This window comes from Malaya genurostris, chromosome 2 (assembly GCF_030247185.1).
Source record: "Malaya genurostris strain Urasoe2022 chromosome 2, Malgen_1.1, whole genome shotgun sequence".
Classification (NCBI taxonomy): Eukaryota; Metazoa; Arthropoda; class Insecta; order Diptera; family Culicidae; genus Malaya; species Malaya genurostris.
In genome coordinates, this window is record NC_080571.1 from 189,599,456 (window position 1) to 189,743,634 (window position 144,179).

At 36.7% G+C, this 144,179-nt stretch overlaps 1 protein-coding gene across 1 annotated transcript; it reads right to left on the reverse strand.

Annotated features, from left to right (window-relative positions):
• Nucleotides 1-32,736: 32,736 nt before the first annotated feature.
• On the reverse strand, nucleotides 32,737-110,963 carry LOC131432815 (cleavage and polyadenylation specificity factor subunit 4). Its single transcript, XM_058599347.1, has 4 exons — nucleotides 110,800-110,963; nucleotides 110,217-110,743; nucleotides 33,076-33,221; nucleotides 32,737-33,017 (listed from the first exon to the last, which is right to left on the reverse strand). The coding sequence occupies exons 1-4, from the start codon at nucleotides 110,900-110,902 to the stop codon at nucleotides 32,927-32,929; spliced, it is 867 nt and encodes a 288-aa protein (XP_058455330.1). The 5' UTR covers nucleotides 110,903-110,963; the 3' UTR covers nucleotides 32,737-32,926.
• Nucleotides 110,964-144,179: the final 33,216 nt, after the last annotated feature.

Here is a 144,179-nt window from a genome sequence, read left to right on the forward strand (position 1 = left end):
AAATGTATGAATTGATAGCGAACCACCCGACAACCGGCTGAGTTTTAAGAGTTTCGTAAGATATTTCGTATTTTAGTAGGAAGCACATATTAATACAAGACGTGCTAAATTTGCAACGTATTCTCGGTAGCCGGCTACCCAGAGCAATAAACATGATAATATTATTCGAAAATTAACTAACAAACAATTCCTTCCTTCGATGCATGTTGAAATGCAGATGATTCCTCGGTTTCTAGTAGCAACATGCATTGAACTAACAATCCTTCCTTCCAAAGTAGATCTGCATTCGGACGTGGCCGTCGTCGGTATTGATCAGCATGAAGGGATCAATGCAGTTTACTCAATGTGAAACTACATGCTATTTCCAAACAAGTTGTTTCAGGAAGAGATTTTGCAAACTTAATTGGTTCTGATCAATAGCGGAGTAGCAACACACGGGCGGTCTCCAATGCTATTGCTAAAAATGCGATGAAGCGGTCGCCGCATTCGCCTCACCCTCATTACGGCACTGGCTGGATCATATGATTTACTTTTTAAATTTTTTTCTCAAGTTGGTTCGGGTTAAAAAGTATCTTTTTAAAATATATTTCTTGTTTCTATGTGGATTAAGAAATCAAGTACGTCCCATTTCTATATTCTCGTAGAAATAGGCCGACGATAGTTGTGGTAGATTTCAATATAGATGCTTTAAAAAAACATAATATTAAATCGATATTGTAAACGAAATCTGCTCCTTCACAAGCTACTACGCTTGGAGGCACATGTATTGATATCGTATTTGCTAGGAACATCAATATGGAAGTCCCTATATGATCATCCGAATCGGCCAGTATTAGCCGAAACTTGTTTTCGTTCGACACGCCAGGAAAGGCTTAGCACTTCGGTGCTAATTATAAGTGCATTGCAAATAGCAATAACTTTACTGTGGTATCCTGAATTATGTGATATCCACATTGAGTATGATTGGGTTAGCGTGTAGCAGTTGTTGAGAGTGCGGAATGACAGTGGCATGCGTTGAGTCAAAGGCCGCGAACGAGTGTACAGAATATAAGTGGATATCTGCGGAAAGGAGAATATCACATTGGCGATCCTGCCACGATAAACTGAACTGGAGAATCTTGAATTCATTTTCATCGTAAGTATGATTAAGATGATTTACAAACGACGAGAAAGCCGAAAAAAAAGAAAGAACGGTGGTAAGCTTTTTTTTCAAGTGTTGCCAGAAGTGCGCAATGAGTGAGCCAAGTTCAGCTCATGGCAAATAAAATTAAAAATAATCAGAAAAGAAACGATATGAGATGCGTCTGGTTAAGCAAATAGCCGACATGGAGTACATTGCACCGAGTGAAGCTCATGGTCAATGTTGAATAGTAAACACAAAAAAAACAGATTTTTGCGCCGGACTAAGCCCATGGCCAACACGAAGCACATTGCACCGAGTTGAGCTCATGGTCAATGTTTGGAAATTAATAGAATCATAGTTGCGTCGGGTAGAGCCAATGGCCAACATGCAGTTCATTGCACCGAGTTAAGCTCATGGTCAATATTGGAAAATTCAAATCACAAAAAATTGAGTTCAGCTCAGAGTTCAGAAACATGCAAAACAAAAAAAAAACTGCCAACACTGCTTTGTAAAACACGTGGTTGATTGAAATGTGAACGAGATAGAGTAGCAGCTGATGTCCTATGGATAACTTTCAGTATCGAAAAACACACATGTTTTATTCCGTATAGAAAGAAAGTAGTATAAACTGCTTCCGTATACGTTACACATAAATTTTTTAAATTGATTAGAATATGGCAACAGAGGCATTTTGTGCAAGAGTGATTTGGTTTTCGAAGCATGGCCGTGCTGGTGTTCAGTTATGTGAGTGTCTAGCGTTATAAGGTGCTTGAGGAATTAAGTAACGTGTGCGAACGAAAGAGTTTCACCCGCTGCTATTCGCACTCGTTCCTATGTTTGGTGCAATTTATTGAGAGGAGCGCAGGACAATTGCTGTTTTAATTCAGTGCTTCTAGAGCATGTACATAAGCTGATTGTGCGCGGTGGTACCATTTTCATATATATATAGTACTGCGCACGGAAATAGATTTATTTAGGAACTCTCCGAACTGGTGGGAAGCACACGACGATCTGAGTTTTTTGACAGATGCACGAATTCCCGGAACATGATTCTGACGGGTCAAGATGATGGGTCTAGTGCTTTAGTTTTTAAGCCAGGCTCCAATCCAATTTTAAAAGAAATGAACGAAAAGCTAGTAACATCCTGTCCTTTTGACACTAGCCGTACCAGATCTATTGGTTCAGTTACACCCAAGCAGCGAGAAATAATTTTTCGTACGTCATCGTCCGTGATCAACGGGTTGAGACCAGAGAGGTAAAGCCAAAACCTATCGGCATTTTTAGTAACATTACGTACGGACAGATCGCTTAAATCGATTTGATTGGTACCACAATCGGTCGGAGCTTGAACAGTATTATTTTCTTCAGTCCGGCGACGCTTTGCACCCCTAGGTGTAGTTGAGTTTAGTGCTGGCCATCTAGGCTGAGAAGACGACAGAGTACCGTAATAATCGAATGAGAGTAAACAAAGAGAATCTCTTATTGTTACATTCGTCGTTTTGAACATTTTATGCAGATTTCTCTCATTTTGGATGATGATAAGCTTGATCGATAATGCAAAATGTTGCGCTACACGGTTTGCTTCAATGAGTGTGCTGTTTAAATCTTGTTTCCACTAGTTTCTAACTAAACGAGGCGGTTACATTTTTGTAAATGTTTTTCGCATATCTATCAATATGACGTAGCTAAGATGTTTCAGCGGCGGAAGTAGAAGCGACCACTTCTCGCAAGCAAACCTGTAATCCACCCGTTTGTCTGCTGTACTCAAAGCTAATTGCTATGCCTTAGTTGATTCAAACAAAACTCTAATTTCATTACTAGGTAACCTCGGTGGCGTACCGTTTCAAAGCTCTAACATAGTACAAATGAAAATGCTAACTGATGTAGCTTCTTGCACATCGTTCAAACTGTAGGGCCGCTAATAGGAATGAATAATATTATGCTGGTAGATCAGAAAAAACACATATATACGGGGATAAATACTGTCACAATACGGCATCGGTGTGAAAGTTTCAACCATCACTGGCGATGTTGCATTCACTCATGCCATCCATCCCCAGGCCTTAGCTGCAAGCAATGGCTAAACAACCATTTTTTGGTTCAGTGTATTCCGAGTCAACAAAAGTTTACTTTTTCGCTCTTATAATAATTGCCCACAAGTAGTGTTAAACCACCACAAACCTTCTGAGTTTCAGTAGTGCTAATCGTAATAACGCATATTTCGCAGCCGTGGACTGTTTTTATCCGTCCCATAAAACATATAGTGCGCTAGTGATAAAAAGTTTTCATCTCATACAGCTGCTATTCTTGCCGCGTTTATCGAAGTTGATAGCACTCACAGTCTCTCTTGGGTACTCATATTTTTGACATTTGCCTTACGCCGCTACCAACACTATGGTGAAAAGCAAATGCGACGCAGTTGTTTGTTTTGGTTCCTCTAGCACCCGAGGTACCAAAATAGTTTGCCGATTTTGCTTCAAAAGTTTCCACGTAAAGTGCGTTAACTTAAATAACTCGCTAGCTAAATCCATTCGGGAATGCCCAGGAATTTTCTGGCTGTGCCCCCCCGTGCCGTGAAATCTCCAGTCGCAACGAGTTATCTGATGAAGCTATACAATTAACTCTCCAACGCACTACTTCAGCTCTGAAGATGATCGGTACTTTGACGGACACCATGCAGTCTTTTTGCAGAATGTATTCAAATGTTTGCACTAGATCCGGCTGCTTTCATCGGTCGAAGGAACCAACCGAACGTTATGTAAACGACAGCACTCCATTTCTCGAACGGCTGGATGATCTTCAGCTTAACCTAACTAGCCTTTTTGAATCCATACTGGAAGACACCAACAAACGGCCTCGAACCAGCAGCACCAGCAGACCATCTTTATCACAGCCGGACAAAATTCCGAGAGTCGACGCTTCAATGTCAAACATATCCACTTCCAATTCTATAATACCGCTCGTTTCAGATACGAATAATAACAATAGTTCGACCAATCTCATAACCTTCCCCGGTGATGATAATGCCACTGTGATCACAACACCTATGCTACCAGGCGACAGCATCGCGACTCAAAACGTCAATCTTCCGTCGCCGTCATCTCGAACTACAACTAACAACTATACCAATGATATCGATCCGCCTCCACTTCCAACTTCTACAGAAGTGCAATCAGCACCGTCAACCACCATTGCCGATACAACTCATCTCCCAAATGCTCAAACTAATTATTCAACACCGACTTCTATGACCTCTACCGCTGGCACTGTCAATATATATCCGTTGCTACCACGAACCAACACTGCTACTACCATTAGTACAAATTCGACAAGCATCTGTAACACAATCACTCTGCAGTCAATTCCGGTTACATCTGCTGTTTGTTGGCCCGCTGCTCCAGACAACGCTGTAAGTAAATCTCACGACTACGGACCTACCACACGACACCATTTCATTTCGTCGCAAGCAAACAACACGAACATCAATGCTTCATACACTACAGTACCATTAAATAATGCTAGACAGGTTTCGGTTATTTCCAACATTCCATATGTTGGTCCAACCCAGTTCCAAATTGGCCCTACTAGTAATCAGCAGGTAATAACTAATTGTACACCTCGCATGCAATCCATTATCAATAACAAAGCTACAGTCAATACGCAAAATACTACCCTTCTGGTAGCCCCCCCGACAAATCAGATCCCTAGCAACACTAGCAATAGAAATTGGTACTATCTAACCAAATTTTTACCTAGCGAAACAGAAGAAAATATTACCAACTACGTTCATTCTAAAACTAATTGTAATCGTAGCCACATTGTTTGCATCAAGCTTGTTAGGCAGTACCAGGACAGACCGCTATCTTTCATTTCGTTCAAATTAAGTGTTCCGCAAGCTTTTGAGCAAAATATTACGTCACCTAACTTTTGGCCGAATGGAGTGACAATCACCTCTTTTTTAGAGCGCAAGCCAGAACAGAGAACAGAATCAGCTATACGACCACAACCGATATCCCTACGCCGATCGAGCCCCTCTCGTCCCCTGCCCCAAAGATTGCTAAATTATCACAGGACCAGCAGGCAAAATCAATCACCTCGTTTGTTTCCAGCCGCTACACGTCTCACTCGTCTAACCCCTCACCCCCGCACACCCTTGTTGTACCCTCTGTCACCGACACCGTTTCATGCATTAACAGAGACACTGGTTTGAGCATCTACTATCAGAATATTGGGGGAATGAACCGTTCTCTCGTGGACTACTATCTGGCCTGTTCTGATGCTGCGTATGATATCTATGCTTTTACCGAAACCTGGTTAAATGATAACACGTTAACCAGGCAGATTTTCAGCAATTCCTACTCCGTATACCGACTTGATCGCAACGACCAAAACAGTTTGAAAAAGAGCGGCGGTGGTATTCTTATTGCCTGTCGCTCCAAATTCAATTCTCGCTTGGTGTCTCTCTCAAACTGTGAAAATGTTGAGCAAGTTTGGATCGCTCTTTCGTTCACACACTTTACATTGTACATTTGCGTGCTTTACTTTCCGCCTGATCGCGTGAATGATTTGAATCTGATCGAACAACACTTAAGTTCCCTTTCATTGATAAGCGATAAATTGAGCTTAAATGACAAAATTATGATCTTAGGTGATTTCAACCAACCTGGTATTAAATGGACTCGCAGTTCTAGTAAATATCTTTATCCGGATGCTTCATGTTCTTCTAAAACTCATACTACATTACGACTCCTGGACGATTACAACACCGCAGGTTTAGTTCAGCTAAATGATAACTATAATAGCAATAATCGCCTTCTGGATCTTTGCTTCGCCAGTTATGAATTGTCGAGTACTTGTTCCATATCCATCGCTCCTACGCCACTGGTTAAAATGTGTCGTCATCACCCTCCTCTCCAAATCACTATACCTGCATACACGCCAACCGTTTTTAATAACGTTTCTGAAGGCACATATTACGATTTCAAGAGAGGAAATTTCGAGGCAATGAATCAGTTTTTGCTGTCGCTAGACTGGAGAAGCCTGTTTACTAATGGCGATTGCAATTCCATTGCTATGTTATGGTCCCATATAGTTTCGTATGCTATCGATCAATTTGTACCCAAAAATATTCGACGTGATTCTGTCCATCCCCCATGGTCCAATCTGACCCTAAAACGTTATAAGCGTGCTAAACGTTCTGCTCTAAGAAAACTATCGAAGCATCCTTCGCTCCATTTGAGATCGTATTATATGTTCCTTAACAATCGTTATAAGCGACTAAACAAAATGTTATTTCATTCCCACCTCCTTCGTGTACAAAATAATTTAAAAATCAACCCCAAAAGCTTCTGGAACTACGTGAACGAACAGAGGAAGGAATCAGGACTACCCAACCAGATGTTTCTTGGTGACGTTGAATCATCCGTGTTGCCTGACATTTGTAGCCTATTTAAATCACATTTCAGCAATGTATTCTCTGATGAAACCTTATCGAATGATCAGATCTCCAAAGCTATCATTAATGTCCCTCGCCGTTCCCCGATTGGCCCCCATCCAATCATAACGACAGCTATGATTGATAAAGCGTGTTCGAAAATGAAACTATCTTCTAACGCTGGGCCCGATGGTATTCCTTCTCTGGTATTGAAAAAGTGCTCGAAAAGCCTTCTGATTCCACTATCGATGCTGTTTAATATCTCACTCAATTCAGGAACTTTTCCGGATATTTGGAAAACATCATATATTTTTCCGGTTTTCAAGAAGGGAAATAGAGCTGATGTATCTAATTATCGTGGGATAGCCGCACTATGCGCTGTGTCTAAGTTACTTGAGAATATAGTTCTGGACTTCATCAAGCATAACTGCAATAACTACATCTCGGAAACACAACACGGTTTTATGCCAAAACGATCAACTATAACGAACTTATTGTCTTATACATCTTTTATAATTCCATCCCTACAAGCACGCCTTCAAGTTGACGCTATTTATACGGATTTCTCCGCAGCCTTCGATAAGATAAACCACCAAATTGCAGTTGCTAAACTCGAAAAACTTGGATTCAGTGGATCTTTACTCAACTGGCTCCAATCATATCTTATTGGTCGGAAAATGTTAGTGAAAATCGGTGAATGCATTACAACACCGTTTGCTGTAGGTTCTGGAGTCCCTCAAGGCAGTCACTTGGGACCATTTTTATTCTTGCTCTACCTCAATGATCTCAACTTTCTATTGAAATGCCACAAACTATCTTTCGCAGATGATTTTAAGCTATATCATCTAGTAAGATCGCCCGACGACACTATATTTTTACAGTCACAGCTTGAATCATTCGTGAACTGGTGTAACGACAATAGAATGGTCCTAAATGCCTCGAAATGTTCCGTTACGTCGTTTACTCGCAAACACTCGCTATTTAGCTACGACTATAACATTTCGCAGATTGTACTGAAACGAGAGTCTACCGTTAAAGATTTAGGTATCATTCTTGATACCAAGTTGAATTTCAAAAGTCATATCGATTATGTGATCTCTAAGGCCTCTAAGCTTTTAGGTTTCGTCTTTCGCATTACTAAGAGCTTTGTCAATGTACATTGTCTTAAAGCATTATATTGTGCTCTAGTCCGCTCTACGCTTGAATACTCAGCTGTTGTCTGGTCACCCTATTATCAAATCGACATAGATCGGATCGAAGCTATTCAACATAAATTTATTAGATTTGCCCTGCGTAACCTACCATGGAGAGATCCTGCTAATCTTCCTAGTTACATAGATCGCTGTAAGCTCATTGATCTTGATCGGTTATTCGTTCGTCGGAATGTCTCCAAGGCAACTTTCGTTGCTGATTTGCTTCAATCACGTATCGATTGTCCCGAACTCCTTCAATTGATTAATCTCGACATTCATCGGCGCAATCTTCGTTCCCACCCCTTTTTGAGATTACCTGTTGCAAGAACAAATTATGGTTATAATGAGCCGTTCTCCAGTATGTGCCGAACATTCAACAACTGTTCCAATGTCTTCGACTTTCATTTATCTCGAAACATGATTAAACGATTGTTTCATAGTCACCTGTCAGATTAGAATTTGTCTGGAACCGTTAATATTTTATTTTCATTCAACCCTCATTCCGTCTCTTCATCATCTTCATTTGAAACTAACTGATTCGCTCGCCTAAATTAACCTGGTCGTTACTTCCTCCTTTTTCTGTCTTCTACCATCCATTTTTATCACTAATTAGATCTACATGCCGATTCTAACCTCGTGTTTTTTTTTCCTGACTTCCACCATCTTTTTGATAACTAATTAGATCTACAGGCCGATTCTAACCTCGTCGTTTTTTTTCTGTCTTCCACCATCTTTTTGATAACTAATTAGATCTACATGCTGATTCCAACCCCGTCGTTCGTTTTCGCTCGTTTAGCACCTCCTCCACCAACCCTTGTTTTCAATTTACCTAATAAATTTTCTTCTCTATCTCACCTTCTAAGTAAGAGTACTAATATTGTTATGCTTGGTGTCATTAACTAGTTATAGTGTTATACATTTAGTTTTAACTGTTAGTTTTAATTGTAGTGTTAGGCCTAAATGTATCTGTTGGATCATTGTAATCTGTTGATACAAATGATGAGGAGGTTTTATGCCTGCTGGAGAGAGAGATTGCCAAATTTCATCTCCATCGGGCTTTTCCCTGCTCCAAATAAATAAATAAATAAATAAATAAACAGAGTGAAGAAGAAGAAGAAGAAGAAACCTTCATCTGTTCTAAACGATTCCACTGTCCACTCGTTGGACTAGTAACCACATGAAGAGATTAATGTATGCACAGCCGACGATGAAAAACGAACAGTATTCTCTCGTTTCTTCGCCCACTTATGTAAAAGAGCAACGAATAATACTTCTATACGCTTACCTTCCAAGTGCAGATAGGCTTTGTTTCACTAATACACACCAATGTGAACCAATTTCGTCTGCTCAGAAGTGACTGACGAATGGTTCAGCTGTTGGTGCATTCATGAACCATGAAGTGAATAAATTTTGCTTACTTTTATTCAGTTCATTCGTTTTCCAAGTACTGCTCATCAGTGCATAACAGTTTATGTTGAACTGTTATGCCACATGCAGTTCAACATAAACCTCTAGGCCAGTGGCGTATCTAAGGAGGGCGCCAAATTTTCTCAGTACGCCACTGCTCTAGGCAGACGTAAATGTGATATTCTCCTTTCCGCAGATATCCACTTATATTCTGTACACTCGTTCGCGGCCTATGACTCAACGCATGCCACTGTCATTCCGCACTCTCACCAACTGCTACACGCTAACCCAACTTTGCAATTTAGTATAGAGAGCGTACGCAAGGATTCTGAAGTGTCGAGTTTTCTGCAGAAATTTTTGAATTGTTTTTTTTCTGGTAAAGCAGAAAGGGGTTGAAGAATGGAAGTATAAATGGAGGCTGATGTTGAAGACTGGCATTGACAGCTTATAAGACAGATAACCGCGGTTAGCCTCAATCAAAACCACCCTTAGGTCTCTGTAGGTAGACTACAAATATATCTCGGTAATTACAATTGATAATAACTGATATTTATTAATACTGTTGTTGATGAGGAGGATGTGGTATCCTGAATTATGTGATATCCACATTGAGTATGATTGGGTTAGCGTGTAGCAGTTGGTGAGAGTGCGGAATGACAGTGGCATGCGTTGAGTCATAGGCCGCGAACGAGTGTACAGAATATAAGTGGATATCTGCGGAAAGGAGAATATCACATTTACGTCTGCCTAGAGCAGTGGCGTACTGAGAAAATTTGGCGCCCTCCTTAGATACGCCACTGGCCTAGAGGTTTATGTTGAACTGCATGTGGCATAACAGTTCAACATAAACTGTTATGCACTGATGAGCAGTACTTGGAAAACGAATGAACTGAATAAAAGTAAGCAAAATTTATTCACTTCATGGTTCATGAATGCACCAACAGCTGAACCATTCGTCAGTCACTTCTGAGCAGACGAAATTGGTTCACATTGGTGTGTATTAGTGAAACAAAGCCTATCTGCACTTGGAAGGTAAGCGTATAGAAGTATTATTCGTTGCTCTTTTACATAAGTGGGCGAAGAAACGAGAGAATACTGTTCGTTTTTCATCGTCGGCTGTGCATACATTAATCTCTTCATGTGGTTACTAGTTCAACGAGTGGACAGTGGAATCGTTTAGAGCAGATGAAGGTTTCTTCTTCTTCTTCTTCTTCACTCTGTTTAGCCATTGCTTGCAGCTAAGGCCTGGGGATGGATGGCATGAGTGAATGCAACATCGCCAGTGATGGTTGAAACTTTCACACCGATGCCGTATTGTGACAGTATTTATCCCCGTATATATGTATTTTTTCTGATCTACCAGCATAATATTATTCATTCCTATTAGCGGCCCTACAGTTTGAACGATGTGCAAGAAGCTACATCAGTTAGCATTTTCATTTGTACTATGTTAGAGCTTTGAAACGGTACGCCACCGAGGTTACCTAGTAATGAAATTAGAGTTTTGTTTGAATCAACTAAGGCATAGCAACTAGCTTTGAGTACAGCAGACAAACGGGTGGATTACAGGTTTGCTTGCGAGAAGTGGTCGCTTCTACTTCCGCCGCTGAAACATCTTAGCTACGTCATATTGATAGATATGCGAAAAACATTTACAAAAATGTAACCGCCTCGTTTAGTTAGAAACTAGTGGAAACAAGATTTAAACAGCACACTCATTGAAGCAAACCGTGTAGCGCAACATTTTGCATTATCGATCAAGCTTATCATCATCCAAAATGAGAGAAATCTGCATAAAATGTTCAAAACGACGAATGTAACAATAAGAGATTCTCTTTGTTTACTCTCATTCGATTATTACGGTACTCTGTCGTCTTCTCAGCCTAGATGGCCAGCACTAAACTCAACTACACCTAGGGGTGCAAAGCGTCGCCGGACTGAAGAAAATAATACTGTTCAAGCTCCGACCGATTGTGGTACCAATCAAATCGATTTAAGCGATCTGTCCGTACGTAATGTTACTAAAAATGCCGATAGGTTTTGGCTTTACCTCTCTGGTCTCAACCCGTTGATCACGGACGATGACGTACGAAAAATTATTTCTCGCTGCTTGGGTGTAACTGAACCAATAGATCTGGTACGGCTAGTGTCAAAAGGACAGGATGTTACTAGCTTTTCGTTCATTTCTTTTAAAATTGGATTGGAGCCTGGCTTAAAAACTAAAGCACTAGACCCATCATCTTGACCCGTCAGAATCATGTTCCGGGAATTCGTGCATCTGTCAAAAAACTCAGATCGTCGTGTGCTTCCCACCAGTTCGGAGAGTTCCTAAATAAATCTATTTCCGTGCGCAGTACTGTGGACGGTGGAAACCTTCGGGTTTCCACCAGAGGCGAGTATTTTCCAGTTGATTTTTGTTTCACTACACTAAATGACCCCGCGTTGCAGCATGAGGAACGAGACGAGGTACAAATATGGGTGTACTACCAAAATGTTCGAGGCTTGAGGACAAAAATCGACGAGTTTTTCTTGACAATGGCTGACTGTAATTTTGACATTTTTTTAACCGAGACTGGACTCGACGATCGTATCAATTCCCAGCAACTATTTGGGAACTCTTTCAACGTCTTCCGCTGCGACCGCAGCTCAGCAAATAGTAACAAATCAACATTTGGTGGCGTATTAATTGCCATCTCTCAGAAATATGCCAGCTCTATCATCGAAACGCAGAATGGGCATTCTATTGAACATGTGTGTGCATGTGCTACCGTGTGAGGAATCAAATTATTTCTGTGCGGTGTGTACATTCCTCCTGATAAAAGCAAAAATGTTGATTTTATAGATGCACGCGTTTCGACAGTTTCTGAGCTGTGCAGTAAAGGTTCTGCTAATGATATTGTTCTGGTATGTGGTGATTTCAACCAGCCCCGGATTGCGTGGAATAAACGGCTCGAGGATACCCATTTCATCTGTTCCTCTTTGTTACCCGTTGCAAGTACGGCGCTGATCGATGGAATGGATTATTTGAATCTTTGTCAAGCGAATCAACAAAGAAACCATCTCGGGCGATTACTCGATCTAATTTTTTGCTCTTTAGAGCGTCAATTAGTCGTTGACCGTAGTGTTGCTCCTCTGTTACCCGTCGACCCGCATCATCCGCCTTTAGTTGTTTCGGTGCCAGTTGACTGTGTGAGCAATTCACGGCACTCGGAGCCTATTCATGAATCGAGGAGATTAAATTATCGAAAAACTAATTTTACTGCTTTACTAGAACATTTGCGGAATGTTGATTGGATATTTTTGCGAGAAACCGATAATGTAAATGAAATGGCAACGGTTTTCTGCGATGCGTTACTTCAATGGTTTAGCTCAAATTTACCTTTCACCAAACGGCCCATCAATCCTCCTTGGACCACAGGAAGACTTCTTGAATTATAACGGGTTCGTAATGCCTGGAAGCGTAAACATCGTCGTTGGCATAGCTCTGAAACACTACGAATGTTCAAAAGTTCCAGTGAAAACTATCGTAGATTGAACGCGGGGTTATACAAAGCCTACGTTATGCGGGTTCAAACCGATCTTCGCCGGAATCCCAAAAATGTCTGGAATTTTATGAACTCCAAACGCAAATCAAGATCAGTTCCGTCATCTGTTTGTTACGATGGTGTTACATCCAAATCTACATTGGAGTCTTGCGACTTATTTGCAAAGTTCTTTACTTCGCAGCAACCTTAGCTCCGACATCGAAGCTAAGGTTGCTGCGTTGGATGTTCCAGAGAGCTTAGTATACATTGATACTTTTAATATCACTCCATATATGGTGGTTGCAGCGGCAAAGAAATTGAAACGATCATTCTCGGCGGGGCCAGATGGCATACCCGCTGCAGTCTACAGTCATTGTGCAACTGTTCTAGCCGAGCCTCTTTGCGTGATATTTAACAAATCATTTGAGCAAGGAATTTTCCCGTTGATTTGGAAGCAGTCTTATATGTTTCCTGTGTACAAAACCGGTGTTCGTAACAATGTAAGGAACTACCGTGGTATAACAAATTTGTCAGCTGCTTCAAAGCTCTTCGAAATAATAGTGAGTAATGAGCTGTTCACTCGTACAAAAAATTACATCTCCACTGATCAACACGGTTTTATGCCCGGGCGTTCGGTCAGCACTAATCTTCTGGATTTTACCTCAACCTGTATATCGCGTCTGGAGGAAAAAGTACAAATTGATGCCGTATACACTGATCTGAAAGCGGCGTTCGACCGAATTGATCACCGAATTCTTTTGTACAAGAATCGCGTCTCATTTTGTAAAATCGCGTCTCAGTGCAACAAATAAGTTCATTGACTGGCTATGCTCTTACTTAAGTGGTAGAGTCTTACGAGTCAAGCTAGATTCCTGTGTGTCATCTTCGTTCACGAACATATCTGGTGTACCTCAAGGCAGCAACATGGGTCCACTTCTGTTCTCGCTGTTTTTAATGACGCTATTTTGATGCTCAGTGGAGGCTGCAAATTAGTCTACGCCGACGATTTGAAACTATACCTTGAGATTCGCTGGTGTCGAAGGAACTGGCTTATAGTCAGCATTGCAAAATGTCAGGTCATAACATTCCAAAGAATATTGAATCCATTACATTTCGACTATAAAATTGACGGACAAACGCTTCAAAGAGTTGATCGTGTTAATGACCTTGGTGTTTTGTTGGATTCTAAACTTACTTTTAATATGCATCGTTCTGCACTAATTACAAAAGCGACTCGACAATTAGGTTTTATCGCTAAAAACGGACGGGATTTTAAAGATCCTCACTGTTTGAAGGCGTTATATTGCTCGCTAGTTCGGCCTATACTTGAAAATGCTAGCATAGTTTGGAGTCCGTATCAGCTAGCTTGGAGTTTACGAATGGAACGTGTGCAGAAAAAATTTGTTCGACTTGTTCTAAGAAACCTTCCCTGGCAACATCCGCATGGTATGGACTCACTGGATCGGCGCAGAAAAATTCAGCAAGCAATTTTTGTTGCAAAAATACTCAACGGCGATATTGATTCTCCGAAGCTCTTATCTAGTCTTGACTTCCGTGCTTCACAACGATCGCTACGTTCTACTGGTGTACTTCAACCGAGATTTCACCGAACGACGTTTGGATTCTATGAACCGATAACAGCATGCATCAGAACATTTGGGACTGTTGAACACCTCTTCAATTTCGGCGAACCTACACATAAATTTGCACAGAAAGTGTTACGATCCACATTTTTATAACTTGACTACATCATATTCATTAAGACCTTTTATTGTCGGATGAATTAAAAATAAATAAATAATTAAATAAATAAATGATGTGGAAGATCTATTCTATAGCGGCGTGAAACCTTCTAAATTTAGTATTTTTATGTTTAAATACTTTAATGATTAAAATTATTTTTACATTCAAATCCTATCCAATCCTATTGAACGTGTGGGATTTTGATATAATTAAAGCGACGAAATATTACTTAATTAATAATGTCTTGTATTACTCTACGAATGTCCATTTCTTACTGACTGGAGAGCACGTAACTTCGTTGTGTGTGTGTGTGTGTGTGTGTGTGTGTGTGTGTGTGTGTGTGTGTGTGTGTGATCGGAAAATAACGAGGGGTGCGCTCAACTAGAATTGCCACCACAGTACCCCCTCCAGTTACACCAAGAATCTGATGCGATGTCCAGATGGTGTGACTTTTGTCTTACTATTTGACGGTTGGTCCTCCTCCTTTAATAAAAACGCTGGTTTTATACGGTCGATTGAAACACGTTGTTTCTTCCCGTTTATAATCAGATCGAAGAAATTTGTGTCACGTTTTACCAGTTTGAATGGCCCTTCATAGGTTTTTGAAGAGATTTTGTCGTGAAAACGACTTTTTTTACTATGGGGCGCCTTTTCAAAATTAGCCATATGGAAGAATGGGCAGAACTTAATCGTGAATATCTCGACTTGTATTAATGGCAGCAACATAATTCTTTCACTATTTCATCAAAAATATGATCAGGAATTTAGTCTAATATTTTGAACAGTGTGAGATAACCACAAATAACTCAAAATTAAGTTTTCTTAAAATTTTGAAACAACGCGGAAAACTTTTTACTTTCGCTTGGGTTTTTCGCTCAAGGACGAAGATTTTGAGGTAGTCAGGCACATATCTTCAACTGGACGTTATAAAAGGGGAACCGTGGTCGAAAATCGATCATTCGTCATCTAACACTCGATGTGGATAGACGAATAACCTACTACGACTAATTTCGATTTTGTTTTATTTTTTATTCGCAGTTGTCTACCTACCCAAGCTATGGGTAAAAACCGCCATAGATCCGAGAAGGATCCAAAGGATGCTAAGCGTCTGAAGCCAAGTGATGTACAGGTAAACGACCGTTTGCTGAGTAAAAACCAATATGCTGATCTGCCAGTAGATGTCGAAGAGGAACTGCAGAAGAAGGAAAAAATGCCGCCTTTCTATCTGAAGGGCTTTCCACCAACTCTACGCTCGGATTTCAACACACTGATCAGCAAAGGACTACAGGCAACAATCCGTTTATGTACTGAAGGCTACAAAATAACTGTTCCGGCTTTGAACCACTACAAAGGAGTGGAATGTTATCTGAAGCAGACAAAAGCGGAATACTTCACACACGATATTGCCGCCAACAAACCTATGAAGGTTGTACTTCGAGGACTACCCGACATGATGGAAGCCGAACTAAAGCAGGCACTGTCGGAGGCTGGACTAAAGCCTTTGATGGTGTTTAAAATGAAGCGACATAATACGGACAAAAAGTTTAGAGATCAACTGTACCTGATTCATCTGGAGAAGGGCTCCATCACCATGAGTCAACTGAAAACGATTAAATCGTTATTTCACATCATCGAATGGCAAAAGTATAAACCGGTACATCGGGATGTCACACAGTGCACGAACTGTTTGAACTACGGCCATGGAGCGAGGAATTGCCACATGAAAAGTCGGTGCGGGAAATGTGCCGAACCACACAATACCAACGATTGCCTACTAGATCGCTGTAAAATGTGTGAACTGTGATGGCGACCATCCATCTACTAGCAAATCGTGTCCCAAACGTGCTGAGTTCACAAAAATTCGACAACAGGCGTCCCGCAAACAATCAACGCGCAAGAATGTTCCACAGAAGGATGAAGGCTCCCACTGAAGAGGGATATTCCGAATTTGCCGCCACTTCCTCGCAGCAATCCAAAAGATTCAGCCGCTGGATCACAAAAAGAATCTTCCTCAAAAATCCCTCCTGGATGGAGCAATAATCAACCACAAGCAAAGGATGACTCTGGTGATTTATTTTCTGCTGAACAACTGATCGTCATTTTTGAAACAATGTCAACAAAACTACGAAACTGCAGAACGCGGTTAGATCAAATCAACTTTTAGGCAAATTCATCATCGAATATGCAATATAATGAGTTGGTTATAGTAAATTGGAATGCTTGCTCACTCAGGAGCAAAACTGCTGAATTGTACGACTTTCTTCAAGAGAAGAATGCCGATATTGCTATTTTAACTGAAACTCATCTTAAACCTGAAATTTCTATTTTTATTTCCAATTACAGGATTCACAGGCTCGACAGGGCAACTACCAGAGGAGGGGGAGTTGCCATTGCCATTAAACGATCCATTCAGCACAGGCTTCTGTCAGCCTTTAAATTGCAACTCATAGAAGCCATCGGAATTGAGATTACAACGACGATGGGGCCCATCATCATCATTGCAGCGTACTGCCCCAAACAAACCAATCTTCGAGATGGTACGTGTGCATCATTGAAGCGAGATCTAGCTATACTCACTCGACGACAGAACAAATTCATCATTGCTGGGGACCTGAACGCACGGCATGAGCTGTGGGGAAACAGAAGACAGAATCGAAACGGATTCGTACTTGCCGAAGATTACGAAGCTGGACAATACAACATCTTCGCTCCGGATCAACCAACGCGACTTTCCAGATCGGGAGTTCATTCCATTTTGGATATATTCATCAGCAACATCGCCATAGACAGCTCTCCGGTTGTCTTCTACGAACTCTCTTCTGACCACTTTCCAGTAATATTGACGTTGAGATCTTCACCAGAAACAGTGCCTATTCGACCTCGGAGGAACTATTATCGCACCGATTGGGTCCAATTTCAACAAATCGCCGACCAACATATTAATATCGATCTGCCACTTGATTCCCCGATGGAAATCGATGCAGCCCTATCTTCCTTCCAGCATTCAATCACAGTTGCTCGTGATAGGACGGTTCCAGTACAACATGTACCGAGTTCCTCTCTTCAAATCGACAGTGTCACCAAGAAACTCATCCGACTTCGGAATATCTACCGGAGGCAGTATCAACGAACTGGCATCCTAGATAGGAAGACTACTTATAACAACTTAACTAGGATAATCCAGGAAAGGATATCTGAGCTTCGCAACAGGAACTTCCAGCAAAAGCTTCGAGAAATTCTCCCACATTCAAAGCCCTTCTGGTCCTTAACGAAGGTGCTTAAGAAAAAACCGAAGCCTATTCCTCCTCTGACGTCACCCCAGGATGTAGCTGAAGGAATACCTTTAATCACACCAGTAGAGAAGGCAAATGCGCTAGGCCAGCAGTTTGTGTTCTCACAATTTAGGACTCAACATTGTTAGTCCATATGAAAGAGCCGTTGCTGATAGCGTAGCTGAGGTTGACCAATCAGACAGCTTGGTTCCTGAGGAAAGTAGAGTCGCTGCGAATGAGCTGATGGCTTTTGTGAAAAAATCAAAAAATATGAAGGCCCCCGGTTTCGACAACACATTCAACATTGAGCTGAAACATTTGAGTATTCGCTCATTTGTCTTCTTAGCTAAAATTTCTAACAGGTGCTGGGAGCTTGGTTACTTCCTTTCAATGTGGAAGTTAGCTAAAGTTATCCGAGTTTTGAAACCGGGGAAAGATCCTTCCTTTTCCAAGAGCTATCGGCCCATCAGCTTACTCTCTGCCCTATCCAAGCTGTTTGAAAAGTCAATACAAAGGCGAATTCTTGCTTTTGCAGATGAACAGGATATATTTCTGGAAGAACAGTTTGGGTTCCGGAAAGGAAGATTCACCATCCACCAGCTCACAAGGGTTAACAACGTCATCCAGCAAAACAAATCAGTGTCCAAAACGACTGCCATGGCAATATTGGATATTGAAAAGGCATTCGATAATGTGTGGCACGATGGACTGGTGTTCAAACTGCATCGGTATAATTTTCCCATGTCTCTTATTAAAATTATCAAAAATTATCTTGCAGATAGAGCATTCCAGGTTTCTCTGAATAATGCACTTTCAGAAAGATTTACTATTCCTGCTGGTGTACCCCAGGGAAGTATCCTAGGTCCCATTCTATACAACATTTTCACATCAGACATCTCACCTCTTCCAGATGGTGGTGTTCTGTCACAATTTGCTGATGATACTGCCATTCTTTACAAAGGTCGTGTCATTAATGCTCTGAAAAATAAACTACAAAAAAGGTCTGGACGCTTTAACGAAATATTTTACAAGCTGGAAAATTGTGATCAATGCAGCAAAAACTCAGGTCATCTTGTTTCCACATTCAAGATCACCAAAACTTGTTCCATCAGACGAATGCAGAATACGATTCGGTGATGAGGTCATTCAATGGTCCGATGAAGTTATCTATCTAGGACTCACCTTTGACAGACATCTGATATTCAGGTCACATGTTGACAAAATCGTTTAAAAATGCAGCATACTCATTAGGTCTTTGTATCCGCTGATTTGTAGAACATCTAAACTATGCCTGAAGAATCAGATGGCTGTCTGTAAACAAATCATCTACCCCGCAATTGAATACGCAGTCCCTGTTTGGCGGGGTTGTGCACGAACACACAAACTTAGGCTTCAACGCATTCAAAGTAAGATCTTAAAGATGATTCTAAATCTACCCCCTTGGACAAGGACTAGTGAAGTACATGAGATTGCCTCACTGGATATACTAGAACAAAAATTCGAACAATACTGCACGAAATTTGAAGAGGTGCTTAATCTCTAAAATACAAATAATTCAAAATTTGTACGTATTAGGTTAGGGATAGTTATAAGTAGGTAGACATTTTATAAATAATTAAAATAAATATTATGATTAAACATTAGTATGTGAAACAAGAGTAACTAAAACACCTAATATTAATAACGAATCGTATGAACAACAAAGATGAAAGGCCAAAGGGTCAAAACACTTGTACTGTAAAATGTTGATGTAATACACAAAAATAAGATTAATAAACAGATATTTATGCAAAAAAAAAATGCGAAAATCGATCATTTCTTCTTGTGCGTTGGATGAAAGCAGACGTCGGGGCGAGAAGACGTATTCAAACAGCGGCATCGGAGAGCGCACCTTCTGCGTGGATAAAAACCTCAAACGCTCAGGTCGTAGTCCTCATTTGCCTTCCGGTCGTCAAGGCGAGAAGACGAATTAAACCAGTTTTGCATCATTTGGCACTGCGAGCGGATGTCTTGCGGTTCGTACGCAAAGCTAGTTTCATCTCAAACAAGAGCGAGTGCATCATGCAACAGAGCTTCTGATCGTTTGCATTGGAGAGAAAGGAAACGAAAAGTGAACAACATTATATAAAATCAGCCGTTCTAATGACTCTAAATGTTATCTGAAGAACTATTATGATTACTGCTTTGCAAATCGAAGGTAAAAATTTTAGTGAACATCCAAAATTATTTGATTTGCTTCCGAAATGAGATCCGAAATGAGATAATCGACGTCGAAAATCGTTCAAAATTCTAGTAGTGAGCAGGGGGAAATTTTCACAATTCACACAATCGATCAACTATCAATTCGAATTAGAAAGTGTATAGAAATCGTGTCAGTTTTATTCGTATTCACGACATCCAGTTATGTCTCTGACATTACACACCCGTCCTTTTTGACTAAATCAATACACAGGAATACGTAGTCGCAGTCCTTTAATGCCCGATGGATGAATACTTTTGGTTTGGTGTGGTACGATGTATCGGTTGATTTTAAGTTCTCGAACATTTGATGAAGTTCTTGAGCAAGGTCACTTCGGTCAGATTGATGAGAAGAAGCGTCGAAAAACTCGCCTGGAATACGCAATTGTTGTCCATAGACTAATTCCGCTACCGAGCATTTTAAATCTTCCTTTAATGCTGTGCGTAAACCCTGGAGTACTATTGGTAACCGATCAGACCAATGTTTACTATCAGTACACATTAAAGTAGCTTTTAATGTTCGATGAAACTGTTCCACCAAGCCGTTTGACTGAGGGTGGTATGAAGTTGTTTGAAGATGTTCTACACCAAGTGCTATATTTAGTTCTCTAAATAATTCAGACTCAAATTGGCGTCCTTGGTCTGTCGTAACTTGCTTAGGGATACCAAATCGAGAAATCCAATTTGAAATGAAAGCTCGAGCAACCGTTTCCGCTGTTACATCGTTTATAGGGACAGCTTCAGGCCACCGTGTGTAGCGATCAATAATCGTTAGCAAATATCTAAACCCCTTGGATGGTTGAAGTGGACCTACAATATCCATGTGAATTTCACTGAAACGATTTGTACACTGAAAGAATTTACCGGCCACAAGCTGAATGGTTTTTGTTTCATCCGGTCCCCATAACGATTTTCAGATGGTTTTAATAAGTTGGCCATTCAATTTCCCCTCTGTCAAAAACAAATTGATTTGTATGAATATCATTGAAAATGTGTTTGAAGCACATACACTTATAAATTGAATGAATCAAAATTAATCATCACAGCAGCCATACAGGAAATACTATTCATTTTGTAGTGCGTATGATGTTCGTACATATAATCGCATACCATAAACCGAATGAATTTAATCTACACCAATCGTCGGATGATATTAAGGAGATTTTCATGTAGTTTTTTGTATTACGGAGTTCTTATAATGCGGATGATATTAAGATGAATTAATATTGAAATTATACAGCTGGAAATGAAAATAAATTAAAATGCAAATGACCTACAATAGAAAAAAAGTTTTAATTATGCTTCAATTCCATTTTTAAACATTTCAATGACAGTTGAATTTTTTTACAATTGCATTGGAGTCCAATGAGTATGAATAAGAACTGGTCAAAGTGTCAAAAAGGTATCACAGTATATGGATATTTTTCAAAATCGATGAACTGATATGTAAGAGCTCCGAACAAAGGTGGAAATGATCAGATTTGATAAGCAAAATATGACCAAGAACGTCCCACACACTTTCGTCAACCAAGATGTTGGAACGGATTTTGGCGTATACTATTGCTTACAAAAATTGATAAGATTATTCGCTAGAGTGTTTTGAGCTGGAACCGGAGGATGCCTAATAAAACTATTAAATATTGTACGAATAATTAAGTTTGGCAATTTCAATTTATTTTATTGAAATAGTAACAAAGTTCTAAAAAAGTTAATTTAATGAATAGAATTGGTTGAAGCTGCAATTTGTTTTCCTTTAATGGATTTAGATTTTTTTAAAAACATTTTCACTGAATTAATAAAAACAATAACATTGAAAGAAGAAGATACAAATAACACTGAAGATAAAAATAATTTATTTGACAAAAATAAAAATATATTTGTTCAAATTCAATTTTTTTTTATTTTCGCATACGTGTTATTATAATTATAATTAGTTGGTCGCATTTTTGTTGATAAAAAGGTTCATAATAATCGAATGATTTATTGCCGAATTTATGTAAATCCGCTTACACTGATTACACCAGAAATTACCGAGCGTGCTATTTTTCTTTGAAATAAATTCTAAACTGTAACACATGTCGCAACATTGGTCGTATGTATGCGGATCAAAGATAGTTTCTTCTGGCTTCTAGCCCTTGACTAAAATAACTGAAAGACAATTGGTTGAATAGTTGATAATGTTTCAAGAAACTTACCTTCTCACTCCATGGTAGTAAAAATAATATATATAATAAGGCACTTTGCTTTAGTTTTAAGATGCCGAGAGCAAGGTTTTCACATATACCACTTAGACACCTGAGACAATGTTGCAGAGAAACCATAAGATTTATTGTTACATATTCATTGAAACTTTTCCATTGAACATAAGTAGACATTTCAATATTCTGTATAAACTATGCTGGAGTCGGTTGAGTTAACGTACTAATTTTCGTCAGGGTATTCAATGGATTGTACACAAACTTTTTACAATGAACTGTGTAGGTTGTTAAGTAACAATTAAAATCCTAATTTATCTCCTCAACAATTTTTTGGAAAGAAATTCAGTTTGAATATATTCATCATTTAGCAGCAGAAACCAACATAAGAAAACCATATTGCACAGTGAAAAATATATTTTGTCATCAAAATACAATAAATTGTATTTAACCTAATAGTTCCGATTCCCAAGTAACATTTTTAATATTAATAAATACTTGTAGCTATCTTCAATGCTACATAATAAATCTTGCATTAAAACTTGAAACTCCACGAAAGCCTACTGAAAACCTTTATAAGAGTATGTCCCTGCCAAGTGGACCATTCTTCATAAGGTTTATAAAGCAAAGTGAAGAATCAGCATAAAGCTGCGTTAAAACTTCAAATTCAAGAAAATTTTGAAACGAGCTTTACGACCAACATTAAATTTATTTGGATGGAATGAATTCCGCTATGAATAAGCTATCGTTTTGATAATATTTTTCATGACTATATGTGTGTCATGTTTGAATGCTTTGAATGCAATCAGTAAGAATTCATTGGATTTTATTTACAAGTTTGAGGCTTTAACCGAACGTAAAAACTTCATGCGCTTTTATTTTCATCGTGAATGTATGGATAAAAATAAGAATTATAACTAATCGTCTTGAAATAAATACGGTTTTTGCAAAAGTCTCCATGATTTATGCAAATTATTTTCTGTGATTCATCGTCTTTTTTGTATAAAACTATTTCGTGGCGATAAAACTTGTGCATACGTTCTGAACATGAATTATAAAAGTCCATCATACTTCCTCGTTTTTGCATTTCGAAGTTTATTTGATGTCAATGAAGGCTACGGCAAAGAACATCATAATGGCGGCCATGAAATTTTCTTTAATGCAAATTACACTTAATCTAAGAAGCAATGAATCAAATAGCCCACAACAAGAGTGTCATAAATGTACTTTTGAACCCTCAAATTTTCTCTGACTGACACTGTCATTAAATGAACACGCACACACACAAAACTAGATTTATGAAAGAATTTAACTGACAATAATGTATTAAAGAAAATTTTTTAAAGCAATATGAAGAGCGTTTGCATTGTTTTTATTCTAGTACAAATTGATTTATTTTTAGTCCAGTTGTTAGTCTAGGTAAAAGGTTTTATAGAAGCTTTAAAAACTATGATATTACTTGTCAAAAGCGACACTTATTATAGTTGTTATAAAACAAGTAGCAGGGTGGCAAGTGAATTGCCGATCTCAATTTCCCGATTTTTCCCAATTTTCCCGGTTTTTTGAGAAAAAAATTCCCGGTTTTTTGAATAGGCACAAATCGCCCCTGTTTAGTTTAGTTTTATAAATATTTTTTATTTTAAACTTTAAACAGATATCCCATGTCCAAAAAGGATCATTGTAATAGGTCCGCTAATTGAGGATTCAATTACATTCCAGGCATTTCGATGTATAAATAAAAATATTCATTATAGCATGGGCATATAAGAAAAGCATAAAGCCTTTTTCAAGTCATTCAGGGGTTTGAGTTACACGTAACCGATTTCTTCCGAGTACACATGACTGCTTTTATTATTTTATTGGTATACATATGATTGAAAATAAATCAATAAGGAGCAACTATCCCAAAAACGGACGCTTGACACTCGGAAAAACAACAATCTATGCTTGCAACTTCAAATCATGATGGCCAAGGATGGGTTTTGTCGTATCAAAGAACGCTCTCTACCAACTCTTCACAATATTCAATCATTGCCATCAAAGAGAGACGGATATCATCTCAGCAACAAAACACCGTAATGGTTCATTCTACATAGAAAGGACACCAGTGCGAAAGCGAATTTCTCTCGATGACCTGTCTGAGCATCACGGGTTAGCATGCTGCTGTTGGGGATTCTCTCTGAAGCAACAAACTGTCGCTTATTCTCGTTTTGTGATCCGATTTTATACGGACAGTGGATAATTGCGATAGAATCATTTTACTATTGCCGCTTATTCTAACTATGTGCATATAACCTTTTTATAAGTTGTATCTATGAAAATAGCTGTGAATGCTCCAGACCAGAGTTTTAAATATTGTATATTGTAACCTAGTATAAGAATCGTCAAGTCGAATTATCTACGATAATTATCAACTTGCGATTCTCTCTTAGTAAATTCCTCACAGCGCCGATCATTGCCGGACTGTATGTACTTTGTTAAGGGCTGTGAAATACTCAAAGTATGAAGTAGAGCGAAGAAATGTAGAAAAATTCTCTCACGGTTCATGCATTGAGAGACAGCGAGTTCTTGTAGCATCTTTTACCAGATTGACAATGTTGTATACAATGTAGAGAAATATCGAGCCGCTTTCTGCCAAATTATCGGCAATCATCAACACTGATGATGGTAAAGCGAATCTAACATAATATCGTCATTACCAGGGCTTCAGCCATGGTACAGTAAATTGTTATATGGACATATACTGTTTAAATTATGTCGCTTACAAGCACATTCGTTCAATTAACGATACCCTCAGATGAATTGTCATGCTGTGATTGTGATGAAACCGTACGTATACCTAAGATTTCGCAAAACCGTTCGGCTGCCACGACTTGCTCTTTTAATACACCACACACATTTTTTTTCTAATGTATCTGTTAGTCAATAAACAATGTTTACGATTTCAATGCGTTGATGGGCAAATAAATCAAATAATAACTGTTAAAATGCACAATATCAGAAAAATAATCAGGAAGTACGATTTCTTCATGAGAAATCTTTCTACTATTGATCTGATTCTAGCAGATCAATCAATAATATTCAGGGTTTCAAATTAAGCAATGATTAGTTCAATTAGTTATATATTCTACCAGCTTAGAACTAATCCACTAGAACACTATCGAATGTAAACACTGAAATTGTTTTGGGAAATATAGATATAGCCGTATATAATTTAAATCATTACTTATTGAAGTTCCAAAAGCTCACACTAAATTCAATTCACCTTCATCTGCATCAATATCAACGTTCTTGTGATTGTACTATGGAATAGTAGAGGACCTTTAAAAGAAAATTAAACATAGATTCACTGAACAAATCAATCCATTTTCTAAATCTTTCTAAGATTCTATACTGGTCCTCAGAAACCAGTTTCAACTCTCAAAAAAGGAACTCAAATACTTCTTGTAATCGGTGAATAAGATCAAAGTCGACAACACTTCCAATTTTCTGAGTCCTTTTGACATCTAACAGAAATATAAGCATAACACAAATATTGTCTCAAGATGACATTACTGAGACAAATTATGATGATACAAGGGCAATCATTAGCGAACTTAAAACTATGAAGGCTCTTAAAAATGTTCAATACTTTTGATAAAACATTTTCCTATGTAACCTTGAGATTTTGCCATAAATTTTGCAGATGTGTTGAATACTTATTTAAAAATTTAACAAAAATTAAACAGAAGCATCTAAATTATCCTTTTTTTCGATTCAAAATTGCCTGCAAACGTCTAAAAATCGTTGGACGAGACATGGGGTATTGGCCAATTTTCCAATGGACAATAAGTTATTTCAACACTTGTACTGAACATTTCGCTCAAACGCAAAATTGGGTATTGTCTCCTACTTTTCAATTGTTGAAAAAATATCATTATGCTAACAACCGTTACTCATAGGTGAGTTAGTAATATTTTTCCCGGTTTTTCACTAAAATTCCCGACTTTTTCCCGGTGAAATCAAATTCCCGACTTTTTCCCGGTTACTTGCCACCCTGAAGTAATGATTGAACAAGCAATTACAAAACTCCTATAAATTATAATCAAAACCATAAGGCATTCGAATTGTTACTTGGGTTGAGAATCACTTATTTCCGCTGTGGAATTGGTTGGTCAAATGAAAAATACAATGGTTTATTAATATAAGAAAATGTAAAAAAACTTTAAAGTTGAAAGTATCAATTTCATATAAAATATCGTTTGCTGTGAGATACACGACTTTTCCGTATCCATTCAAATGCAAATTATATTACTTTTGAAAACCGTTATAACCTTTCCAAACGATTTCACAATAAACGCCAGAAAAGTTAAATTTGGATAAAGTTAAAACCTCCAGCGCCTCGATTTATTTTCATTATTTATTGTCTGTTAAAGTAATGACACTGAAGTCTTTTATTATGCGAGTTTACGTACCGCATGAAAAAACCGCATAACTCTGAAAATTCGCATAAAAAAGACCTCCGTATATTTTAAATAATATTTTTATTTACAATAAAATTGATTGATAGTATGAACATGATTGACTTGTAAACTAAAAATCTGCACAAAGTATGCAGATGATCAAGTTCTGCATTGCAATAGTTACATAGATTTGTTTCTTTTCCATCTCCATAGCAATCGTGGAAAAAGACGCTTGTAAAAAGAAAAAACTCAGGAGGGATCCATTCCAAGAGTATGCAGTAGATCCATGGTAGAATGAAAATTTTCTTGTCAAATTTTGATCATTTTTCATTCTACTTATAAAGTCTGAGTTTTTTTTTTCTTTAAAAAGCGTCGTCATTCATTTCAATTCAGTTCTTTGGCTCGATTTTCTATTAAACATAAGGGTCGGAGGTCGGAGCAAGTCTCCTATTATCAAACTGATTTTTTAAGATAGTAGATAAAAATAAAATACAATTGATCCGATATACGGATTCAAAAAGGTTTTGAATTTATTAAATCAGGGGGGCAATATACAATCCTAGAAAAATAGAGTATATAACTAATCACCAAAGTACTTTATCACCAGGTTTTCAAATATTTCCATCGAGCACCATTCTTAATCACTGATTTCGTATCACCACCACAATACGCATTAAATAGAAACCTTAAACGTATAACTTCGGTTAAAAACGCGTTTTGTTTACATTCTGTCATTGACTTTTCTGACAAGTTATCCAACAATATTTTAACAATTGGAGGAAACGCACCGATAATTAATAATAAAATTATGCTATGTTATTTTTCCTTCAACATTGTGAATCATCAAAGTTTCATTTAAATTGCGAAAGAAGAAATTCTTCTGTGTTCGATTGTATGAAACACTGCAAAATAAAAATAATACATGCATGGAAAGATTTTTGTTACGGGAATATCATATAACAAATTCATTTCGATTTTATGAATTTTACATACAATTGTAATACAATTCCATATATTTATGCCAATCATATAAATGATGGAAGAAAATCAGAAGAAATGAGTATGAAACTCATTTTTCGCTCATCATAAATTTATTCGAACTGTTCTATAATTCATTATTAGGAATAAACTCTTCTCGGGAATTAAATGACAATGGCTAACATACATTCAGTCTGATTCATGATGATTAACACACAGTTCACTAACAATTCAAACGTAACTGACAGTATTATTTATTACATGAATGGTAATCACACATATAAGAAGTAAAACTCACTGAATATTGATCATATGATCATGCAGATTATTCTATCATTCAATAGTCGGAATTCTCAGTTATTTGTCGCATTGAATGAAATTTCATTCAAAATACGGCTGGCGTTTTCTTTCAGATACAAGATTTTTACCACTGACGTGCCGTATGTCAATCGTAAATTGTGATATATACTGTAAATGCCGCTCTTCGTGAGGTAAGCGCGATGATGAATTTGATGCGAGCGCATGTGTCAACGGATTGTGGTCGGTGTAGATCGTGAATTGTCGGCCTTTCAAGAGATGACGGAAATATTTCACTGCCATTTTCATAGCTGTTAGTTCTCTACCAAATGTTGAATACTTCCGTTGAGCGGGTGAAAATTTCTCGGAATAAAAACCTAACGATCTCCATTCCTTGCCGACAAATTGCTGCAGCACAGCTCCAGTGGCCGTACTTGATGCGTCCACCATTAATCCTAGCGACTTACAGGGAATCGGAAATTGGAGCGACGTTATATCTGAGAGCGAATTTCGGCATCGATCAAACGCCTCTTTCGCTTTTACAGTCCAATTCAACAAACGGTTATCATTTTTTTTTGTATCCTGGTATAAAACTGTGTAATTCGGCTTGTTGATCCGCGGCGAATGGTATAAAACGTTTATATCCGTTCAACAGTGCAAGAAATCGGCGTAATTCTTTTACTTTTACTGGAAAAGCGTATTCACGTATTGCTTTTACGCGATCCGGAAGCGGAAGAATTCCTTCACCACTAACTAGGTAACCAAGGAAAGTAACTTGCTGCTGGGCAAATCTGCATTTTTCCAAATTGATTACTAAACCATTTTCGCGTAAACGTTCGAAGACGATCCGTACATGTTCCTTGTGCTCATCAGCGTTTGATGATGCAATGCATATATCGTCGATGAAACACACAACAAAATCTAAATTGCCGAAAATTCTATGCATGTATCGCTGAAATGTTTGACTTGCATTACACAATCCATTCTGCATTGTCGAAAATTCAAATAGTCCAAATGGAGTTATCACCGCTATTTTTTGATATCATCTTCGTGCACAGAAATTTGATGATATGCCCTTTCAAGGTCAATTGTTGTAAATACGGTCTTACTCTGAAAAGCATTTAACAAATCGTGTATATGAGGAACTGGGTATCGGTCAGGTACAGTAACTTTATTTAAAGCACGGTAATCACCGACAAACCGCCATGGTCCGTTTTTCTTCGGAACGCAGTGTAATGGACTGGCCCAACAACTGCTAGTGGGACGACAGATTCCGAGCTCGGACATAATATGGAATTCTTTTTTTGCATCCTCTAGTTTGTTAGGAGGTAGACGCCGGGGTTTCGAAGCGACTGGGGGACCTTTAGTCATAATATGGTGTTTTACTTCTCTTTCCTGTACTGCTAGTCGCATCGTTGACGGGAGAATTATTTGTCGATACTCGAGCAGGAGGTCTCGGAAAGGATGATCGGAATGAACAGCTGTAACTCCAAATCTTCTCCTATGATAGCAGTACTTACATCCGCAACCATGAAACTCCAACAAAATCTTCGGCGAAGTCCTAAATCAGTAGAGTTAAAGCGTGTCTCGTATGTTTTAATGACCGTGCCATTTGCAGCATTGAGTCGAAACGGTGAAGGTCCTTTTATACGATCGTTCTTCGAAGCAGGCATCTTATCTGCCATCTCCGCCAACTTAATAAGTGTGCCGTCGCTGATAGTTAATATGGGTTTGATTCTATCTGGCATTCTTTGCAAAAATAGTGCCTTCATGACGTTGTCGTTAATATTTAATCGTGCTGCAAGTTCTTGCATTCTTGCCAGCATATGAGTTGGTCTCATATCACCGATGTCGCAAGCGTTTATAAGTCTCTCCAATTTACCTTGAGCAGAAATCTCGAAGCGGGCAATTAATCGTGCTTTCACTCTTTCATACTTTTCCTCCTCCGGAGGATTTTGAATCAAATCAGCAATGTGGCAGATTACGGATTGATTCACTTTACTGATAATGTGATAATATTTTGTATCGTCACGAACGATTCCAGCCAAAATAAATTGAGCTTCAGCTTGTGCAAACCACATAGTTGGATCATTTTTCCAAAAATCTGGAAGTTTCACGGAAACTACAGCAGCAAGAGGCGCGGCGTTATATTCTTGTTGAAGCGACATTTTTCCAAAGATGGCGGCCTAAACTCAAAATTTCACTGAATGCGGTTGTTTCCACTCGTATTCACAAAACTGAACCGTGTTTCCAACTAATGACAACGTCGGGGTCACCAATGTGGGATTTTGATATAATTAAAGCGACGAAATATTACTTAATTAATAATGTCTTGTATTACTCTACGAATGTCCATTTCTTACTGACTAGAGAGCACGTAACTTCGTTGTGTGTGTGTGTGTGATCGGAAAATAACGAGGGGTGCGCTCAACTAGAATTGCCACCACAAACGTAATAGGACATGCTCGTCGGCAAGTTTGTATGAAATGGTTCGTTCTCGAATCTGTTTGCTGTGTTTATTTTCAGTATCGAAGCAGGTAACTCAGTTTGTTGGTATGAGTGCTGTAGCTGCGCTAAACGCTTTTGTTGTTAGTCCCTCGTATTGATGAATGGAATGAATGGCACTGCTGACGAGTCTAAGACGACACGTAAAGATAATAAAAAAGGCGGGTGGGTAATGTCAGACATAACTGGATGTCGTGAATACGAAAAAACTGTTCAACATCATCACATTCGCTTTCGCATTGCCGTTCGTAATTGAATGTGTTAGTGATGGTACAAATCTGCCTTTTTCCGGTTTTCGGTGCCATTTTGCTGACGGTGTCTCGTACGTTCAGAGTAGCTGCTTTAACTTGAATGACGCTATTTCTCACATCACATTTCATTTTATACCTGCTACTGGTAACGGTGTAGGGACCTCCCCTTCGCAGAACGGCAAACAGTGAGACGATATAAAAGAGAGAGTGAGTATAGGAGCAACCAGTAATACTGAATTGGCTGTCTAGCTGTTAACAGCATCTCCTGGTATTTTTACGCAGAAACACGCACACAGGAGGAAGAGTTAAGGGCAAGGCAAAGTCCCGCTCGAACCGTGCTGGTCTGCAGTTCCTTGTTGGCAAAATCCATCGTCTGCTACGCAGAGTGTGTCGGTGCCGGTCCATTGGTCTATCTGGCGGCAGTGATGGAGTACTTGGATGCCGAAGTGTTGGAATTGGCCGGTAATGTTGCCCGTGACAACAAGAAAACGAAAATCATCCCTCGCCATCTGCAGCTGGCCATCCGTAACGATGAGGAGTTGAAAACCCCGTCCTTTTCAGGACGACCACATCACTGTGATAAAGAAATATTTAGAATTGCTTTAAGTTTAGCCAGTTCTGATACGCCTGGAAAGTAGAATGCGCAAATCAAGTGGAAGCATTCGTTCATCTCTTTCATTTGTTCAACCCTGTTTTTTTGTCATCTCTTTCATTTGTTCAACTCTGTTTCGCACGGCATATTTGTATACTAGTATAAAGATGTGTTCAAAATCATCACTTTCGCTTTCGCATTGCCGTTCGTAATTGAATGTGTTAGTGACGGTGCAAATTAATTTAGCTTCCATCTTGATGAATCTTTTGGTAGGAAATATTGAGATCTGATTTGGTTTTCGTGTGTGTCTTGTTTCAGCAATGGGCCTTGCTGGACTTTTTGGCTGCCGATTTTCGGTGTCATTATGCTGACGGTGTCTCGTGCATTCAGATCGGGAAACAGTGAGACGACAGGTCCTCGATGTTGCTCTCGTGATGTGTCTTGTTTCGGGAACAGTTGCTCAGCAAATGGTAGGAAAAATGAACCACTCAACTTTTATATGGATGCAGATATCTCGCGTTCTGATTGGCTGGTGCTTTCATGGGTTAAATCAAACAGGTTTTTCAATAGTGTAGGGTAACAGAGGTATTTTGGCCACTTCATATATTTTGGCCCACCTTGCAAACTTTATGGATTTAATCGATGTTAAGTAACCCATGTTGCATCAATTTGAAGCTAATCACATCAAATTACCTATTGCGGAAGGGGTTCTCAAAGATATTACAATATTTGGTGGATATTTTTACAAAGTGGGCCAAAATAAAATCAATCCTAAAGTGGGCCAAAATACCTCTGTTACCCTACTATTGAAAAACTTCAATGCTGTTGCAATACACGTTCAAGTTAAAAATTTTCGATTCTATTGGTAGTTAGTTATATAAATCCTTCTACAGATCACTGAGCTATGAGCTTTCAAAATACGAGAAAGGTAAACGCGCCTTATGAATTATCTTCTATGATACTCGTTTATACCAAACATTTCAGAAAAGTTTAATTTTGAACTATTTGAGAATATGTCACAGAACTGAAAATTTTATTATAAAATTGTGATCATATTGCCGATGGCGTGTAGCAAGAATTATGTTGCTTCATTAGATATAACATGAGATATTCACGATCAAAAACTTATCACTCTCTCAGAGGGTAAATTTTGAAAAGGCGCCCCATAGTAAAGTAAGTCGTATTCACGACAAAATTGTGAGTTATTTATGGTTACCTCACACTGTTGAAAATCCATTCATTAATTGCTGATAATATTTCTGATGACATAGAGAAAGAATTATGTTGCGATTAGTACAACTCGAGATAATTACGGTTAAGTTCTACCCATTCTTCCACAGGGTGATTTTTGAAAAGGCGTCCCATAGTAAAGTAAGACGTATTTACGTTAAAAGAGAAGGAAGTGGCCTAGTAATTTTTGTCGAATGCTGGACCCCCTTTGGATGACACCCGCGGCCACAAATGAACAGGCCGAGAAGGAAAATAAGCATATAATTAAAAAAACACAAAACTTTGTAGGCCATAACGGTTAAAATTTTGTAATTTCTTCTCTTTTTACCTCCCCAGAGAACGACCAAAATTAATAAAGTCGGGGTCAAATATATGAGTATAAAAATACATTTCTTTTGCTCTCGATGATGCGAATCTATTTCTACGGTTCTGTAAGGTTATATACACTTCGTGAACAAGTACACGTAATGCAAAAGACTTTTTTTGAGTTTTATCTATTAACTTATTTCCGAACCGCATTATTCGACAGAAATGCAAGATGACCTTTAGTACATTTATTCGCATAATGACCCTTATTTCCACATTTGAAGCAACTGTAAAAAAGAAAAGAGGGGATTATTTTTGGAAACATAAGTGTGATCAAATACATACGTAATTTCCTCTAATGGTCTTGCGGGTGATTTTTGTGTTGTATGATTTATATCTTCGGAACTTGAATTTTCGAGATTCGGACGATATTTGAAATAACCTAGAGTTCTGTATCGCGCTTCTTCCATGCGTAGCGTTGCTTCTCGTTGCTGTGAAATAAAGGAAACCGGCATCACTTTTCGGATTTTGAAACAAATTAAGAATGTTGACTAAAAATCATTTTCTTGTCCACCTAGTGGTGTGATAATGCCTTTCTCTTGTCATTCATTCTAACATATTTGGTTGTGAATTCGACTAACTTTACTAGCACCTTTTCAAAATTTACCCAGTACAAGAATTAGTACAACTTAATCGTGAATATAACTTAATGCACTTAACCCAACAACATCATTTTTTCTCCATACCATCTAATAAAAAAAGTACAACGGAAGTCCTCCGTTGGGCCAATACGTTGAACCGTTGGTTCGATGAATGTCGAATAAATCGGCCAATGGTAGGCCGATTCGAGATATTCGTTTTCCGATTTTGAAACAGACCATTGAACCGAGCGCCAGTTTTTTCGTTCAACAAACCCGGCAGGCAGAGGTCCATTGTTGAACCATTTTCTATATGAGGAGTTGGAGCCCCGTTGAACTAGTTTTACTGAAGAATTTTAGATGGTTCTAATGACATATTTTTTGCCTTTTTCATATTAAATAAACACTACATACCTGTAGAATACTTCGATTTCGCGTAGAATAACAACACATTTTACTTTTATATAAAAAACACCCAATTTTTACACTATTTTTGTAGGAAAGAAAACAACAACAAGCCGTTCCAACAAACTGAAAGAGTATTTCGTTCAGTATGGTGTTCACCAAGCAACAAACAAAATTTTAGTTTATGTCGTATCTCACTGATCGAAGTGCTACCGTACGAGTCGGAACCGTACTCTCTGAATCCTTCAATGTTACATAAGGTGTTCACAAGGGAGTCATCTCGGCCCACTCCTCTTCGTTCTATTCGTTAACGATCTTTGCAGTGTATTGTCGTCATTCAAAGTAATGTATGCTGATGATCTCAAACTCTATCGCATCATCACAAGTCTTTTAGATTGTTGTACTCTACAAATGGACATTAAGAGGGTTTTAGACTGGTGTGATAGAAACAACATGACAGTGAACATCAAGAAATGTAATTCAATAACCTTTTCACGAGCACATTCACCGATTTTATTCGATTACTCCATAATGGCGGCTACAATTAAGTGAGTTTCATCTGTTAAAGACTTAGGCATCATTCTCGATCACAAGCCCCGCTTCATCGAACAGTTTGCCTTTGGTACTGCGAAAGCCTTTGCAGTTTTGGGACTCATTAAACGCAACACGCAAGATTTCAACGATGTGTATTGTCTAAAACAATTTACATCGCCTTAGTACGAAGTATTTTGGAATATGGAGTTACAATCCGTCCGATTTGCTCTTCGACGATTACCTTGGCAGAATCATCTTCAATTGCCACGTTACGAGAATCGCTATGCTCTCATGAACCTACCGACTCTGCAAAATAGACGAGTACATCTACAAAGGATCTTCGTTTTTGATCTACTGACTGATAACATCCATTGCCCCGTGCTACTCGAAAGAATTCACTTTAACGTTCCAGGAAGATCATTGCGAAGAACGGATTTTCTTAGACGCTCATTTCATCGCACACAGTATGGTCAGAACAATCCAATGGATGTTTGTTGCCATCGTTTCAACAGCGTGTATCATCTATTTGATTTTAATATTAGCAAAGACATATTTAATACAGTCTGTTGAAACAGAAAGGCCAAATTCCACAAAAGGAATGTAATACCAAGAAAAAAAGGCGGGTGAATAATGAACAGATAATGCGTTTGATATATTAATATTCGAATATGAATATATTAATATTCATCCCAACTGGATCAAAATAATTTAAATTGGTGACCAATTCCAGGCATAAGAATGCTCGAAAGCACCTAATGACCTATTGTTAATTTCAAGCAGTATTAGTCCTGTCCACTCCGTGATCGATCCAGATAACATAATAATTTTCATCTTTTTACATCTAGCTCATCATACAAAGCCTAGGGACAACGGTGTCATAAGAGAATTAAAACTTAATTTCACTAATAGAGGTGAAATTCTGATAGTTGGAAGCGTAACTGATAGTACATGTGATGGTGGAACTTACCGAACACCAGAATACACATGGGTAAACTAGTATACTATGAATAGGAAATTTCGTTGCACGATTATACTGCAACAATTGATATGGAAAATGATCTAATATTAATAAGACATGGATTGCAATGTTCGTATATGAAAGCTAAATGTTTAGATGCAGAAGAAGGATATTTAACGTGGAACATCCATATGAACCAAAAATGTGAAGAAACGGTATTTGAAGTTATATATGAAGGGATAGTAAAAAAGACCTGTAATAGACACATTGAAATTAGCCAGTCACCAGTAGTCTATAGCACCATATCCGATCCGCATTTATTTTCAATTAAGACTAAGGAACCCACCAGAGTGTGTGGATAAAGTGCATTTAAAACAGATCATCCGCGTATTCTAATGGTAGAAGTAATGGAATATAAATTACATTTTACGAAAAAGATAAATTCAGGGAAAAATTATGGTTTCTGTATGAAATCTTCAAAACGACGAATGTAACAATGAGAGATTCTCTTTGTTTACTTTCTCTTTCGATTATTACGGTACTGTTAGCAATACTTCACTTCAATTTTTTACCGATAATAATAACTAAAGCTATCATCTTTGAATCTGCACTGAAGAAATCACCGAAAAAAGCAGGAATGTTTCGCAATAATCGAAAGAGAAAGTAAACAAAGAGAATCTCTCATTATTACATTCGTGATTTTGAACATTTTAGATAAATTTGTTCCCTTATTTTAATTAAAAAATAACGCTTGTTGAAAGCTACATTGGTCAGAAAATGAACGAAATATACAACTCAGTAATGACAAATGTGCAAATTAGACAAGACTATGATGGAGACGAAATTAACTTTAGCTAGACTGAATCCTACGGAATACGGCAGTAGTTGTAGACGAAGTTTTACATATTGTAGAATGTAAACCAGTATATGTCACCCCAAGAACTACTAACACATGTTTTCAAGAAATTCCAGTAAATTTCAATACTATTTCCATGTACCTTGCACCAGTTACCAGAATTTTACAATTAAGGGCTGCAGCCAGTAGGTTGCATATAACCACGTGGCTCGCTCTGCGTATTACATTTCTCTCCATGCTCTCTCACATATGTGCAAAATGACACTCGATGGGCCGGGTGTCCAATAAAATTTTGATATTTTTGGTTACAAGTTTGACTACATCACATAAAATCTAATGAAGCTACCGCTTGTTTGGCAGCCTTTCTGAACCGATTTTATTTCTCTCTCTCATGTTTTGTTACGTTACCAGGAAATTCGAGCAAAAAAATGGCGCCGCTATAGAAATCGACTTACCTTCACAAAAATAACATTCACTTCATTTTTATCGCGACAACATGTATGTTTTTATGCACTTATCGCATCTAAATTAAATTATCTAGACATTGTCAGGGTACATACTTTTCGTCGGTCAGTACAGCTGGTTTTGTGTGCTTGTTTACATCTACAACATTAACATTAAGCTTAATTTTCTATACTATTCTCGATTTCTCATCCGATCAGTGATGGTAGATGGTTTTGTGTGCTTGTTTACATCTACAACATTAACATTAAGCTTAATTTTCTATACTATTCTCGATTTCTCATCCGATCGGTGATGGTAGATGGTGAGTTACTCTGTGTTGTATGCAACAAAAAAGAGATCGACGAAAACAAGTTGTTGACATTTTTATATTGTTTTTTTTTCTAGCGTACACTTCAAGTGCCGCAATATAATTGGAAATGCGATCAGACGAGTCAGAGAAATTCCGTTTTTGTCGTGAATACGACTTACTTTTTTTTTTGCATATATATATATCTGTTTAATTATCCTATTTTTTGTGTATTTCATCAACATTTTACAGTACAAGTGTTTTGACCCTTTGGCCTTTCATCTTTGTTGTTCATACGATTCGTTATTAATAATAGGTGTTTTAGGTACTCTTGATTTACATACTAATGTTTAATCAAAATATTTATTTTAATTATTAATAAAATATCTACCTACTTATAACTATCCCTAACCTAATACGTACAAATTTTGAATTATTTGTATTTCAGAGATGGAGCACCTCTCTTCAAATTTCGAGCAGTATTGTTCGAATTTTTGTTCTAGTATATCCAGGGAGGCCATCTCATGTACTTCATTAGTCCTTGTCCAAGGGGGTAGATTTAGAATCATCTTTAAGATCTTACTTTGAATGCGCTGAAGCCTAAGTTTGTGTGTTCGTGCACAGCCCTGCCAAACAGGGACTGCGTATTCAATTGCGGGGTAGATGATTTGTTTATAGACAGCCATCTGATTCTTCAGGCACAGTTTAGATGTTCTACAAATCAGCGGATACAGAGACCTAATGAGTATGCTGCATTTTTGAACGATTTTGTCAACATGTGACCTGAATATCAGATGTCTGTCAAAGGTAAGTCCTAGATAGATAACTTCATCGGACCATTGAATGACCTCATCACCGAATCGTATTCGGCATTCGTCTGATGGAACAAGTTTTGGAGATCTTGAATGTGGAAACAAGATGACCTGAGTTTTTGCTGCATTGATCACAATTTTCCAGCTTGTAAAATATTCAGTTAGAGCGTCCAGACCTGTTTGTAGTTTATTCTTCAGAGCATTAATGACACGACCTTTGTAAAGAATGGCAGTATCATCAGCAAATTGTGACAGAACACCACCACCCGGAAGAGGTGGGATGTCTGATGTAAAAATGTTGTATAGGATGGGACCTAGGATACTTCTTGGGGTACACAAGCAGGAATAGTAAATCTTTCTGAGAGTGCATCATTCAGAGAAACCTGGAATGCTCTATCTGCAAGATATTTTTTGATAATTTTAATAAGATACATGGGAAAATTATACCGATGCAGTTTAAACACCAGGCCATCGTGCCACACATTATCGAATGCTTTTTCAATATCCAATATTGCCATGGCAGTCGTTTTGGACACTGATTTGTTTTGCTGGATGACGTTGTTAACCCTTGTGAGTTGGTGGATGGTGGATCTTCCTTTCCGGAACCCAAACTGATCTTCCAGTAATATACCCTGTTCATCTGCGAAAGCAAGAATTCGCCTTTGTATTGACTTTTCAAACGGCTTGGATAGGGCAGAGAGTAAGCTGATGGGCCGATAGCTCTCAGAAAGGGAAGGATCTTTCCCCGGTTTCAAAACTGGGATAACTTTAGCTAACTTCCACTTTGAGAGGAAGTAACCAAGCTCCCAGCACCTGTTAAAAATTTTAGCTAAGAAGACAAATGAGCGAATACTCAAATGTTTCAGCTCAATGTTGAATGTGTTGTCGAAACCGGGGGCCTTCATATTTTTGGATTTTTTCACAATAGCCATCAGCTCATTCACAGTGACTCTACTTTCCTCAGGAACCAAGCTGTCTGATTGGTAAACCTCAGCTACTCTATCTGCAACGGCTCTTTCATGTGGACTAACAATGTTGAGTCCTAAATTGTGAGAACACACAAACTGCTGGCCTAGCGCATTTGCCTTCTCTACTGGTGTGATTAAAGGTATTCCTTCAGCTGCGTCCTGGGGTGGCAGCAGAGGAGGAATAGGCTTCGGTTTTTTCTTAAGCACCTTCGTTAAGGACCAGAAGGGCTTTGAATGTGGGAGAATTTCTTGAAGCCGAAGTCGGATGAGTTTCTTGGTGACACTATCAATTTGAAGAGAGGAACTCGGCATATGTTGTACTGGAACCGTCCTATCACGAGCGACTGTGATTGAATGCTGGAAGGAAGATAGGGCTGCATCGATTTCCATCGGGGAATCAAGTGGCAAATCGATATTAATAAGTTGGTCGGCGATTTGTTGAAATTGGACCCAGTCGGTGCGATAATAGTTCCTCCGAGGTCGAATAGACACTGTTTCTGGTGAAGATCTCAACGTCAATATTACTGGAAAGTGGTCAGAAGAGAGCTCGTTGAAGACAACCGGAGTGCTGTCTATGGCGATGTTGCTGATGAATATATCCAAAATGGAATGAACTCCCGATCTGGAAAGTCGCGTTGGTTGATCCGGAGCGAGGATGTTGTACTGTCCAGCTTCGTAATCTTCGGTAAGTACGAATCCGTTTCGATTCTGTCTTTTGTTTCCCCACAGCTCATGCCGTGCGTTCAGGTCCCCAGCAATGATGCATTTGTTCTGTCGTCGAGTGAGCATAGCCAGATCTCGCTTCAATGATGCACACGTACCATCTCGAAGATTCGTTTGTTTGGGGCAGTACGCTGCAATGATGATGATGGGTCCCATCGTCGTTGTAATCTCAATTCCGATGGCTTCTATAAATTGCAATTTAAAGGCTGACAGAAGCCTGTGATGAATGGATCGATTAATGGCAATGGCAACTCCTCCTCTTCTGGTAGTTGTCCTGTCGAGCCTGTGAATCCTGTAATTGGAAATAAAAATAGAAATTTCAGGTTTAAGACGAGTTTCAGTTAAAATAGCAATATCGGCATTCTTCTCTTGAAGAAAGTCGGACAATTCAGCAGTTTTGCTCCTGAGTGAGCAAGCATTCCAATTTACTACAATCAACTCATTATATTGTATATTCGATGATGGATTTGCCTAAGGCGTTGATTTGATCTAACCGCGTTCTACAGTTTCGTAGTTTTGTTGTCATTGTTTCAAAAATGACGATCAGTTGTTCAGCAGAGAATAAATCACCAGAGTCATCCTTTGCTTGTGGTTGATTATTGCCCCATCCAGGAGGGATTTTTGAGGAAGATTCTTTTTATGATCCAGCGGCTGAATCTTTTGGATTGCTGCGAGGAAGTGGCGGCAAATTCGGAATATCCCTCTTCGGTGGGAGCCGTGGGAAATTAATTTCATCCTTCTGTGGGACATTCTTGCGCGTTGGGACGCCTGTTGTTGAATTTTTGTGAACTCAGCACATTTGGGACACGATTTGCTAGTAGATGGATGGTCGCCATCACAGTTCACACATTTTACAGCGATGTCATCTTGTAGGCAATCGTTGCTATTGTGTGGTTCGGCACATTTCCCGCACCGACTTTTCATGTGGCAATTCCTCGCTCCATGGCCGTAGTTCAAACAGTTCGTGCACTGTGTGACATCCCGATGTACCGGTTTATACTTTTGCCATTCGATGATGTGAAATAACGATTTAATCGTTTTCAGTTGACTCATGGTGATGGAGCTCTTCTCCAGATGAATCAGGTACAGTTGATCTCTAAACTTTTTGTCCGTATTATGTCGTTTCATTTTAAACACCACCATAGGCTTTAGTCTAGCCTCCGACAGTGCCTGCTTTAGTTCGGCTTCCATCATGTCGGGTAGTCCTCGAAGTACAACCTTCATAGGTTTGTTGGCGGCAATATCGTGTGTGAAGTATTCCGCTTTTGTCTGCTTCAGATAACATTCCACTCCTTTGTAGTGGTTCAAAGCCGGAACAGTTATTTTGTAGCCTTCAGTACATAAACGGATTGTTGCCTGTAGTCCTTTGCTGATCAATGTGTTGAAATCCGAGCGTAGAGTTGGTGGGAAGCCCTTCAGGTAGAAAGGCGGCTTTTTTTCCTTCTTCTGCAGTTCCTCTTCGACATCAACTGGCAGATCAGCATATTGGTTTTTACTCAGCAAACGGTCGTTTACCTGTACATCACTTGGCTTCAGACGCTTAGCATCCTTTGGATCCTTCTCGGACCTATGGCGCGTTTTACCCATAGCTTGGGTAGGTAGACAACTGCGAATAAAAGGCGGGTGGGTAATGTCAGAGACATAACTGGATGTCGTGAATACGAAAACAATTGACATGTTCCTTAACACTTCCGAATATCAATTGTATGAATTATGCACGCATTCCCCTTTTTCACATTTTTCGCAAAAACAAAGAAAGCTTCACTTGATCTCGATTACTGTGAATTTCACACAGCGAAAAGTGCACAAATCTAAGCAAACTATTCTTGATTTGCAGTAAACTGAGGATATTTCCCTACGATTTGCGAACAACAAATCCTAATAGTTCTTTAGAAAACTTTTAGAGCCATTAGAACGGCTGATATTGTGCAATGATCTCCACCGTTGTTTTTTCCCAATGCTAATGACTGGCAGCTGTGACGTAATCGCTCTTGTCGAAAGCTTGCAGACGACACAAAACACATCTGCTCGCAGTGGCGATTGAATCCAAACTGATTGAATTTTTGTTAAGAGATTTCCTTTTATGCGATTTCGTTTGTAGCTTTTTCACTAATGGGCCGTCCTAACGGCTATAAAAATAGCCGCATATAGAATTTTATTGTCGATTATTTCATTTCGGATTTGCATAATTTATTGAAAGAAACTATCAATATGCTGTAGGGATTCGTTTCTAGCATTCAGAAGGACCAAATTGAGGAACTCACTGCAATATTCACCACTTTTCGGAACATTTTTCTCGGACGATTTGTTGTACAGCAGCAGATATTTTGTTCTCTTCCTCAGAACGCGTTCTGATTGGCTGGTGTTGACATGGGTCAAATGAGATAGGTTTTTCAATAGTGTACTATTGAAATACTTCAATGCTTTTGCTATACACGTTTAAGTGGAAAAATTTCGATTCTATTGGTAGTTAGATTATATAAATCCTTCCACAGATCACTGAGCTATGAGCTTTCAAAATACGAGAAAGGCAAACGCGCCATATGAATTATCCTCTTTGATACTCGTTTATACCATACATTTCAGAAAAGTTGAATTTTGAACTATTTGAGATTATGCCACACAACTGAAAATTTTATCATAAAATTGTGATCATATTTCCGATGGCATGTAGCAAAAATTATGTTGATTCGTTAGATACAACAAGAGATATTGACGATCAAAAACTTATCACTATCTCAGAGGGTAAATTTTGAAAAGGCACCCCATAGTAAAGTAAGTCGTATTCACGACAAAAAATAAAACAAAATCGAAATTAGTCGTAGTAGGTTATTCGTCTATCCACATCGAGTGTTAGATGACGAATTATACGACTTACTTTACTATGGGGTGCCTTTTCAAAATTAGTCGTATGGAAGAATGGGCAGAACTTAATAGTGAATATCTCGACTTGTATTAATGGCAGCAACATAATTCTTTCACTATTTCATCAAAAATATGATCAGGAATTTAGGGTAAAATTTTGAACGGTGTGAGATAACCACAAACAACTCAAAAATGAAATTTTCTCAAAACTTGAAAATAACGCAGAAAACTTTTTACTTTCGCTTGAGTTTTTCGCGCAAGGACGACGATTTTGAGGTAGTCAGACACATATCTTCAACTGACTGCGTATAAAAGGGGAACCGTGGTCGAAAAATCGATCGATTTCTTCATGTGCGTTTGATGGAAGTGGACGTCGTGGGAATGATTTAATCAACCAGCAGCTTTAGAGAGTGCACCTTCTGCGTGGTTAAAAACCTCAAACGGTCAGGTTGCAAATGTCATATGGACTTCAGTCGTCCGGTGGAGCAGATGGCAATGCTTTCATTTGGACTTCGGTCGTCAGGTGGAGCAGTCGTCAATAATGAGAGCAGACCTTTTGCGTGATATCAAACCTCAAACGCTCAAGTTATGCTCTTATTTGGACTTCGGTCGTCAAGTGAAGCAGTTGGCAATGAAAGCAGACCTTTTGCGTGGTATAAAGCCTCCAACGCTTAGGCTATCGGTATCCATCGGAAGTCAATGTTATCCATTGGAATTTAAACTCAACTCGTCACTCTCCATCACGAACGCCTTCATAAAAGGTTCTATTCAGAACCACCATTATTTTATCATGAGGAACTATACTGGTTATTTCGAATTGTTTGTGTGTCAGAATGTTTAATGTAACTAATCTGTACTGTAATTTAGGTGTATCATTTCAAATTTTAGTAGTGTAAAAGGGCAAAACTTGCACAATTCACTCAATCGATCAACTAGTTTATATTCGGAAGTATTAAGTAAAAGTGTCAGTTTTATTCGTATTCACGACATCCAGTAATGTCTCTGACATTACACACCTGTACTTTTTTTGCTCGGTTGATTCCTTTTCTACTTACCAACGCATAATGAATATGAAGAACAGTAACACGTCAATAATTACCGATCTTGCCGCTGAGTTAAAAAAATCGATCTCTAGTGCGGTTGCTAGTGAAATGAATAGTGTTAAGATGGAAGTCAAACAACTAACTACGGCAATAGAAGCTTCACAAGAATTTCTATCCTCCAAGCTCGATGATATTTTAACTGATTTTAACGAAATAAAAGTTGGAAATGTAAACTTGAAGAAAGAGATTTGTACGTTGAAACAGTCAAATGCTAACCTTGCTGGAATTGTGCATAAGTTAGAAGAAAATGTTGATAAGGCAAATAGACTGGCTGTCGGGGACAATGTCATGCTTCCTGGCTGTTGGGGACACCGGTGCTTCCCAATGAAAATGTTTCTGGAATAGCAAGTAAAACATTGGAACTAATTGGTATGACGTTAGAATCTGACTCCGTTGTGTCCGCAGCTAGAATATTTGAGTCGAACAAATCTTCTAATTCCAATTAGAATTGTTTTTAAAAGTCAAGCCACTAAAGATGAAGCATTGAATAAAAGGAAACTGTTGAAAAAATGCAGTCAACGTTGATCCAAAATTCATTACTACTAAATGGAAGACCAACAAATATTTCGATTCGTGACGAACTGACACCGCTCTCTCTTGAACTTCTGGAAGAATTGAGGGAGCCTCAGGAAGCTCTCAATATTAAATACAGGTAAAGGGGGAGTGGTGTTAGTGAAAAAAGACGATAATTCAAAACCAGACATGATCCGTAATAGAGATGATTGTTTACACGTCTGATGAACAACTCAGTCTCTATTACTTCGCCTTCTCCTAAGAGGAAAAGAAATGGTAATTCGCTCGAATAAAACCGTTGAGACATTATCATAGCCTCGGGATATTTTTGTTTCTCTCTCTTTGAAATGGAAAGTACAGTTAATATTTATCATGATAGTTTAGAAGATTTTATTGCACGTTATAATGATAAAAATATAAAATGTTTGAGAATACTTCAATGGAATATACGGGGGATGAACGAACTGGAAAAGTTTGATAACATAAAATACTTTTTTGACCCAATGCGATTCAACTATTGATATAATCGTCATTGGCGAAACTTGGCTCAAAGACGGCAATACTTTAATTCCCAAGATTCCTGGTTATTCTGCCATTTTTTCATGCAGGGCTAGTTCACACGGAGGATTGACAATGTTCGTCAGTGAAAAAATAGAACAAAATTTACTGAAAAATGAGGTTGTCGATGGCCTACATACAATTCATGTTAAATCAACAAAAACGGATACAGCTCAAATATCATTAACATTTATAGGCCTCCCGCTTTCGATTCGAGTCGATTTCTTGAGCTGTTGGAAACATGACTTTCAAATGCAAAAAATAACAAAGCATGTTACATTATGGGAGATACTAATATACCTATGAACTTGCCAAACAACAACCTTGTCTCACGTTACAGCAGTTTACTAGAATCTTTTGGCTTTTTGTGTACAAATACTATCCCGACTCGACCAGCCAGTGGGAACATCCTTGATCATTTTATTTGTAAGGTTGATGACGTTATGCGTTTGCGAAATGACCCCATTTTCACAAACTTAAGCGATCATCTTCAGATTATATCTACAATAAATCTGAACGGTAATAAACAAAAGCAAGTACTTATCAAAAAAATAGTCAATCATAATAAACTGAATCGTTTATTCAATCAATTTATCGACAGTTTAACGCTTATTGATTATGTTGACACATTTATTTCAAATGTAATGCCAACATATAACTTAATGATGTTTCAATGTACCAAGAGATATGCTAAAGAAATAAATACCAAAAAAGATTATTGTCCTTCGATGTCATATAACCTTTGGAAGTTGTTGCAATTGAAATCTAATTATCTCAAAAAGGTTCGAAAAACCCAGACGATCTAAACCTTCAAGGGTTACTGAAGCACATTAGTAAAAAAGTAGACATTGCAAAAAGAAAAAGTAAAAAGTTATTCTACGAAATTCTACTCAACACTACTTGTCATTCGAGGGTTTGGAACAATATTAATGCAATTATGGGTCGTACTAAACCTAAGGATCAAATTAAGCTCGTTATTGATGGAACAAAGACAACCAGTGATTTAGAAGTATGCGAACGCATATTTTTCAAGTATTGGTACAACATTGGCAGACGCAATTTCGAGCACAAATAATATCAATCCGATCTACAATGTAACATGTGTAACAAACTCAATTTTCATTCGTCCGGCCTCCACAAATGAAGTTATTGCCATAATACATGAACTAGATGCTAGCAGAAGTAATGGGTATGATAATATTCCCGTTAAACTCTTGAAATCCATGGTCTTTTGCACGGATTTTGGCACAATTTTTTCAACAAAATTCTGAGCATTTGTATTTATCCCGACTGTTTAAAAGATTTTCGTGTTGTGCCTGTTTTCAAGTCCGGATATATTTATGATCCGTGCAATTACCGTCCGATTTCCACCTTGTCAGTATTCAATGAGGTCCCGGAAAAGCTGTTGGTGAACAGAATGCTTAACTTTTTCAACTCTAACAACGTCCTGTATAGATTCCAGTACGGGTTTAGATCGGGATGTAGCACCACCACAGCTATTATTGAATTGGTGAATCGTCTTGTTGATGAGATTGACTCGAAGAAAGTTGTTGGTGCGTTGTTCTTAGATCGTAGAAAAGCGTTTGATACACTGGACCATAAGATTATGTAACAGATGCTAGATCAATATGGGATCAGGGGGGTTGCTAACGACATTGTTAAAAGTTATCTGTCGAACAGGAAACAGTTTGTATCTCTCGGCAACGCTCGTAGCTCCTACCGTCCAATCAATGTGGGGGCAGTAACATTGGACCCTTACTATTTTTACTTTTTATCAACGATATTGAAAATTTGAAATTGAAAGGTATACCAAGGCTTTTTGCTTACGATACTACGCTTTTTTATCCGTGTAATGACGTACATACAGTTATCTCGTTCATTCAATACGACCTTCAAATCTTATCGAATTACTTCAATGCGAATTTACTTTCTTTGAATCTATCAAAAACAAAATACATGGTGTCTCATTCCCCACGAAAAAAAAAAACTACAAAAGCATGCAAATCCAGTGGGCTCGACAGTGATCGAAAAAGCCAACGATTTTAAGAATCTAGGCATACATTTATATTCAACACTCTCTTGGGATATCTATATAAAGGTAATTGAAAAAAGTTGCTTCATTGTCAGGTGCGCTGCGAAAGGTTTGTTACAAGGAAAGCTCTGATGAATTTCTATTTTGCCTGAATTCATTCTCACATTCAATATCTTATAATTGGATGGGGTCATGCGTCTAAATCTAGACTCAAAAAGATCCGAATCTGCAAAATAAATGTATAACAACCATATTCTGGTTACCCCATCTGTATCCTACAGTTTTGCTGTACTCAAACGTCAGCCATAGCATTTTTCCCATATTGGCACTGAGAGATATGCAAACGATCATGATCATGCACAAAGCACTGTACCAACCAGGAGCTCACAGCAATTTACCACTATCGATTATCACTCGCCAACGAAGTAGTAGACAGGCTAGCTCGTTACTGCGAACATGCGCCTCGACTAACTTTGGTCAAAGCCGAATAATGTTTCATGGCCCAACAGTCTATAATTCTATACTTAATACTTTGAAACAAATAACGAATAAACATATTCAAAACTAACCTGAAACAACATTTGAAGTCGAAGATAGCCGATTATATCATTTAAGTGTATCAGCCGTACAATGCCTATTAGATTATAATATACTATGTTATCTGTGGTGATGTCGCATGCATTTACTAAACTCATGATTATCAACTTTATCTATTCATTCATGTATCAATCATTATTCATCGTTCCAGCCACTCGTTCATTCATTCTTTTATTCCTTCACTGTCACTCATCCATAATTCATTCATTAACTTATTCATACATTCATCCATCAAACCATTCATTCATTGACTCATTTAAATACTCATCTATTTATCCACTCACTCATTAATTAACACTTAAAGTTTCTTTTATTCTCATATTATTCCAAATACGTAACGAAAAGATGAGGAGGTTTTTGTGCCCTTTTGAGAGTATACTGGTATAACAGTCAGCTCAAGGGGGCTTTTTCCTGCTCCAATAAATGGATATCAATTTTGTTGTAAATTATTTTAACTCTTTAGTTTTTAAAATATTTAAAAAAGCCTCTTAAAAGGAATCGTTTCCACTGGGTGCTCTTGCTTTGTAACAATAGTTTATTGTCTTCTTCGCTTGTAATAAACGTTAATTGTAATACCCTCAGCTTGTTAACATCGCGTTGAAGTCTTTTGTTTTGTTGCAAAGTTTTTATTTTTTTCCAAGCTGAGGTTTATATGTGTCCGTTACCAGGAGGCTCCGAACGTGAGCTCTTTGGTGCGGGGAGTGTGGAAGGCCAATAAAAAATAAACGGTTGCTGTTCCGTTCCACGGGGATGGTTTTAGAACTGAAACATAGTGTTTGTAGTAGAATTTCACAAAGAATCTGAAAATGCAACTCAAAATTATAAAATTTTAGCCAAAACAACCTGAATTTGAAAAAGTTTACATAAACTTTTCCGCATTTTTTTATTGCTTGCGCGCTGCTGTTTCGTATTGAGTTGGTGTGAGAAATGCACGGTGGACTCGGTGGCATTATATCGTGAGCAAAAATTACATATCAAATAATGACGCGAATTTATGCAGCACTGGGTTTTGTAAGGAATCGTTTATTTTCTAAGTAACTGTCATTTATAATGCTAAAAATAAATTTAGAATGCTAAAAAACTCTGTTGAGCTCAATGCGTTGATGTTGCTGAAGCAATAATGCTTGGTTGTGAAATATCATATAATAGGTATAATTTTAGATTGTAACAATTTTTATAGCAAAACTAAAACTTCAACCTTGACAGGCTACTGAATGAAATGAATACAAGCCAAGTATTATCGTTCATGTAGAATATTTGAAAATATAACTTTTATATAACCTGTGATATAAACAATGTGTCCTGGTGAACTACTGGCAAAGATATCGAAAATGCTTGAATGTTCTCTTGCCTTCAATCGTTCTTTTGAAGAAGAATCCATGCTTGCTACTAAACTCAGGCATATACATGGTTAGCAAGTTAGTCAATACATATAAATATAACTAACTGACTAACATGAGGAGTCATTTATAATCAACATACTCATGATTCATAGCTCTAGTGTAAGAGTAATCACTAATAATAACGATTGAATTAGCATATATTCAAAGTGTGAAGGATTCAAAAATCCATTACGTCCAGCCTTTTTTACAAGCCAACATAACGAGAGGTAAGCCCACAGCGCTCAATCACTGAAAAAAGTTCTAGTTTCTCTGTGCCGGTTTTTCTTGCTATGCTTTGTGCGACGGTTCGTTCAACTGAAGCGAATGAAATTTTGCGCGCATTTTTTGACGCTACATTTCATCTTAAGGGGAACGGAGATAGATTACACACCCGTGTTGCCAGCTAAATTCATGTTTGGAAGTAGATGGTATACAACAGATGGAATGTTCCGCGACACTTTTGCTCCCAAACAATTGACTACAGATCTGATAACTAGTTGGACATATACACCACTACCAAGCCTAATGCAAAGCGGAGTATATGGTCAAGAAAGTTTGATTCGAATGAAGAATATGATTTATGAGCAAGGAGATCGTCGTATCGCTTCAAATGTTCTTCATAAGGTTTTAATGGGTCTTCAGATAACTTCATTTAAAAATTACGTGTCTAATTTGACTCTATTCTACGTAGTTTTAAGATTTGTAAATAACGGTTTAGTTTTTCAAGAAGGCCTTTTAAGAGCAATACAGAAAAGATAAAAAAAGATAAAAATTTTACTCAGGAATGCAGGGCAGTCTAATTCGTTGTTCATTATGGTGGTGATCAACATAGTACGAAATAATCCACGGCTTTCATAGCAAGGCAGCTCGTAATGATTATTCCAAAGTAACTGTCAAACAGCAAATTTAACGAATCTGCGCTGTACTTTTTTTTTATTCAAAAGATATTTTTATTCAGGCCTATTTGCGTACAAGCTTTACGTGGCCGAGTTGGATCTCGTTGTCACCCTTTTTCTAGGGGGAGAGGAGCTTCCATTTCCCTCCTGCGAGGATTGAGAGACATTTCGTTCGTGATTCGTCTCGTCATCCATTGCCGCATCGATGGTACTGTTGTCGATTTCCGTCTTCTTTTCGTTGCTAGTTGCTGTAGATGCACCTTGTTGTACATTGGTTGCAATTGCTGGTTGGTTGGAGGGTAAGTTGTTAACTGCAGCTGGTGTACTTTGTTCTATAGGGGATGATGATGGATTCGTTGAAGGGGATGCTTCATTGTTGTTGGTGGGCTGTCACAGGTGTACTGGGGTTGCTTGGGGTTGGTGTGAAGGAAGCACCGTTGTCCTTTGGTGTAGTTATCTCCTTGTCCAGTTTATCACATGGCTTACCGTAGTGAACAGCTTTTTGGCAATATTGACATGTGGCCATGTGATTGTTACAGGTAACAAGTGATTTGCACGGAATTCTTATATCTTGACCGAAAATCACATAAAAAGATATAGCCTTCTTCAAGTGTATGCGTAATAAACGTACGCCATTTAGAATACCGGGGAAAAATTCTTCCACTTTTCTTTTTCGATAGAAATAATCTCTCCGTATTGGGACAAAGTTTTGCGAATATATGAATCGATGACGCTTGAGGGCAGATCATGCACACGTACTTCTATAGCACTATCTTCCATATATACTGGAATGTTGTACTTAATGTTCTCGTGCTCCACATAGTGTACATTGTTATTGTCTTTTGCGAATTGAGTTGCATCCAACTCTTTATAAAACTGGATGTAAATAACATTATTTGTCTTATTGCATTGAAGTAAATGCACGCTTAATGTGAAGATGCATTTGCTCCTTGAGCAAACCTTCAAGTTCTCGTATCGAAGGTCGAATTTTGCACTGCCTGAAGTCAACAACAGTTGTATCCTTTCGTGTCGGCGGTAGCTTTTGTTCGTTTGGTTCACTCATTTCGAGGTTGTTCTATTGTTCACTACACAATACTGTACTTGGTTTCTTCTGTCCCGAACGTAAGCGGTTTTGTTTTATCGACTGACTTGGATGAGATGTGAAAGCGAACTGATCTGCGCTGTACTGATTCTATTCGGTGGGCGCCGTTTAAGTAATACGGGTTCCATATCGTAGAACAGTACTCGAGCGTTGTACAAATGAGTGAGCAATATAGAGACCAAAGCAGTAGTTGTATCTTATAGCAACTTGTTTGCGTGTGAACTTGATAATTAAGCATTGGTCAATGTTCAAAGCCATTCGATTTATCTTACACCACTTTGAAAAAAATTCAAGTTTATGTTGAAGAAAAACGGCATCCTCGTTGCATTGATCAAGTGTTTGGAATAGCTTGAAATCATCAGTGAAAAATAAGCATAGACATAAACATCATTGAAGTACAGTAGGAAGATCAGAGGTACAAGACATTGCCATGTGAAATCTCAGATGGAGCAATAAACTCTTTGAATATAGTCATTTATCGTGATTGCTAGTCGGCGATTATTGAGGTATGAACGAATCAAACCTAGCATGTTAGAACCAAAGCCCAATCTGCCTGAAGTAGCGCAGTGGAAAGGTCTGTGTATAAAACGTCAGTTTGTAAACCGCAGGGCATAGCATCCGTTACAAACGTCTTGAACAGGCCTTATGCACGCGCGCTCTTTATTTTGCGCTGAGACAAATTCATTCTCATTCTCATAAGACAACCACGCTCATGCGACGTACTTTTGCCGCTCTCAAGAGAACTCTTTGGCACATTTACGTACCGCACCAGAAACTGATGCACACTTCGTTGTATAGTCTCATCGCATTCTGCCAAGAACGAGGCTCAAGCGCTCTTGTCGCATGAGATAGCGCGGCGCGCTCGTTTCATGCGATCTACGAGCGGCTTGTACGTTATTTTCATCCTCTTCATCTCTTCCTTTAGGATGGACACAAGTCGCACGAACCGCTCTAGCCACGAAAAAATAATTATAACAGTAGTTCTTACTGTGGCTCACGTAGCACACAAGCTGCGCTCATAAAAAATCTCGTGCGCTGTCTCGTGAGACCAAAGCGCACGAGTCGCGCGCAGAAGAAAATGTTATGCTCTGAAATTTCAAGCAGCACATCCCGTTCCTATGTGCTCGCTACGCGTCTCGTACACGCTTTTGGTTTGCTCTTTTAGTCGGCGCTCACGCTCCCAGGATATATATGCGACACACACATTTTCGGTGCGCTCTCGCTGTCGCATTTGTGCACGCATGAGCATTCGGAAGGCCTGGTCGTGAAGGATAAGAGATTTGTAGTAGCTTGCTCACGTTGATGAGCAAATGAATCAAGTGAAGTTTTCAAAAAAGCATAAGATATCTATCTCTTTTTCTTAATGGGGTTAATAAGGTTCTAAGTCTCTCGTGGAAAAACTAGAAAAATTATCAGAAAGTACGAGTTCTTCATTATAAACTCTTCGCTGATTTCTAATCAGTTTTATTTCCAAATAGTCCAACTAGTTTATCTTCCATGAAAAACCCTTCTACAATTGATTTGGATCTAGCAGATTAATGTAACATTTGTAGTGAATTAATTATTCAAACAGACTTTGATTCAGATCATCTACCAATAATATTCAGTATATCAAATTAAGCAATGATTAATTCAATTAGTTCTGTATTGGCAAATTATGATGAAACTAAGGCAATCATTAGTGAAGTTAAAAAAAAACTCTGATGCTTTCTGACCTAAAAATGCTTTTAAACCATTAAAAACGTTGGACGAGACATGGTGTGCTGGTCCAATTTCCAATGAATTGTTCAACATTGAACCTGTACGGGACAATAAGTTGTTTTAACACTTTTGCTAAACTTCTCGTTGAAACGCTAAATTGGGCGTTGCCTTCATCTGTTCACTTGTTGAATAAAAATAAATCATAATGCTGAAAATTGTTGATGATATTTGAGCTAGTAATTTCCCATCCTGACATTGGGTGAGAAACCACATCATATCCAAAAATTTTGAAATGAAGATGAAATTATATTAATTTCTATCATTTTAGAACTCAACCCCACCTTTCAAACACCATTAATTCATCGAATCGGAAGAGAATAAATGTCTTGAATTTAGAAAAGCTTTCAACCATTATATACCGATATCTACTTGTCAAGTGGATTCAAATGTATCTATAATAATATTTTTAACAAAAACGTTTGACGTTCGCTATTGCGTAACGTTCAATGTGTTCAATAACGGTCATGAATGAAAGTACATGCTGCTGTGAAATATGATTTAATTTTAATCAAATCTAATCCTAATTTGAATGCATCGTACAAAAGACGAGTGGGTAATGTCAGATACATAGGTGGATTGAAGTGAATACGAATAATATTAGTACACTGAAACTGAAACTGAGCCCTTATTCTCGAACGACAAATACAGATTAAACTTGAGGCTAAATAAAAAAAAACATAATAACAGCAAGCCCAATTATGATTAAACACAACAGAAATATAAGGAATTATAGAAATAATTCTTTCGAGTCGGTGTTGAACAGTCGTTCGCACCGCACGCGTATAGCTCTTGGCTCCTAGAATTTTTTTCTGGCTACCTAGAGTTTCATTGATTCAAGGCTTCAGTCTTTTTCAAGGCTACCTGAATCACTAACAGTCTTTTTAAAGACTAACAATTAGTCAGCCTTTCTCAAGGTTATACAAAGAGTGATATTTGAGTGACTAAGTGATACAAAAAGTGATATTAGAGTGACTAAGAAATTTTTCAGCCTTTTTTAAGATTAGCTATTCAAAGAACTATTCTTCGAACTAATCAGTCTTTATTAAGACTACCACAAAATCAGTCTTTATCAAGACTTTTCCAAACTAGGAGTCTAATCGAAGACTAATTTAGCCTCGTTAATTTAATTAAAAATTTCATTCATTCCAAAAATGCCTGCATCCAACCGGAAAGGCAACAAGCTTAAGGCTAAAAATACGGAATAAATCACAGTCCGTTATTCAACATTTTTCTAATAACATTCACGATCTTATAGAATCTGAATGTAAAAATAAAAGACAACGGACGGATTTCCCTTCCGTTGATTCTATGCCGTCTAACAATATTTACGAGATTCTTCCTGAATCCGATTGTAGCGACATAGAAGAAAATTCTTCAAAAATTCCCAAAATGGACGCTTGTCGTTCTGGGAAGAAACAACAATCTATGCCACCAGTAACGGTGATGATTACCGACTTCAAAGCTTTCCTGATTGAGATTTCTATTTTTCTCCCGGAAGTAAAAGTCTCATTTCAAATCGGACGAAGAGGAGAATGTCGAGTCTTGGTTGATAGATTGGAAGATTACGAACGTCTTATTCGATATTTGTCCGAGAAACTTCATAAATTTTATTCATATGATATAAAATCAGACAGACCCTTCAAGGCTGTCTTGAAAGGCTTATCAAATGATCGAAGTAATGATGAAATTAAAAATGAACTAAAAGAATTGCTTGGTTTTGCCCCTTCCCAAGTAATACTTATGAAAAAAGAGCGAATGGTACTTCTAAACCACGCTCTGGAATTTCCCATGAACTTTACTTAATACACTTCAATCGAAGTGATGTAAACAATTTGAAAACTTTAGAAAAAGTACGTTTCATTTCCCCCATTAAAATTCATTGGGAACATTATAAACGGCATAATCGTATTGCAAACTTAACGCAATGTCGTCGTTGCCAAGGCTTCGGTCATGGAACCAAAAATTGTCATATGGATATACGGTGTTTGAATTGTAGTAAATCGCATTCGAAAGAGGTTTGTCCAATGAATGAAACCACTGATAAATTTTCATGTTCAAATTGCGATGGAAATCATAAATCCAATTATTTGAAATGTCCTGTCAGGGAAAAAATTTTAAACGCTCGTTTGTTTAGACAACAAGTCAAATCAACGACCTTAAATTTACAGAACATATCTGAAAATCAAAAAACCACTACAAATGCCACGCCTAATTCTTCTAAGCCACTTATTTCTTCGAATTTAAAACAAAAAACAGGTACGCTTTTCAATTCGTCTTCTAACGAAAACAATTTATTGACAGGTAGATCGACCTAGTCATTATCTTCTTCTAATGTCAGTTATGCTAGTATAACAGGTAGAAATCTACCACTTAATTCTTCTAATTTAAATAATCAAAACACAGGACCGCCTTGCAGTTCAAGACCTACAACTTTTTCAAATGATCATCCGAATGAATTCGACTTCATCACTTTTTGAAGCATTTCAAATCGGATGGCAATTTGCAAATAATATTATAATGGAAGATTTAAAATTTAACAGTGATGTTAAATAATTATTTGAATATTTTAAATTGGAATGCTCGATCTTTAAAATCGAGTGAAGATGAATTTTATTCTGCGGACATCGACACAGCAATTTTTTTTTTTTTTTTTTTTTTAATAACAATTTATTGGAATATGAGTTAAAATTAAATTATTAAGATTTAAATTGGGTGTTCAGCCACAAGTGGTGACTTTTCAGCCCTGTTATATATATATATGATTTGGTTATTACCATGAAGACATCAATTGCTTCCGCAATTCTGAGATTTTTGTGTTTTGTAAACCTACTTGTATTGTGTAATGGGGAAAAGGAACTTATATACTAACTTACTAACTAATACAGAGAGCGAATCGATTCAATTGAAGATTGCATCGATTTTTGTCGAATTTGCTTATAATATTATGTGACATTACATCTAATGGTTCTATATTTGTGAGTCTGTGTAACTCATTTGTACTAAACCAGGGAGGACGCTTCAGAATCATTTTCAGAATTTTATTCTGAATCCTTTGAAGCGTTTTCTTCCTGGTGGAACAACAGCTTGACCAAATTGGTACCGCATAAAGCATGGCTGGTCTGAAAATTTGTTTATAAATTAACAATTTGTTTTTTAGACAGAGCTTAGAATTTCTGTTTATAAGAGGATATAAACATTTAATATATTTATTACACTTTGCCTGGATTCCTTCAATGTGATCCTTGAAAGTGAGTTTTTTGTCATACGTTAAACCTAAGTATTTAGCTTGATCAGACCATGTCAATTCCAAGCCATTCAATTTGAGAATGTGATTATTGTTTGGTTTTAGAAAAGAAGCTCTTGGCTTGTGAGGAAAGATAATTAATTGCGTTTTTGCTGCATTTGGTTTAATTTTCCATTTTGACAGATAATCACTGAAAATATTTAAACTTCTTTGTAGACGACTGCAGATCACTCTTAGATTTCTACCTGTGGCTAACAGACTTGTGTCGTCACAGAATAGCGATTTCTGACAACCAACGGGTAGATTTGGAAGATCAGAAGTGAAAATATTATACAAGATTGGAGCTACACTCGAACCCTGCGGAACACCGGCTCGTACGGGTAGCAATTCAGATTTACAATTCTGATAGCTAACCTGAAGAGTACGATCAGTTAAATAATTTTGAATCATTTTGATCAAATAAATAGGAAACTGGAAATCAGACATTTTTGCTATTAAACCTTTGAGCCAAACACTGTCGAATGCTTTTTCTATGTCTAGAAAAGCAACTCCAGTGGATAACCCAGAAGATTTATTTGATTTTATCATGTTCGTTACTCTGACAAGTTGATGAGTAGTTGAATGTTCATGACGAAATCCAAACTGCTCTGGTAAAAAAATTGAATTCTCATTTATATGAGTCATCATTCTTAACAAGATAATTTTTTCAAAAAGTTTACTGATAGAAGAAAGTAAGCTAATTGGGCGATAACTTGATGTTTCTGCTGGGTTTTTATCAGGTTTTAGGATAGGAATTACTTTAGCGTTTTTCCATCTTTTTGGGAAGTAAGCTAATGAAAAACACTTGTTGAAAATTTTAACCAGGAGTCTCAAGGCAACATCGGGAAGATTTTTAATAAGAATATTAAAAATTCCATCATTACCAGGAGCCTTCATGTTTTTGAGTTTCCTAATAATTGATTTAATTTCATCAAAATTCGTCTCAATAATGTCATCGTGTGATAACACTTGGGTTGAAATATGATCATACTTCAGTGAGACTTCATTTTCAATAGGACTCACAACGTTTAAATTAAAATTGTGGACACTCTCGAACTGCTGAGCAAGTTTTTGAGCTTTTTCACCATTTGTAAGAAGTATTTGATTTCCTTCCTTGAGAGCAGGAATTGGTTTCTGAGGTTTCTTAAGAACCTTAGAAAGTTTCCAGAAAGGTTTAGAATATGGTTTAATTTGTTCAACTTCTTTAGCGAAATTTTCATTTCGCAAAAGAGTAAATCTATGTTTGATTTCTTTTTGTAAATCCTTAACTATGTTTTTCATAGCAGGATCACGAGAACGTTGATATTGTCGTCGACGAACATTCTTCAACCGAATGAGCAGTTGAAGATTGTCATCGATGATAGGAGAATTTAATTTAGTTTGAGCTTTGGGAACTGAAAGATTTCTAGCTTCGATAATATAATGATTCAAATTATCAATTGCTGTGTCGATGTCCGCAGAATTTTCTAAAATAGTTTCATGATCCACATGATTTTCAATGTGAGATCTGTAATCCAACCAATTAGCTCTATGATAGTTGAAAATAGAACTAATTGGATTAATTATAGCTTCGTTGGAAAGTCTGAATGTTACATGAAGATGATCTGAGTCAAAATCAGCATGAGTAATCGGTTCACTACAAATGTGACTTTGATCTGTTAGAACCAGATCAATTGTAGACGGGTTTTTCACGGAAGAGAAACAAGTAGGATTACTGGGATGAAGAACTGTAAAGTAACCAGCTGAGAGTTGATTATGAAGTATTTTACCATTACTGTTATTTTGCCTACAATTCCACTGGACATGCTTAGCATTTAAGTCCCCTATTACGAAAAATTTCGATCGATATCTTGTAAGTTTTTGCAAATCGCCTTTAAAGAAATTTAATTGTTCGCCGGTGCATTGGAATGGCAAATATGCTCCAGCGATGAAATAAATTCCATGAATGGTTTCAACTTCGATTCCCAAGCTTTCAATAACTTTAGTATTGAAAGAAGGTAAAATTCGATGTTTAATTTGCCGTTGGACAAAAATGGCAACTCCACCACCAATTCCAGTAAACCTGTCAAATCGATGAACCACATAATGTGGATTACTTTTCAATTTTACATTTGGTTTAAGAAAAGTTTCTGTCACAATGGCAATATGAATTTTGTGAACTTTGAGAAAATTATAAAATTCATCTTCACTCGATTTCAAAGATCGAGCATTCCAATTTAAAATATTCAAATAATTATTTAACATCATTGTTAAATTTTAAATTCATTATAATATTATTTGCAAATTTCCATCCGATTTGAAATGCTTCAAAAAGTGATGAAGTCGAATTCATTTGGATGATCATTTGAAAAAGTTGATCTTGTAGGTAGATCATTTTATTTTCAGTTATATCGCCTAAATCGACTTCATTTAAAGAAGCGAATGGCATTGAAGGAATATTTGTAGGTAGACTGCCATTAGAAGAAGATGATTTTGCCGGTCTACCTATTAATAAATTGTTTTCGTTAGAAGAAGAACTGCAAGGCGGTGTGTTTTGATTATTTACATTAGAAGAAATAGGAGATAGATTTCTACCTAATATACCAGCATAACTGACATTAGAAGAAGATGATGACGAGGTCGATCTACCTGTCAATAAATTGTTTTCGTTAGAATACGAATTGGCAGGTGCCTTAGAAGAATTTTCAGGTATATTCTGTAAATTTAAGGTCGTTGATTTGACTTGTTGTCTAAGCGAACGAGCGTTTAAAATTTTTTCCCTGACAGGACATTTCAAATAATTGGATTTATGATTTCCATTGCAATTTGAACATGAAAATTTATCAGTGGTTTCATTCATTGGACAAACGTCTTTCGAATGCGATTTACCACAATTCAAACACCGTATATCCATATGACAATTTTTGGTTCCATGACCGAAGCCTTGGCAACGACGACATTGCGTTAAGTTAGCAATACGATTATGCCGTTTATAATGTTCCCAATGAATTTTAATGTGGGAAATGAAACGTACTTTTTCTAAAGTTTTCAAATTGTTTACATCACTTCGATTGAAGTGTATTAGGTAAAGTTCATGGGAAATTCCAGAGCGTGGTTTAGAAGTACCATTCGCTCTTTTTTTCATAAGTATTACTTGGGAAGGGGCAAAACCAAGCAATTCTTTTAGTTCATTTTTAATTTCATCAATACTTTGATCATTTGATAATCCTTTCAAGACAGCCTTGAAGGGTCTGTCTGATTTTATATCATATGAATAAAATTTATGAAGTTTTTCGGACAAATATCGAATAAGACGTTCGTAATCTTCCAATCCATCCACCAAGACTCGACATTCTCCTCTTCGTCCGATTTGAAATGAGACTTTTACTTCCGGGAGAAAAGTAGAAAGCTCAGTACGGAATGCTTTGAAGTCGGAAATCATCACCGTCACTGGTGGCATAGATTGATGTTTCTTCCCAGAACGACAAGCGTCCATTTTGGGAATTTTTGAAGAATTTTCTTCTATGTCGCTACAATCGGATTCAGGAAGAATCTCGTAAATATTGTTAGACGGCATAGGATCAACGGAAGGGAAATCCGTCCGTTGTCTTTTATTTTTACATTCAGATTCTATAAGATCGTGAATGTTATTAGAAAAATGTTGAATAACGGATTGTGATTTATTCCGTATTGAATTATTTTTAGCCTTAGGCTTGTTGCCTTTCCGGTTGGACGCAGGCATTTTTGAAATTAATGAAATTTTAAATTAAATTAACTAGGCTAAATTAGTCTTCGATTAGACTCCTAGCTAGCCTTAAAAAAGGCTGATTAATTTCTTAGTCACTCTAATATCACTCTTTGTATCACTTAGTCACTCTAATATCACTCTTTGTATCACTTAGTCACTTAGTTAGTGATTCAGGTAGCCTTGAAAAAGACTGAAGCCTTGAATCAATGAAACTCTAGGTAGCCAGAAAAAAATTCCAGGAGCCAAGAGCTATACGCGTGCGGTGCGAACGACTGTTCAACACCGACTGATCGACACAGCAATTGATAATTTGAATCATTACATTATCGAAGCTAGAAATCTTTCAGTTCCCAAAGTTCAAACTAAATCAAATTCTCCTATCATCGATGACAATCTTCAACTGCTCATTCGGTTGAAGAATGTTCGTCGACGACAATATCAACGTTCTCGTGATCTTGCTATGAAAAACACAGTTAAGGATTTACAAAAATAAATTAAACATAGATTTACTCTTTCGCGAAATGAAAATTTCGCTAAAAAAGTTAAACAAATTAAACCTTATTCTAAACCTTTTTGGAAACTTTCTAAGGTTCTTAAGAAACCTCTTAAGCCAATTCCTGCTCTCAAGGAAGGAAATCAAATACTTCTTACAAATGGCGAAAAAGCTCAAAGTAATTCCTATCCTCAAACCTGACAAAAACCCAGCAAACAAATGGCGAAAAAGCTCAAAAACTTGCTCAGCAGTTCGAGAGTGTCCACAATTTTAATGTGAACATTGTGAGTCCTATTGAAAATGAAGTCTCACTGAAATATGATCATATTTCAACTGAAGTGTTATTACAAGATGATATTATTGAGACGAATTTTGATGAAATTAAGTCAATTATTAGGAAACCTAAAAACATGAAGGCTCCTGGTAATGATGGAATCTTTAATATTCTTATTAAAAATCTTCCCGATGTTGCCTTGAGACTCTTGGTTAAAATTTTCAACAAGTGTTTTTCATTAGCTTACTTCCCAAAAAGATGGAAAAACGCTAAAGTAATTCCTATCCTCAAACCTGATAAAAATTCAGCAGAAACATCAAGTTATCGACCAATTAGCTTACTTTTTTTTTATCAGTAAAATATCTTGTTGAGAATGATGTCTCATATAAATGAGAATTCAATTTTTTTACCAGAGCAGTTTGGATTTCGTCATGAACATTCAACTACTCATCAACTTGTCAGAGTAATGAACATCATACGATGTAATTCATAAAGACCTAATTATCTAATATCTCATTTGTAATGACTTAATGTTAGATGGACTTGAATTTTACTGGTTTCAACTGTATCTTGCGTTCTGCTAGCAGGTGCGACTGTATGAATTGAAATGCAGCTTTTACCAGCCAAGCAGATGCATGCTTCTGTGGCTCGGTCGATTAACAGACGTACTTGCGATCCAATGATTCTCGGTTCAAGTCGTGATGCTGCTCTCAGTATTCTTTTTTCATTTCAATGAATTTCATGTATGGAGTTTTAGACACAATATTAAATGTTCTTCCATGTAAATTTGCGTGAGCTGTGACGCTCGATTTATGTGCATCTAACAAGATGTAAAATCACAGTGTTTTTTTCAAGTGTGTAGTTCGCAGTAGTGAACTACACTGAAATGAAAATCTTATTTATATTCATTAGATTTGTCATATGAATCATATGCAGAATATAATTCATAGAAATTGTATGGAAACTTATAATCTTTATTTAACGTGTACGTCAAATCTAAATGGACGGTATCATAATGAAAGTTATAAAAATATCCCATATTATTTATATGGAAATCCGATGAAAGTCGTGAATAGTTGTGTCCTCGATATTTATCAACTGCTCCAGACCATTTTTTCAGGAAGTTCCTCATCTCAATGTAATTTTAAATCGCTGACAAGACAGCTCATCCAACTTCGTTCAAAGAAATGAGTTAACGGACCATGAAATATATATCCGGTACATTTCATTACTCTATCTGTCTAGTAAGATTCATTTTTTTATTTTCAGTCTCAGGATCTCACTTCTCTTTCGCAAATATCATGAGGTGCTCCCTTATCGAATGGAATACTAGTAAAGCTTGAATCCTCAATTATCTGCTATTCGTATGACCTCCATTGAAAGTTATATATATATATATATATATATATATATATATATATATATATATATATATATATATATATATATATATATATATATATATATATATATATATATATATATATATATATATATATATATATATATATATATAACAAATTTTATAAAACTAGTCATATGGTATGTATGTTGTGCGGATATCTAGTAATGGTTATAAGACACGCCAATAAATTTGACTCAGACTGGAAATTACATTCGTTATATGGAAATCCTAAAAAAATAACGTTAAGAAGAGTTTTATGTTTCATGAGATTATCTCATATATTTGACATGATGTTGAACACATCTTGTAACTATTATTGGAAATGCTAATAGTGCAAAATCATTAGAATATCATATAATGTGAAAAAGAAAATTTAGCTCAGTGTAGCTTGCCTGCTATTTCGCTGCCGTGCGATAACCGATAGAGGTGGATTGCTATGAACCCCTGGTTGGTATAGCGCCTTATGGACGAACATGATTGTTTGCATGTCTCTCAATGCCAAAATGGGCAAAATGCAGTGACTAGGGTTGGAATACAGTAAAGCTGTGGGATACAAATGAGCAACTTGAAAATAGTTTTAAGGCATCTATTTTGCAATATCTGAATTTGTTTCAATCTGGACTTAGGTGCATGGCCCCAGACGGTTATTAGATACTGAATGTGAGAATGAATACAAGCAAAGTAGAAACTCAATAAAGCCCTCCTTGGAATAAAATAGCTAACTTTGCGCAATGCACCGGATAGTGCGGGTTTTTTGATAGCCTTTATATGTGAAATCGTTTACTTTTTCTATTGCAATTGTCTCAAGACATGGATGAGGATGATTTGGTAGTTTTTTCTTGCGGAATGAAACACCATGTATTTCGTTTTTGATAAGTTCAAAGACAACAACTTTGCGTTGAAATATTTAGATAGGATCCGGAGGTCGTACTGAATCAACAGGATTAATGTTTGTACGTCCTTGGACGGATAGAACAGTGCAGTATTGTCAGCAAACAACCTAGGTACACCTTTTAGATTCAAATTCTCAATATCGTTAATATAAATTAAAAATAACAATGGTCCTATGTTACTACCTTGAGGTACTCCTACACTAATGGAGCAAGATGAACTAGATGAATGACCAATAGATACAAACTGTTTTCGGTTGGATAAATAGCTTTTGACTGTCATTTGCCACCCCTCTAATCCCGTATCGATCCAGTTTTTCTAAAAGGATTTTGTAATCTAATGTGGATCTTTCTGAGATCCAAAAACAATGCATTAACAACTTGTTTGGAATCAATATCACCAATGAGACAATCAACCAGCTCAGCAATAGCTGTTGTTGTACTACATCCAGATCTAAAACCATATTGGAATCGATATAAGATATTATTAGAATTTAGGAAGTCGAGCATTCTGTTCACGAGAAGTTTCTCCAAGATTTTATTGAAAATCGATAAAGTAGAGATTGGACGGTAGTTGCAAGGATCGCACTTATTTCCGGTCTTGAAAATGGGTGAATATTATTTGGATCCGACTTCCGGTTCCGGAATTATGGGGTAATATGTGCAAAAAATTGTGAAAATAAGTGCACTAACTTTTCTCAGAGATAGCTGAACCGATTTTCACAAACTTAGGTTCAAATGAAAGGTCTTGTGGTCCCATACAAAATTCCTGAATATTATTTGGATCCGACTTCCGGTTCGGGAGTTATGGGGTAAAATGTACAAAAAAATGAAAATATGTGTTCTAACTTTTCTCATAGATGGCGCGACCAATTTTCACAAACTTAGATTCAAATGAAAGGTCTTGTGGTCCCATACAAAATTCCTGAATATAATTTGGATCCGACTTCCGGTTTCGGAATTATGGGGTAAAATGTGCAAAAAATTGTTAAAATAAGTGCACTAACTTTTCTCAGAGATGGCTAAACCGATTTTCACAAACTTAGGTTTAAATGAAATGTCTTGAGGTCCCATACAAAATTCCTGAATATTATTTGGATCCGACTTCTGGTTCGAGAGTTATGGGGTAAAATGTGCAAAACAAAGAAAACATGTGTTCTAATTTTTCTCATAGATGGCGCGACCGATTTTCACAATCTTAGATTCAAATGAAAGGTCCTGTGGTCCCATGCGTAATTCCTGAATTTCATGCGGATCCGACTTCCTGATCCGGAAATATAGGGTAAAGTGTGTTAAAAATTGTATACCATCACTGAAATGGGGAAAAACCTTTTAAAAAATTCTAAATCGACCTCAAATCTTTTCCAATTGATAGTTTTTATCAGTAGACGGTCAAACAAACCGATTTCGGTTATTCTTTCAAGAATCGCAGAGAATTATTCTGAAGAATACCACAGTATTATATATGATAGTATGATTGATATGAGAAAGGCATCATTACACCACTAGGTGGATTAAAACAGGTTTTTTTTTTAATATTTGAGCTAAAATTGTTGAGGAGGAGCGAGGATTACTTTTTAGAAGTTTTGCAGAAATATTGTCATAACCATTACATTTGCTGGAATCAAGTTCGTTAAAAATAACAATGACTTCATTTTCAGTAGCTGGACGTAGAAAAATTGAATTTGTGACAGAATAAACATTTTCGATAGAATTTGAAGTGTTCAAGTTCGAAATTTCGTCAGCTAGAGAGTTGGCGCCTGTAGTTGAAAAATAATCGTTGAATGTTTCACATACTTTCAATTCGCTTTTTGTTTTTGTTCCATTTATTACTAGTTTTATTTGCTCCTTTGATTTAGTGCGACCCATAATTAAATTAATATTTTTCCAAAGTCTAGAATGACATGTAGTATTCAGAAGATTTTAGTGATATAATTTCTTGTTTGACCTTTTAACCTTTTTTTATGTAAACTTTCCTGGAGACGTGTTTCAGTAATCCTAGAAGGTTGAGATCAGTTGGTTTTTTTCTTACTTTTTTGAGATAATTGGATTTAAGTTGCAGTAGTTTCCAAAGATCGTACGACATCCAAGGGCAGTATTCACGTTTTACATTAATTGATTTGGTATAAGTCTTAGTACACTGCAATAACATTCAGTTATATGTTGATATGATGTTCGAAATGACGTCTTCGACATCATCTATGGACAATAAACTGTCAATATATTGATTGAAAATTCTATTGAGCTTGTTTTTGTCTATTTACATTCAACTTTATTGACGATATAATTTGAACATTATCGCTTAAATTCGTAAAGATGGTATCGTTCCGTAAAAGAGCGGCATCATCGGTTTTGCAAATAAAATGATCGAGAACGTTTCCACTAGATGGTCGAGTCGGGATGGTATTAGCGACGACACGACCTGCCACTCGTCTATAAAAACTGTATCGCAAACATAACTACCCCTCAGTAACTGGTAATGTTAAAATGAAATTGCTTGAAAATATATTGAAACTGGCAACAATTGTCGAAAACAGTTGATTTAAAATAACAGTTATCCAAAGTTACGTATATTGTTTCATTGGAATATATTTAAAAAAATCTCAGAAGAAAAACAACACGAAATTTTTGTAAATCAGAAAGAGGTCGAGCGGTAGAAAAAATTAAATTCGATCAGATTATCTCCAAAGCCCAGAATTATCACAAAAATTTAACCAAAATGGCACATTCGTAGGTATTCGCTTTGAATTACCATTTTGATACGAACCTTAACTCTATTTTTTCTATATTGTAGATGATATACTTCGGTATGAAAGAAATGTAGGTCTCATCTCGTCAACCGAGAAGAGCAGGAGAAATCCATATGCGGGAAAGTGAATTTGGTAAACTAGGAATTCTAGCTCGGGTAATAAATCTTTAACTACGGCCCAGTAGTCGAACTGATCGGGTTCCTATGTACGATAATGCGAAGCCTAATATTGATCCTGTGGAACTGGATAGTTTGAAAAAAGATTTTATTGTTGATTTATACAAAATCAAAACATTTTTTATCATGCTAATGCAAATAAATATCGGAAGAAGTCTATTTAAATTGCTAAATTTAAGAATATATTTATTTATTATTGTGAAAAAATGAAATTTCAAATTATTGTGGCATGATTGAAACGGTTTTTATCAGTTTTACGGTACTGAACTCTCCGGATATCATTCAACATAAACGTAGCAACGACTTAGTAATCAATACACTAGACAGTAAACAATAAGAAACACTCAATTGTTATTCGCAATATTTGTGCTAACTGGCGGTAAATCGCTCACGGACACTTTTTATTCTGATTTTTCTTCGCAGTGCCTGGCCGTGTCGTCGGTATTAGTGCATATAAATCCATAGGACTCGAGTAGGCTACAATATCGCGATACAATGTTATTACTTGGTAGATTCATAGGGACGTTAGTATCTCCTATTATGGAACATGGTTTGTTCTTTTTCACATTTGAAAGCCAGGATGCTAACATATCATGGAATCGATTGAAATCAAAAGCAGGAGGTCTGTAAACGCCTATAATGTCAGAACAGTGTCCATTAATGTTACAAATCACCGAGATAAAAGCGCTTCAAATTAGGTCCGAAAAATCCATAACTGATAGTTCTAAATTGACCTGCTAGTTAACGAAGAATCCAAATAAACAGCTGGATCCAAATGAAATTCAAAAGCAGACTATGGGACTATAAGACCTTTTATTTAAGTCTTAGTTTGTGAAAATCGGTTCTGCTATCTCTGAAAACAGTGAGTGCATATTTTTTCCATTTGTTTCGTGCATAACATCCTATATCTCTGGAACCGGAAGTCGGATCGGGATAAAATTCAACAGCAGGCTCAGTCGGTGTTGAACAGTCGTTCGCACCGCACGCGTATAGCTCTTGGCTCCTGGAATTTTTTTTTCTGGCTACCTAGAGTTTCATTGATTCAAGGCTTCAGTCTTTTTCAAGGCTACCTGAATCACTAACTAAGTGACTAAGTGATACAAAGAGTGATATTAGAGTGACTAAGTGATACAAAGAGTGATATTAGAGTGACTAAGAAATTAATCAGCCTTTTTTAAGGCTAGCTAGGAGTCTAATCGAAGACTAATTTAGCCTAGTTAATTTAATTTAAAATTTCATTAATTTCAAAAATGCCTGCGTCCAACCGGAAAGGCAACAAGCCTAAGGCTAAAAATAATTCAATACGGAATAAATCACAATCCGTTATTCAACATTTTTCTAATAACATTCACGATCTTATAGAATCTGAATGTAAAAATAAAAGACAACGGACGGATTTCCCTACCGTTGATCCTATGCCGTCTAACAATATTTACGAGATTCTTCCTGAATCCGATTGTAGCGACATAGAAGAAAATTCTTCAAAAATTCCCAAAATGGACGCTTGTCGTTCTGGGAAGAAACATCAATCTATGCCACCAGTGACGGTGATGATTTCCGACTTCAAAGCATTCCGTACTGAGCTTTCTACTTTTCTCCCGGAAGTAAAAGTCTCATTTCAAATCGGACGAAGAGGAGAATGTCGAGTCTTGGTGGATGGATTGGAAGATTACGAACGTCTTATTCGATATTTGTCCGAAAAACTTCATAAATTTTATTCATATGATATAAAATCAGACAGACCCTTCAAGGCTGTCTTGAAAGGATTATCAAATGATCAAAGTATTGATGAAATTAAAAATGAACTAAAAGAATTGCTTGGTTTTGCCCCTTCCCAAGTAATACTTATGAAAAAAAGAGCGAATGGTACTTCTAAACCACGCTCTGGAATTTCCCATGAACTTTACCTAATACACTTCAATCGAAGTGATGTAAACAATTTGAAAACTTTAGAAAAAGTACGTTTCATTTCCCACATTAAAATTCATTGGGAACATTATAAACGGCATAATCGTATTGCAAACTTAACGCAATGTCGTCGTTGCCAAGGCTTCGGTCATGGAACCAAAAATTGTCATATGGATATACGGTGTTTGAATTGTGGTAAATCGCATTCGAAAGACGCTTGTCCAATGAATGAAACCACTGATAAATTTTCATGTTCAAATTGCAATGGAAATCATAAATCCAATTATTTGAAATGTCCTGTCAGGGAAAAAATTTTAAACGCTCGTTCGCTTAGACAACAAGTCAAATCAACGACCTTAAATTTACAGAACATACCTGAAAATTCTTCTAAGGCACCTGCCAATTCGTCTTCTAACGAAAACAATTTATTGACAGGTAGATCGACCTCGTCATCATCTTCTTCTAATTTCACTTATGCTGGTATATTAGGTAGAAATCTATCTCCTATTTCTTCTAATGTAAATAATCAAAACACAGGACCGCCTTGCAGTTCTTCTTCTAACGAAAACAATTTATTAATAGGTAGACCGGCCAAATCATCTTCTTCTAATGGCAGTCTACCTACAAATATTCCTTCAATGCCATTCGCTTCTTTAAATGAAGTCGATTTAGGCGATATAACTGAAAATAAAATGATCTACCTACAAGATCAACTTTTTCAAATGATCATCCAAATGAATTCGACTTCATCACTTTTTGAAGCATTTCAAATCGGATGGAAATTTGCAAATAATATTATAATGAATTTAAAATTTAACAGTGATGTTAAATAATTATTTGAATATTTTAAATTGGAATGCTCGATCTTTGAAATCGAGTGAAGATGAATTTTATAATTTTCTCAAAGTTCACAAAATTCATATTGCCATTGTGACAGAAACTTTTCTTAAACCAAATGTAAAATTGAAAAGTAATCCACATTATGTGGTTCATCGATTTGACAGGTTTACTGGAATTGGTGGTGGAGTTGCCATTTTTGTCCAACGGCAAATTAAACATCGAATTTTACCTTCTTTCAATACTAAAGTTATTGAAAGCTTGGGAATCGAAGTTGAAACCATTCATGGAATTTATTTCATCGCTGGAGCATATTTGCCATTCCAATGCACCGGCGAACAATTAAATTTCTTTAAAGGCGATTTGCAAAAACTTACAAGATATCGATCGAAATTTTTCGTAATAGGGGACTTAAATGCTAAGCATGTCCAGTGGAATTGTAGGCAAAATAACAGTAATGGTAAAATACTTCATAATCAACTCTCAGCTGGTTACTTTACAGTTCTTCATCCCAGTAATCCTACTTGTTTCTCTTCCGTGAAAAACCCGTCTACAATTGATCTGGTTCTAACAGATCAAAGTCACATTTGTAGTGAACCGATTACTCATGCTGATTTTGACTCAGATCATCTTCCTGTAACATTCAGACTTTCCAACGAAGCTATAATTAATCCAATTAGTTCTATTTTCAACTATCATAGAGCAAATTGGTTGGATTACAGATCTCACATTGAAAATCATGTGGATCATGAAACTATTTTAGAAAATTCTGCGGATATCGACACAGCAATTGATAATTTGAATCATTATATTATCGAAGCTAGAAATCTTTCAGTTCCCAAAGCTCAAACTAAATTAAATTCTCCTATCATCGATGACAATCTTCAACTGCTCATTCGGTTGAAGAATGTTCGTCGACGACAATATCAACGTTCTCGTGATCCTGCTATGAAAAACATAGTTAAGGATTTACAAAAAGAAATTAAACATAGATTTACTCTTTTGCGAAATGAAAATTTCGCTAAAGAAGTTGAACAAATTAAACCATATTCTAAACCTTTCTGGAAACTTTCTAAGGTTCTTAAGAAACCTCAGAAACCTATTCCTGCTCTCAAGGAAGGAAATCAAATACTTCTTACAAATGGCGAAAAAGCTCAAAAACTTGCTCAGCAGTTCGAGAGTGTCCACAATTTTAATTTGAACGTTGTGAGTCCTATTGAAAATGAAGTCTCACTGAAATATGATCATATTTCAACTCAAGTGTTATCACACGATGACATTATTGAGACGAATTTTGATGAAATTAAATCAATTATTAGAAAACTTAAAAACATGAAGGCTCCTGGTAATGATGGAATTTTTAATATTCTTATTAAAAATCTTCCCGATGTTGCCTTGAGACTCCTGGTGAAAATTTTCAACAAGTGTTTTTCATTAGCTTACTTCCCAAAAAGATGGAAAAACGCTAAAGTAATTCCTATCCTAAAACCTGATAAAAACCCAGCAGAAACATCAAGTTATCGCCCAATTAGCTTACTTTCTTCTATCAGTAAACTTTTTGAAAAAATTATCTTGTTAAGAATGATGACTCATATAAATGAGAATTCAATTTTTTTACCAGAGCAGTTTGGATTTCGTCATGAACATTCAACTACTCATCAACTTGTCAGAGTAACGAACATGATAAAAGCAAATAAATCTTCTGGGTTATCCACTGGAGTTGCTCTTCTAGACATAGAAAAAGCATTCGACAGTGTTTGGCACAAAGGTTTAATAGCAAAAATGTCTGATTTCCAGTTTCCTATTTATTTGATCAAAATGATTCAAAATTATTTAACTGATCGTACTCTTCAGGTTAGCTATCAGAATTGTAAATCTGAATTGCTACCCGTACGAGCCGGTGTTCCGCAGGGTTCGAGTGTAGCTCCAATCTTGTATAATATTTTCACTTCTGATCTTCCAAATCTACCCGTTGGTTGTCAGAAATCGCTATTCTGTGACGACACAAGTCTGTTAGCCACAGGTAGAAATCTAAGAGTGATCTGCAGTCGCCTACAAAGAAGTTTAAATATTTTCAGTGATTATCTGTCAAAATGGAAAATTAAACCAAATGCAGCAAAAACGCAATTAATTATCTTTCCTCACAAGCCAAGAGCTTCTTTTCTTAAACCAAACAATAATCACATTCTCAAATTGAATGGCTTGGAATTGACATGGTCTGATCAAGCTAAATACTTAGGTTTAACGTATGACAAAAAACTCACTTTCAAGGATCACATTGAAGGAATCCAGGCAAAGTGTAATAAATATATTAAATGTTTATATCCTCTTATAAACAGAAATTCTAAGCTCTGTCTAAAAAACAAATTGTTAATTTATAAACAAATTTTCAGACCAGCCATGCTTTATGCGGTACCAATTTGGTCAAGCTGTTGTTCCACCAGGAAGAAAACGCTTCAAAGGATTCAGAATAAAATTCTGAAAATGATTCTGAAGCGTCCTCCCTGGTTTAGTACAAATGAGTTACACAGACTCACAAATATAGAACCATTAGATGTAATGTCACATAATATTATAAGCAAATTCCGACAAAAATCGATGCAATCTTCAATTGAATCGATTCGCTCTCTGTATTAGTTAGTAAGTTAGTATATAAGTTCCTTTTCCCCATTACACAATACAAGTAGGTTTAGAATTTTCCCTACACAAAAATCTCAGAATTGCGGAAGCAAATGATGTCTTCATGGTAATAACCAAATCATATATATATATAACAGGGCTGAAAAGTCACCACTTGTGGCTGAACACCCAATTTAAATCTTAATAATTTAATTTTAACTCATATTCCAAAAAATAGTTATTTAAAAAAAAAAAAAAAAAAAAAAACAGCAGGCTATGGGACCATGAGACCTTTCATTTCAATCTTAGTTTGTGAGAAACCCGAGAAAAGTGCATATTTTTGTTACATACATACACACATGCACACACAGATAGCCTATTAGCTAACTGGTATCCACATACTCATTTTTTATTTTGTTTTACGTTTCGTCTTTGATTCATCAGTGCGTAGCAGTTTATTTTGAACGTTAAAATGTAAAGCAGATTTGAAAATGGGTACTAGCCGAAACTTGTTTCGTCAGAGACGTCATTTTAGATATTACACATCTGTGTAAAAGCAGAAGTGTTTTGCAATTAGTATTAACTTTACGTCTGCCTAGCGGTTTATGTTGAGCCGCCAGGTCGCGCTAGTAGTCCAACGTAAACTGCTACGCAATGATGAGTGAAAGACGAAACGTAAAACAAATTTGAAAATGGATATGTCAAAAGCAAAGTCTTGGCATTACATTCCTTCCGTGGAATTTGGCCTTTCTGTTTCAACAGACTTCGCAGCCGATTCTTAGCGTACAGAATCATTGCATGGCTAGTGCTATGGATCCTACTGACACTAAGAATCCTTGGATATGTGCACGTAGCATAAATTTGATGCCAAAGAAATAAATTTTACATTTGATCAATAGAATGGCGTCCACTGGGTGCTATCGCCTTCTGCATTAATAGCAGAATGAGATGGTGCGAATTGGTTAAATGGACTGTAGTTAGTGCCGGGTTTACTAGCGAACAGAACGTATCGTAAGCCCATTGCGCAGAACTACTGAGAATATTCCGTATTTTTATGTATCGGTTCTGCACAATACGCGTTCAATTATTTCAATTAATTCTCGCTCATGTCAAACATTTTAGACAACCTCAATTGAGTATAAATTGATCGTCAAAACTATAACTAAGATGCTCACAAGTTCTTATCTCATGTCAACAAAATGGCGTCGACTAGATGCTATCGCTTTTGCGTTAGTAGCCAAATGAAAGGGTGTGAATTGGTTCGTATGTAATAATTCATTCATTCTTTCAACAAACTTATAAAACCGATACACTGAAGAAGGATGTAAATAACATTCCGAAATACGTATCTGTATTTATTTATTTGATAAACTTTTGTGAAAATAGTGACTTTGTGAGAGTGTAATGACGTGACATAGTAGAATTAAACGGTACAACAACAGTACTATTAGTGAGAATATTCTACTATAAGCTCAAACAGAAATTTGGTGACAATGGCTACCAAGCCAAGTGAGCCTAATAGGTTTACTAAGGCCATCGTCCAAGTACCATGCGCGCGGGTGGTTTTAGGAAATTTTCGATGGAAATTTCGAAAAATTTGCCAAAACCAAAAACATACAGACCTTTGAAATACATTTATCTATCTACAGGGTGAAAATGGCTGGAAAATTCGGAGGATTTTCCGAGTCTTATCAAAAATAGCTATGAAAAATGGATGTTTTTGTGATCTTTCACAATTATCTGGAAAAATAAAGCGATGACATAAACTTTTTTTTTCAAATAAACTTTATTGTGGATACACAGATTACATTCGGACACATTTTTGGAAAAGCTTTTCACGCTTTTCATAGAAAATCCACGAATTTCAAAAATTTCCACGAAATCGGGTATATGAAATTCGTTGATTTTCCATGAAAAGCGTGGAAAGGTTTTCCAAAAATGTTTCCGAATGTGATCCTTGTTGCCAGCATAAGGTTTATTTGAAAAAAAAATTTCATTCCATCGAATTATTTTTTCAAATAATTGTGAAAAATTACAAAAAAAGCTCATTTTTTCAGCGCTATTTTTTATAAGACTCGTAAAATCCTCCGAATTTTCCAGTCATTTTCACCCTGTAGATGGATAAAAGTATTTCAAAGGTCTGTATGTTTTTGGTTTTCTCAAATTTTTCAAAATTTCCATCGAAAATTTCCTAAAACCACCCGCGCGCATGGTACTTGGACGATGGCCTTAAGTTAAGAAGGAAAATTGTGGGAATATCTAGAGACATTACATTTTTGATTTGGATTAACTCCCACATGCTGCAAGGTAAAGGGTGGAAGATCTTTTTCTAAAATTATTCAAAATAAAATTCAACACGAAATTCTGAAAGAGAAAACTAAACAATTGATTAGAATTCTGAACGTGAAAACTTTGGAATGTTATAATCTTCATTTAAAATTAACGAAACAATATCCTCGAAATTTTTCTAAGCAATGTTAAATTTGGAGAACATTGCGAATCTGACCGCAAACGAATTCTTCTTCACAAGAAATTCGAAATCTTACGTTTCAAAAATTCCACAGGTCCGCGTGTTTTCCGGTACAGTTTTCAGAAAACTTCCTAATCAATCGTTCATCTTAGAATCTTACCAACGAACAAACAAAACTTCTCAATTAAATTATGCTATTTCTTCTAAAGTAAACCTGGAACAAGTTATTATAGACGTATAAACAGGCCTGAATAACTGTAATCTTTCTTTTTCTCAAATTAATGACACCAGAACTATTGTAGCTGATATCATTAAAAATACTTCATTGAAAAATAAACAAAATATGGGTGATAAAGAACTAGTGAAACAATTGCGGGAAAAGCCTGTATTTTATGTTAAGGCTGATTAGGGAAACAAAGTGGTAATTATGGACAAAGAAAATTATGACAATCTGATAACCCAAAAAATCAATTACAGCCCTTATAGGAAACAAAGAGCCGACCCCCTTCCAGATATTAAAAATGTAGATAAAACTCTTAACTCGGCGAACGACCGAAATTAGGTTAAAGCCGCGTATAAATAAACGATATATTTATAAAAAAAGGATAAAACTCTTCATGAATGTAATCCAAACTTCGATATCAATCTCAGTAGTCTCAAATTTGAAACTTATCCAAAATAAAAGTAGGGGCCCCAACTCAAAAAATCTCCAAACGGCTAGTAAAAGAATTCCAATCTATGCCAAAAAAACACACAGGTATTCGCTATTCAACTTCAGGACTCAGGCGAAATCTAAGATGACGAAATGCTGGTATCTTTCGATGTAACCGTCTTATTCCCAAGTGTCCCGGTGAAGGATTCAATCAATCTGTTGGAAGATTTGAGTTTTGTAAACAATTACAAGGGGCACCAATGGGTAATCCACTCCTTGCAGAACTTTTTAAATAAGTTGGGGTTATTACCTAATCGCTGGTAAAGATACGTAGATGATATATTTTGCATCATCAATCGCAACGATTTATCAAACTTCTTAGAAATAATTAATGATTTACATCTATCTGGATATCTGGATGGCTACCATGATTTACATAAAAATATTAAATTCACCTATGAGGAAGAGAAAGACAACAGTTTACCTTTCTTGGATATTATTATTGTCTGAGAGGCAAAATCCTTAACTTTCGAAATATATAGGAAGCCAACCAATACGGACCGTGTCATACCAAATACTTCTAATCATTCCCATCAACACAAAATGGCTGCATTCCACCATATGAATGCTATCCTTGCCCCTTTCGTTTCATTCGTTTCAAGAAACATATCTCAGAAATAGCGAAAGCATCCAAAGAATTGGGAAAGGGACTACCACATCACTTCAAGTCAAAAGTAGCAGACCATGCCTTTTTTGAAGATCATGAACTCACTACTAATGACATAAAAATCTTAAGAAAAATTTCCAATCCATGGATATTAGATTCAACCAAGAGTTTAGAAATATTCAAAAATAACTCCATCTCTTTAATTAACCGAGACCAAGGGAATAGATCTTCTTGGCTTTTCCAGTTACTACCCATATCCAAGATAAAAACAAACATAGAAAACACTTAACTCTTCCAGTTTATGTTACCTGTTTTCCTCCTTTTCAATTTTTTTGTTCCTTTAGTGGTTTACCTACTTACGTTTGTATAAAAGGAACTTCACTGCAGCATTCTTTCAATAAACTTATAAAACCGATACACTGAAGAAGGATGTAAATAACATTCCGAAATACGTATCTGTATTATAACGTTGGTTATACTTTTGTGAAAATAGTGACTGTGATAATAGTGACTTTATGAGAGTGTAATGACGTGACATAGTAGAATTAAACGGTACAACAACAGTACTATTAGTCAATAATTCATTTGAAACGCAAACATTATCGAAAATTTTTCAAGTAGGTCAATTATTTCGCCTTGACTTCCTATTGCCGAAGTTTAATTCATAAATTTGCACTTTGCATATCATCCTTATATATTTTGACGCATAAAGCAAAATACGTCTTATAAGTAACACATGGATCAATAAGTCCCGAGACTAACAATGGAAACAACATTTTTTTGCAAATTTTTTTTTATTCATCAACATAATCACCTTTTAGGGTGATACAATGGTTCCAACGTTTTTCCAATTTTTCAATACCATGATTATAAAAAAAATTATCTTTCGCTTCAAAATAAGCTTCAGTTTCAGTGATGACCTCCTCATTTGAGCCAAATCTTTTCCCTGAAGCATTTTTTTAAGACCAGCATAGGGCCAGTAGTCACTGGGGGCTAAATCTGGCGAGTATGGGGGTGAAGAAGCAGATCAAAGTCCAATTCGTTCAATTTCGCCATTGTTTTCATCGACTTGTGGCAGGGTGCATTGCAGCAATCGCGGCACCCACTTGGAAAAAACCTTTTTCATGCTCAATTTTTCATGAAGGATAGTAAATACACTTCCATATGATATCTGTGTCATCTCAGCAATCTCACGGAGCTTCACTTTACGATCTTTCATTATAATTTTTGTCACTTCACTCACATTTTCCGGTGTAACGACTTCCACAGGTCTACCCGAGCGTTACGCGTCATTTGTGTCGGTATGACCACGTTTAATCTCGGCGAACCACCGACAAATCGTTGCTTTTGATTCAATCCATTGTTTCGTTTGCACGGTGTTTTTACCCATTAAAAAACAATGTTTTATCAAAACACGAAACTCGGTTTTTCCATTTTTTCAACAAACTACAAAACGACTTTACTCCAACCTCGATAACTCAGCTGTTTCTGGTCGGATCGACTTAAAATTTTGACCCGTTTCAAGCAAAGGTTAGTACTCTAGAAAGACGTGGTTAATGGTTTACTACGAGCGCGATCTCTGCTTTAGTCTCGGGACTTATTGATCCAAGAGTTAAGAAAAACTTTTTTGTGTATAAATCATAATTCTATTCTTATTATTAGTGTTCTATGCAGGAGCGTCTATAGAAAAAATATCATACTATGTTCCAAGGGTGTAATTGGCTGGTTCAGAAGGAAGTTTTGGAAGGTGAGAAATTAAACATTGAATGCAAACTCGAGTATTGGTAAGATTATAAAATGTTTATTATTCATACAAAACTGAAGAACATAAACTAAATACGCGTCGATGAAAACCATGCTGAAATTGAACGAATTGGGCTTCGAATTGCTCCCTCATCCACCGTATTCTCCAGATTTGGCCCCCAGTGAGTTTTTCCTGTTCTCAGACCTCAAGAGAATGCTCGCTGGTAAAAAAATTAGAAGCAATGAAGAGGTAATCACTGAAACTGAGGCCTATTTCGAGGCAAAGGACAAATCGTACTACAAAAATGGTATCGAAAAGTTGGAAGATCGCTATAATCGCTGTATCGCCTCTGATGGCAATTATGTTGAATAATAAAAACTAATTTTGGCAAAAAAATGTGTGTTTCTATTAAACGATACGAGCTTTTCAGCCGAACTGTTAAACTAAATACGCGTCGATTGCTTGTCAATTGCAAGAAATCGCAAGTTTTTCTGTAATGTTTGAATCCATTTGATGCAAACATTTCATTTCGGAGGGGCTGTTCGATGGAATGGTGGCCACAGAACACGACTTGCTCTGTATACGAAATGATTCATCGGAATTCGATTGAGTCAATACCTCCCCGAGTCCTGCACTAAAGTTATATGCATGAATAAACAAAACAAATGAAAACAGCTTTTTCTGTAAACCACTGCCAGACAGTGGGACTTGGGATAGGTTAAACACACACACACACCTTAATTTCGAGTACAAATGGTAGTTTTATCATAAATTATTGCTGAACATATTTTCCATGGTGGCCCATACACGATCGTTAAAAGTGCCATTACTGAAAAGTAATGTCATTTTTAATGAACGTGTAAGTGCAGTAATGATGAATTCTCCATGCAAATTTGGATTGCCATTACTTTTGTAATCATTAAACATGACATTAATAATTCTCCTGTAAGTGGCGCTGTAGAGTGGATTTGAAAAAGGCGCTCCATAGTAAATTATGACGTATTTTCATCGAAAAAATGAGTTCAGTTTCATAATTCTAGAACTAATCTCTTGATCTGAATTCCGAACCTGAATTTTGCAATTGAATTCTGAACCTGTCCCAGCTTTCTAATTTAGTTTTTGAATTCTGTTTCAGGTCCTGAATCAGGTCTACAAAACCTACTAGAATATTAATATATTTGTTACTCCCATTTGTTCCGTGTTATTTCATTGTGTGCTAGAATAGGGCTATAGTCAATAAGTCAAAAATTACTTTGAATCAAATCAATAAGTTGTTCTTTAGTATGGATACAATTCAGGAAGCGAGGCAGTAAAAGTGGCAAAATTCACACACACAAAATTCATACTAATACGAACGGTTATCTATATTCAGAAGGGTGAAAAAGCATGTCGGTTTTATTTATATTCACACTACCTCGGCGAATGATCGTAATATTTTATTCATGTCCTTTAATTATTTATGGTACCTTATGATAAAAAAAGAACCGGAATTTTCATTTTAAAATTCCCGCGCTTGTCCAATCGGTAAACTTTTATTCTCTCAACGTTGGCAAAACTTTTATACACATTCTGTCAAATTTTGACGCATATCGTACGATTAGTTTTTGTTTGGCGTCTATACAAAGAAGTTGAAAAATTTTCGTGTGGCGATTTTTATAATAGATGAAAATTTAGAACAACGGCTCGCCTTCGAAGCGCCATTCGGTCGATTTTTGTGCGGTTTCGACGTCATATTCACAGATCCACACCTCATCACCAGTTATGATGCATTCGATGAATGTGGGGTCACTATCTGCGTTGGACGACGCTGTTTTTGAATGAAATTCAACTTTTTTGGCCGAGAAGCGACGCTTTTCAAATCCAAAACACCATTTAAAATGTGTTCGGCTGATCCATAAGAGATTCCCAACAACACAGCAATCTCTCTAATCGGTACAGAACGATTTTGCAACACGATTTGCTTCGCCGATTCAATGTTTTCTTCACTAACAGATGTTGTTGGGCGGCCAGGGATCTCATCATGATCCAAGCTTGTACGACCACCTTTGAAGCGTTTATACCACTCGTATGCCTGTGTTTTTCCTAGACACGGTTCACCAAAGGCCTTTTCTAACATTTTCAACGTTTCGGAACACTTAAATCCATTTGCAAAACAAAATTTGATGCACGCACGTTGTTCTAAATTTTCATCCATTATAAAAATCGCCACACGAAAATTTTTCAACTTCTTTGTATAGACGCCAAACAAAAACTAATCGTACGATATGCGTCAAAATTTGACAGAATGTGTATAAAAGTTTTGCCAACGTTGAGAGAATAAAAGTTTACCGATTGGACAAGCGCGGGAATTTTAAAATGAAAATTCCGGTTATTTTTTGATCATAAGGTATATTACCCACTCGCCTTTTTTTATCAATATTTTACTATTAAAATCAGAACTAAATTACTCCTGTTCAACTAACAAAATTGTAAATGTGGAAATGTTTAAATTTACATGCGGATTTTTTCTCAAATATATGGATTCTACAGTGAAACTCTTAAGCACTAAAGATTTTACATTATTTCTCCACAAATTAAAGGATTTCGCATTATATTTCCTGATTTCAATTATTCACTTTAATTCATTTTGTGGAAACTGCCTTGATTCGAAGTATATAGGTCGTCAAATGTTGAGATAACTAAGCACTCACAAGTTCCTATCTCACGCCTCCACGTGTGTCTATGATGACTTTTGGTCAATGGTGCGAAGACGAAGTGGTGTATAGGCACAGGGCTGCTAAGGCAACCCAGTGCTGATCCACCAGATACCAGACTACGGTGCGGTGGATCGAAAGAGACGACATATATCGCGTGGTGCTACACTGCAAGCTTCGAATTTGATCGCCATCAAGAGCAATAACGCTGTACCTGTGGCAGCATACGCCAAGTTCAGTGGTGACCACGAAGGCAGAGCAACAGAGATACAAGAAAACGATACCAGAAGACTGCCAATTAGAAATCGTTGGATAAGCTTCACATCGATCTTCACGACAGAGGAACAGAGACAACAGCAACAAGTTAGATTTAATTTAATTTTATTTTTTTACTATAACTGAAACTTTAAGATTCGTAAGTTTTCATTCTGATATTATTAATTTGAAAACGAAACAGTTGATGGAGGATCTCATGGAAGATTATCCGAACCCGATCCCGGATACTAGTACGAACATTAATACTCCCAGGGCTAAACATTATCCAGAGGGTACTTCTGGGCCATGGACAGTCTATTTTCGGTAAAAATTAAAGCAATTGAACTTGATGCAAATTACAAAAGATTTGACATCACATCTCTCTGAAGTAGTTGAAATATCAAAAGTTAATAGAGGTGAAATTCGAGTTATTGTTAACTATTTTAAACAGACTAACGAAATTCAAAAACTCTAGGCTTGAGGCAGTTAAGATACTCGACTGCGAGCAATTGTACTTAGCATCTATTAAGGATGGGAACACGTCTTATCGTCCCTCAGATTCATTTCGAGTGACATTTGCCGGATCTGCGTTGCCTAGCCATGTCTACATCTATAAAATTCGTCTTACTGTTCGGCTTTTCGTTCCGCATGTTATGAATTGCACGAACTGTAAAAAATTGGGCATACGGCTACTTATTGCAGTAATAAGCCTAAATGTATCCGATGTAAAGGGTCACATGAGGATAATATTTGCGATAAAGACATTGAAAAATGTGTTTGTTGTGGGCATTCAAATAGAATAAAGACAAAATTAAGCTTTTTTAAAAGCACGGTCTCAGCGCACATATGCAGAAATGCTTAAAACAGTTATTGATGTTCCCCCACTCGAAACAGAAAACGGGTTTTCAAATCTAGAGTCAGAGGAATCTGATTCTGATAAAAATAGTGAAGGTACATCGTTTGTCACTCCTCAAGGTTCTGTTAAGAGGAAGAAATCCTCCCCCAAATTACCAAAACAGGCACCTAAAATTACATTTTCAAAAAAAGATCTCCGTGTGAAATCTAAAAAGTAAAATTTGAAACCAAAAACTGCGCCTCCTGGTTTATCAAATTCACAAACAAACCCAGAAACTAGACCCAAAAATGACAATAATCCAGTGGGCTCCGTTTCACAGCCACCAACAGGATTACTGAATTCTTCGGAAATTGTAGAATGGATGTTCGCAGCATTCAATATTTCTGAACCTTTAAGAACCCTCATAATGGCATTCCTCCCAATAGTTAGAACTTTTTTGAAGCATTTATTAGCTCAATGGCCAATTCTCATGCACACTTTTCATATACAACCAGCTGAAAATTTCAAGTATCTCTTGTCGCTTTGTTAGTGTCATTTCCGTGCACATGAGTTACTGCACAGATTCAAGAGAGAAGGAATTACTCAGCTCAGCCATAAGATTTGTTGTTCTCTCTGTCACGTTTGGCTCTGTCAAAACTTGTATGCCCACTTTCAGGAGAGGCTTCAGTGGCCTATGCTTATGGCAGTTGAAAACAAATTGCTGTCTCCAGAGATGCTAGGTTAACACATTAATCTGGGTTTCATAGATTCTAAATATGCTGCACAGATCTTAAAAATGCACAGACATCTCAAATCAATCACATACTGACAATCAGCCTCTAAAAGTCTTCAAATTACTAGGAAAAACAAAGTGTCCCACAGAGCGTTTAAAATCGGCGGGACCTTTTTTTGCTCAGACTGATTTTTGGTTCGTACACAGTTTAAAAAAATGACCTGTCATCTTTGGCTGTCTCCGTTGCAATGTCGAAGCGGTTTTATTGATGACATTATTGACCGATTTGCTCGACGTGCAGAGTGCCGAATTACGAAAATGTAGACGTGCAGAGCGGCGATGATACGAAATGAGTTTAATAATAAAAACCCTTCAAAAAGTATATCATTATTTCATTGTATAGAAAAACACAAGTGAATATCCATTCCTCAATCTTTAGTTTTCACTTACAACGTACTGTTACATCTAATATCATACCACAAAAGTAGTGTACAACACGTAAATTTTGTCGCGAGACGCCACTGGAATTAAGAAATGTTATTCCTTTTGAAGATTATACATTCCTACTTCTAGTACAGAAGTTGTTGCTTGTCAAATAAGCACAAGTTGGACAGCGACAGCCTCATGAAATGGTCGAAGCCCTTCCTGCTCCACGATTGATTTTAGGAGATTTCAATTCACACGGAATGATGTGGGGTTCCGTTTACAATGATAGCAGATCATCTTTAATATATAATATTTGCGACAATTTTAGCATAATGGTTTTAAATATGGGTAGTATGACACGGATCCCTACACCTCTTGCACGTCCAAGTGCATTAGATTTAAATCTTAAATCGACTTCAATTCAACTAGATTGCTCCTGGAAAATTTTTCCTGATTTACATGGTAGCGATCATTTACCAATCATCATCTCAATTAGCAGTAACAAATGCATTACTAATTCAGTAAATATTCCATATGATTTGACAAAAAAATATTGACTGGATTAAATGCCAAAGTAATAATTCAAATGTCTTAAATTCAATGGAAGAACTCCGCCTGCTGGAAAAATATGATTTCCTCGTTTGTTCGATTCTGGAGGTCGCAGAACAAGCCCAAACCAAACGATTTCTTGGTCCGTCGACTAACAGGAGACCACCAAACCCTCGGTGGGACAAAGAATGCTCAGATGCTAAACACGCGAAATAGAATGCTTGTAAGACGTTTTTAAAACAAAGAGGAGGAACTCCTCAGAATTTTTGAAAAATGTTTGGTTTTAGAAACCAAGTACAAGAGCATACTTCGGGCCAAGAAATGTAGCTATTGGAGACAGTTTGTCGAAGGTTTGTCAAGAAAAACCTCAATGAGCACTCTTTGGAACACGGTCAGACGAATGAGGAATCGTAACGTAGGTAATGAGAGTGAGGAATACTCGAGCCGATGAATATTTGACTTTGCTAGGAAAGTTTGCCCATATTCTGTTCTTACGCAGAGCATTATTCGGAAGTCTACCACAAATAATGGTTCCATTGATAGGCCCTTTTCAATGATCGAATTTTCTATAGCACTCTTGTCGTTATTTGTTCAATAACGCTAAATTCAACTTGATGAAGAATCTGCCCGACCTCGCAAAAAGACGTTTGTTGGAATTGTTCAACAAGTTTCTTGAGCAAAACATTGTTTCACCTACCTTGTTGTGAAGCTTCTAATCACATCTCATATAGACCCATTGCAATGCTGTCCTGCATCAGAAAATTTTTCGAAAAATTATTCTTATTTATTTATTGTTCTTTCACATCTTATTTACTCATACAAATTTTAAACTAAATTTTATTTTATTTTATTAGTATATTCGTATTTATATTTTTTTGTATATTTTTATTTAAAAAAACAAGATTTTCGTTCTTTCAAAAAACATTTTCATGTGTGGCTAAAAGCTGAATAACATAGAAAATGCTCCTTCAGATTGCACCATGAAATAGTGATTTCGTAAAACTCCACAACCGACTAAGCTCGCAAAAAACAAGATTTTCGTTCTTTCAAAAAACATTTTCATGGGTGGCTAAAAGCTGAATAACATAGAAAATGCTCTATCAGATTGCACCGTGAAATAGTGATTTCGTGAAACTCCACAACCGATTATGCTCGCAGCGAAAGACCCTACGATTTCAATGGATAGTATCGAAACTATTTAAAATGGAGCTGGATGATTTTAAAGTAGTAAAGTAAAGTAAGTAATGCGCGAGGTAATAGATGCTACAAGAATTACTACTAAGCGCACAGCACACGTCGTTTGGGAAAGATTTTGCAGATTAGTAAGATATCCTGCTTCTGGGTGCAAAACATACTTATTCGGACGAACGCGAGTGCATTTCGGAAGCATGTTTGGCTATGCTGACGGAAATTTGGTTGTCGATGAGTAACTGTTGATGAAACCTAAATCTTTTTTATGCGCCCGATTACCTGATAATGAACTGAAATCCTTACGAGTGGTCCGAAGTGGCCTAGGAAGACTCCATGTGTCGGAAATGTCATGACGTGTGTTTTCTGGCATTGTACTGGTATATTTGACCTACTTTAGGTCATTTGCCGTTTAGTGGAAGTAAATTTGTACAGTAAATAACTATAAAAAAATTACAAACTAGAAGGATTTTCTGAATAGTTTTAAAGTAATTTTTTCTCTTCAAATTGATGGTTTTAACGCTCATGACCAGGCGCGTATACAGGGGGGTGTTTTAGGGGTTCAAACCCCCTCCGAAACTCAAAAAAGTATGGTATTATGTAAACTCTTTTTTTCAAATAAGTAAAAAATACAATGAATAATTTTCAACAAACGACTCCACAATAAAAAAATTTCAAATAATTATATAGAAAAGTTCCATTTGTATGGAAATTGATCAACATGTTCTGAAACACCCCCCGAAATTTTTTTCTGGGTACGCGCCTGCTCATGACTATAGTCTTCCAAAACGAGAAGTCGAATCTGAAGAAAAATTTCATATAATCTCTTGGGGGAGCCCACCTGAGCCCACCTGGGTTCGATTCCCAACCTCGCACATAAGAGTAGAAAGTTTTTCTGGTTAAAAGAGATGAATGACCTTATGGTTAAAACCTCTATAATCGAAACCAAAAAAAAATCTGTTGCCCTTTAACACTAAGAAGTTTTTACTTCAATCCCTTACAGTGCCATCTACTTTGAGCAACCAAATGTCAGGAACAGCTTGATAATTTTACATAAAAATTACATTGTATCAATTGCTAATAAAGAATAATAACAACTTAAAACTTGAGTATTAGGTAACCCATAACTGAAACTTTAGAATCTACAAAGTTATTGAAAGCGTCCCGAATATTAGATATATAAGCAGCATCATCAGTAAGATAGTTTGTTTTGGGCCCCTCCCGAAACGAAATTCTGAGTACCAGCCTGCTTGCATTACTTTCTTCTGACATCCAAATTGCCTTCCCTCAAAAATAACAAATGGCATCTGTATTTTTAGACATTAAAGGAGTATTTGATTCAGTTTCCATTGATGTTCTTCGAAACAAGCCTGGAAATGGACTTTATTAGCACAACCTGTCAGAGAAGCGCATGCATTTTTCACATGGCGATTTGGCAACATTCAGAATTAGCTACATGGGTCTCCCGCAAGGCTCATGTCTTAGTCCGCTCCTCTATAATTTTTACATGAATGACAGGGTTTGGATGAACGAAGCAGTGAAGATAAGTATACATACTTCACGGCGTATGATATTCATGAATATACTTACTTTATGAACCATGTCGCTTTTGAGGAAGCGTGAGCCTTGTTGCTTTATTGGAATAGCATGCAATAGAGCAAAGAGAGAGCAAACAATATTGACCCATACTACTATTCCTTCTTCTCTCGGTAAGAGACAAGATTTAGCCCCATAATTCATTGCAAGCAAACTCTATTCACGAAGCTAGAAAGTGATGAAGGTTATATATTCAGTTTTCGATAACAGACTGATGACTGGCTCTTAACTGTCGCATGTTTCTTCGAGGTCCGAACGCGATTCACATTTCTTTATACAGAATTCATTTTGTGTGCATTGCCACCGCTAGAGCGTTCATTAGAATAAAGATTTTACTGATGTGGGGACATGTGTTTTTCACAGCTCTCACAGCTCATAGCAATACACAATGAATATTCAATGAAAAAATGTTCAATGCGGAATACTGATTAAAAGAATTATTTTTTCATCTTACTGGTTGATCATGCACTATTTCGATTAAACCCAATCAAACGCTATTCAGCAGGAATTTGATTTACAGAAGTAACAAGAGTACAGGAACTAGTTTCTCTCTAGCAGCTAGCAAACGAAGCATTTGTTTGTTTGCAGTATTTACTGAAATCGCCAGATTGCTATCGTTAATCCTTCGCTCCTGCTACTTCTGTTCATAATATTCAATAATAATTAAGAATTCTTACCCTCTATTAACTTGACACGAATTAAATAAGTGATATGCAACAGTTTTCGTGGCATAAAGTCATCATTAACAGCCGTTCGCGTTCGGAGAGCCAGTCATCAGTCTGTTAGCGAAAACTTAATACACTGAAGTCTTTCTACCTATTTTTATATATATAAAAAATAGGTATAGAATTCGCTCAAACTTTAGAAAATTTTTCCGAGGCCCGGAGGGCCGAATGACATATACCAATCGATTCAGCTCGACGAACTGAGCAAATGTCTGTGTGTGTGTATGTGTGTTGTCAACTAAGAGGTCGAGATCTCAGAGATGGCTGAACCGATTTTGATCAAACTAGTCGCAAATGAAAGGTCTCCCCGTCACCCAAAACGCTATTGAATGGTTTTGAGATCGGATGTTTACTTTTTGAATTATACAAAGTTTTATGTCAAAATTTTCAGTTTTTGACAGTATCTGTCACAATTGACCTTGAAAACAGAATATGTTTTGAGACTTAGATTCCGCACGGTAATACCTAGACAACAAGCCATAGATTGTTAAAATCCGTTCATTTTTAACGGAGATATCGAAATGTTTCTGTAAGCGACTTTTCCCCCTATTCCAGCAGTAGGAATTTTGAGCGCTGTATGACAAAGAAATGCTTGGGAGCAACGGAAAACACGAATTTTTATACTGTTACATACAATTGTTTCTAAGTACCAAAAGGATTGTGTACAGCAGGCTCGTTTTTGGCAACATAATCGTTCGAATATGACATATATAAACCAGATGATGGCAGAATTTTTTTTAATTATTTTGTTTTAAACTACTTACAGCAATAAATGCTGGAACTACATAACATCCATATACCATTCGAATCAGTTCGTCGAGATCAGCAAATGCGTGTGTGACAAATAATTTCACTTAATTTTCTCGGAAAATTTCTTTTCTACAAATTCAGATTCATACGAAAAGTCGTATGCTCCCAAACAAAGTTCCTGCATTATGTTTGGTTCCGACCTCTGGTTCTGGAACTACAGGATGATATGTGAAACGAAATCAAAATTGTGTAACTCATTTTTCTCGTAGATGGCTGAACCGATCTAAGATTCAAATGAAATCCAAGAATCATCTAAGATTCAAATGAAAAGTTTCAAGGTTCTATAAAACATCTTGCTTTTCAGTCAGATCCAACTTCCGGTTTCAGGGATAGTATAAAAATGTCTATTCCACATAAATTAATCAGGTTTATCGGGTTAGCAGATTTGGATAGTCGATAAAAAAATTAACTTTTTTCAGTTTTAGTGGTATTCAGTTGTCGATCAGAAGGCACCTAAAAATTAATTCGTGCTATGATCTCTCAAAGATGTCTTAACTGATTTTCGAATATTTTGGAACAAATGTAAACTGTACAGCTACTCAGGTAAATTTATCCGACTTCGGCCATACCGCTTTTAGAATTCCGGTTCCAGTATAAAATCGTTTCTCAAAGCTCAATCGTTTTCTCAAAAAAGCCTAATCAAATTTCAGAAACAAAAATTCAAATTAAAACATACTTATATACAAAATTGATTAATTTTATACATACACACAAAAATTAATTAATTTTATCCAATTATGACTTCCGGTTCTCGAATTACATGATGATGAATTTTTAAAATTCAAACCGATATAGAAGATGACAATCCCGAAAAGCTTCAAAGTTGGACTCAAAACTGTTGTAATTTATTCGTCATATGGCCATACGAATCGGTTTGGGTTATGCTTGTTCCTGAATACCGGCTCTGGAAGTACCTTAAATTACCGTAAACTCTAGAGTGGAACTTACATATCATGGCATGTTTAATCGATTATCACACTTCTAGATTTAAATTCGATCCGATTTGCAGTTTCGACATTACAGAGTAATGAGTGATTAAAATCTCAAATTGTCGCTTAAAACGACGGTCATTAAAATAATGTCATGAAAACTTAAACACCGAAGAATATTCATGCAAAAAACACATGCGGATTGATAAAAATAGATATCATCTCACTGCTAGGTGGATTAAACACGTTTTTTATGCGAATTTACGTACCGCATAAAAAACCGCATAAAAAAACCGCATAACTCTGAAAATTCGCATAAAAAAACCGCATAACTCTGAAACTTCGCATAAAAAAAACCGCATGACTCTGAAAATTCGCATAAAAAAAGTCGCGTAAAAAAACCGCATAAAAAAAGATCGCATAAAAAAAGACCTCAGTGTATATAATCTTCATCACTTTCTAGCCCCGTGAAGAGAGTTGGCTTGCAATAAATTATTTTGTGAGAAGAACGACGTTCAGATCACGAGAGAGGAAATTATATTCACGGCTTCTGTGCTTCATGAAGACTCTGATACCAGCACACTGTACCATCTGTGCTTATGTGGAATATATTTGCTTCCACTAGCGTTTTGATTGTGTAGTTCTTTTTCGCTGGAAAGGCGTTCTCATTGTGAGCGGTTGTTCGTTCACAATGCAATGGAAACTATATATTCATTCACCGGTGAATGAATATTCCAAACCCTGGTGAATGACATTGACAGCTTACTAGACAATAAACTAAGACAATTTGCAGATGATTGCGTGGTTTCAGTAACTGGACCCAAACCATTGCAAGATACCTTAAATAACTTGTCCGTTTGGGCTGTTCATCTGGGTATCGAAAGCATAATCCTGCGCAACTCTAGCTTCTTATGATGGGAATAATCATCGCGTAGGTTTTGTCTTTCAAATACGTCGGTGTGTGGATTGATTCTAAATGCACGTGGGGAGGACACATTAGGTATCTGATAACAAAATACCAACAAAGAGTAAATTTTCTTCGAACAATAACAGTATCTTGGTCCTCTGGTTATTAATAACTCCGAAAGGCTAGTTGAGCTTCAATCTCGAACAAGATTCATGAAAGTATATTTTAACCATATGTCACAGGAAATCAACGGCCCTGACTAAACTTTATTTTTCGACACATCCATGCAGCGCGAAGTGCGTGGAATCCCGGATCACCTACGCTCGATGGAAATTCCAAAAATATTTTCAAGTAAGTTTAGGTATATTGACTCTGAGAAAATGTTTTACACGGACGGATCATGAATTGAAGAGGCGACAGGGTTTGGTATGTTCAACAATAATGTTTCGGCCCCATTTGTGCTACAAGAACCTGCATCTGTTTATATAGCAGAGTTAGCAGCAGTTCTTAAAGGCTTAAGTGTAATCGTCACATTATCTCAAAACCAGTATTTCCTCTTCACAGATAGTTTTAGTGCAATCGAAGCCATCCGCTCAAACATGACTGGCATGGATGAACCGTTTTTCTTGGCCAAAATAAAACAGTGCCTGAACGACATATAATAATTACCAAATCACAATAGTTTGGATCCCTGCTCATTGCTCCATTGTAGGCAATAAAAGAGCCAATATTTTAGCCTAACTTGGTGCTATTGAGGGTGAAATTTATGAGAGACCGATTGCTTTCAACGAATTTCATAGTGCGTCTCGCCAAAGAACACTTGCCAGCTGGCAAGCTTCTTGGGATAAAGATGATCTGGGTCGGTGGCTACACTCAATTATTCCTAAAATATCGACAAATGCATGGTGTAGGGGACTGGATATGAGTAGGGTTTTCATTCGTGTGTTGTCCAGACTCATGTCCAATAACTATGAGAGTAACTATGATGAACTTAACTTTTCGTTTAATATCTTTAAAAAGTGATGTCAGATCTACTCCTTTTTTAGCGAGATGAAAACCGAATAGAAATTATCTGATTGATTTTTGTTTTCATTGCGGATGTAATGCTGTATTTCTGCAACTTTTTTTAATAATATTCTTATGCCTGCAAGTTTTGCGTTCATTTCAAACAGATAAATCTTGCATAACGTTTTGCAAGATTTGAATTTTTTATCATTTTCCTTCTAAAACTGAATAAAAACGGCACAAACTGACCAAAAAATTCACGAGGCATCCAAAATTATGCGGACTCAACAAAAAAATATTTTTAACAGCAATGTTCTCGATTGGGCTTATCATTTTTAACCTTACGCTCCATTTCGCTAATTTTTTTCCACAAGAGATTTATAGAAATTTCGACGTATATTGTGTCCGATACAATTATGCCGACAGCCTTTTGAAAAGTTTTGATAAGTTGCACAATTGCTATAGTTACTTCCGTTCTACATGACGATGTGAAATTTTTTGCAGAACTTCTATAACTGTGAAACATGAACAAGTTGGTGATTTGCTGGACAATTGTTTTAGATGTACGTAAAGTTGTTCTAAAGTGATTTGTGTGTGCCTTTTACGGCTGTTTTTACCATACACTTTAAACTTTTCCACTGGAACTGATATTTTATTACATTTCATTACGTTTACTGTCTTGTTATTTCTGTAACACATGTCTGAGACATTCTAAACAATTATATGTTTTTGATTTCGGGAGGGGCCAGGGCCCCTCGGCCCCTCCACTCTGGGTACGTGGCTGATTGTATTGCATTACGTTGTGGTATATTGTATTGTATTATATTATGTTATATTAACACCCTCATTCTTGCTTACGGCCGTATGCGATACGTTCGAAAGTATACCAAATTCTTATTACCGTTTACGTTCGAATCAAACACACTTTCAAACATCGTACATGCATAAGAACAACGTCAATCTAATTTTTAAACATCAGTTCTGGTACAGACTTATGTTGTAATGAAAAATGTTTGAGATCATTTGTTATTTGACTTGTTTTTTCGCTGATTTTGTATCATCACGCTTGTTTACGTCCGTTTAGTAAGATTTCAAGCATCAAAGAAGTGACGAATGTTACATAATAAAAAAAATATTGTACTCCAGATCAATATTTTTTAAGTCGATAAATAAAATTTTGAAATTGAACTTCTTACAAAGTAAAAATATAAGTAAGTATCTTCGAAAAATATGTTGCATTTTTCTTGCAATTTTGTCATGTTTTCGATAGTACACATATTTATTACATTGATAAAATCATGCCTGTTTACCCATGGCGTATTTTCCATAAAGTGCCTAATAAATATGTTAAAATTTGATCCATAAAAACTTGGAACCGCGCATATATTCGAAGGCTCGTTAGAAAAAAGTTGTTGCGAATCAACCGTTCGAACACATTGAAAAAAGTTTAACCGATTTCCAACAAAGGGTGTTGCCGGGTTTTCATATAAAAACTGCCCCCAAACAGAACAAAAATTGATATACGCGTTTTGAGAGTGTTTATATTGGAGATGATTTCCCCAAAATTTCAACCCTGTAACTGCCATATTGGTGGAGTAAGGGTGGTTTTTTTGATTTTCATTTTATTTAAATTTTTCAAAAACCTCTTTAGAAAAAAAATTGAAAAAAATCAGGAATATTTTAGGAATTATGAGAAACCTTTTTGATTTTTGTCGTTAATACGACTTACTTTACCCTCTGAGAGAGTGATAAGTTTTTGATCGTGAATGTCTCTTGTTGTATCTAACGAATCAACATAATTTTTGCTACATGCTATCGGAAATATGATCACAATTTTATGATAAAATTTTCAGTTATGTGACATAATCTCAAATAGTTCAAAATTAAACGTATTTTGAAAGCTCATAGCTCAGTGATCTGTGGAAGGATTTATATAATCTAACTACCAATAGAATCGAAATTTTTCAACTTAAACGTGTATAGCAAAAGCATTGAAGTATTTCAATAGTACACTATTGAAAAACCTATCTCATTTGACCCATGCAGGGTTGTTACGAAAAATTTCAAAATTAAAACGCGCGAAATCCGCGCGAAGTCGAAAACAAAAACGCGCGAAATCCGCGCGAAGTTGAAAACTAAAACGCGCGATATTTCAGCGAAGCGTTTACACCACTATTTTTGTGCAGGTAATGCTTACCGCAGAACTAACAGTGAAAATTAAATTGCTTACAGTTTTGCGATTTTGAAAGAAGTTAAACAGATTTCAGCAAAGACAATTATTTGCTTCGACATCTTCTTGCTCGGTAAGCTTGTCCTTCTCGGAAAGAATAATTTTAAGTTCGACCACATCATGATGATCTGATTTATTCTTTCTAATGACAGTTTCAATACAATTTATCGCTTCCTGTTTAGCTTTCGTTTTCTAAGGCAGCGCCTTTTCCTGTTGTCGGATTTTACTCTGAATGTCTTTCTTTTCCTCCTCATATTTTATTCTTTTATTTGGAGCATGGAAACGCCCACCGGAGTTAGTTTCTGTCAAACTTGCTCTCCGGCAGGCGTAAAACCTCGTCATCTCTTACATCAATAGATTACAATCATCCAAATGATACATTTCTTAAAATCTAGTGCTTCTACAGCAACTAAATCTAATGAGACAATAACATGAGGAACGATTTCCTGATAACATTACGTGATAAATGGAAGTATGGCTTTGAAAATAGTAAAATCTATGTGCTCTTTGAAATTTAACTTGGAATTCAGAAGAACACCCAGGTCCTTAACAGACGATGCGCGTTCGAGGACAGTTTATGAAATATTATAGCCGAACTTGAATACAAACTTTTTGCGACTAAAAGAGATGACGCAGCATTTTGAGGTATTTGAAACCATTTTGCTGATTTTACACCAATTAGTTAAATTATCTAAAAGTTCTTGTACGTACTCTGAGTCAGCTACAGATTTGATCATATGAAATATTTGAAGGTCATCGACGAACGATAGTTTCATACACTTGATCGAAAAATTTAGATCGTTGAGATATAGTAAAATATAAACGGTCCAATGCGATTTCCTTGAGGAACTCCAGAGGTTACAGTAACTGGTGATGTTGTACAGTCTCTTATTTTCACTATCATTTCACGACCAGTTAGATATGATCGAAGCCAATTTGAATATGATCCATTTAATCCAAGTCTATTCAACTTGTAGTTTGTTATGTTATGATTGATTTTGTCGAACACAGCAGAGAAATCGGTGTTTATAAAATTACTTGTAGACGTGCTTGTAAAGAACATATGATTAAGGAAATTTAGGTTACTAAATTTGTGGAAGTTGAACGCTTTGGCATGAATCCATGCTGAGTCTCAGATATGCAACCAGAGCAACTATGTGTAATTAAATTCAGAATTATATTAATTTCAAACAACTTCGATACAGCGCAGAAAGCAGCAATTCCACGATGGTTAGATACTATACCCTTGTTACTTATTTTGTCGTGAATACGACTTACTTTACTACGGGGGGCCTTTTCTAAATTTACACTGAACAAGAATAGATAGAACTTAATCATGAATATCTCTTGTTGTACTAATCCCAACAACATTTTTTTCTTCATGCTATAGAAAATATCATATGATTAGCAAATTGTGATAAAATTTTCAGTAGCATTAAATAACCACAAATAACTCGAAATCATAGTTTTCTAAAATGTTTGGTATCAACGAGTATCAAAGTGAAAAACTCTTGAGGCTTGTTTGTTTTTCTCGTGTTCGGACGACGGTTTTGATGCAGTTCTCGTGGTACCTCTCAGTAAATTATATATTTAATTAGTAAAGAACTTTTTGATACTTTTTCCATAGAAATTCTTGCTCTGGAAATTAAGAACCTTCCATTTCAGATATCAAAAAGTGTGAAGAGACACCATGTCAACTTTTGTTAACCGGAACACATGGAATTTCTTCCATATTTCAGAAGAAAAAAAAATCCAGAACGCAAAGAGCAATTGAAAATGTTGGATGGTGGAACCAACAAACTTTTAGAACAATTTCTTATCACCACGGATGGAATCCTGTCGGGTCCAGCACTAGATGAACGTTTTAACTTTTTCTTCTCCGCTTCTTATCTTGTCCAACTTCGCTTCGTACGCCTGTCGTGCAAATTTTGCTTTAAGAATGAGATTTTCATCACAAACAAAATTTGTGATAATATTATCGAAAAATAGCATTCCATTAATAAAGTTATTTGCATTATTGAATGTGTTTTCACTGAGACGATATCTTCCATCAGACATCAATATCTTTGAGTGCGAAAAGCTTCTTTCGATTTCCGCTTTAGAATGGGACAACGCAAGTACATATATCGAAATGTTTTTGTAATTCCTGGTAACAGCCTAGCTTAAATAGCGATATGTACCACTCGAGATTGGAGAGTATAAAATCGAAGTTTTGTCCACTAAAGGAAATATTTTCTAGAGCCGCATCCTCGTAAAATTTGGTTTTATCAAATTCACAATTTCGGTCAGTTTGATCTGCTGGCTCGATTGCTGAAACGTTCCCCATCTTTAATTTTTTGGGGTTTCGAAAAACTCACAAGCTTCAAAAATATGTAAGAAACCGTTTATTCTCGAACAAATACCTCACAAGTCTGAAATAATGTTACTTGCAATTCGCGCGAAATCCGCGCCATCGCATCAAAATCTGACCAAAAACCGCGCGAAATCCGCGAAAATCGCGAAACCCGCGAAATCCGCGCGACCGTAACAACCCTGCCCATGTCAACACCAGCCAATCAGAACGCGTTCTGAGGAAGAGAACAAAATATCTGCTGCTGTACAACAAATTGTTCGAGAAAAAATGTTCCGAAAAGTGGTGAATATCGTAGTGAGTTCCTCAATTTGGTCCTTCTGAATGCTAGAAACGAATCACTACAGCATATTGATAGTTGCTTTCAATAAATTATGCTAATCCGAAATGAAATAATCGACATTAAAATTCTGTATGCGGCTATTTTTATAGCCGTTAGGACCGCCCATTAGTGCAAAAGCTACAAACGAAATCACGCAAAAGAAAGCTCCTAACAAAAATTTAATCAGTTTGGATTCTATCGCCAATGCGAGCAGATGTATTTTGTGCCGTCTGCAAAGCTAGTTTCGCTTCCGACAAGAGCGATTACGTCACAGCTGCCAGTCATTTCGATGAATGAAAAAGCAACGGTGGAGAGCATTACACGAAATGAGCCGTTCTAATGGCTCGAAAAGTTTTCTGAAGAACTATTAGGATTTGTTGTTCGCAAATTGAAAGGAAATATCCTCAGTTTAGTGCAAATCTAGAACAGTTTGGTTAGATTTTTGCACTTTTCGCTGTGTGAAATTCACAGTAATCGAGATCAAGTGAAACCTTCTGTGTTTTTGCGAAAAATGTTCCAGAATTCCTTGAGAACTACGCAATTTGACCCTTCTGAATGCTAGAAACGAATCCCTACAGCATATTGATAGTTTCTTTCAATAAATTATGCAAATCCGAAATGAAATAATCGACATTAAAATTCTGTATGCGGCTATTTTTATAGCCGTTAGGACCGCCCATTAGTGAAAAAGCTACAAACGAAATCACGTAAAAGAAAGCTCCTAACAAAAATTGAATCAGTTTGGATTCTATCGCCAATGCGAGCAGATGTACGGAACCACCCGCGATACCATTTCAACCAGAATATTAGTTGATTTTCTGAATTCGATTGATTAAAATTTGGTACAACTAATCGATTGTTGTTTCAACTAAACTGTCGTTTTTGTTTTTCGATTAGCAGAAACGATGGTTGAAACAACTAATTTAACTGTTTGAAAAAAATGCTGTCAATTAGTGAGGACACATACCTTTCAATTTCAACAAATATTTTAGTTGAAATAACTTGAAACAAAATTCTGTTAGTTGAAAAATAAATCGGGTTTATTTGTTCTAGACATTGCAAATAGTTGAATCAACTCGAACGATGTTATTGATTTGCGAAAATAATCAAAATAACAGATCGGCTGAAAAGTTCGTATCGTTTCTATGAGAGGGCGCCACTAGAATTAAATCCATACCATTTTCAGTTTGTACCAACCTTCAAAAGATACGTGTATAAATTTGACAGCTGTCTGATTATTAGTTTGTGAGATATTGCATTTTGAGTGAAGCAACTTTTGTTATTGTGAAAAAAATGGAAAAAAAGGATGTGTTGATGAAACACTACTTTTTGATGAAAAAAAGTGCCGCCGATACCAAAAAATGGCTTGATGAGTGTTATCCAGACTCTGCACCGGGCGAAGCAACAATTCGTAAGTGGTTTGCAAAATTTCGTACTGGTCATATGAGCACCGAAGACGATGAACGCAGTGGACGTCCAAAAGAGGCTGTTACCGATGAAAACGTGAAAAAATCCACAAAATGATTTTCAATGACCGTAAAGTGAAGTTGATCGAGATAGCTGACACCCTAAAGATATCAAAGGAACGTGTTGGACATATTATTCACGAATATTTGGATATGAGAAAGCTTTGTGCAAAATGGGTGCCACGTGAGCTCACAATTGATCAAAAACAAAAACGAATTGATGATTCTGAGCAGTGTTCGGAGCTGTTATATCGAAATAAAACCGATTTTTTTTCGTCGATATATAACAATGGACGAAACATGGCTCCATCACTTCACTCCGGAGTCCAATCGACAGTCAGCTGAGTGGACTGCACGCGATGAACCGAACCCAAAGCGTGGAAAGACTCAACAATCGGCCGGTACGGTTATGGCGTCTGTATTTTGGGATTCGCATGGTATAATTTTCATCGACTATTTTGAAAAGGGAAAAACTATCAACAGTGACTATTATAAATCGTTATTAGAGCGTTTGAAGGACGAAATTTCAAAAAAACGGCCTCATTTGAAGAAGAAAAAAGTTTTGTTTCATCAAGACAATGCACCGTGTCACAAGTCGATGAAAACCATGCTGAAATTGAACGAATTGGGCTTCGAATTGCTCCATCATCCACCGTATTCTCCAGATTTGGCCCCCAGTGAGTTTTTCCTGTTCTCAGACCTCAAGAGAATGCTCGCTGGTAAAAAATTTAGAAGCAATGAAGAGGTAATCGCTGAAACTGAGGCCTATTTTGAGGCAAAGGACAAATCGTACTACAAAAATGGTATCGAAAAGTTGAAAGATCGCTATAATCGCTGTATCGCCTCTGATGGCAATTATGTTGAATAATAAAAACGAATTTTGGCAAAAAAATGTGTGTTTCTATTAAACGATACGAACTTTTCAGCCGAACTGTTATACCTGACCTAAAATGAGCATTGAAAGATGATGCCTTCAAACGGGTGCACTGATAATTTTAGTCAATTTATATGAGCTTGTGTGCAGCAACCGTTGGGAATTGGAATTTTGCGACGGCAATTCAAACGCGCCATTCAAACGCGCCATTCAAACGCAGTTCGTTTTGTGTGTTTGAAACCCTTCGTTCCTGTTACTTTTATAAATTAAATTCATGTCAAAAAGCGTTTTATTGCTAATGCATGAACATCATCTTCGGTATCAAACAGCTGGAAGTAAAACAGTCTGCTGGAAGTAAATCAATGATCGAATTTGAAGCATAAAATTTTTGCGCATACCTGAAAGATTACGAGATGATCATTCATTAACATTTTCTAATTTGTCACCAAATCTTTTTCATCTTAAACAAGGTTAACTTTATCACAACACCTCTGTTAGATAAACACTTGTTATGGAATCATAAATTTCTCAAATCAAATGAAAACAATTTCACCAAACGCTTGTTGTTGCTTTCGCATAGCGATTATTTTTTTGCTTTCAATTGTCTCCGGCATTTGACAGCATTCAAAACAACATATTTTTCAACTACTTGAATATATGCAAATCAAAAACCATATTGGTTGAATTAAAAAGAAATTAGTTAAATCAACTATCGTAAAAATCAAAAACTGCGATATCGCAATTTTATGATCGAAGGGTTCTCCGTGCATGGATGAAAAAGCAACGGTGAAGAGCATTACACGAAATCAGCCGTTCTAATGGCTCTAAAAGTTTTCTGAAGAACTATTAGGATTTGTTGTTCACAAATCGAAAGGAAATATCCTCAGTTTAGTGCAAATCTAGAACAGTTTGGTTAAATTTTTGCACTTTTAGTTGTGTGAAATTCACAGTAATCGAGATCAAGTGAAACCTTCTGTGTTTTTGCGAAAAATGTTCCAGAGTTCGTGGAGAACTACGTAATTTGACCCTTCTGAATGCTAGAAACGAATCCCTACAGCATATTGATAGTTTCTTTCAATAAATTATGCTAATCCGAAATGAAATAATCGACATGAAAATTCTGTATGCGGCTATTTTTATAGCCGTTAGGACCGCCCATTAGTGAAAAAGCTACAAACGAAATCACGTAAAAGAAAGCTCCTAACAAAAATTGAATCAGTTTGGATTCTATCGCCAATGCGAGCAGATGTATTTTGTGCCGTCTGCAAAGCTAGTTTCGCTTCCGACAAGAGCGATTACGTCACAGTAGCCAGTCATTTCGATGGATGAAAAAGCATCGGTAGAGAGCATTACAAAAAATCAGCCGTTCTAATGGCTCTAAAAGTTTTCTGAAGAACTATTAGGATTTGTTGCTCGCAAATCGAAAGGAAACATCCTCAGTTTAGTGCAAATCTAGAACAGTTTGGTTAGATTTTTGCACTTTTCGCTGTGTGAAATTCACAGTAATCGAGATCAAGTGAAACCTTCTGTGTTTTTGCGAAAAATGTTCCAGAGTTCGTAGATAACTACGTAATTTGACCCTTCTGAATGCTAGAAACGAATTCCTACAGCATATTGATAGTTTCTTTCAATAAATTATGCTAATCCGAAATGAAATAATCGACATGAAAATTCTGTATGCGGCTATTTTTATAGTCGTTAGGACCGCCCATTAGTGAAAAAGCTACAAACGAAATCACGTAAAAGAAAGCTCCTAACAAAAATTGAATCAGTTTGGATTCTATCGCCAATGCGAGCAGATGTATTTTGTGCCGTTTGCAAAGCTAATTTCGCTTCCGACAAGAGCGATTACGTCACAGCTGCCAGTCATTTGCATGGATGAAAAAGCAACGGTGAAGAGCATTACACGAAATCAGCCTCTCTAATAGCTCTAAAAGTTTTCTGAAGAACTATTAGGATTTGTTGTTCGCAAATCGAAAGGAAATATCCTCAGTTTAGAGCAAATCTAGAACAGTTTGGTTAGATTTTTGCACTTTTCGCTGTGTGAAATTCACAGTAATCGAGATCAAGTGAAGCCTTCTTTGTTTTTGCGAAAAATGTGGAAAAGGAGAATGCTTGCATAATTCATACAATTGATCAACTAATTGATATTCGGAAGTGTTAAGGAACATGTCAGTTGTTTTCGTATTCACGACATCCAGTTATGTCTCTGACATTACCCACCCGCCTTTTTTTGCAGAAGTTTTCAAAATGTATTTCATGTGAAAAAAAATTTTCAAAATTTTCGAATTTTTTTTAATCGCACTTACAATTTTGGTACAACTCTAGATTTTACATCAAAAAGCCCTGGGCTTTGGATGATGAGCTACAGGACGCGTAACCCCGCTTGGTGGATGGGGGTGGGAGTCAATTTACAATTCGCGTATTGACAAAGTCGGACCATACTGATATCGATCCGTTCGCTTATAAATGTAAAAGATAAAAATTATTATGTTGTCTGGATCGATCACGGAGTGGACAGGACTAATAATGCTTGAAATTGACAATAGGTCATTAGGTGGTTTCGAGCATTCGTATGCCTGGAATTGGTCACCAATTTGAATTATTTTGATCCAGTTGGGATGAATATTAATATATCATATTCGTCCTGAGCTTGGTGAATTTAATTCTAAAAGGAGGAGTAAATTGATATCTTATGAACCGTTTAAGAACTTTCAAACCTTTCCGATCCGGCTCGGTATCGGTACGGCGAAACTGATTAATCAGATGTGAATACACTCTCAAATCGGGAAAGGTTTGAATGTTTTTTTTTTTATTCAAGAATATAATGTTTAAGGCACACTGCTTAAGCTCTAAGATGCCAAGGGCTTTTACTAATTTAAAATTTACGACTAACTTAAAACTAGGGTTGTATCATTAAGTAATGTCATATTTGGGTCGCAGTGGTTGACTTTGGCAGATCCAGCCTTCATGTGGTGATCGGCCGGTGATCTGAATATTTCATGAGAGTCTTCCATATGGCGTTGGTGAATATTCATATTGGCCGCATTCTTCGGTCCGTGTGGGTCCGCGGGAAACACCCCCAGGTTACGAATACCCGGCGGGTGGAAAGGTTTGAATGTACTTAGATTTCTCCAACTTTGACACAGAGGTCACCTTCTAACTAAGAGTGTGAGATGTGTGTTTCTGGAAGAGAACGGTTCACGTGGACCATTTCATCCAATCACACCTAGTATTTCTTCACGAAATACATGTAGTTCTTGTTTCCTGGATGCGTGCTCAACACTAGAAGGCCCAAAACTTAGTTTAGACCTAAATTGCTCAAAAGCAGTCAACATGATTGGAAGAGAGAAAGTCAATAATATAAACTGTGACAGAATAAATAAAAGCTAGTGCAGTGTGTCTAAGTGCATATATTGTTAAATAAAGAATTAAAACAGTTCACAGAATTTCAAGCAATCTTTCCATTGTTTACATATTGTGACTTTCCTGGGCAATCTAGTGTTAAATGCACATCCTCACATTACACTAAGGTCTCTTTTTACACGGTTTTTTTCGCACGGTTTTTTTATACACGGCTTTTTTTACACGGATTCCGGAATTAACACGGTTTTTATTTACACGGTTTTCGCAATTAACACGGTTTCTGATGAGAGTTTAAAAGGAACTGTCATTTGTTTTTTTGAGAAAAATTTTAAATAGGGAACAGGTTGTCTGTAAGAAAACGATTATGAGAGTTAATTTTAAGTTTGAAAGTTAACTAAAATTATTCATTCAACCATTCACGGGAGTATTGACTGTCGTTCCATAAAATGAATAATCAGTTTTCAGATCTTGAACCCCTGTCGTAAATTACACGACAACGTCTCTTCCGCTCAGTTGTGGTGTATGATGTCAGCATCGTCATTGATATCATCGAGAATTTCGGAGCGTTGAAGAACTTTACTTCAACTCTTCATCATATCGAGCAATACAGTATTTCATACCCATTTGAATGATATAGCTCTAGTAGTATTATGATTTACGCCGATGAAATGAGTTGCTTCAGCATGACACATAGTTAACGCTCGTATCCGTACTGTATTTTACAGTAATGTACTGTATTTTCGACTCAAATACTGTGTACTGTTTTTTACCCTCAAATCTACTGTATTTTAATTCGTACTGTATTTTTACACTGTATTTTTCACACTCAAATTTAATACAGAATTTTAAATCTTCAACGCATCGAATTTCGATCTGTGGCAGTACAAGAGCAGTAACAACACGTAGCGAATGTTAATGAGAACACAACAACCACACACACAAATTTTTTCATTAATAATTCTTGTTCAGAGCGCGTCACAACAATCAAGCGAAACTTTGATGATTGAAAAAAGGAAAATGTCTCAACCAAAAAGAAAATATGGTCTAAATCAAAATCATTATCGAAAGCATCCGCTTCTCAAAAAATGTTATTACTTTCGCACATTTTTCAGTTTTTGGCGAATTTTAAAATTTTTAATTGAGTTTATGAATTTGCTTTGAACGATTTGTTTAGTCTTCTTAAGACGTAGAGCCGTATTGAGTAAGTTTTACATGATATGCGAATACAACTGTGTGATGAAAACCGCGAAAAAGCTACCGCATAGACTGTACTCGAACCCGAAAAAGTTCCTATCCTCCTAAATCGTTTTTCCAATTAAGCTATCCTGCATATGAAACATACAAAAAAAACGGACTAATTGAGGGCTGAAACACCTTGCGGAGGGATTATTATTGAGAAATGACTACAAATGAACGCCATAAGGCCCGAGCACAGCTGAACATGCTCGGTTCTTATGTTCAGTTAGGCTGTTTGTATGTGTGTCTCACATGCAGGATAATTTAATATGCAAAACGATTTACCCGTATTTGGCTTGCTACGGGTTCGAGTCCCATTTCTGCGGTGGCTTTTTCGCGGTTTTCATTACATAGTTGTATTCGTTTTTTAATCTGTTTTCCTCGTAAGATGCTGATCAAATTTATTTGCTTTTGTTTTTTATTCACTATTTTTAGAAAAATGCGTACTGTAAAATGTACTGTATTTTCAAAGTCGATGTACTGTATTTCCTTGATTTTTATGCCAAATGTACTGTTTTTCCTTTAAATAATATACGAGCGTTACACATAGTAATACCTTTTATAATTTGATTTATGTTCATCTCTATGAATTCTTCCCCTTTAATTCTGTCTCTGCGTGCATAGATCTTCATCCAATACCCATGTCTTTTCCTCAGTTTAGTTGAAAATGACTGTTAAGATCGTTAGTGTTTACTACACATCGCACCTTCGGAATTGAAAAGAACTGATTCTCAAGCTTGATTTGTAGTGAAAGTGTTTATTGGTGGTGTTACTAGCACTTTAGTCGAACGATCTAATTTGAAAGTATTATCGTTTTTTTTTTTGAAAACTGAATGCATTATACAGTAGACATGAGCCATTTATATTATTTTGCTTGTCGTACAACGCGTTTTCTAAGTATTCTAATTTTAATTTATCATCCAATGTGTTTTATTAAGTATGACTGGACCCTTCTCGTAACCTCTGGCTGTTTTTTAGATTTCCGTTTATATTGTGAATCAACAGTTACATTTTCACAGTTATGTGCACCTTGTATAAATTGGGGAGTACAAATAAACTTTTTTTCCCCTTCAAATTATCAAAAGTTACATTTTATCCAAAATAAAACAAACAAAAAATCAAATCTACGGTTTTTGGAATTATTACGTCAAATTTTCCACGGTTTTTTTTTGCACGGTTTCCGCAATTAAAACGGTTTTCTTTTACACGGATTTTTTTGACACGGTACGTAACCCCCGTGTAAAAAGAGACCTTAGTGTATATAATTTAACAAGCTTACTAACACCTGATTTTATTTTATTTTTATCACGAGAAACTATCAAAATAAAAGATTATAGACAAAAACGACATGGAGCGGAAAAATCCTAGGGTGCCACAGGAATACCAAAAGGAAATTGAAAACAAATCAAGAGCCCCAGTGAAACGACGAAAAACAGGTGTTTTCATGTAATAACTCATTTGATGACATATTAACTTTTGGTAAGTCACAATATTTCTATCTTTTTATTATTTAATTTTATTATTACTATTATTATTATTGTTGTTGTTATTGTATTATTATAAATATTATTGTTATTATTATTGTTGTGATTGTCACTATTATTATTTCTTATTGATATTATTATTGTTATAGTAATTATTATTATTTCTTTATTCTTGATAAATTATCAGCTTGAGATATGCAATGGGGAAAAGGAAATGTAACGCAACTTCGACAAAGATAGAAACAATCAGAGCAGATTAGAATGGATAGTGTTAGTTGACCAAACATATCTACATCTATTTAGGAACTCTTTATTTATGAGAATTTACGTACCGCATAAAAAAAACCGCATAACTCTGAAAATTCGAATAAAAAAAAACCGCATAACTCTGAAACTTCGCATAAAAAAACCGCATAACTCTGAAAATTCGCATAAAAGAAGTTGCGTAAAAAAAACCGCATAAAAAAAGATCGCATAAAAAAGACCTCAGTGTATAGGAAAGCAGGGCCAAGACCGAAGCGGATACAAAGCGAAATTTTCCAAAGTCTCATCGACGAGGACATTTAAGACACATAAGCAGTTGGCAGGATGACAAAATACTAATACGATACAGACGCACGACTCAATGATTGACTGATTACAGGGTGAAGCACACACTTCCTGCCCAAGTGACAAACTCTCTGGTGAACTTGCAATAGAAGATATTCGTATCTTTCGTTGCAAATTTATAACCGTAAAGGAATCTGTCGCTTGGGTTACATGCTGGAGAGAACCTATCAATGATAGGCCGGTTTCCTCCTTCGTTACTAGTGTTCATTTGGGCACAATAGCCTAGTTCGTCCGGTATGGAAAGTGTGGATCGTTGTAACCACCCCCCTCGGCCAGAGTAGCCCATAAAGGAAAAAAAAACTCTGGATTTTACATCAAAAATAAATCATTTATGAGTACATTACGCTGTTATTTTTTTTTTAGATTTTGAAAAATGTGGACGGGTATTATATCAGACTATTAAAAAATATCAATCGGAAAACCATGTGTCCCCATCAAATTGTCATCATCCGATGGAGACGCATGGTATTTTGCTCTAAAATCATATATCACATGCCCTTAGAACTAAACACCATGCGTTTCCATCTACAACTTGAGTTCAGGGGTTAAGAATGAATTTTCATAAGGAAGGATCGGTGAGAGAAACATGAAATAATAACTATATCTAGTAAAAAATCTAAAGGACAATTAAATTATAGTTCTTTTGAAGAAAAAAGCATTCCTAGATACCAAGCGCAAAATCAAGGAAAATTCGAAACCAAGCGATATCTAAAAAACTATCAGTTTTAAGGTAAAATGTTCGTCGACATTCTGTATCACATGGTATGAATAGCCAAGTTGCCTGAAACTGCTCAACAAGACAGCTAAAGTCAAACGGCTTGAGCTCATAAAGACGGATTAATCAAACTGAGATCGGACTGACAGTAAATCCGTCGAAACAAAATGTACGAGAGGGAAAGGCTTTAAAATATAACATCTTTCCACTCCAAAAATGGTGCGTGGCGACGATATCGTGGTGGTTCATGAATTCGTGTATTCATTCATTTATGACCGCGGAAAAGAAAAGTAACACGTCACCATAAGAAATTAATCAACGGCGTATAAACCAAGGTTTTCAACAGCTGCTTGGAGATCCACCTATCATACGTACAGATAAAATTGGACAGCTACGATCGGCTGGACATGTCATCAGGATAACAGACGGCAAACATTTGATAATGGTTCTTGAATGTGATTCGGAAGGCTCAAGAAAAAGAGAAGCATAGCGAGCAAGTGGAATCAAATGGAGGCAAAGAGTGGTCATACTCTGAGCTGTATGGAGACGACTTCTAGATGCATAATAAACGGGCTTGAGCTGATACGTGAGAAAAGTACTCCACGAAACAACAGAAATAGAAAAATTCGAATTCGATTAACTAAGCGTTTGAAATTCAATTTTTATACATAGCTCAGTTTCTCATTCATTCTTAGTTAATACATTCATTCTTTCGATTAAAACAATAAAACAATACGATTTTCCGAAACGAAAAGGGGTCCTCTTCAGGAAATAACAAAAAACCTGTTTTAATCCACCTAGTGAAACATAGAGATTGTTTGTGCATAACATACAGAATAAAACAGTGCTTTGATTGCGTAGGTCATCCTTAAGAAAACGGAGTGGGTTCACTATTATATGCACCTCCGGCAACGGAACCCGAAAACCGATATAATCGAAGTACGGCCACCAACTAACATGACGTACAAACTCTACTAGTTTTTATTCATGTTTTTAGATTTTATACAATTTTGCCATCGCACTTTAAACAAAGATTTAAATTTTTGTTATATTCGAAAATATGCAGCAATTTTTGGTTGGACCATGAGACCTTTCATTTGACCCTAAGATCGGGAACGGTTTTGAGTCCAGTTTACAACATTTTTTACGGTTTTCGTTCCGCCAGTTTGAGTGACGGTGTACAATATTGAACACACTTTACCCTATAACTCCGGAACCGGAAGTCGGATCCTTATAAAGTTCAGGAATTCCGTATGGGACCAGAAGACCTTTCATTTGAATCTAAGTTTATGGAAATCGGTCAAACCATCGCTGAGAAAAGTGAGTGAGATCTATTTTTGTATATATGACCACTATTTCCGGTACTTCCGGAACCGAATACCGGGAACCAGGATAGCCGAAATCGGTTTGATTAGTTGCCTAATGATAATGACTATAGATTTGTGTAGTTTTGAGACCCGTTTAGAAAATTTTTTACGTTTTTTGTTTCGCCGGTTTGAGTGACGGTGTACAATATTGAACACACTTTAGCCTATAACTCCGGAACCGGAGGTCGGATCCGGATGAAATTTAGGAATTCTGTATGGAACCGTGAGATCTTTCATTTGAATCTAAGTTCGTCAAAATCGGTTCAGCCATCACCGCGAAAACCTAGTGAGATTATCTGACATTTGTGTATACACATACGAGCCTCGACCTGGAAGGATTCGTAGTGTTAGTAGAATCGTAGCCTAGCCATGCAATGGTTCTGTACACTCTGAATCGTTTGCGAAGTCTGTTGAAATAGAAGGTCAAATTCCACTACAGGAGTGTAACACCAAGGTTTGCTTGTATACACATACATACACACACACACAGATACACACACAGACACACACTCGGTGGAAAGTGAGCGAGGAATATACACATAGCGATCACCATGCGATACACTATTGCATCGGCCAACGAATCCCTGCGGCGACACGGAGAAGGATTACCGATGGGCGAAAGTGGAAGACGAAAACCTTTTACAAGGACCTCTTTATTGAGGCAATTCGACCGGACGGCGGCGTCGATAACATCGATGCGACCGAACTTAAAAGAAAAATGGTGATGGCTTGCGACACCCCAATGCTGCGAAAATCGGAACCAACAAATAGCCGCCTCCCAGCTCACTGGTGGAACGAGACGCTCAGTACGTTACAAGCTGCTTGCCTCAGAGTCAAGAGGCGGGCCCAGAGAGCAAGGACGGAAACAGACATAGAAGAACGCAAGTCGGTTTTTCGGGAAGCCCGGTTCGCTTTCAAACGGGAGATTAAGCGTACACACTTAAAACCATTTCTTGAGCTCGGCATAATAAAATGCCGAAACTGATCAGCAACACGTAAATTTGCTGATTGCTCAGTAATCAATACGCATGTTTCTGAACTTCGTTAAATGCATTCACTGATATTTCGGTAAAATGCTTCACTTTGCCGAAATTTGGCATAATTGCTTGCTGAATTTATCAGTAAACAACAGATATGCCGACATCAGCAGAGACGTTTGCCGAGATTTCGGAATATGCGCTAGCTGTTGCCGAGATTCAGCACGACAGCTGTCATTTATTGCCACGTTACATTTTCGCTACGCATTGTGCGATTATTTTCTGATGAAATTCTCGAGTGAAAAAATGGATAATCTTCGAAGAAGCGTGGAACCACTTACAAGTAAAAATATTGAATAAATATAGTGACATGTTTCGCTTTATAAAAAGCGACTTTATCAGAGCACTCGCGATTATAAGGGAAAAGCACCCAACACGGGGCTCAAAGCGTCCTCGAGACAAAACTTTGGAGGATAAGCGAAAAAATAACCCCAGGCATGGAATAATGCAATAGATCAAAGTAAGTAACAATACCGTATATGCATCATTAAATATTGAACATTTTTGTAAGCCAAAAATCAATATATATTTTTATTTTCATATTTCCAGCTCGACTCAAGGTGGTCGCATCTGGAAACGCCGCTTTTTTTTATGCTACATGTTTTCAGGTAGAGGCTTTCAGCACAACTGGCAACAAATTTGTAAGCCTCCTTAAAGTGTTATTAAAATGAATTTTTGATCCTGAATGGCGTGTTTATTATGTTGAGAAATTACAAACAAAATTAATTGACTAGATTTTTAATTACTGATGATTCGGTAATTTATTTTTTTCATTTTTTCGTTTTATTGGATTGCCGAATATTCAGTGAACGTTTCACTAAGCAAACAGTAAATCTTATGCTGACGATTTCGGCAATATTTGACGTTTGTCAAATTTTAAGGTGCCGAGACGCTCAGTAATTTTATTTTTGCCGAGATGATTGCTGATTACTCGGCTGTGCGAATCTCGGCATTTTTTTGCCGAGACTCAGCTAAAAAATTTAAGTGTGTAGCAAATCAAATTGCTACAAGAGACTGTGTCGAGAAGCAGACGCCAATCCCTGGGGGGACGCGTATCGAGTTGTGGTGGCGAAAATCAAGGGTCCGTCCACCGCAGCTGAAATGTACCCGAACAAGTTGAAAGAGATCGCAGAGTACCGTTAAGATCGTCGAAGCACCAGTGCACCGGAAGCCATCCTCCAACCGGCATCATTGGATCGACTCAGGCATCCTTATGGTCGGGCCGTGGACGGGTACCGGATGCGCCGGTTGCGGGAGAATTTTTTTTGCTCCGGGACTCTCCGTCGGTGTAGGCTAGATCCATCGTCGGAGATCAGTCGAGTAGTCTGACGCGACGTAGCGGCATTGGGTCGTCGAGGCGTCAAAGGTGGATCGAATGGTATACGACACTTGGCCCCTAGTCGGTTTTTCAAGTGATTGCATAACCTTTCTATTAGAGAAAGGCAAAACTGAAAATATTAAGCTTAAAAGAACATGTTTGTATAGAAAATCGACGATGCGAATTGATACGTTTTTTGGGTCTCCGGGACTTGCTGCAGGTGCTTCGACTTGATTTCTATCTAGTTTATAGTATTTCTTAGGACTGCTAATAGCCAACCTCGAGACCTCCAAACTATCCCGCGAGATGTTGAAGTTAGAAACGAATTACAACCGTCCGCTGGCACACATGTTCACTAATGCATTCCCTACATCATTTCTTGGTAAAACTAGCCAGGCGTGCGGGCGTGTGTAAATAACATAAGGAATAAAATTCTTTTATCATTACTCAATACTCAAGCCCTTAGCTCAAGTTGTAGATGGAAACGCAACGGCATGTGATACATGATTTTAGAACTGAATACCATGTGTCTCCACTGGAAGATGACAATTTGATGGAGACGCATGGTTTTCCGATTGATTTTCGTTTAAAGTCTGATTTTATACCCGTCCAAATTTTTTAAAATCTGAAAACATTACAGCGTAATGTACTCATAAATGGTTTATTTTTTATGTAAAATCTAGAGTGGTACCAAAACTGTAAGAGCGATTAAAAAAATTTGTTGAACTTTTTTTTCACATAAAATACACTTTGAAAAATTCTGAAAAAAAAAAAAAAAAAAAAAAAAAAAAAAACGTTTCCCATAATTCCTAAAATATTCCTGATTTTTTTCAATTTTTTTGCTAAAGAGGTTTTTGAAAAATTTGAATAAAATGAAAATTAGAAGAACCACCCTTACTCCACCAATATGGCAGTTACAGGGTTAAAATTTTGGGAAAATCATCTAAAATATAAACCCTTTCAAACAGCGTATATCAATTTTTGTTCTGTTTGGGGGCAGTTTTTATATGGAAACCCGGCTAAACCCTTTATTTTCGAATCTGATAGTGATTTGCAATCAAATTATAAATTTGTGTTTTGAATAAAACATTTAGAAAGCATAGCAGTCATAGTAAAATGCTGTTTTTTTCTGGCGAGCCTTCAAATATATGCGCGGTTCCAAGTTTTTACGCATTAAATTTTACATCTATAATGTAATTTATTAAGGCTGTGAACCATTTCGCGGTTAATTTTAACTTTTGGTTAAAATCTGACACTCGAGTGGTTAATTTGATGTTGTCAAAAATAACCCTGCTCGAGAGCATGGTTATTTTTGACAGATCGATAGTTATTTTCCAACACTGAAAAAAATCTCGCAATGAAAATTCTAATACTAATTCCTTAGTTGAAATTATTTCCAGTGGATAATAAACCCAAATAACTTTCCGTCCGTCAAATTTTGAAATGAGCCACAGTTTTAGTCAAATTTAACTACTCGACACCAAATAACCACTCAAGTGTCAGATTTTAACCAAAAGTTAAAATTAACCGTGAAATGGTTCACAGCCTAAAAATACGCCATTTATATTAAATGCATGATTTTATCAATGTAATAAATATGTAGACTATCGAAAACATGACAAAATTGAAAGAAAAATGCAACCTATTTTTCGCAGATACTACAGATCGGGCTGCTTTTTTTATTTGCACGAAGTTCAATTCCAAAATTTTATTTATTGACTTGAATAAAATTGATCTTGAGTACGATATTCATTTATTATTATAGCATTTGTCTTCTCTTTGATGCTTGGAATCTTCCTAAAAAAAATACCTGCGATGCCGACCTTCCGTTGCACAGGGAGCGCGTTCGTATACATTCGAGTGAAAACAAGAATGGCTTGCTCGCATTCGTTCGAAAGTATGTGTTCGTCGAATAGTAGATACTGACGTAAACAAGCATGATGATACAAAATCAGCAAAAAAAAAACAAGTCAAATAACAAATGATATTAAATATTCTTCATTATAACTTAAGTCTACCAGAACTGGTGTTCTAAAATTAGATTGGCGTTGTTCTTATGCATTGATTCGAACGTAAACGGTAATACAAATTTGGCATACTTTCAAGCGTATCGCATACGGCCGTATACAAGAATAAGGGTGATTATATTATATTGTATTATATTATATTATATTGTAATATGCTCAATTATATCGAAAACGGAGAGGGGCAGGGAGTGCATCAGGGTATCTTACAAGTGAATGACTGGATGATGGAGTGGATTGCCAACCTGAGTCACCTGGGGGAAGCTTAATGTTTCTCCCTGAAGGTCTGAAATGAGTAAGACGCACCCTTCTAACAAACAAACCATCAGGCGGGTATAAGCTGGTATAGCGAAATTCTTTATTATATGGCCGGATGCTCTTGCTGGAAGGCACCGAAACTTCAAAACCCATTTTGGTCTTCTTAACAGCAGTTATATGAAAGCTATCTGATAATCAAATTCATCTATTGTAAGTCTACCCGCATACACTGGTAATGCCTTGAACTGATGGTGGCTTCACACATACATACTGCCAAGACTAGAAGTAAATGGTATTGGCTTTAGGCTTCAGTACAAACAACGTACATAAATATTGTAAAAGAAATTAAGATATATCGACCGTCCCACGACAGAAGGGCCTAACTGCAAATGACATTTTCTCTTTGTTTACTTTCTCTTTCACGATTTACCGAACTGATTTTATATTTGACGCTTTACTCTTCGCAAAACTTTCTAAGTAAAATTACAAGCTTTCGATTTATATTGGAAACTTTAGAGAATTTGTAATAATGGCACCGTAATAATCAAGAGAAAGTAAACAAAGAGAGGCGCTCCTTTGCGATTAGGCCCTTTTGTCGTGGGACTATCGATGTGACAAACGAAGGAAATATGGAGTTGTCAGAAAGGGAAATGGTAATTGAAAATTAAAACTTGATACTGATTTCAAACTCTCTAAAGTAAAACATTATGATACTAGGATTGAAAGAAGTAGAATTATTATATAAATGAGCTTAATCTTATAGAGTATCCATTACCATAATCTATTTCAGCGTTTCGGTTTCGGTAATAGATAATAGATTGTGCACATACCTCTATAGGCATTTTTGGACAGTAACAAGCTTTATGACCAAGCTCTCCGCAATAGTGGCAGGTTGGAGGACGCTTAGGAAGTTGATCTTTTGTTTCCGGTGGCGGTGGTAGTTCAAATCTTGGATGCATGAACTTGCATGTAGATCCTTCGGGGCAAAATCCAGCTAAGTAAAAATTACACAAGACTCGTCTAACGTGTCGATGACGACAATTAGGACCATGGCGACAAAAGCCTCGATCGTACCATGGGCAATCCTTAATTTTACTTTCCGGATCGATATGAAGAAACGGACATTCCTTATTATGACATGCATTGAAACGAGAATAAAAATAACACTCGGGCATTTTGGTCATGTCATATTCATGTAAAAATTCACATTGATCCCCTTTTTTACACAAGCCTCGAAGCCAGTGTTTACACACGATAGTACGGTCACCACGGATGTGCCGAAAAGGGCAACCAGTTCCTTTTTCACATTCTGTTCCATCAGTCGAATTGAAAAACAAGCACACAGCAGCTGTTGATTCTAAAATATAGAAAATATGTTACAATGATGATTAGTTCTGCATAATACGAACTCACTGTCCATCCCGGGAAAAGGAAGAGGAAGAGCTCCAAATTGTTCATTCAAGTCCTTTTCTATTTTGAAGATTACATTTTCTACGTTAGATATCAGATAATCCATGATTAACAATTTGGGAAAAAAATCAAAAAGCAAAATCACAATCTCTACACGGTTAAAGTAAAATACCCATATATAAGTGCAGTACTTTAAACTGCACGCTTAGAAAAAGTTACTCAGAGTTTGAGTATTAGTTACTCATTTTCAAATGAGAAATGGAATCGTCAAAAATTGAGTAGTTACCATCAATGATAATGAGTAACTCTTACTCTAAATTTGAGTTTAACGCAAGAACTCGTTTTTATGTTACTATAGTGGTTTTCAGCTGGATATAGAATGCGACGGAATCGTCGCAGGATAGCGAAATAATGAGCGTCAGAACCACTGATGCCAGGTTTGCAGATTGGTATATAAATTTGCAATTTCGTTTGTTAGCAGACTTTGCAATTAAGCCGACTTGCTTGCAGATTTTCGAAATTTTTATAAACAATCGTCCATTTTAATGACTTTTGCTATTACTGTAGGGTTTTCGTTTGGTTTTTCGTTTGGTTTTTCGTCATACTTCTTAATATTGAGGTCGCATAGGACCATTTCTCATACGCAGACGCCTAAAATTTCACCTGGCATCACTGCCAGAAAATTGGACAGTTGTTTTAACCCCTTCGCTGTCTGTTGTATTGGAATTAACTAGCATTAGAGCCAAAAGAAAAATTAATCAGCTGTTGGATTGAGGCCAATTGCATTTTCAACTGGTAAAATTCCTTAGCGACAATTGTTATTTCATTGTTCATCGAAAGCATCATGTTCATCGAAAGCATATCTGTCAAAGACGACCAACTTTTTAGAGTAGACAAATAGCACAATCGAATAAAGCACGAGGTTTTGAAAACCAAGGCGTCGATTAATACAAAATATAAATGAAAAGGGAACAAACTAAGCACAAAATAACCATTATGTACGATTCAGATGATCCGTCTTCTTTTGTCACAGTCAATCTCCGTCACCGGCACCATCAACATCAATTACATGCATTCTTATGGAGCCATCCACACGTAACGTCACCGTCACGGAACGGCTTGACGGACGGAGCGTGTGAACGTTCCGGTAAAGAAAGTATTAAACTAAATTTGACGGAAGCTGACGTTCCGGTGGTGGTGACGGAAGGAGGCGGATCTTCTGAATGGTACATTATGTCAAATAAATAGCACACGCTTAAAAAATCCGTGCAAGTTGTAGCCGTAATCGGCCACATACGCATAATCAATATGAATTCATTATGACTGAAATTTTCTTAATATTATATAAAAAATTAGTCAATGTAACGGTCAATTTAAAAAACATTTTTTTCTGGCTTATGGTCTCGAAGGGGTTGAATCGATGCGAATGACAGTTTCGCTATCTTTGCGGCATTTTGTCGCTATTTTATCGCATCGCAATCTTTTCTAGCCGACAGCGAAAATCACTATATTCGCAAGATCAGTTTGAAAGGGGTACAAACCATTTGTAGCAACAGGTTCTATTTTTTGTTATACCGTTTTCGTTTATTGATCAGAGCAGCCCGAGAGCTGACCCAGAGTCGCCAAAACAACTTTTGATGAGTTTGTTTTAGCAACCTGGTGTCGCTCTAGATCGGACTTCAATCGCGTAGTTTCGCTCTGAAAATTTTCTCGGGTCGCACCACGCATCCATGCGAGTTTTTTTATTTTTTCTTTTTTTATATGAGCTGTTGTTTAGTGCGCGTACCACGTGTTCGTTTTACTCAGATTCCGAGTTGCCCGCGTGTAGGTTCTAAAACGAAAACGGTATTAGTGAGATCGCGTAATTCAAGTGTAAGTCGCTTATCACAAACGGTGTTTTGTCTGCAAAAAAACAGAATGATAAACTGTGCTCTTGGTTGTGCAATCGACGCAGATATTGTGTCCAGGAATGCTCCGTTTTGTGCTTCAGAATGGAAACGAATGTGCTCAAATGTCATATATGAGGAATAAGTATCTGATTGGTGCCTGATCATTACTAACATGATTGACACACTACTCCAAGCGACCGCCGCTTTATATAATGTCTCGAAGTTAGAAATCAATTGTAAACGGAATAATAAATAAACACAGTAGGGTTACTTTAAGTATTGCGAGTGAATTACTAAATATATAAATTTTAAGTATTGTGTGTGAATTACTCAATATTTAAATAGTCCTAGTTATTCAATTTTTGGCTCATGTGCAAATAAAACTTTATAAGTAAATCGACCGTCCCACGACAAAAGGGCCTAACTGCAAATGACGATTTCTCTTTGTTTACTTTTTCTTTCACGATGTACCGAACTAATTTTATATTTGACGCTTTACTCTTCGCAAAACTTTCTAAGTAAAACTACAAGCTTTCGATTTACATTGGAAACTTTAGAGAATTTGTAATAATGGTTCCGTAATAATCAAAAGAAAAAGTAAACAAAGAGAGGCTCTCATTTGCGGTTAGACCCTTTTGTCGTGGGACTATCGAAATGATTCTAACCCAAACAAAATTTTTTAGTAACTACTTTTAAGCGTACGCAATGCTATATATCCCGCTTGTGAGGAATTCTGGCAACCGTCAGAAGGCTGGCTGCATTCCGGCAGCTGTCAAAATTGTCCAGGCGAAATTGCCATATTATCTCGCCGTATGTGTCTTGTTTATTTCTCTCTTCCTTCTTTTTTCTTTTTTTATTCGACTTCATTTGCTGTTTGTCAATCCCGCATGTACATACAAAAAACGAATCTTGAGACGAGTTAAATGAGATTGAAATATGTGTATGTTTGGTAGTGAGAAAGCACTGTTATTGGCAATAACATTGTCATAATTAGTATGTATGAAGGCAATAATTTATTGCCTTTCATATGTACTTTTTAATGAAAAAATGAAACCAAGACGCTAAACATGTAGAACCTATTCAAAACGGTTCTGCCAATCTTGTATGGCAAGAATCTGGCAGAAACAGAACTGTTAATAACCGCTAGGCGAAATTCTCTGCCGGAAATGATAGTTGCATTGTTGTCAGACTTTTGCCAGAATTCTGGCAGAATTCCGGCAAAAATGGCTGGCAGACATAGCCAACCGTCTGGGGGGAATCTGCCCGCCGAGTACAAGTGGGATATATCAGCTGTCAAAGTCGTGCATGGTTAAAATAAAGTAACCATTTATGTGGATTATTCGAGCCATGAACCATTCTAACCCGCTTGTATGTGCCGGGCAGATTTCCCCCCCAAACACCGGACACCTGCCAACATTCCGGCAAACATTCTGGAAACAATGCAACAACCGTTTCCGGCAGAGAATTTCATTTAGCGATTATTAACGGTTTTGTTTCTGCCAGATTTTTGCAATACTAGACTGGCAGAACCGTTTTGAAGCGGTTTTTTGTTTTAAGCGCATTTGGTTTTATTATCTCCATTAGAAGATAAAATGAAGGGCAATAACATTACTTTTGCACTACTAAACATGATCTTCAGCTTCATCTTTTAATAAATACACCAGTATTCTCATTTCATTTGCCTGGTCTAAAGACTCGTTTCCAGTTTTGGATGTACATGCAGGATTGACGAATATATTATGAAGTCAAACAGAAATATGAAGGAAAAGCGATCTTACAAGACGCCTCTTGGCGCAGCGTTGCCTTTCCAAAAATCTGTATTCGGTGCTAAAATCTATCTGTACCATATCGGTATCAGAATCTCAACATAATTGGCACATTGTCGCAAAACTAAAATGTAGAGGCGCTGCTTGTTTAGAGATGATACTTTCAGCAAGAACTGTCAAATCGGTAGGAAAATTTCTAATTACTCCACCTTTTCAACGATTTCTTATAAAAACGGGCAAATTCATTTGAAAAATCATAGTAGAAGTTGAAGAAAATGTTTTTACTCTGAGGTGGCAATGTTGATCTTAATTCATTATGCGAAATCTACCGTTTATTCGGAATAGAGCATTAAACTTGGCTTGATACCATTTTTCACATGTCTGGAAATAACAAATAAAGTATCCAAAATAAATAGTACTCCATTGCTATGCATTCTAGTACTCGAGAAATCAACATTACACTGGTTTCTGTTTAAAAAACTGTTGATCCGAAATAACCTAACCTTACCCAATTTTACACATTTTTGAAGATTTTTCATGTTTAATCGTAGTTTACACTGAAAAAAGTAGTAGTAATCACTTCGAAATCGATTTGCTTCTACTCGGAGTGCACTTTTATTGCTGATATCTATTTGTACTATTGAATAAACGATAAAAATGTTGCAAATCACTACTGCCGATATGAAAATTTCCGAAATAATCCTTCTTTTCTTGGTTCCATTTTTCATTGGCAGGTATCGCTACGGGTAAGTCAGCTTTGCGACAATTTGCCAATCAACATAAGTATCAGGAAAATGTCATCAAGCATATTTTGATGAGCAAAAAAAAGGTCCCACAAGTCTTATGTCTATTCAAGTTAAAAACGAAAATCGGTATTTATCTGTACGCTCCGTGAATTGTCGGTATTTTGGGAGTACATATCTGTATTGCGGTATAGAGGTCTAAAATCTGTATAAATACCGAGAAATCGGTATACCTGGCAACGTTGTCATGCCAAGAGCATTACGCAATTTCGCCTGCAAATTTTGACAGTTGGCGGAATCTTGCCATCAGGTGCAGCGCCCTTAGTAAATTTTCCTTTGAATTTGCTAGTATTGTAGAAAAAGTAGAAAGTTGTGAAGAAAACTTGTCAAGCGAACCCTCATATCAGCGTAACCGCAACCTTATTGTAGAAGCATTGGTCAGCGCAGCGATGTTGAGATTTTCTTCGGGAGAACTTTCTACTTAAGATCGCAAGCTCAGCTTGTACTTAAATCTTCGGGCTTCATCCGAAAGTAAATGTTAGGAGTTTAAAAAGTTGGGAAGAGTTAGGGGACAGTCAGTTTCAGAAAGTTCGCGGAAAATATCCTTAAGTCTCGGGCACCGACCCGTAGACAATAGGAAAGCGGCCAGGGGAACGCCAACAGTGCTAGTGGAAAAATTATAGGCAAAATGATGATCGGCGGATTATTTATAATAGGATGAGTAAATTAAAATTAATTACAGTTATTGTATTAATTCTGAACCGAGCTGGCATGAGCTCGATCAAGTTTCAAGTTCGTTAGAGGCTACAAACGTAGAGATTACGTTTGCATTTTATTTGTTTACGTTTTGACCACGGTCAACACGGAGCGCATATACTAGGAGCACATGTACTAAGGAAAAAAAAGTCGCGGGTAAAATATTGATGTGGCCAAACTGGCATGAAAGCTTAAGAATTTTTTCGGAATAAACTCTCAATCCTGATCGCGTAATGCCAACTGGGAATCTGGTACGATTTGGCCCCCGGTTTTTCTTGATGTGGCTATGCATTGGGTTTTCGGGCATTGAAATTACATAACACTCGCGTATTACTAAACACCGCTAAGTGAACAAAGCCTTTATTTTATACTAACGTGTAACATTTATTGTACTTAATTTACAGATTTTTTAATCAATTTACGCGGTCTATCAGCCACTTGTACGCGGTGGGCAGATTTCCTCCCAGACGGCTGGCTATGTCTGCCAGCCATTTTTGCCGGAATTCTGCTAGAACTCCGGCAAAAGTCTGGCAACAATGCAACATCCGTTTCTGGCAGAGAATTTCGCCTAGCGATTATTATCGGTTCTGTTTCTGTCGGATTCTTGCCATCCCTCTTAGAAAAAAAAAGTTCAACGGGGGTCCAATACGTTGGATCATTGGTCCAATGAAAGTCCAATCAATCGTTCAATGGGAGACCCTTCGAAACAGACCGTTGAACCGAATGCCATTTTTTTCGTTCAACAAACCCGGCAGACAGAGGTCCATTGTTTATCCATTTTTAATATGAGGAGTTGGAGCCCCGTTGGACTAGTTTTACTGCAGAATTTCTGAAGTTTTTTTCACTTAATTTTTCAAACTAACATTACACACCTTCACAATACTTCTACTTCACGTAGAATAACAACAAATTTTCTTTCTATGTAAAAGTAACACTTAATTTTCCCACTATTTTTGCAAGAGAAAAAACAACAACTAACCGTTCCAGCAAACTGAACGAATATTTCGTACAATATGTCGTTCAACAAGCGCTCAAAGACCAACAAAATAAAACGGCCTGCTGAAAGGGATACAAGATTGGCACAACCGTTTTGAATCGGTTCTACATTTTTAGCGTCTTGGTCTTATTTTTTCAATAAAAAGTACATATGAAAGGCAATAAGTTATTGCCCTTCATATATACTAATTATGGAAAATGTTCTTGACAATAACATTGCTTTCTAACTATCAAACATACCCATATTTCAATCTCATTTACCTCATCTCAAGATTCGTTTTTGTATTTACGTGCGGGATTGACGAATATCAAATGAAGTCGAATAAAAAAAAGGAAATAGAAGGAAGAGAGAAATAAACGAGACACGTACGGCGGGATAATGAGGCAATTTCGACTGGACAATTTTGACAGCAGCCGGAAAGCAGCCAGCCATCTGATGGTTGCCAGAATTTTTCACAAGCGGGCATGACCGTTACGGTAGCTGGTTGGTACTCCACTGACTGCTGCATCCTCAAACGTAGGTCAGCAAATCCTCTGGTCAGGCTGCGATGTTTTGAAGATCGGGTTAAGTTCTCCTTTACTCACTCGGTTATCATTTTATCAGTAGTGGTATTAAGACCAAATACAAATTATAATACGGAGTACTTCGACAAATTTTCAAGGACACATTTTGCATCGTGCGGTACACTGTCATGATACACTGTCAGAGTGACAATGTACTTTAACGAGTTTTCTATAAAACTAGCAACACTGAAGGGTAAGAACAAGTTCACCATAGTTACTGTTTATTGTAGTGAAAAATAAACTTGAACTATGTTGTTGTTTATGAGATATGGTTATTCCATATCGGATTTTGTTTTTTGTCCTCCTTGGCTTTTCAGAAATTTGCTCCTTGGCTTTTCGGAAATTGCTCAGTATTATATGTTAGAATGTCTCGGCACTGTTCACCGAATCGTTATGGTAGCCATCCGTTCTTCACATTGCAAATCACTCCCGTCAGAGTAGGAATTTTTCCAACATCTGCTAAATGCGGGGAACCTTTACGTCATAGTACTAATAGAAAATAATTCAATTAATAAGTTTATCCATCATGAAAGAAAAACTGTTGTGTCTGCCACCGTTCGGGCTATAATCAATTTGTCTGGGTCACGCATATATGAGTGACTATTGGGAAAACGCATACACAGCTTGCATTTGTTTTTCTTTTAACTTTTATTTTATCGTGTAGAGCGCTAATCGCTGTTTCCGTGGTACGTATACGAATCGTACCCATGTTCCACACCAAGGCCCGTCTATGAAATAAAGTCCCATCACTGCCAAAAAATATCGCAATTCTTCATTCATCGATTAGCTGGAGTGTATCTTTGAATTTGTTGCAATACAACAACGGAAAACATAAACAAACAAACTTGTTTTGCGCCGTAGCAACTAGCATAAAGCGTTGCCAGAAACGATCTCCTTCCACATTTTCAAACTATCGCAACGAAAGGGAGTAATTTGCTAGGCTTACTTGTTCAGGCTGTGAACCAAACATTGGCGGTTCCTTTGTATGGGACTTAGGGGTATTATTATTTGTATTTGTTAAGACCATTGTTCTCGTTCTACCGTTGCTATGCTAATGAACTCTCCACCACATGCCTACATGTGTTTATGGTTGTAGTTGTCCTTTCCATCGATGATCGTTTGCCATTGCGTATGATCGCTTCACACGCAGTATTGTTGTGTTGTGGATTGAATGATCCGACGACGTTGGATGAAGATTAGCTACAGGGTTGTATCTTTGGGTGGACTACTGTGGTTACGGAACATCCTCACCCACCCAGAAATCGCCGCATTTCTGAAAGAAAAATAAACTCCTCTTCGACGTAGGAAGGGATGGGGAGGGTAAACCCGACGACACGACCTGCCACTCGTCTATTAAGACTGTATCGCAAATCTGACTACCCCTCAGTAACTCGAAATGTCAGAACGAAATTACTTGAAAATTTGTTAAAACTGGCAACTCGATTCGATAAATTATTGATTTCGAATAACAGACACCTTGGATACTGTTATTCAAAAACATGTTTATGTAGATAAACTAACTCCGAATCGATATATACCAGTCGCGCATTTTACTACTTTGCCTAAAAACAAGAATCGTCCCTTAAAAGTTAAGTGAAACGCTATGTTTTTGCGATACGGATAAGTTATATTATTTTATTTGCACCACCAGTAATTGTATGCACCGGAAATTTGATACCAAAGCAGTTACCAATCAACTACATCATCATCTCATACCATTAGAAAAAATCAGTAATGAATTGAAACTTTTGCATAGTTTTCATAAAATCTTTAAATTATGCGACTAAGAATTTCTGCTAAGATCGTATCATCAGCATTACTATTTTTTCGCGCCATTGAGACAAACTTTTGTTTTATGACTTTTGCTAACCCTAGAATAGTTTTAGTATGACATCTGGATAATTCTTGGAAATTCTCTTGAGAAGACTTGAAACGCATCTCCAATAAAGATCTTCATGTAAAACAATCAAGCTTTCTAGCATGATTTAGCAGAGAAATAACATAAATAAATGCATTTTATTGTTACTGACTCAATGTTTAAAGGATATTTGAAAATAGCTTAAATTTAATACTGGTGTTTCAAAACGACATCACAGAACGCAGCAATTTCATTATCGTGCATTTCCCATTGATTAAAACTTCTGTAAGGGTTCTTCTAGTGTTACGAAATAATGTTTTGGTCTCAATTGAATGCATAATAAACGAAATAAACATCCTGCTCAACGTTTTTTTTTGAGTTTTAGAAACAGTAATTTTTCTTGATTATTAGCAAATACACATTATAATAAATTCAGTTTCGTCTTGTGTCCATATTATTGCAACAGATTTGGAAATATGTGGCTGCACACAAGAGAATAGATCGCTTTATTCCGAAATTAATCCTTTTTTTCTAGCATTTTCGTGGCTACTGACAATGGAACGGGATAGTTTTTCAGTTTGTTTGTTTATTTCTATATATGCGGTTCCTTGACAAATAACGCATAGCAACCAGAACTGTGTTGCCTAAAAAGAATAATTTTATCATTATCAAGGGGCCGCTACATTTGTGGCAACTGACGGAAAATCACTCACAGACACTTTTTATTTCGATTTTTCTTCGGAGTGCCTGGTCGTGTCGTCGGTAAACCTTAGCTAATTATTTGAATCACCTGACTCTATGTGGTCTGCGATATCCGCTGCTGGCAGAAGACATATATTCTCGACTGGTCAAGTTAACATGCCGCTGGCTGTTTTCAGTGTTACTACTCGAACGACACCGTCGGCTCCCGGATGAATGTTCTGAATTCTCCCCATTTTCCAATCCACTGGTGGTTGGTTATCATCTTGTATTATGACAAACCTTCCGACTTCAACTTTTAGGAGGGCGCCACCGTTTGACTCTAGCTTGCAATTGGGACAAATATTCTCTCCACCATCTTGACCAGAAGTCTTGAAGATTTCGTTGCATTAATTGCCACCGGTTTAGACGATTCATAGGGATGTTTCGATAATTGGGTTTAGGAATGGATTGTAGTGAAGTTCCTATTAGGAAGTGTGCCGGAGTCAACGGTTCTAAATCATTTGGATCATTGGAAATAGCAGTGATAGGTCTTGAATTCAAGCATCCTTCTACTTGAATCAATAATGTCCTCATATCTTCGGGTGTTACTGGAATGTTCCCAATGACTTGCAAAATGTGATGTTTGCCTAACGGACCGCAGCTTCTCACAGTCCGCCGAAATGGGGGCGCTACACTGAGCTAAATTCTCATTTTCACATTATATGCTATTCTATTGAGTTTTCACTATTAGCATTTCCATTGAAAGCTACAAAGTGTGTTCAACATTATGTCAAATATATAAGATAATCTTATGAAACATAGAACTCTTCGTAACGTTATTTTTACAAGATTTTCATATAACGAATGAAGTTTTCAGTCTGAGTCAAATTTATTGGCGTGCCCTATAACCAATTTATGAAGCGCATGTTATATTCACTTCGAATTAATGTAGATAGGTTTATCTAAACCATATGACTAGTTTCATAAAATTTATATATATAACTTTTGATGGAGGTCATCCCAGTTCTATATAGCAGTAATATATAGATCATATAATTGCTATTTGATTGAATAAGTGATACATATAAGATTCAAATTTATTAAAATACTGGGGTAATGGTGCTTAAGGGAATCAAAAACAATAAAAATAATTGTCTTATAAAAAACTCGTTATATTTTCCGTATGTAAAGAGTTTCATAATGAAAATTTATTTTAATATTTCAACTACACTTACTTCTTTGGAACTGCCTGATTTTATCGGATATTCACTGTTACCAGACGAATCAGATGCACAACGAATCGGAAACTACTTCTTTTATCAAGGATTTGAGCTATACTAGTCGTTAGTTTTGTAAGGAAGCACCTTCTGATATTTGCGAAGGAGAAGTAGGATCCCGAAACTATGAATAAAAAAATTTAAATCCTCTTATTAGACAGACAGAGTTATGAGACGTAGGCGGTATTTATTTCATAATCCGTTAGGGCATATCCTTGAACGAAATTGAATGAGCTGTCTTCTCAGTGATTCAGAATAACGGAACTTCCTAAAAACTGTCTGGAGCAGTTGTTGAATATTGAGGACACAACTCCTTCTTCAGCTTTAAGCAGTACGATTCACAACTATTCTTTCGTAAAAACAAACTTCATTATATGTCTAAGTTAAAAAATTATTGCTTGTTATTTTCTTCAGCTTAAGAAAACAGTGTCTTGTTTTCTTCCTTGTTACAGATTTGGTGTACGCTTCCAATGAAAATTACAAGTTTTCACATGACTTTTATTAAACATAATCAGCATGCGAATAATAGAAAAATGTAATGAATATTAAAATTATATTTGCTTAAGTTCTATCGACTTTTCGCATAATTTGTAAATGGTATTTTTATCAATATCATCATCATTTAGATTTTATGTAGAGTTCCATTAAAGGTCATAAGTTGTCATATGTCTTTTGTAAAATACCATCTGCGTACGATTCATAAGACATATCCAATGAATATAAATTATGTAACGAGTTGGGTTTCATCGAATTATCATTTATATTATATGGGATATTCTTATAACTTTCATTATGGTAACGTCTATTTAGATTTAACGTACACATTAAATAAATATTATAAGTTTCCATATAACTTCTATAAATTATATTCGGCATATGATTCATATGACAATTCTAATGATTATAAATAAGATTTTCATTTCAGTGTAGGTAAGTTGAAATGCCAAAGTATGCCTTCATCTGCACAAAATTTTGACACCTGTTCACAGTGTTCTTTGTCCTTTAACAAACGGAAAAACTCCAGTAGCTTGTTACGAGAGCCGGCAAAGTTTGTTCCGTTCTCCGAATATAAATCGGTACATCTTCCTCTTCTCGAGATGAACCTATGAAGCGTTTGCAGAAATCGATCCGTAGAGAGATCTGAAACAACTTCTATGTGCGAATATTGACGAATATTGTGACGTAAGCCTTTACTGCCGTTCGTCTTGGTACAGGTCTTAGATAAATCGGTACAAAATAGTCGACTCCAGTCTTCTAAAATGGTCGAGCTATTGTTACCCTACCTGCCGGTAGTTCTCCCATGAACTGCGGTATGGATACGGGTTTCAATCGAGAACACCTATAGCACTTGTGATCTATTTGTCTAGCCATGTCTCTTCCACGTAAAGGCCAGAAACGAAGTTCAACGACACTTAAAAGTAGTTGCGGCAAACGCACATGATAATGCTGCCACATCATTTGGGTGAACCGGTGCCGAGCTGGAAGTGGTATAGGATGTTTCGTATCATCTGATTCCTGAGAGTGCATCAAACGTCCTCCAAACCTAATGAGGTGATCCCTTGTGATACTTGGATTGTACCATCGTAACGCTGATTGACCTGACACAGACTCACCCCTTTTGAGTGCCTTCCATTCCTCAGCAAATGCTTCTAATTGTACGCGCCGAGCCAAGAGATGCTCTGCTTCCCGTAATTCGTTGATTGTAAGAAACCCGGAACGATTGCTGCCTTTCGGGGAGCGCAGTAATTTGATTAGTCGCAACCACATCGCTGTACGTCGTATTAAATACGTATATGTTGAAAATTTTCCGATGTACCAATCATTGAACTCTGATATTGGAGAGATTGCAAAGTCAAAGTCCTGGCATTACATTCATTTTGTGGAATTTGGCCTTTCTGTTTCAACAGACTTCGCAGCCGATTCTTAGTGTACAGAATCATTGAATGCCTAGTACTACGGATCCTACTGACACTATGAATCCTGCCAGGTCGGGGCTCGAACATACGACAACTGGCTTGTAAGACTAGCGCCCTATGCATTGAATCGCCAGCCCGGGAGATAGCGGCACATTATTATTACTCTTCGCATTTCCTCATTTCCTTCTTCGTTACTCAGATCGCCCGAAAACTGAGGTCATTGGTAATGTGGTTCTGCTAACCAGTCAGGGCCATGCCAAATACAAATAATAATACCCCTAGGTCTCATACATACGGCTTACTGATATTTGCTTCACCAAATGAACAAGTTATCCTAGTCCATATTTCTATTCAGCTTTGACAAGAGGAAATAAACGAAAATATTAAAAACGGGCAACTTAGCTATATTGGTTTTATTATTTCCGCTTTGTTTACATCAATTTTTCAAACGAATATTTGTCAAGTCTCTAGAAGCACTTCCATCCTCGCTGAACCGAAGATGAAGATAAACTTCGTAATAGTAAGCAGTGTCCGGATGAATCCGTTACTCCGAAAACCTACAATAAGACGGCTCCGCCCAAGTAACCATATGGATTATATCACTGCACATTTACAACTCTATTTTTACATCGTTAATGTATAATTAAACTAATCCTACATACTTTAAAGAACTAATCCTACTTTTCGCTTTATAATAGCATTGTAAAAACATGTGCAACTCCGCTGCATTAATTCAAGTTTAACGCGAATTTTGAAAGCTGAATTAATGTAAAATTATAATGCGTCGTGGTTACTTGAGCGGGAATGTAGAGTCACCAAGTAACCACGACGCAATATATATATATATATATATATATATATATATATATATATATATATATATATATATATATATATATATATATATATATATATATATATATATATATATATATATATATATATATATATACATATATATATATATATATATATATATATATATATATATATATATATATATATATATATATATATATATATATATATATATATGTGTGTGTGAGTGTGTGTGTGTGTGTGATTTGGTTATTACCATGAAGACATCATTTGCTTCCGCAATTCTGAGATTTTTGTGTAGGGAAAATTCTAAACCTACTTGTATTGTGTAATGGGGAAAAGGAACTTATATACTAACTTACTAACTAATACAGAGAGCAAATCGATTCAATTGAAGATTGCATCGATTTTTGGCGGAATTTACTTAAAATATTATGTGACATTACATCTAATGGTTTTATATTTGTGAGTCTGTGTAACTCATTTGTACTAAACCAGGGAGGACGCTTCAAAATCATTTTCAGGATTTTATTCTGAATCCTTTGAAGCGTTTTCTTCCTGGTGGAACAACAACTTGACCAAATTGGTGCTGCATAAAGCATGGCTGGTTTGAAAATTCGTTTATAAATTAACAATTTGTTTTTTAGACAGAGCTTAGAATTTCTGTTTATAAGAGGATATAAACATTTAATATATTTATTACACTTTGCATGGGTTCCTTCAATGTGATCCTTGAAAGTGAGTTTTTTGTCATACGTTAAATCTAAGTATTTAGCTAGATCAGACCATGTCAATTCCAAGCCATTCAATTTGAGGACGTGATTATTGTTTGGTTTAAGAAAGAAGCTCTTGGCTTGTGAGGAAAGATAATTAGTTGCGTTTTTGCTGCATTTGATTTAATTTTCCATTTTGACAGATAATCACTGAAAATATTTAAACTTCTTTGTAGGCGACTGCAGATCACTCTTAGATTTCTACCTGTGGCTAACAGACTTGTGTCGTCACAGAATAGCGATTTCTGACAACCAACGGGTAAATTTGGAAGATCAGAAATGAAAATATTATACAAGATTGGAGCTACACCCGAACCCTGCGGAACACCTGCTCGTACGGGTAGCAATTCAGATTCACTATTCTGATAGCTAACCTGAAGAGTACGATCAGGTAAATAATTTTGAATCATTTTGATCAAATAAATAGGAAACTGGAAATCAGACATTTTTGCTATTAAACCTTTATACCAAACACTGTCGAATGCATTTTCTATGTCTAGAAGAGCAACTCCAGTGGATAATTCAAAAGATTTATTTGCTTGTATCATATTCGTTACTCTGACAAGTTGATGAGTAGTTGAATGTTCATGACGAAATCCAAACTGCTCTGGTAAAAAAATTGAATTCTCATTTTTATGAGACATCATTCTCAACAAGATATTTTTTTCAAAAAGTTTACTGATAGAAGAAAGTAAGCTAATTGGTCGATAACTTGATGTTTCTGCTGGGTTTTTATCAGGTTTGAGGATAGGAATTACTTTAGCGTTTTTCCATCTTTTTGGGAAGTAAGCTAATGAAAAACACTTGTTGAAAATTTTAACCAGGAGTCTCAAGGCAACATCGGGAAGATTTTTAATAAGAATATTAAAAATTCCATCATTACCAGGAGCCTTCATGTTTTTAAGTTTCCCAATAATTGACTCAATTTCATCAAAATTCGTCTCAATAATGTCATTTGGTAATAACACTTGAGTTGAAATATGATCAGATTTCAGTGAGACTTCATTTTTAATAGGGCTCACAACGTTCAAATTAAAATTGTGGACACTCTCAAACCGATGAGCAAGTTTTTGAGCTTTTTCGCCATTCGTAAGAAGTATTTGATTTCCTTCCTTGAGAGCAGGAATGGGTTTCTGAGGTTTCTTAAGAACCTTAGAAAGTTTCCAGAAAGGTTTAGAATATGGTTTAATTTGTTCAACTTCTTTAGTGAAATTTTCATTTCGCAAAAGAGTAAATCTATGTTTAATTTCTTTTTGTAAATCCTTAACTATGTTTTTCATAGCAGGATCACGAGAACGTTGATATTGTCGTCGACGAACATTCTCGGACAAATATTGGATAAAACTTTCATAACCTTCCAATTCATCAACCAAAACTCGACATTCTCCTCTTCGTCCGAATTGAAATGAGACTTTTACTTCAGGGAGAAAAGTAGAAAGCTTAGTACGGAATGCTTTGCATTGGAAACCATCACCGTCACTGGTGGCATAGATTGTTGTTTCTTCCCAGAACGACAAGCGTCCATTTTGGGAATTTTTGAAGAATTTTCTTCTATGTCGCTACAATCGGATTCAGGAAAAATCTCGTAAATATTGTTAGACGGCATAGAATCAACGGAAGGGAAATCCGTCCGTTGTCTTTTATTTTTACATTCAGATTCATTAAGATCGTAAATGTTATTAGAAAAATTTTGAATGTCGGATTTTGATTTATTCCGTATTGTTATTATTATTTATTCCGTAGGCTTGTTGCCTTTCCGGTTGAACGCAGGCATTTTTGAAATAAATGAAATTTGATATTAAATTAACTAGGCTAAATAAGTCTTCGATTAGACTCCTAGTTTAAAAAAGTCTTGATAAAGACAGATTTTGTGGTAGTCTTAATAAAGACTGATTAGTTCAAAGAATAGTTCTTTGAATAGTTAGCCTTAAAAAAGGCTGATTAATTTCTTACTCACTCTAATATCACTCTTTGTATCACTTAGTCACTCAAATATCACTCTTTGTATAGCCTTGAGAAAGGCTGACTAATTGTTAGTCTTTAAAAAGACTGTTAGTGATTCAGGTAGCCTTTACATCGATGATCGTTTGCCATTGCGTATGATCGCTTTAAACGCAGTATTGTTGTGTTGTGGATTGAATGATTCGACGACGTTGGATGAAGATTAGCTACAGGGTTGTATCTTTGGGTGGACTACCCCAGTGAATCCGAACATCGGACGCATCGTGCAAGAAAGCTTTTGATTGCGTTTCGAGCTTACATAGTGTATCGGTAGAACAAAAGAGTGAAGAAATACCAAAACAGAGAGCGGATGTCTGATACTCAGGGGATGGGATATGTCGGGGTTGGATTTCCAACTCCGAACATAGGGCCAGAGTTTTTCTGGCCCTAAGAGGCGAATGACCTAAAGGTTAAAGCCTCTATGATCAAAACAAAATATTGTATTTCAAACCCTATCGGGTAGACGTCGGCTCGAAAATGCCTTGTTTGATGTTCCTTCGCTCTGTTCCTATAGCGATACATAATGTAAACATAAAGCTTTTTTAGGTCAGCGCGGTTGATGCAAATGGTGCAGAATTGTCCGATGACGGGCCGATCGAAGCGCTACGATCGGCCCTATATCGTGCTCAATCGGTCCGATAATCGGACCGATGATCGGACTTATGCGGGTCTACAAATTTCACTGGGACTGTGGTTACGGAACATATGCTGCACGACTTCTATCAAAATAATGAATGACAAACACAGTTTGCATGACAAATTTGAGAGCATCGAGTTGGGCTGGCTCAATGATAAATAGAAATGCAAACGCGAAAGAAAATCGATCGCGCAGGGCTCGTTGCAGTTGAAGCATTGTGCTATACAATGACTAGTAATGTGAGACTAGATAAAGTTTATTTACGTTAATGAATGTCGACTATAACTATGGTCAAGATCGTAATTATTTACAGCTAAAAAATATATATATATATAGCACCATCCAGGGGGTTAGTTTTATAGTATTAAGGACTCATTGACAAACCATCTGAGAGAAATAAAAAAAATGGAACTGATTTGGAGGTCGCCTGGGAAAAACGGTATATTTGAACAAATACGGACTAGATCGCTACAAGGCGTGGTAAAGAAAAACTCTCAAAGAAGAATTGGAAGAGTTTGTATACACATGGGAGGAACTGACGGACATATAAATTATAGTTAGGGCTGAATACGAAGCATCTAGAAAAATATAAAACGAATCAGAAATCATACCCTTCGATAATAGAAGCCCATCAGACAGCGAGAGTAATATCGAAGACAAGGCACAACGATTAACAAGACGGCAAAAGAGCGAAACTGAAAACTACGCCAATCAAAGGAAACAAAAAAAATTAGTACAAATCTAAACCGATATTAAATAGAGAAACGAAGTCTGGATGGCTAGAGATAACGAGGGGTACCGATTTCCAATGCTATAGGCAATACAATGTATCCCGGAATTCCACGGGTCAGTGGACGAATTAGAACCATTTATTGTGCAAATAGAGTATTTTGCAGAAGACATCCCGGAAGGGGAAAACCAGAAATCACTACTAAATGTAGTACTAAAGAAATTAAAAGGGAAAGTGGTAACCCTTATCAATAGAATGAGAGCCGACACAGTAAAGGATATGTTTAGGAATTTAAGAGACATATTCGGTTTGAAAATCACAGTAGAAGAGATTTTATGAGGATCGAAACTCTCGAACAACAATATGAAGAACCTTTTGAAAAGTACGCTGAACGAGCGCTACGAATAATGGAATATATTGACACTCAGCAAAGGAATCAAGGCTAAGAAAAAGTTAAAAAATCCTTCGCTGAAAGAGGATGAACGATTCATTTTATAGCATTTTTTTTTATATCGTATGAAAGCTTGAAACATTTAGCGAAAAATCACAGGCAGCTTATGTTTCAAGAATTAATAAGATTCCTAAAAGAGGAGGCGGAATTCAGCCAAAGATAAACTCATGGTGGAGTTGTCAGTGATTTTGTATGTACCAGCGAAATACGACCCCTCGATGAATCCGGTTCACTGTCAATATTCAAAGCCTTCAACTTCATTCGACTTGAATGTTACTAAGCAATTAGGTTTTGCACGATGACCACTCGAATAAACTACCAATGAACTGCCAATGAATCAAGTTCACCTTTTGACAGCTATTAGTGGTTTGTTTACATATCTATTAACACGTATTCAAATTAGTATGAACGCAATGAACACATAAACTAACCACTGATAGCTGTCAAAATAGATTCATTTTGTTCATTTTTGTGAGGTTATGTTATGTTCGTGCAAAACCTAATGCTTAGTTTGTTTATCATGTAAATATTATCCCAAACTCTGTTAGTGTATACATTTAGCTCATTCCATAAATAATCATTCGGAAATTGACCGAATATGAACCGAACATGATGTATAAATCCTAAATCACTCTGACAATATCACTTACATTAAAGTACAGATTAGTTACATTAAACAGCTACTATTCTACAACTATATATTCCAAACTTGAAACAATTCCTTTTAATTTGCTAATATAGGAGGCTAGGTACGACAAGTTTGTAGTTTATTTTTATTGAAGCTATGAAGTTAGAAGATATCTGATTCTTCTCGAAATTTCAGTACGAGCCAATTGCAATGGCCTGGTCTGAAATGTATCGACGATCTTCGGTATGCAAGAGTCATTCTAATAATAATAATGATAGTAATAATAATGATAATAATAATAATAATACAGATTAACTTGTATATATGGCAACCCTGTATCGCATGGAATATTTTCACACGACCCCATACTAGTATAAAGATGTGTTCAACATCATCACTTTCGCTTTCGCATTGCCGTTCGTAATTGAATGCGTTAGTGACGGTACAAATCTATCTTTCTACCGGTTTTCGGTGCCATCGTGCTGACGGTGTCTCATACGTTCAGAGTAGCTGCTTTAACTTAAATGACGCTATTTCTCATTTTTTTTGCATAAATATCTGTTTATTAATCTTATTTTTGTGTATTACATCAACATTTTACAGTATAAGTGTTTTGACCCTTTGGCCATTCATCTTTGTTGTTCATACGATTCGTTATTAATAATAGGTGTTTTAGTTACTCTTGTTTTACATACTAATGTTTAATCATAGTATTTATTTTAATTATTAATAAAATATCTACCTACTTATAACTATCCCTAACCTAATACGTACAAATTTTTAATTATTTGTATTTCAGAGATTGAGCACCTCTCTTCAAATTTCGTGCAGTATTGTTCGAATTTTTGTTCTAGTAACGGGTGATTTTTTAAGAGCTTGAGAACTTTTTTAAACAATAAAACGCATAAAATTTGCAAAATCTCATCGGTTCTTTATTTTAAACGTTAGATTGGTACATGACATTTACTTTTTGAAGATAATTTCATTTAAATGTTGACCGCGGCTGCGTCTTAGGTGGTCCATTCGGAAAGTCCAATTTTGGGCAACTTTTTCGAGCATTTCGGCCGGAATAGCCCGAATTTCTTCGGAAATGTTGTCTTCCAAAGCTGGAATAGTTACTGGCTTATTTCTGTAGATTTTAGACTTGACGTAGCCCCACAAAAAATAGTCTAAAGGCGTCAAATCGCATGATCTTGGTGGCCAACTTACCGGTCCATTTCTTGAGATGAATTGTTCTCCGAAGTTTTCCCTCAAAATGGCCATAGAATCGCGAGCTGTGTGGCATGTAGCGCCATCTTGTTGAAACCACATGTCAACCAAGTTCAGTTCTTCCATTTTTGGCAACAAAAAGTTTGTTAGCATCGAACGATAGCGATCGCCATTCACTGTAACGTTGCGTCCAACAGCATCTTTGAAAAAATACGGTCCAATGATTCCACCAGCGTACAAACCACACCAAACAGTGCATTTTTCGGGATGCATGGGCAGTTCTTGAACGGCTTCTGGTTGCTCTTCACTCCAAATGCGGCAATTTTGCTTATTTACGTAGCCATTCAACCAGAAATGAGCCTCATCGCTGAACAAAATTTGTCGATAAAAAAGCGGACTTTCCGAATGGACCACCTAAGACGCAGCCGCGGTCAACATTTAAATGAAATTATCTTCAAAAAGTAAATGTCATGTACCAATCTAACGTTTAAAATAAAGAACCGATGAGATTTTGCAAATTTTATGCGTTTTATTGTTTAAAAAAGTTCTCAAGCTCTTAAAAAATCACCCTGTATATCCAGGGAGGCCATCTCATGTACTTCACTAGTCCTTGTCCAAGGGGGTAGATTTAGAATCATCTTTAAGATCTTACTTTGAATGCGCTGAAGCCTAAGTTTGTGTGTTCGTGCACAGCCCCGTCAAACAGGGACTGCGTATTCAATTGCGGGGTAGATGATTTGTTTATAGACAGCCATCTGATTCTTCAGGCACAGTTTAGATGTTCTACAAATCAGCGGATACATAGACCTAATAAGTATGCTGCATTTTTGAACGATTTTGTCAACATGTGACCTGAATATCAGATGTCTGTCAAAGGTGAGTCCTAAATAGATAACTTCGTCGGACCTTTGGATGACCTCATCACCGAATCGTATTCGGCATTCGTCTGATGGAACAAGTTTTGGAGATCTTGAAAGTGGAAACACGATGACCTGAGTTTTTGCTACATTGATCACAAGCTTGCAAAATATTCAGTTAGACCGTTCAGACCCGTCTGTAGTTTATTCTTCAGAGCATTAATGACACAACCTTTGTAAAGAATGGCAGTATCATCAGCAAATTGTGACAGAACACCACCACCCGGAAGAGGTGGGATGTCTGATGTAAAAATGTTGTATAGAATGGGACCTAGGATACTTCCTTGGGGTACACCAGCAGGAATAGTAAATCTTTCTGAAAGTGCATTATTCAGAGAACCTTGAATTCTCTATCTGCAAGATAATATTTGATAATTTTAATAAAATACATGGGAAAATTATACCGATGCAGTTTAAACACCAGCCCATCGTGCCACACATTATCGAATGCCTTTTCAATATCCAATATTGTCATGGCAGTCGTTTTGGACACTGATTTGTTTTGCTGGATGACGTTGTTAACCCTTTTGAGTTGGTGGATGGTGGATCTTCCTTTCCGGAACCCAAACTGTTCTTCCAGAAATATATCCTGTTCATCTGCGAAAGCAAGAATTCGCCTTTGTATTGACTTTTCAAACAGCTTGGATAGGGCAGAGAGTGAGCCGATGGGCCGATATCTCTTGGAAAAGGAAGGATCTTTCCCCGGTTTCAAAACTGGGATAACTTTAGCTAACTTCCACTTTGAAGGGAAGTAACCAAACTCCCAGCACCTGTTAAAAATTTTAGCTAAGAAGACAAATGAGCGAATACTCAAATGTTTCAGCTCAATGAATGTGTTGTCGAAACCTGGGGCCTTCATATGTTTGGATTTTTTCACAATAGCCATCAGCTCATTCGCAGTGACTCTACTTTCCTCAGGAATCAAGCTGTCTGATTGGTCAACCTCAGCTACGCTATCAGCAACGGCTCTTTCATGTGGACTAACAATGTTGAGTCCTAAATTGTGAGAACACACAAACTGATTGCCTAGCGAATTTGCCTTCTCTACTGGTGTGATTATAGGTATTCCTTCAGTCCTGTGGTGACATCAGAGGAGGAATAGGCTTCAGTTTTTTCTTAAACACCTTCGGTAAGGACCAGAAGGACTTTGAATGTGGGTGAATTTCTCGAAGCTTTTGCTAGAAGTTTCTGTTGCGAAGCTCAGATATCCTTTCCTGGATTATCCTAGTTAAGTTGTTATAAGAAGTCTTCCTATCTAGGATGCCAGTTCGTTGATACTGCCTCCGGTAAATATTTCGAATTCGGTTGAGTTCCTTGGTGACACTGTCAATTTGAAGAGAGGAACTCCGCATATGTTGTACTGGAACCGTCCTATCACGAGCGACTGTGATTGAATGCTGGAAGGAAGATAGGGTTTGTTGTTGAAATTTTGGACCCGATTTGTTGAAATTGGACCCAGTCGATGCGATAATAGTTCCTCCGAGGTTGAATAGGCACTAATTCTGGTGAAGATCCCAACGTCAATATTACTGCAAAGTGGTCGGAAGATAGCTCGTTGAAGACAACAGGAGAGCTGTCTATGGCGATGTTGCTGATGAATATATCCAAAATGGAATGAACTTCTGATCTGGAAAGTCGCGTTGGTTGATCCTGAGCGAGGATGTTGTACCAAATACAAATAATAATACCCCTAAGTCCCATATAAACGAATCGTCAATGTTTGGTTCACAGCATGAACAAGTAAGCCTAGCAAATATCTCCCTTTCGTTGCGATAGTCTGAAAATGTGAAAGGAGATCGTTTCTGGCAACGCTTTATGCTAGTTGCTACGGTGCAAAACAAACTTGTTTGTTTATCGTAGCTGTATTAAACAGCAACAATCAGGCTAAATATCGCCGGCTAATAAACCGAGAAGCTTCCGAAATGGTAAGAAGTTGCTTAGTAGAGGAATGTGACACACGAATAGGGTCGTCCGAAATATCGCTCCATAGTTTTCCTAAGGATCAAAATATGTAAGTAATATGTTTACATATATTTCACTATAATAAACAGTAACTATAGTGAACTTGTGCTTACCCTTCATTGTTGCTAGTTTTATAGGAAATTCGTTAAAGTACATTGTCACTCTGACAGTGTATCATGACAATGTACCGCACGATGCAAAATGTGTCCTTGAAAATTTGTCGGAGTACTCCGTATTATAATTTGTATTTGGTTGTACTATCCAGCTTCGTAATCTTCAGCAAGTACGAATCCGTTTCGATTCTGTCTTTTGTTTCCCCACAGCTCATGCCGTGCGTTTATGTCCCCAGCAATGATGAATTTGTTCTGTCGTCGAGTGATGCACACGTACCATCTCGAAGATTGGTTTGTTTGGGGCAGTACGCTGCAATAATGATGATGGGTCCCATTGTCGTTGTAATCTTAATTCCGATGGTTTCTATGAGTTGCAATTTAAAGGCTGACAGAAGCCTGTGCTGAATAGATCGTTTAATGGCAATGGCAACTGCCCCTCCTCTGGTAGTTGTCCTATCGAGTCTGCGAATCCTGTAATTGGAAATTAAAATAGAAATTTCAGGTTTAAGATGAGTTTCAGTTAAAATAGCAATATCGGCATTCTTCTCTTGAAGAACGTCGGAAAACTCAGCAGTTTTGCTCCTGAGTGAGCAAGCATTCCAATTAACTAAGACATGTATTGCATATTCGATGATGAATTTGCCTAAGGCGTTGATTTGATCTAACCGCGTTCTGCAGTTTCGTAGTTTTGTTGTCATTGTTGTTTAAAAAATGACGATCAGTTGTTCAGCAGAGAATAAGTCACCGGAGTCATCCTTTGCTTGTGGTTGATTATTGCCCCATCCAGGAGGGATTTTTGAGGAAGATTCTTTTCGTGATCCAGCGGCTGAATCTTTTGGATTGCTGCGAGGATGTGGCGGAAAATTTGGAATATCCCTCTTCGGTGGGAGCCGTGGGAAATTAACTTCATCCTTCTGTGGAACATTCTTGTGCGTTGATTGTTTACGGGACGCATGTTGTCGAATTTTTGTGAACTCAATGGTAGGAAAAATAAACCACTCAACTTTTATATGGATGCTCTTGTATAGATGCAGACATCTCGCGTTCTGATTGGCTGGTGCTGCAATGAGTTAAATCAAACAGGTTTTACAATAGTGTACTATTGAAATACTTCAATGTTTTTACTATACACGTTTAATTTGAGAAATTTCGATTCTATTGGTAGTTAGATTATATAAATCCTTTCACAGATCACTGAGCTATGAGCTTTAAAACTACGAGCAAGGCAAACGCGCCTTACATTTCAGAAAAGTTTAATTTTGAACTATTTGAGAATATGTCAAACAACTGAAAATTTTATCATAAAATTGTGATCATATTTCCGATGGCATGTAGCAAGAATTATGTTGATTCATTAGATACAACAGGAGATATTCACGATCAAAAACTTATCACTCTCTCAGAGGGTAAATTTTGAAAAGGCGCCCCATAGTAAAGTAAGTCGTATTCACGACAAAAAAATTAATTTTTGCTCGATACTAGAGCATTTTAAAACGTAAAGAGATGGGATACTGTTGCGAAAATAGGATCAGATAAAACAAACTATAATGGAATGATGCAACTCAATCACAGACTATTGGATCAGTGAAAGTCATGTTGGTTATTGGAAAAACTCATTACAGAGTTAGATTATTATATAGTAAAATATAGTTAGTGTTTATATAGTAAAAGATTTGTGTGTTCCTGGAATCATTGGAGCAGAGTTTTTAAAGATATACACAATTTATGTCATTCAGAATTTCGAGCTTCAGTGTTCCAAACGAGAACAATAAGGTAGCAACTATACCAGTAACAGGAAAAAAAAGGTACACGCAACTGAGCATTATGGGATGCGTTCGGCAGATAAGGATGAGTACAACATTGAAATATTCACCCGCATGAATAATGAAAGAAATGACAAAGTAAATGATAATAATGAGAAGCCAAAGATGTTTCTAAACAGTTGATAATAATTGTGAAATGAAAAAAAATCACAAGTAGAGAGAGGAAAACCAAGAAACATATTAAAACTGATGTAGAGAAGGACAAAAATGAAGTACCTAATTATCGTAAATGCTGAAGTCTCGGAGCGCAGTTTATCAAAGCATAATAAGTATGAAACGAACCAAGAAGTGAATAATATATAATAACATTAATGCACCGTATCAGAACAACTATGATATATACAATAACGACGATCGTTGAGATAATATTCTTCAGTTTCGAGGGGCAAATATTACTAAAGAAGAAGAAAAAGATTTAATAGACAGAGAGTGTGACGATAAAGACAAATGTTTCCTTGATTTAGATACAAATCAAGACGTAATTCTTACGGAAAATAAAAGATACGGTCAAATAACTGGTCGGAACCGAACGGATAAAGTATTAAAATCACTAAATATAAATCATTTAAAAAGAACAAATTTTATGGGTATGAATATTATGGCATCATATATCTGAAGGGGGACAAATTAACTTCACCGATGCGGCAGTGCACGAAATTAAGACTTCAAATAAACGGCAATACAGATATCCAGAAGCTACGAAGAAATATATTAGTGAAGAAATTGAAGAAATGCGTAAACAAGGTATCATAAAGCCTAGCAAAAGTCCGTGGAATGCACCAGTCCTATGTGTTCTAGAGATGGGCAATCCGCTCCTGAGCTGTCCCACTGAATCGAATCATAAAAATGAGCTGACAGCTCACAACTCACTCACATGAAGCAAACATGCAACGAGCTGAGCTGACTTCGGCTGGTGATTCGTTCCTCAGCTGTTCTAATGAATCGAATCTGTGAGCTGCTGCGTCAGGGCTCATTTAAAAAAAACCGCATCATCTCACTTATTTGATATGTATACATTGCACTGAATATTGAAGAAACGAGCAAACATGCTGTGAGCTGAACAAATCCATATGATGAAGAAGGACAGCCGTAAAAAGAGAGACAAACACATTCATAGATTTATAATTATTTTTCTCTTGCTTTCTCCTTCTTTGACAGATCAGTATGTATTCGCTGAGCTGTAAGCAGAGATGTCATTGTTGCTTGTTTGTATTAAGGAATAATGTTTAATTCTTTCTACAACGATTCAAATAAATAAGTGACTCCTCCGTTCTCAAAACGACCTTATTGGAAATTTTATTGATTTATCCTCGAACTAAATCTGTTTGGCGGTTTACAGATTTTTGAACGTACTGATAAGTGAATTTTACACGGGCAACAGATAATTTGCGAAGCGTACGTTTTTTTTTAATACGTGCGATTTAACACGAATTTTGATAATTTATCAATGCAATAAGATCCGGTGTATTATTGCGGTTCATCGATTGAAAATAATGGAATTACGAGATTAGGCTATTTAATGGCAACAACTAATGTGGGCATAACCGCATCCAATAAAATCTTTGGATTTATATAATTGCAACAACGTAACCCGATTCAGTGTTCTAGAACTTACTCGAAAGCATACAATTTCATCGAAGGAGGATAAACCTATTTCAAACGCTTTTTGCCTTTTTCATATAGAAAGGTTATGCAATCACTGTGAAAACCGACTTTTGAACCGAGGCCCGGAGGGCCGAGTGTCATATACCATTCGACTCAGTTCGTCGAGTACGCAAAATGTCTGTGTGTATGTGTGCGTATGTGCGTATGTGTGTATGTAACGTTTTTTTGCACTAACTTTTCTCGGAGATGGCTGAACCGATTTTCACTAACTTAGATTCAAATGAAAGATCTTGTGGTCCCATACAAAATTCCTGAATATTATTTGGATCCGACTTCCGGTTCCGGAATTATGGGGTAAAATGTGCAGAAAATTGTGAAAATAAGTGCGCTAACTTTTCTCAGAGATGGCTGAGCCGATTTTCACAAACTTAGATTCAAATGAAAGGTCTTAAGGTCCCATACAAAATTCCTGAATATTATTTGGACCCGACTCCCGGTTCGGGAGTTATGGGGTAAAATGTGCAAAACTAAGAAAATATATGTTCTAACTTTTCTCATAGATGGCGCGACCGATTTTCACAAACTTATTTTCAAATGAAAGGTCCTGTGGTCCCATACGTAATTCCTGAATTTCATGCGGATCCGCCTTCCGGATCCGGAAATATAGGGTAAAGTGTGTTAAAAATTGTATACCATTACTAAAAATGGGGAGTCTAAATCGACCTCAAATGTTTTCCAATTGATAGTTTTTATCAGTAGACGGTCAAACAAACCGATTTCTGGTATTCTTTTAAGAATCGAAGAAAATTATTTTGAAAAGTACCACAGTATTATATATGATAGTATGATTGATATGAGAAAGGCATCATTACACCACTAGGTGGATTAAAACAGGTTTTTTACATTGCGCAAGAAAAATCATTCGGCATCATTGTCTTACGAGAAAACAATTCGATCGTCCCACGACCGAAGGGCCTAACTGCAAATGAGAATTTCCCTTTGATTACTTTTTCTGTCGCGAATTATCAGATTTGATTTATATTTGAAACTTACCTCTTTGTATAATTTCCAAGTAAAAAACACAAACATCCGATTACTACTTTGGAGAAATTTCAACAAAAGCTTCGTAATAATCGGAAGAGAAAACAAACAAAGTGAGACTTTCGTTTGCAGTTGGGCCCTTTTGTCGTGGGATTATCGAATTTCACGTTTACACAAAGAATGCATAAGGGCGAAACTTCAATAGTCATGAATGAAGTGAAATGGGACAAAAATTTTTGTTGATATATTCAGTGGAAACCTTCTTGCAAAAAGGTAAAAAAATATGCATACGTTATAGTTTAACCTACAAATTATCAATCTATTAACTGGAAAATTAACGATAATATTAAAATAGCGATTGTAAGAAAATATTCATCGGTGTATTTCTCGTTTTTTTTTGTCAAAATGAGTTTCGCCCTTCTTTGTGAAAAAAAAAACAGCTGAAGCTTTTATCTTTGCGAAAACGGCATTCATTTTACTGAAATCCTGTAATCTTCAATCTTGTGTAGCAGTTAGTTTTTAACTATATTTGATTTTTATGTGTCGATAAACGAAATCACAGTATAAATATATAATATATAATACAAGTGAATTGGTACCTTGTCTTCCTGCTGCGAATTGTAAAAAATTGATTACTCTTGGATTCTTAACACGATTTTGGTAAGAATAAATTTCAAATCTGTTATTGGTTTTTTAACTTATTGTTTTTCAGTTATTATTATGTCCATGCGGGCGAAAAGGGATGCTTGGTACCTCTTTACTAAAGAAGATGCAACGAAGGCGAAGTGTCGATATTATTACAGTTTGATTTCATCGTCAAATGGATCGACTGGAAATATGAAACGACACTTGAAAAGCAAACATCCCATGGTAACACACGCGAGAAACACTTTGGATAGTAGTGCTCCAAGAACGGAGGGAAACACAAGAGACAATGAAAGTACTCCTGAAAACGATAAAGTGACTACAGGGGAGAGGACTTCTGTTAAAAGCAACGGTGACAAAGTACAATCCGGTAGTAATGAAAGCACGATTGAGAACTATCCAATATGTGCAAATAAATCAACTACGATGACGAAATTTATCGATGTACATCGTCCAATCTCGATTAAAAAAAGTAGGTTGCTCGACTCTCAGTTAATGAAAATGATTTGTATGGAGTATCATCCATTTTCGCTCGTTGAATATGTTAAATTCAAGGAATTCGTTCGCATGCTATGTCCGTCGTATGTTTTACCAAGCCGAAAAACACTAACGAACAGTTTACTGCCTGCTATGTACAACGAGACTCTCTCGAAAGTAAAGCAAGAGCTCCAAGATGCTTTTGCGATCAGCTTAACCAGCGACGGTTGGACAAACTGGAATAACACAAGTTTTTATGCTTTAACTGCTCACTCTATCGACCAGCGAGGTTATTTGAAATATTTTCCTATTGAGTGTTCTGAATTTGAAGAACAGCATACAGGAGAGCTGTAGCTTCGTGGATCAATATGGTACTGCAAAAGTTTAAGATAGATTTCAAGCTTACCGCGATCGTCACGAACAATGCTTCTAACATGCAGTTCGCAGCTGAATGTTAGACACATATCATGTTAAGCTCATTCACTTAATTTGGCTGTACAGAATGTATTCAAATCCATCAAACCGGTTGTTGGCAAGGTCAAGCTCATTGTTCTGTGACCTTCCGTTCACTTTTCGCCTGTACATACTGCTTTATCTTAGTCCCAGGAAATAATTTACATAAATATGGGGGTAAAATCACTTTATAAAAAAACAGCTAGAAAGGATATATGGAAATTATATTTAATTATGATTAAATCGTTAAAACCCTTAAAATGAAATATAAACGTTCTCAATTAGATTAAAATAAAATATTTTTATTTTCAAGTATAATAAGCTAGCTAGACGGCGCAACGAACATTTTAAAACAAAGTAATCTCTACACACGTTAGGCATTATATTCAGTTTGTACAACCCTACACGCCACAACCACCTACAGACCCCAGTCATTCGACGTCCACTGAACTGAAATTGGTAACGGTTACGACAATCGTACGAAGGCGAACTCGGTATCAAGGTTCCGGGGAACTCGGGTACAGGGAAAGACTTCACTTGGTCTTACAACAGCGAATAGAGCGAATGTGTTTTTTTACAACGGCTAAACGATAATGTTCAAGCAACCATTGAACCAATGAAGATTTATTTGAGACTCTATCGGAGTCGAACCATCAAAAACCATTCGGTTTGGCCGTGCTGGAAGCAACCATCAAGAAACGGGAAAGTTGTCATCGTGTGAGCAACGAATCGGTGGCTAACCCAAAACTCCCATCAACCAACACGTGTCCAGCGTTTCTTCGGAGACCCGTAAGCAATTTCGATCCAGTGAGACTAACTGTCGGAAGCACCCGAGTTCCCGGTTCATCGACTGCAACTATACGGCGACGATAAGTGGGGAGCATCCGAGTTCCAGAACACCGCAACCGGACGATCCAGGACCGAACATTTTCATTAAAAACGTAAGTGTATCAAACAAATTGTAAATTAGTAGGGTATTAGGGACGTTAGGGACCATAAGGAAAAAGCGCCGAATAAACTATTGTTAGGAGTAATAAAAAAGTGATTTTCCCCCTTTCATACTGAGAAACCTCGGCGAGGATTGTGCCGACCCTGGGACTGGGTAGAGTATTGTGTGACTGAGCGGGCGGTAACGAGAGATAGTTACAGTTCAATACTTTAAAAAAGTAGCTCTGCGTTATCAAAACTAAACGATATGCAAAAGAAATTGAACAAACCAACTTTAAAACTGAAACAAGACGTTCCAACTCGTTGGAATTCAATATTTGACATGTTTGATAGATTTTTTGCAAATAAGGAACCGGTTATGTCAACTTTAGCTTTACTTGAATAGAAACTGGCCTTGGATAGTTCGGATTGGGATATAATCGAACACAGTATCAACGTGTTGCGAATATTCTACGAAGCAACAAACGAAATATCAGCGGAACAAAATATATCCCTTTCAAAAACCTGTGTGTTGTACCGTATAATGCTAAAGAAGACGAGATCATTTTCCAAATCCGTTCTTCCACAAAGCGTGTGTACACTAAAAAACCTGTTTTAATCCACCTAGTGATGTAATGATGACTTTCTCATATCAATATATAATACTATGGTAATCTTCAAAATAACTTTCTTCGATTCTTAAAAGAATACCAGAAATCGGTTTGTTTGACCGTCTACTGATAAAAACTATCAATTGGAAAACATTTGAGGTCGATTTAGAAAATTTTTTAAGTTTTTTCCCCGTTTTCAGTAATGGTATACAATTTTAAACCCACTTTACCCTATATATTTATATTGTATCAGACAGAAATTCACCTGGCCCTTCCCGCCGGACCAGTTTATCGCTACAAACATCAGTTACGGTGGATAACGACATTGCTGATGAGCAGAGCCAAGCTCAATTACATTATTTTTAACTCTCAAACAAACTAAAAATCCATCATCATCATACCGAACACAGTAACTTAATGCGTCTCACAATAATATATATAAACAAAAAGAAATTACAATCCTCGTAATACGTAAAAGAATAAAAAATCAAAAAAAATTTATGTGTGAAATACATAACTTTTTGAACTCCACCAATGTCTTTGCGCGTTTGATCTGTCTTGGCATTGAATTGAAAAAACTTATTCCCTTGTATAATAATGAGTTTTGCGATTTGGCTAACAAAAAGCTTGGTGCAAATCAGTTCCTCTTTCAACTCTATCACACAAATATCGAGGCAGCATACCATTAAGGATTTTGAAAATTAATACCATGGTTAAGTAGTAAATTCTCTGTTTCACTGAAAGCCATTGTAATGCGTTCAATAGAAAATCTGAGGAGGTATATCTACTACATTTTAGAATTATTCGCATGATTTCATTTTGCAGTCGCTGTAATCTCAAGATTTGTGTGTGATTAACAAGAAACAGAATGGATGGGCAAAAGTCAATGTGTGGTGAAATGACTGTTTTATACAAAAGAATCTTACTATGGATCGTTAAGTCATTTTTTGAACGACATAATACACCATACTTTTTGGCAATCTTGATGACGTTATTAATATGACATTTGAATGTTAACTTTTCATCAATGATGACTCCAAGATACTTCATTTCTCTAACGCGATCAATAGTTTCACCATCAATTTCCACATTGGCGTCATGATCGGTGTTAACAGAAGAAATAACCATATATTTTCGCGACATTTAGTTTCAGTTGCTTAAATTTTAACCATAAAACCAGCGAACTTAGATCCTCGTTTAAATGTTTAACAGCTTCATTGAAATCTTTAGCCGTAATGAACAGAACAGCATCAGCAAACAAATTTATGTCACAGAAACGTAAGACTCGCCTCATTTCAATAATATTCATAATAAATAGAATAGAACCTAACATACTTTCCTGAGACTTTCCATAACTCTTTGCTGTTTTGTTGATTTTGATCGATCTACTAGTTCTACAGAAGCTCTTGTACTGTTTATCTTTCTCCCGTTTTAACCGTAAGAGGTCTATTGAGTACCAACTTTCTGAGCTGTTCCAACCAACGTACATTTCCGTTATTAATTTATTTGTACACGTTATTAACACGTCGGTCAGCATAGATGCCCTGCGATCCAAATTTCCAGTCAACTGTGTACAACTCAAGCTACTTAACACAAGTCGAGATATGGTTTGGTTTGAATATTTTTTCCAACACTCTATTTTCACTGTGTTTTCCTCATTTCTGGGGCTACTCGTTACGGAAATTGCAATTGTCGGAAATGGTCTGAAATCTTGCAATCGGTTTCCACATTTGAATAAACACCGTCGAAATTGGAATACACGTGATCTATCAATGTTCTACTATATTACGGAATTCTTGTAAATTCACTCACAGTTTGTTTCAAATTGAAGAATTCTGCTAACTGTTTCAATTGATTCGAACTTTGATCACTGATTGAAATCTCCAGTAGTAATATTTAGCTTACAAAAATCGACAAAATCCCACTCCCACTAGTATTCTAGAATTTCCAGAAACTGGCGGCCGCTTGAACTTGGAGAGTGGTAAACAACACCATACTTTCCCATCTGCATGCCTCTCTCAACTGATATACCCAAGAACCAATTATTTCCAACTGCTTTGTTTGATTGAATGCTGAATTTAATTGATTCTCTGGCGTAAATTGCAACTCCACCCATGTGCATGGAATGGGACAAACAAAAAGCTACAGTGTAACCCGGAACACTGAACTGATCGAAAGCGTCAGAATCAACAATAAATGTTTCTGAGAGCAAAACTAATGAAGGATGTCTATCCTCTATAACTCTTTGCGACATAATTAGAAGACAAACCGGCTATGTTCAAATACAAAATATCTGAATTAGTTGCTATTCCATTGACATAATGTTGTTCTTTTTCGGTTGAAGCATCTCAGTTATACAGGAAACGGCTTACTAAATGCTGGATGGTGAATGTCTAAACTCTATTTTATTTCTTTGTTCATTTTCAAACAATTAACGGGTTTGAATTCAGTTGAAGAACACTCAGATGTTCTATGTGCGGAATTACATTTGGAACCATTTTCACTGTTTAAACATTCGTGGTGAATGTCTAAATATAATTTTCTTTCTTTGTTCATTTTCAGACAACTAACGCATTTGAATTCAGTTGAAGAACATTCAGATGTTCTATGTGCGGAATTACATTTGGAACAATTTTCACTGTTTAAACATTCGGAACCCTTGTGACCAAACTCACCACACCTGAAACAGCGCAATACATTGAACGACTCGAAAACCGAACACCTATCCCAGCCTACGCAAACCTTGCCGGCTGCCATCGAGCTGGAATAAGTATTCTTATCAATGCGGTAAAATTGCATTTTCAATCGAATAATATAAGATGAAAATGAAATTTATGGCCGCTGATCGTCAGTTGAATAATCGTACCTAGTCATTTGAAGTTTTGCTTGCTCAGTTTCGAGTGCCAAGTAGTGTAGCTTATTCATTGCCTTCGCTTTTGGTAGTAAGCAAGTTCGAACGAATAGAATTATAAATGGAGTAAAGTATTAAAAATGAAAACTAAAGGAGGAAACAATTAATTTAGAGCATTAGAGAGATCGTCAATGTGTTCCACATTCAGTTTCAATTGAATTGAATGAAGTTTTACTGCACTGATTCTTATCAACCTCAATTATA

What these genes read in the sequence shown, in the direction of transcription:
- LOC131432815 (XM_058599347.1), bottom strand. Translation starts at nt 110,902, where the DNA reads ATGGATTATCTGATATCTAACGTAGAAAATGTAATCTTCAAAATAGAA. An exon ending in TCCTTTTCCCGGGATGGACA is followed by an intron (nt 110,744 to 110,799) that starts GTGAGTTCGTAT and finishes TCTATATTTTAG; the next exon opens with AATCAACAGCTGCTGTGTGC. An exon ending in GTCCAAAAATGCCTATAGAG is followed by an intron (nt 33,222 to 110,216) that starts GTATGTGCACAA and finishes TTTATTTCACAG; the next exon opens with CAACGAGAAGCAACGCTACG.